Source organism: Perissodus microlepis, chromosome 2 (assembly GCF_051167445.1).
Source record: "Perissodus microlepis isolate ML-2025 ecotype Zambia chromosome 2, ASM5116744v1, whole genome shotgun sequence".
Taxonomy (NCBI): domain Eukaryota; kingdom Metazoa; phylum Chordata; class Actinopteri; order Cichliformes; family Cichlidae; genus Perissodus; species Perissodus microlepis.
This window is the reverse complement of record NC_140462.1, coordinates 3345447-3489625: the sequence shown is the minus strand read 5'-3', so window position 1 is coordinate 3489625 and position 144179 is coordinate 3345447. Positions and strand designations below refer to the sequence as shown.

At 41.9% G+C, this 144179-nt stretch overlaps 4 protein-coding genes across 6 annotated transcripts; 2 read left to right on the top strand and 2 right to left on the bottom strand.

Moving 5' to 3' along the window:
- Nucleotides 1-2258: 2258 nt before the first annotated feature.
- On the bottom strand, nt 2259-10806 carry LOC146392030 (uncharacterized). The gene is made up of 6 exons (XM_084940462.1): nt 10668-10806; nt 8291-8770; nt 5191-5308; nt 4766-4871; nt 4435-4663; nt 2259-3719 (listed from the first exon to the last, which is right to left on the bottom strand). The coding sequence occupies exons 2-6, from the start codon at nt 8469-8471 to the stop codon at nt 3577-3579; spliced, it is 777 nt and encodes a 258-aa protein (XP_084796588.1). The 5' UTR covers nt 8472-8770; nt 10668-10806; the 3' UTR covers nt 2259-3576.
- Nucleotides 10807-21749: 10943 nt separating this feature from the next.
- On the top strand, nt 21750-58181 carry psd2 (pleckstrin and Sec7 domain containing 2). 2 transcript variants are annotated; one of them, XM_084940449.1, is made up of 15 exons: nt 21750-22307; nt 30165-30732; nt 31391-32137; nt 48853-49041; nt 49463-49543; nt 50250-50362; nt 50751-50809; nt 52465-52554; nt 52726-52769; nt 52977-53167; nt 53262-53332; nt 53796-53953; nt 54504-54648; nt 54888-55031; nt 55320-58181. In XM_084940449.1, the coding sequence occupies exons 2-15, from the start codon at nt 30245-30247 to the stop codon at nt 55548-55550; spliced, it is 2751 nt and encodes a 916-aa protein (XP_084796575.1). In that variant the 5' UTR covers nt 21750-22307; nt 30165-30244; the 3' UTR covers nt 55551-58181. The 2 variants fall into 2 exon arrangements, with proteins under 2 accessions (XP_084796575.1, XP_084796567.1); XM_084940441.1 differs by having other exon boundaries at nt 50250-50377.
- A 4922-nt stretch (nt 58182-63103) lies between these two features.
- purab (purine-rich element binding protein Ab) lies at nt 63104-70063 on the bottom strand. The gene is made up of 2 exons (XM_084940431.1): nt 69926-70063; nt 63104-69621 (listed from the first exon to the last, which is right to left on the bottom strand). Exon 2 carries the CDS (start codon nt 69538-69540, stop codon nt 68695-68697), a length of 846 nt encoding a protein of 281 aa, XP_084796557.1. The 5' UTR covers nt 69541-69621; nt 69926-70063; the 3' UTR covers nt 63104-68694.
- Nucleotides 70064-72828: 2765 nt separating this feature from the next.
- On the top strand, nt 72829-143720 carry nrg2b (neuregulin 2b). 2 transcript variants are annotated; one of them, XM_084940414.1, is made up of 12 exons: nt 72829-74506; nt 111669-111831; nt 114538-114656; nt 115082-115205; nt 125035-125093; nt 130054-130077; nt 132499-132601; nt 134388-134517; nt 135287-135414; nt 136906-137121; nt 139281-139464; nt 142824-143720. In XM_084940414.1, exons 1-12 carry the CDS (start codon nt 74095-74097, stop codon nt 143298-143300), a joined length of 2139 nt encoding a protein of 712 aa, XP_084796540.1. In that variant the 5' UTR covers nt 72829-74094; the 3' UTR covers nt 143301-143720. The 2 variants fall into 2 exon arrangements, with proteins under 2 accessions (XP_084796540.1, XP_084796541.1); XM_084940415.1 differs by lacking the exon at nt 130054-130077 and having other exon boundaries at nt 72830-74506.
- The last annotated feature ends 459 nt before the right edge of the window (nt 143721-144179 follow it).

Sequence of the window (144179 nt, the reverse complement as noted above, 5' to 3'; positions counted from 1 at the left end):
TGCTGCATGTGTCCTAATTTCACCTTTCGAGGTGGATAGAAAATAATTAGGAGCAGCAACACTCTCTATACGCAGCACACCAGTGTATACAAACATTACAAGAAGAGCTTTCTCAAGGAACAAAGGTGAACAGGCTCCCACAATGCTTTACTGGGACACCCAACACTGTCCTACTATATATAGCGGCGCTTTTCACGCTGTGTGCATGACTGCTCGTGTAGAGTCACATGGTTCAAGATATATGGCCAGACAGACGCTCACACGCTCTTCACTCAGACACACACACACACAGAGGGTGAGGGTGTGGAAGTGGTGAAGGAATGCGAGAAGGTTTACTGAGTTGACTGTGACGTTGTGCTTCCCGTGACCAGACTCTCATTTTCTCTGTCTCCCCTAGCGTCTCGCCCTCCGTCTCAGTCTGAACCACATGCTAATCAGCTTTCTGTTCTCTCCGTTTGATCTCTGATGGGCTGTTTTCTGATAGAGCCCAATGAATAGATAATCATTGTGTAAGTGACCACTATCTGCAGCTTCTCTGTGTCATCTGCAGCTGTCCCACCTACCCCTACACACACAAACACACACACCAACACTGTGAACAGACACAACTTTGTTAGAAGCAAGAAAACTCTTTTAGTTTGTTCTTTTACACAACAGGCATAAACCCATGTAGGACATATACAGTACAAATGCAAACAGAAGGTAAAAAACAAAGTGTCAGCAGGTGAAGACTTTTAGGAATTAATTAGTGACCAAGTAAAAGGAACATGTGACTAAATGGTTAGGTAGTAACTACAGCTCAAACAGTGCAAACCTTAAAAATAAAGTACTGCTGTCTCTGCCACGGGTGTGATTTTGTTCTTTTCTCTGGCTTCTTCCTCCTAATGTCCCGTAAAGCTGCAGTAGAGCCTATAAATATTTGTCCAGGGAGATGCTTTTCACTGTTTTAGATATGTACTCCAGCGCAGTGGAAAAGAAATGAAGCAATGGCCATGAGGTTAAAGTGCTGAGTCAAAGCAGTGGAGGGTGTTCACATCCAATTTGCCTGACCAACATAGAAACATAAGTTATTTTTACACACAGTCCCTCTAATTTGATGACCGTGCAGTTCTGTGAGCTTAAACATAGCAGTGTTTTAGCGCTAAAATGTGGATTCCCCCCCCTGCCAAGTCCATCACCTGATCATGCCCTCTTGACTGACCTCATCTGAGGTATAGAAATGTTAACATCTTTCAGTCCAAATATCCAATACGAGTAAAAAAAAAAGGAAAAAAAAGTGAATTTATGTGGCTTCCACAGCTGTCGGCGATCCTGAGCATGTGGCCATGTTGAAGTTATGAAGACATGGATTTGTTTTATTTTAACCACAAAATGTTGGTCAGGTCAACAGATGTCAAATGTGGCTAAACGCTCCCTCAAAAAAAAAAACAAGCTAATGTTTGTTTAGTGGGGTTTTTTTTTGCTATTTTTATTGTTATTTTTTGCCAATAACCAAATAAAAGGTAAATAAAATATCACAACTTTTAGTTTTTGGCTAAATTCATCAAATTTCTTTTGCCCTACTAAAGTCTGTGAGGAGCAGTGCTCTGAGCTGGATGCTAACATTAGCATGCTAACTTGCTTATGTCAATGACGCTAATGTTTAGATATTAGCTTTCCTCATCATAATGCTGTAACTGAAATCACTTATTGTACACTATATATTCAACGTGTGCACAGTTGTTCAGCATGTTTTTGACTGAATTCCAGTATTGTGTTTATCTGTAACATGCTACAGGTCAATTCCTGAGAGCATATGTGCATTTCTAACAGAACCTGACGTCGTTTCAGATTAGCCAAGTACAGATACACAATGGAAAAGTATAGTATACCTGGCAAAGAGAAATTTAAATGCTTAAATTTAAGTGTTATTGAAGTTAACTTTCAACTACTTTGGTCATCACTAATATATTGTTTTGTGGAATATTTATGCCTATGTAATGTCCTTCCTGTGTGCTGCACAATTAGCGTATAAATGGGTTATTTTATTATAATTATGAGATATTATTTTATTTTGGTTTACTAAACTGTACATTGTTGTGTACTTTTAGAGGCAGCCTGATAAATTATTGCACAGTAAAAGTTGAAGGAACGTTACTCGTTAGCATTCTGTGGGGAATAGAGATACTTAAAGCAGCAGTCCTCAACCAAAGGCCGGTCCATGAAAATGGACCGGCCTTTAAGGTGTTGTGGATAAATACAACAACATAAAACCAGTATTGGACAAAAAAAGAAGATTTATTCATAACACATGGGAAAAGACCCAGGGAAACCGAGTTAACGATAAAACCGATAAAAAAATAACAATAAAAACCGACAGAAAGCCTGAAAACCATGAGTTTCACACCCGAGCCTCATATCTCACGGCCCAGAACCAAGCGAGCCACAGACTGGAGCCATGTGGCCTGGGTGTTGGGGACCACTGACTTAAAGGACCTAAGTTTACTAAAAGTCTTATGGTCAACTTCAGAGAAAAAAATAGAAAAGACAGAATTCACCATGTAATGAAGCCAAGTGTTTCTATCAAATGTCATTCACTTTCATTATTCTCCTGACACAGGATTGGTAGATCAACTCAGAGACCTGATGCTGCATGCTAGAGCTTGCAGCTCTGTCAAAAAGAGCCACAGTTTAGTCCCTTTGAATCTGATAGATACAGTTTCTTTTCAAGTCGAGTGTGCTGGAGTGGCCATTACTCCATTGGTAATATTTGCTCTGACAGAAAAAAAGGCACTGTAGGCTGCCACATATTCCAAATATTATCATATACATCTGGATAAATTGTTCTTGAGCAAGACACCAAACCTGAAAGGCCTCCTGAGCAGGTCCATGTCTGTCAGTGAATGTCAGGGACAGTAGAAAGTACACTGAGTATACTGACCCTGTTAATAATTTTACATGAATTTGGTTGTTTTCTTTTAAACCCAAAACTCTTACGCTAAAACGCTGAAGGAGAATTTTGCCAACAAGCAATCAACACAGTTAAAAACATTATAGTAATACAGTACATGGACTACATTTAACATAGCTCCCACCTTTGGATCAGTAAAGAAAAAAATGCGGATGATTTATCAGTTTTTCCTGCTTATGACATGTCAGTAATAAAACCACAGTGTTTTTCACCTCTGTGTTCGCGTGCGTCTCTCTGGACACCACGCTCTGTGTCGACCTGTCAATCACAGACGCGTGTGAGCGTATCTGTGCTCGAATTTCAACTCAACATCAAAGCTGCTTAGTTTTATCATTCAGGTTGACTTCAGTCCAAAAGCTTTCAAGTCTTTCTCTCACTTCACCCCCAGATGTTTCTCTTTCTGTAGCTCGGACCTTGAAATAAGGTCTAATAAAGTGGATTTTTGTTCACTGCTCGGGTTCAAGTCAGAATCCTTTTCTTTCAGTACGTGCACCCTCAGCCTGAGCTGCTGCTGTACAACAGAGTGCTTATTTCTGCGGAGGGCTCATTACACTCAATAGAGTAGGCTCTTCGGGGTCATGTGTAGCAGAGATACACGTGGAGTCTTAATGGGTCGGCGGTGTGCTTCACTTCTGCAGATGAGCAGGTTTGGCTGGTATGGGTGGTTTCTTGGAGGCAGTTGATGTGTTGTGATGATTATCTGTGAATTTCTTCCTGAGCTGCTCCACGCGACCTCTGCCCTCTGGCTTCTCTTTGTAGCACGCAGTTTCTAAGAAAAGAAGCACAGGATGCAATCAATGACATGTTCTGGGATACAGCTGAGGTGGCACCTCTTTCCCAAGGATGAGCTAATACGTAAATATCAAACAGACACGTTATGCTGTGAGTCACAGGTTGAAAATATTAATGGTGCCCATAATGTTGCTAGCTGATGGTGGATGTAGACAGTAGAAAGAAAATAGTTCCTACATGAAGCTGCTCACAGGCAAGCACTGTCTGGGCCTGACGGTCGTGACGATGTATGATAATAAAAAGGTTTTGGACATGTGATTACTACACATCAACAAAACCTGGCAACCCACACACAAGCTATCACAGTTGTGTTATGTTCACATGAACTGTTCCTTTAAAACAATAATCAGCTTAATAAATGTGAGTCATGCAGTAATCAATATGTACTGTAACACTGAACAGGCCTGCATAATGATCCCTGATAGTTCAGTTTTTAATAGCTCACAGTAAAATAGTGCGCGTCTGTACTGCTCCTGTACTTTTGTACACTTTTGACCATGAGCCATCTGTGCCGATTGAGTCTTTGAGTTTATTGTTTCTATGGGCTGTTCTAATAAATAGCTACAATTTTGTATTCAGACCCACTTTATATCAATTAACCTGAACTTATAAGCAGTTAGAGTTGGTGATTATCGTACACTTTTAACACAAGCATACATAGATCCCTCCTCTATCCTCTCCTCCCTTCTCACCTCTGTCCTGGGGGCCGGTCTTCTCCGTGTCCGCCAGCGGGGCTCTGAGCGGCTGGTTGCCATGACTACTAAAATGGGGCTTGTAGAGCGGAGTCCAGTCGCTGAGGTTGTCCGAGCCGCTGCCTGATTCGCTGTCGCTGTCCTCGGCCATGTCCTTCGGGTCGTCATCAGCGCTGCACGAGTCCATGTCTTCCTCGGATGACTGGTCATTCGGTGAAGCCGTGTCATCCTGCGCGTAAGACCGAAACGACTTGATGTTATAAACTCTAACACGCGCAGGTTGTCGCACTTTCAAACACATTTCAAACACATTTCAAACATGGGAACTTACATGTGTGACGGGTAGCTGGATGTCTTCTTTAAGGTTAAGCTGCTGGTCCTCGCTTCCTGGAAGCAAGTCCACTCTCTGGATGCCATTCATGTTATCAGACTGGAATCTGAAAGACAAAGACATCCGTTTTAGTCCCTCCGATAACAGCCTTTAAATGAATCCACCAGTCAGCCATGTCACTAATAACTTCTATAATCAAGTTGGTGCAAGGAACTGTCCGGCTGACTGAAAGTATTTAGTTCACTGTTGATCTAAACAAATATAATTGAGAATCTATATGTTATGTGCTAAGTTAAAAACAACATTAATTCAGATCTATTGAAAATAGGTTATTGTTCTTTACTGTGATAAGATAAGAGCTTATCATCCTTTGGATTTCTTTGATTCAACTTGTCAAAGGGAAAAAACACACTATGTGTTTCTACCTGTTGTTCATGAGGTTCTGGAGGAGTCTGGAGGATCTCAGTTCGTCCACCTCACCGATTACACTGACGCTCACATCACCATCCCGCCCGAGGAGCCACCTCACGTGTTTACTGGAAGCTGGAGAGAAAATAAAAGAGGAAAACAAAATGTATATGAAGCATACAACATCTAAAACATATCCTCATTACACTCGGAGAGAAATGCTCAGCAGCTTTTAGAACGAAGTCTTCTAACAAACTGTTATTGTGGCTATCAGCCAGAAGGTGGTGCTGTCCTATAAGTGTTGGTGTTGGGAAGCCTCACTCCTGGAACAGACTTACCCTCTAACACTTTGCTTGTTGCTGATTTGTCCTTAGTACATTTTTAACCCAGTTTGTGTTTTCTGTGTCCGTTTTCCCCCCTGGAATTATTTAATTGTCTCCTACAGCAAAACTACCTTCTCACCTTCAGTAAGAGTTTACTTAAATGCCCGCTTTAAGTTTCACTTTAAGATACCTTACATGTTGTAATGCTAAAACCTTTATTTAAGGGTCTAATGTTACAATAATCATGAATTCACTCACAGTTATGAATCAATAAATTTTATAATGTTACGTTCACATCCTGGAAACTGGTTGTTTTCAGCCATTGCCTCATTATGACGTTATATTCAAAAATAAACCCCCATCCTGATGGCTGCTGATTGATTTTCCATGACAGTAGAGTACCTGATAAAGACCAAACACCTGCCGTGATGTCACAGATTGGGGCATGGCTTTAAAATTCTAATTGTCGGTGTTGAAATTCCCCCAGCGGGACCAGTGAACATTTACAGGTTTCCAGCTAATAATGGCAGCTACTTATTTTTAGACAATTGGCTTGTGTGCTACGCATGAAGTGACATAGAACATAATGGTACCTGTGATGTCTGAAAAAAAAACCCACACCTTCAGTATTCACATTTATAGTCACCTTGCTGAGTGTCGATCACCTGCCATGACTTTACAGACCTGCGGTGCCTGTCTTTATTACCACCACACCCGCAAATTAACCAGAAATGCAGCACATAATAGAAATCTTCACACACAGGTGCAGGTTTAATCATGCATTTGTATTTAAAGACCTGTTTGCACACCACGTGTAAAGGCTTGTTTTTTCCCATCCACAGAACAGTGAACAAAGACAGAAAGATGCCAGACTGGATTGTATGGAGTGCAATGTGCAAACGGCACACACTCCGTCACCTCTCAGGTGACATGGCAGAGATTGGGTGGACAAAGATGGGAACTTAATATGTGCTTTAAAGCATGGTGACGCCCCAGAACCACAGGACCTCCTCGATCTTATTCAGCTTTCAGCCAACAGAATAATTCAGCTGGCTGTGAGAGATCTGTCCATCAAACCCACACATGCTCACACACACACACATCCATTGTCCAGGTGAACCGGCTGAGGCGGCAGGGTCTCAGTGAGTTAGAATAACACCTTAATTAGAGGAAGGCTGGATGAAATGAGTAAGAGAGAACAACAGGGATGGTCAAACTGGATTTCTTTGGGCGTAATCTGAACACATTAGTCAGATTGGTAACCAGAGAAGGATTTGTACAAAACTCGTGCTTCACTGCTCACGTGTACTGAGAATTTAGAAGTTTTCAAGTACACATTAATTAGGTGTAAATGAACTCTGGTGCCCCATTTTCTAAAATCTGTATTTTCGGAGCCCCCCAAAGGAGTTGGCAGCAAGCAACAAACTAAATTAAACATAATGAACATGAAGTGATTTGCAGTGAACGATATTTACAGGAAAAACATGGTGTTTTCTCTTAACGTGTTATGGTTATACTGCCCAGGGCTTTATTAAATATTTAAAGCAATCTAAAATGAAAACTAATCATTTTAAATTTGGGATGAGCGGGTTGTCAAAGTTCTTCTTCTTTGCAAGCTACATATTCATTGTATAAGACAAAGTAATGAGTTACAGCACTATTATAAGAAAATAACAATAAACAGCTAAATGAAGCTAGTGCCAGCAGCTTGCTAGGTTAGCTTAGTATACAGACAAGAAAACGTGAGAAAAGCTAACTGTGGCTGCTGTTGTAAGCCAACCATGATAAAGCTGGGACAGAAACTTTGTGAAGCTGCAACTTATGTATTTTTTTTAATTGTATTTCTTTATTTGCACTTTATATTTGTGCATCTTAAATTAGCAAGATAAACATTGTTAAGGACAGTTACAAAAAAGAGAGGAAAAGCTAAGCTAGCTCTTTCACCTATTTCTAGTCTTACTATTACTATCTATATAATATTCACATTTACAATAAATGTATCCATATAAATTTATTGTAAAATAAATTTCAAGATTCAGGCCTGTCAGCCAGCTGAGAACTAGCTAGTTTTTATTTTGTTTTCAATTCAGTTTTTGCTCTAAGCTAGCTTTGAGCTTAGCTTTTATTCTTTAAAAATGTTTCATTTTAGTTTTGTTTTATTAATTTTAATTTTTGCTTTTGTATTCTGTGGCATACAAAAGAAGTTATATTAGCAAGAAGTTATACAAGTGTATAATAAATAGGCTAACCAAAATACAGATCACAACCTTTAAGAAAATAGCTGACTTGCATAGCAAACAAAGCCTTGAATGCTCGCTGTACTGACAAATGTAAACAAGACTAAAAATAATACTGGTCCTGCATCCTAACATATTTCAGTTAGCCTTATAAATAAACCATAATGTTTCCACAACGTTTCATTTTCTGGGTTTTCATTTTTTAATTTTTCAATCAATTACACATTTTTACAGGTAGCTTTAGTCTTTAGTGAACCAGCAGTTTTTCTGTCTCATTTACCTAAATGATTTCCGCCTACTTAACCTGTCGAAAGAGTTGTGACACCTGCTGTTCCTGTAAGGAAATCTGGTGATGTCACACCTGACGGTATTAACCTCATGTCTAATGATGTTATGTAAAAATGGGAGCCAGGTTTACCAGAAACCTCGGTCCTTCCTCTTCTAAACAATGTTGTTTCATGAGTGTTTAAGGCTGTTCCCTTACTGGAATTTATACAAGTGTGACCTGTATGGTAAGCTGAACAAGTTTACCCACTACAGAATAACCAGTGCTGTACCTTTCTTTGACTTGGTGTTCCTGTTGTGTCCTCTTTCCCTCTCCTCCTTCTCCTCGCGCTCTTTCCAGCGGCGTACCTGCTCCTCTCTCATCTTGAGGAAGAGGATCCTCTTCTGCTCCTCACTGAGGGCCTCTAGAACCTCAGGTTCCACCCACATATCTTGAAGGATTTGAGCCAGCATCCTGCCTCTTTTCCTGGGCACCACACACGACTGTCAGCCCCTCTGTCTCTCGGTCCACTGGGTCGTGTTTCAGCAGTGGGGTGTGATTGCTTCTTTTCCCGCTGTGCTCAGAGTCAGGTTGCCCTTTTCTTTGAAGGATATGGGATCAGGTACAGTCCTGGCAGTTGGAGGTCAGTTCGGTGTTGTTTGTCAAGTGCTGTTTCTCTGGACTGCAGCAGGAGTGTGCAGGCTCTTTCTGGAGGCGGAGGTGCGGGGTAGAGTGTCCGGATCAACTGGGCAGTAAATGCTTCTGTTGTGGGCTTTAAAGAGAGAGTGAGAGAGAGAGATTAAACCTACTTTATTGTTTTGTTCCCTTTCACTCAATGCAGCTCTGGCTGGCAGAACACAATAGGCCCTAAGCAAATAAGTAACAATGCCAAGTGTAATGTGTGTGTGTGAGTGTGTGTGTGAGTGTGAGTGTTGCAGTGAGAATGCTGCTGTGCTTCCAAACACTGATGGGCAAATAGGGGCAGGTTCAGTATGTCAACACACTCACACACACAGACATAGACAGGGTGGGGTGCTAATGACTCTATGCTATCTGTGAGTAACAGACCCAGGGATAAAGAGTTGAATATTACACACACACACACACACACACACACAACCTCGTTTTTTCAGAACCTTATCAACATGCATGTCAACACAGTTAGTTATAAATTAATCAGGAAGCCCTCAGAGTCTAAATCCCAGAAAACAACCTTGTGCAGTTTTTAAACTATGTGGGCTAATGTTTTGCTGAGTGAGAGCCAATAGGATTTGTGTGGCTGATAACAGCTGACCAATGAGCGCTTGAGAGCGATCCAGTGTTATGGTCACTGATAAAAGTTTCCTTTGAGGTTAGGTGTGGCCACATGTGCTTCACAGGGGGGCTCATTTAGTGATTCTAAATCCTAGTGGTGCTCAGTAATGCAAATTTTAGTACTGATCCGATACAGGGCAAGAGGTGCAGATATCAGCTCGCACACTGATACTAAAAAACCTGCAAAAGCAGCTCATGTAGGCTAGAGCAGTGTGTCCAGTGTGTCATGATTTATGAGATGAATCATGGGCGGTTTGCAAATTCTGAACACATTTTAATGACCCTAAATCACTGTGATTTATACCGTCCACAATAATTAGTTCAGTGAGCTTCATACTGTACTTAGAGGACAGAAACAAAGTATCGATCCAATCAGGCGAGTATTGATTCAATTCCAATACCAGAGTTAGCATCATTACTATCGATATTTGGATTGATCGGCCCACTTCTGCTAAATCCTGGACAAGAGCTGAATAATTCAGCTTAAATGAAGCAGTGAAACCAGGATATTCTGCACCTGTACATTTTTGTTAGCCTGGGAACTCAAAACAGTAGAAAACAGTCAATTTGGTCTGGCCCTGCTACCCACAGGTCACCAAATCTCACTAAACCGAGCAGCTTAGTTTTGGTGTCAGTTGTAGAACCAGTGTCCCTTCGTTCAATATCTGTCAGTCGTTCTTTTCCCTCGTTGTGATGTCTTTGTGATCCATGTTCTTGCCTATGTGAACGCCTATCCTCTGTACATTGAATGGGGGCTGCTAAAGCCCTTTCAGATTGTGATTGGGAGCAATGCAAATAAACCCAACCTGACTCAAAGACTTCATAGCAAACATTCAGCTCTGTGGCAAATTGCTTCAGCTCTCTATTCATGAACAGCGTTACACCTGCACCACAGCTCCCACAATCAACTGTGTGAATTTGGGACAAGAGAAGCATTCAGACTGAGACGTGAGTGCGTCCAGATTTCTCAAAGACAATAACAGCCCGTGCAGACTCTACAGAGAAATAATATCACAGAAAGGGACAAAATTAGCACACTCCCGGCTCTGTTATTCTTCTGAAAAGGTAAAGCATTGGGCTCTGGCTCTGCGCCAGCATGCAAATAAGCCCGGGGTTTGCCTCTCTGCCGCTACACATACACCGAGAAGAAAGAAAGAAAAGCAGAAAGGCATGTGCACGGCATACTGAGAGAAAAGTTTGAAAGGTCTCTCAGTGTGAGAAAACACTGGCCATTTCACAGCGGCGGGGCAGAGTGTGAGAGATAAATGAACTTAGATGGGCCGGAGAATGGCAATCAAGCAAGAAAAGCAGGCAGAGAATGAAAGAGGAGTGCAGAGGAGGGAAAGTGGACTTACTCAGCAGCTGCCAGCTCGTAGCATCTCCCAGCTCTGGTCTGACTTTCAGTGCCTGTGTGAGTGAGCGCTATGATGAGCGTGTGACGCGACAGGCCGTCACAGAGCGCCTTTGTGTGTGTGTGTGGGATCAGATCAGTCGTCAGCAGTGCTGGTATGCAGGCATTTGTACTTGAATAGAAGTGGGACGGACTGACATCAGTGCATTCGTCTTTTTTTCTCCCCTCCCTTCCCCTCCTCTTTCCACTACCTCTTATCTCCTGTTTAGATTACTACAATAACACAAAGAGGTAAACTAACAGCAGCTGGGTCACAGTATTAAAGTAAGCAGATTTACACATGCAGTGTACCTGCTGCCGTTAATGACTTCATAGCCTGAAATTTCTAATCTGCTCCGCTGATGAGATTTAGTTGTGTTCAAGGACATGAGGAGTTTAATTTCCCCTGACAGGCTCTGAATTTTACCCATCAAGGGAAAAGAGGGCAATTCTCTCTGATTCTTTTCTTTTTTTTTGTCTTTCCTACATGTACTGTTTAAATCTCATCTGGCTGAGAGTGCCTGCATAGCTGCATTTACCTCCCCACTTTCCTCCCTCTTCTTCCTTAAGGAAGTCCTGCTGGCTTTGTACGAAACAATTAATCACAACACCGCATGCACAGAAAGGAAACTGGGTTTTTTTTCCCACAGGGGTTTTCCGTCAACAGGTTGTTGACACCATTATTATACAGGTAGTCATTGTGTTTGCTCTCACTCTGCCCAGAAGCATAAGATCAGCTTGATAGCACAAATGTCATTCACATTCCTATTAGCAAGCAAAGCTATTTAGAACTTCCAGTGTATAAGTGATGCATCGATGATGAGGCTGTTGTGTGATTTTCAGGGTTATGTGACTCACAATGAGGCTTCTGAGATAAAAAAAAAAAAAAAAGGTGAATTGCTGCTCCTGTGATTTTGTTTACAAGGTCCTTGATTTGAGAGATGATTACGTACACTGCTGTAAAGTACGTTAAGAACAGGCCTTTATTAAATGGGTCAGTAATACATTTACATTTTTATGACTGTTTTTTAAGTAAAATGTTATAATATTGTCATAGATTTATTCCAAAATCAATGTTTATTTCTTCATCGTTTATTTAACACAACTTATTTAACATGGTTTATCATTTATTTAATGAACCTTTAATACAAATTTTACCCAAGTTTCTGCACAACTTAAATGCTCTTTTGGTGTATTTTACATTAGTGTCACCACAGTTACTGCCACATTAAGGTTTATTTAAAGGAAACTTTCAAGCCACTTATTTGGAAGATCTGACTCATTCAAACTGAGTTATCAAGTTGTAAAGTCGGCTAATCGGCAATATCTGTTCAGCAAGGATGACGGGAGTGGTAGGAGCGGAGTGGAAAACAGGCCGAGTGTGTATATGAGATGGCACAGCACACCTGCAGTTTTAATCCTGGTGTGAACAACAGCTGAAATTTTTAATAACACATCTGTTACAAAATGGCTTTAATAAAACTGACGTGTTACTGTGAAAAATGGATTAAAAAAATCTGCACTAAAATCGCAATATTGTTATTTACGAATAAGACAGGAAGTGGTTTGCTTTGTTTAGCTCAGTGGATTGGACCCCAAACCCCCACAACAGCTACCATTGCGCAAAGTGAAACCGCAACTACCATCAGTCAATACTGCTGAGTCTCCACCAAAAGTGATACCAGACACCTGTTTGTCTACCTCTCGGCGTGTTTCTCTCTCTCCCTCTCTCTCTCTCGTGTTTTTTCCCTTTCCTTGAAATCTTGCTCACGCCATTTCTTCTAATCAGTGACCACACCTCTCAGTCAGATTAACAGGAATTATTTTGTATTAGGAGCTGATTTCCAATAAGGAAAACTTACTCCTTCCTTTATCTGTCACCTTCTTACCTTTTACATTTTCTAGGCAAATAACACTTGACTTTTGCTGCCAGGTCTCTCTTGGAAATGACGGACTTTAGCCACAAATGGCAGCGGCTGAAGGCCCCGCAGTTATTTACAATAAGTGAATGAATGAATGGAGTCATTGGTTTGAATTCACTCTGAGGGTAATACACGTGCGCCCACACTGAGTGGTGTTAATGCATGAGCAGCTCCCTCTGCTGGAGCAATGCAAAATAACAACTCAAGTCAATGAACGGATCATGTGACTGCAAGCGGGGGGAATAAATGAGAGCGTGCTTTTAGTCATACTACAAAATATGTGTTTAGTGTTTAGTGTGTGATTATCCTTATTAGGTATATAGATCTGTTTTGAACAACATAAATATAGTATGTGGAAGATGCATTACCTCACTATATTGAAATAATTAAAAAAACAAAAAAAAACAAAGGAACAATAAAAGCACATTGTAATTAAAAGGTTATTTTAATATAAATCTTTGTGGCCAGTTAAATTATGTAAAAATCAAAGTTAGAAACACAAGGATGAAATGGTTTCGACACATGCAGAGAAGGGATAGCGGATATACTGGACAAAGGATGTTGAAGCTGCCAGGCAGGACCACAGAGAAGATTCATGGATGTAGTGAAAGACGACCTGCAGAGGGCTGGTGTGACAGAGGAGGATGCTGCAGACAGGGTGAGGTGCTGGGCGATCTGCTGGTGTGACCCCTAAAGAGAACAACGGAAAGAAGAAGACAATTCTAAAATTTAACTGGATCATGACATTTCTAATGTTTTGATGGATAATAAAGAGACTAACCTAAAAGCTGTGTGCTTGGTTTAAAAGGATGAACATTAGTGGAGTCTCAGTTGAGTTGGGGCTGTTTGTATTACCAACCAGGGCACTGGATCAGCAATCATTAGCATGATATACGCTGAAGTAGTCTGTGTGGGTTTGTGCCCAAATGTACTTTCATATATATAAATCCCATTGATTTAGAGTGTATGCTGTCACCAGACCTCACCATCCTGCAGCTGGCGCCTCTTTTTTCTTGGTTGTACATGCTGTTCAGAGCTTCTGTCTGTAGGTTAATAATTGCTCATGTTGAACTTGGTGTAAATTACTAAATACATTTACTGAAGAGGAACATGAAGATCAATGTATGATAAAGGAGCTTATTTTAACACTGGGTTGTATCCTTCGCAGGTTTTTCTGGCCCTGTTAGGCGGTTAACAGCATTTCCTTGACCTTTTTTAACCCCAACAAGTCTGCTGAGACCACATCTGCATAATCTGTCTTGTTCTGCTTTTCCTATGTAATTTTTCTCTCAAGAACTGGGATCTCGTGTGATACCAGCAGTTTACATTTCCCATCATGTTTTTTTTTTTTTTATCAGGGTGATTTTTAATAGTAAAACATTTGGTACTGCAACATATCCCCCTCAGCTGCTTCATGTTTAATGCATGGGCTGACGCAGAGGTTGTGCATTAGCATGGGTTCACATGAGAGACGCGTGTGGCTAAAACGACCGCAAAGAAATATTGTTTTAGTCCCCAGCGTCTTTTAACTGGCAGAAGCGACTGTGATGAAGCTCACAGTGCTGAGTGTTTGCCACAACGTGCCACCAGCGCTGTATGTTGACTTTTTTAATGCTTCATTTGAAAAACGTAACATCATTACATACACAGGCTGCGTTTTTCATGTACATGCAGCAATGCAAGCTTACGCTGTGGATACTGGTTTACGTTCCACATTTTAATACAAAAAAAAAAAAAAAAATACCAGGCTTTACATGGATTAAAAATGAAACCCCATTTTAATCACGAGTATTACAGGCAGAGCTGCTTTGCTGATTACATGGTGTGGCTGAATCAACACAAAGAAGCAGCTTAAACAGTTAAAACAGCATTAATTACCTTGGAGGGGAAAACTGTAAACGCAAATATGTCATCATTACCTTATTAGTGCTGCTAGCAAACAGCTACTGATCTGCACATCCACCAATGTAAATCCCTCTATTTTTTTCCTTTTTGGTCTCCACCACTTCTTGTTTGGGTAAAGAAATGTCCTCTTCAGGTGTTTACAGTGATTTATAACAGCTATAAACTAAGTCTGTGTGTGTGCTGTTTGGTGCTGGGAAGGTAGGCTGGTGTGCAATAATAATATTCATCTAAATCTCTTTGTCACTGCTGACGGGACCCGTGAGAGGAAACAAAACAGCTGAATGACACTAAAACGATCTTGACGCCTTTCCTATGACACATACTCGTGATGAATAGAACATAGTTGCAGGCCAGATAAGGTAATATTGCATCTTTAAGAGGAACAGGTCTCTCCTGTAAATGAGACATTAGGTGTCAATGGGGCTATCTGTATAAATAAAGTTTAAAATACAAACCATCTCAACCTTGTCTTTGTCTCCAAAAACGTAGCATCTTCAGCTGTGTCACCTCCAGCTCGGCCTCATGTCTTTTTGTCATTGCCACCATCTCAAACCATCCATCATAGCGGGTCTCACTACCTTCTTTAAACCTTCCCTTTCACTCTTGCTCTTGTCCTTCTGTCCCGAATCCCCTGACTCCTGCCTGTGCGCTCTTCTTCACTGCTCTTGTGCACTATCCATTGTTTTGGATGGTTGGGTATCTAAACTCCTAAGGTTTTAATTCTCTTGCATACGAGTTAGCAAGGCGGTTAGCATTTGGACGGCAGGACAACACCTGGGCCTGACACTGTCCAGTTGTCCTCTGGTTCCAAAGACATCCATATTTACAGCTTGACACATAGGGGCAGAGTGTGGCACTGTTGCCATGGTGATCGGTCTGTCGGTTGACCTGGCTGCCTAGCAGACTCGTAGTTCATACGCGCTCGCGCGCGCGCGCACACACACACACAGACACACACTAAGTGTCGCTACTACACATGGCACATTCTGTCATCATGTTGGCAGGGCCGCCAGTGTTTCCCTTGTTCGTCTGGCTGGCTGTCTTTCTCTCACACTCTCTTTCTCACACAGACACACACAAACCCAAATAAATACAGATCGGCTTTGTCCATAAATAAACATGGAAGTTTACTTTTTTTGTTCATTTCTCCTGGGAATGCTCATTGAAAATCATTGCCATTTTCATTTTAGAGATAGATTTATACATCATCTCGCTCTCTCTGACACACACAGACACACACACACACACACACACACACACACACACACACACAGTATCATTTTCTTTACTTTCATCCTTCAGCTCACGAGGACAAGTGGTCACAGGTGGAAGTGACTGACGCTGAAAAATGAGGACCCTTCCCAGCTCCATTTGCACTCCTGTCTCTTGGAGGAAAGTGTGTCTATGTAACCTGCTTTTTCATGCCTGTGGATATAATGACCCAGATGAGAGACACAGACACACACACACACAGTGACATTTACACAGATACACACCACAAGTGCTGACATGCGGTGTCCCCCCTCCTTTTCAGAGGTAATGAATGCTGATGAGGTAGTCAAGGGAATCACTGGAGTCCGACACAAAGGCGTGCGGTTTAATAATGATGTCCAATGAGGAGGTAAGTGTGCGGCTTCTTTGTTTTTTCTTCTTCTGCTGAATCTGTTACAAAGATAAATGCACAGTGCAAGGCCTTTGTGTTACTGATGTGTTCCCGTTGCTAGAGTTCTTTTCCCAAGTGTAATAAATTCACGCAAAACACTCGCTCCTTGTGTTTTTTCTTTTTTGTAAACGGCAACCAGTACAACATGAATTGTCTTGTAAGGCATTGAAGAATGGGTTTGAAATTCATTTTTAAATTTAAAAACCCTATTTTGCACGACAGCATAGTAATAGCAAGTAATATATGTGTATCCAAAGGGCAAATAAAGGCCACAATACTACTTCCTTTTACCTCTGTTTTGGGCTCCACTGACTATTTACAATTAATACTATTTTAAAATGAATTCCAAAATGGACATGCAACGAGTATAAATATGCAAAACCAGGAATAATGTGCTCACACGTGTATGTCTCTGTGCAGCAGCATCCATTTGTAAATGTGATAGTGAGGCCTGATCAATATTGACCTAAAGTGCACTACAATAACAAATGCTTGTAAAACTCTCTTTAAGTCACAACAAAGATAAAAAGGATCAACTCTAGAGAATCCATTTTTACCCCAAGGTTGGTAACAACTTGTTTGACACATGTTGCAAGAGGACTCAAGTCAGAAAGGTGGACAGCTTGGGCCACTCGGCCCAAAAATAATGACCTCATGAAAATTTAAAAGAGTGAGAACCAGCCATGCTCTGATGCCCTGAGGCATCCTAACATCAGCACTGTGGGGCTGGGTTCAATACGATTCAGTGGAAAGTCAGCTGACTGTCATCTGCAGTGTGTTTTTTATTAATAAGAGAGCTCAGTTAATACTAAAAAGAAGAGGCCCGAGGATGAATCCTGGAACTATACCACAGAGGGTGGCCAATGATGAATGACATTTACTATGAGAAACAGAAAAACTTCTGTCAGACAGTTTCGACTTGAGCCACTCCAAGGCAGTGCCTCTAACATGCTGCTCTAGGTGGGAAATCAAAACATTGTGATCTAATGTGTCAAAAGCTGCTGTGAAATGCAAAAGCATAAGTATGACAGAGTCCCCAAAGCCAATGGTTAAAAAAATACTAATAAAAACGTTCAAAAGTGCAGACTCCGTGCTGTGATTTGCTTTAAAACCTGACTGAAATACCTCAGAAATATTGGGAGTGTTTAAAAAAGGCTGCAGCTGTAAGATCTCTACTTTTTCCAAAATTTTAGAAATGAAAAGGAAGCTTGAAACTGGACAACAATCAGACATTGTACATCATCTTAAGTCAGGCTGCTGCTTATAAGCCTTTGAATGTAAGTTCCAATATTGTTGAATGTAAGGTCCAATAGTGCCCCAAATGTCTTTAAAAAAACAAACAAGTGGGAGGATATCATTGGGAGAGCCCGATCTGAGTAACAAGTTTCCTCAGTTATGACAGACACTGGAACAAAATGGCTAAAAACTACAGGAGTGATAATAAAGAAAGGGTAATAAGAAGGATGTAAGATATGTGCTTTACCAGTTAAAATCTCGTCAACAAAGAAATGTAAAAACAGCTTCTGTGCATTTGGACTAAGGAGGGTTAAGTACAGAATTTTCAATGCTAAATAATACACAGGACTTGTGGCAGTGGCTGTTGATAACGCTTGAAAAATATACAGATTTCTGGTTCTTTATGATATTTACTCCAACCATCTTTTTAGATAGGTGTCTTATTATCATAAGACACTTGTAGCTTGCCTTTTTTCCCCCATTTATATTCTGCTTTTTTTACATTCTCTTGGAGCAGCAGTATTTCTGTCCTAGCTTTGCTAAATGTTGGCATTCTTCCTTTTGGTGCAGTGTATCAGGAAAACTGAAACAAAACAGCAAAACTGAAGCCAAAGAGCCCCCTCTCCCCGCTGCTAAAGCATGTGATGCTCATAAATACGTATTCACACAGAAATACACATTAAATGGTCACTTTCACACATTTAATGCTTTGTGATTCATTGTGATTCACTGTTACAAGGGTAGAGTATAGTGGATTTAACTGAATTCAATTAATTGAAATCAGCTAGATAAGTGTAAATATATAGAATATATAGAATTAAACTGAAACATTGTCAGAGATTTATTAAGCATAGCATAAGTAAAACCCAGGAACTTTATTTAAAAAAAATTATATATACCTGGGAATCCCACAGGCCAGTGGGAGCCACAAAGAGGCCGCTAGGAAAGCTGCAACCACCAAATACCTGCAAAGAGTAAGGCAAGTCCTGAGGAATCAGCTGAATGGTAAGAACAAGGTCCGGACTATCAACACCTTCGCCCTGCCGGTGATCACATGCCCTGCTGGTCAAAGGAGGACTTCAAGACAAGGAAGCTTCTGAGCGTGCATGGAGGGTTTCACCACAAACCCAGCACCCTGAGACTGTACGCTAAGCGTAAGGAAGGGGGCCGAGGACTAGTGAGTGTCATAACCTTAAGTTCCCAGGCCTCTGGTAGAGGACCCGAGCTTGGAGGATATATATATCTATCTATATCATATATATTATATATATTTTTAAATAACTCTTCCTATTTATCCGCACCAATGAATCTGTGTGTACACTCGTATTAATTTAATATCAGATATCACAGATCCACACGTGTTTACACTCCGGCACACTGTGCTATGAAGTCCTGCGATCAAAGAGCCACACCATGTGCACACACATACTGTGATGTGTGTGCTATATATATGTGCCCACAGTGGTTCCTGCTTGTGTGTGTGTGTGGTGTGTGTGAGTGCTCCCCAGCTGTCTCGCAGAGCTCCCTGTTGTTTGGCCTGACATGGCAGACGGAGCCGGCGCTGTAAACTCTCGGATCAATGCTTGTTTGGAAGATTTCTGTATCTAATTCCACCAAAGTCAGCAGCACTGCATCTTCTGATGTGTGTGTGTGTATGTGTGTTTGTGTACCCTAGGGTGCTTGAATTTGTGCCCATGTGTGTGCATGCTTGCATCTCCATCTTCCTAATGAGTTGTATATGTGAGCATGTGCAGAGGAATGCTGCAGGAGGTCCTGGTGTGTGTGAATGCAGAACATCAGTGTGTGCCTCGGTGGCCTACACACTCACACACACACACACACACACACACACACTCACACACACACACACCCGAACATACAGAGCTAAGAGTCATACAGCAGGCGCTAAAGACAGACACACACAGACAGACATCATCAGTCTCTCTCGCACCTCCCCCTTGCTTTGATTAAAGACACAGTGTTATTACTTGAGCAGACCAGCATTAGCTTATTGATTTATCTCCCCCAAACCTGCACACACTCACACACACTCACACACACACACACTCAACATGCCAGCACACCTTGTGATTGCACATTTGGGCACCCATGTGTATGCATGACGGAACAAACGCATAAACATATTCTGACACCACAGCCGTGCACATTAACACACTCATATGCACCATTACAGGAGACCACCCGCTCCAACAAACCAAAATGCAAGCTGTTAGCTTCCCCCCCCCTCACCAGTTACCTCCCCGCCTCCCTCCCATCGTCACATCAGGGATTTCCAGCACTCCCAACACGTTGCCGGCATCGTGGCCCTGCAGATGTCACTTAGCTGCAGACACACCTCTTCATTTCCCCATCTCGCCAGCCGTCCGCCTCTCATGGGACATAGAGGAGGGACCGAGCGGAGAGCACTGAGTGCATGTGTGGGTGTGCAAGTGTGTGTGTTTGTGTGGCTACAGAGGGGGAGGGGAAAGGATCTGGGCAGGTTAATGAATTAGTAATTAGGATTGACATTGCGTCTGCAGTGGGTTTTCCTCCAAACTATTTCCACCCCTCTCTCCCTCTCGTGCCTCTTTCTTTCTGGTCATCTGTGCATCCTCTGAACTCTCTTTGTCATCTTCACACCCCACCTCCCCTTGTACTTCTCCTCTCTTCATCCTTCTCCTTGGATAACCCCCTCCTCTACCTGCCTGGCTATGGGCCTCCCCTCTCTAACCTTCTCCTCCCCTTGTCTTCAAACGCACACCAGGCTCTTTTGTTCTGTCCACATCATCATCTCTTTTGCTTTATGCATCTCTCTCTCTTTTTCTTCCTCTTAATTCTCCCTGTGCCGCTTCATCACCCTTTTCACTCGCTCTCCTCCTTCTTCAGTCTCCTTCTAATGCGCTATTGATCTCTGGGATATTACTGAGGTCTCCACAGTCTGTGCAGATGTTACTTTAAAACTTGGCACTCCTGGACATTTGAAAGGGACGTGCTTCTGAGTCCTGAAGTACCAACATTGGAAGATTTTGGCACCAGCCAGTGCAGAGCCATATGAATGATTGGATGCTACTGCTGTGCTTCTGTTCATGACCTTGAGGTTCTTTAGTATGAAGGTACTGTCAAAGCAGAGCACTGTACAAAGGCAGTTCTGATGGTCTGAACTGCCTCCTGATTGAATTTAACTGTGTTTGTGAAGTGAAAGAGAAAGGAGAGAAAAATGGTGTCAGACATATGCTGTTACAGGGTGAAAATATCCCCTTTGTTTTGTCAAGGGCAGAGGGGGAGCAGAAGCTAATTTGCTCTATATGCTGAGAGATAACATTAAATGCTTACCTGTTAGTTGGACCAAGAATGATAACACTTTTGTGTTAAATCCTCTGCAATCCAACTGATCATATGTGGCTCAGAGCAGGCACCATCAGCAGCCTGACAGCACAATCACAGTTTCATACCATGGTGTGTCTATCAGTCTGAAAAAGAAAATTAGACTCCCTGGCAATTTCTCATTTTGACAAATGCAAATGTGCACATACACATGAATATTAATATGGGGCGGGGCAAAAGCATGTGCATTGTATTAATGGCAATTTAAGGCGTTGCAGAAAGTGTTTATCTGACACTGTGTGCTCATTCCTTAAAACCAGTGGTCGTGTTTAGCGGTTCAATTGGGATTATTGGTTTTCTCAGTGGGCTTTAATCATAGTTTTGACAGAGGAGGTAGGAGCACAAACAGCATTAGAAAAAAAGGGGGACTGACAAAGATCCACAGAAAGCGCTCGACCTGCTGTTACTGATGATTAACAGTACCCTGAAAACAACTTCTGACAGAACTCAAGGCTAACCACAGGTCAAAGGTCAAGACAGTGGTCCGTTGCGATAGAAAAAATGCAAGTAGATTTTTCCATGATCAGTTGCACAATACATGAACATTAGGATGTTCACTTTCATTTATGTGTGGTAGGTTACAGTATGTTCTGGCAGGATTACACTGAGCTGTTTCATGTAACATGGTTCACTGTGGGTCAAGCGGGCTATTGACTGTTTCATAGGTCATGTTTTCTCTTTTCAGGCATCCTGCTGAATTCCTGTTGAAACCAAACTTCAGCATGACCAATGCAGCATCCCAGATATGACAGCTGCAGGACTTTAGACCTTGGACAACACCATCTGAATGTCTGTAAATCATCTACATGCTCTCTTTTTCTGGTCAGTTCCCAAACTTTTCTATCCACACCATAAATTCTTAATTCTAATATCTGGTGGAGAGGGGAGGGGGGGGGGGGGGAGTAAAGCCATCCAAGATCCCAGGACCTTAGTGTGGGAAATACCACCGGTCCAGCTGCAACTAAGCTCCAGGTCTCCAGGTTATCATCAGTGGTCAAAGACGAGAAGCGCTTATGTCAACACAACTGTCGGCACTAATCTTCACTGCGGGCTGCAGTGTTTGATATCAACAGGCCATCGAGACACGTCTCGTTCACACCGCGCTCTAGCCACGGGAGAGTGATGGTACTCCCGAGCGGTCCGAGGAGCGGGTTTAGAGTTTCTCAGCTGCCACTCAAAGCACGCATAAGCTCCACACTGAGGAGGAGACGGGCAGGACGCCTCCGTTCATCCGTCCATTCATCAGAATTAATCCGGACCTCCCGCTTTCCCCTAGCAGCCTGAGCAGAGGCGCGAGACGACACCACGAGCTGCTTCGGTTGGACGTCAACGTCGGTCGCGCGAGCGAGAAGGGGGGCAGCTGAGGAAGGGAGAGAAAAAAGAGCCCGTCTGTCAGTGTGTGGCGTGTGGATGTAGGGGAAGAGAGGGGAGAGAGTACCAGTGCCGCCGCGCAACTCCCAGCATATTTCAGCATCCGACTGGACGCATTTCACCGGTGAGTGAAGATACGACACGTTTATTTTTAAGACATCGGTCAAAGTGTGAAGATATTAACCTAGTACGGCTGTGTTAGCGCTGTTTAACCGGCGGGTCTAGCGAAGCCAATGCTGGGTGACCGTTTAGTAGTTTATTAGCGAGAGGGGCATTTCTCACAGAGGCTGTCTTTAGCTTTCCTGTTTTTCTTGCTAATGTGGGAGCAAAAATGCTCACGGCAAGCCTCCTCGCGCCGGCAAGCTTAAGGAGAGCCGTGTTTGAGGAGCTAATGCAGGCTGTGAGATACGCACCGTGCGGGCCGTGGGATTTTACGGAGGTGTGTGCGTGTCTGTGTGTTTGTGTCCCCCGAGAGGAGGCAGAGAAAAGCGTTTCCTCTGCTTTTTTAGGAGGACAAGTCGGTCTTGAAACGCGACCAAGGCACTATTTTGGAGGAAAAGAAAGACACCGGCCTCAATTGAGCTTGAACCGTGTCTCCCAGCCATCCTGTTGTCATGGTTACTGGCTCGAGGAGGCTGGGAGAACATGGTTGTCTCGCGCTGTGGTCTCTCGCTCTCTCTCTCTCCTTCGCGCACACACACACACTGGTAGAAACAATAAGCCTCGTCTGTCTGGTGTTTGTTTATGTCTTTTTAAGTGCATTGGGGGGGGGACTCGCTAGAAAAAATAACACTGGGCCAAAGCTCTCAAATCAAGTGTATCCTATACATATAAGGGCAAAGGTGAGCTGTATCCATGAGACATGTGCCTTGAATAACATCATACATACTCTAAATTCTTTCCATAATGTCCAAATACAGGAATATTACAGACAGTGCAAAGACACTGCTGTGTCTTTGCTTCTTCAGGATGTGGGAGGCTTCTTTTTTAACAGGTGTTTGATAGCCGCTTATTTTTTATCCCCAAAAGCAAAGTCGCTATTATCTTAATTATAGCCATTTACATGTCTAGTCTAGATCCATTGTAATTCATTCCCCCGATACAACTGTGGGCTCTTCCCAGGCAAACGTGTTGCTCGCTCTCCAGTGTATTCATTTCATACTCAAGGTGTCAGACATCCAGACACACTAGCACAGCAGCTCCACACCAAACTGTCACCTCTTGTTGTCTTTTTCTTCTTTTTAAATCATCCCACTAATGACTTTATTAGCAGATGTGGAAAAAACACAAAACATTTTACGCATTCAGACTAATGTTGTGTAAATATAGGGTTTTAGATATTAAACATATACAAAACACACTGAAATTCCAAAATGACAGCAAACTATGGTAGCACTTCATAGCACAGCCTGTGACTTACGGTGTAATATCTCAACACTTACTATGCAAATCTTCAGAATTATCGCTAGGTACGGTGGAATAAGGGTAACAATTTGAGTTCTTAAAGGACATAAGAAACAAATTATACTGTAAGCAATTTGAAGTAGTGAGTAACACCATGGTATTTTAGAGGAAAAGACAAACAGTATTTACACATCTTGCACTGTAATTACTCAGTACTTTTAGGGACTGTATTACTGAGTAGCCTAACCTCTTCTTACATAGTGGTTACAAAGTATATATAGGGTTGTGCCATTCAAATGAGCTATTTTAAATTCAAAGCTTTAATGTAATTATTCATATTGAAAAATTCATATTTTTTTCAATCCTTGAAAATTTGTTATCACCATTATTCTATAAACTATATTATATACCTTCTGTTAAGTATGTTTAAGTACTGAATATAACAGCCTAAATTCAGAAATATTACACAACGGATTTAAGGAAATTACTCCATAGTATGTGAGCTGTATTACAAATGTTTCCAAATCTACACTTTTCAAAATCACTCACATGTCACAAAGGTCTGTTATGCTTGCCGTGCATAATAATGAGTGAATTTGTATTAGAAGGTGAAAGCACCCAGGGGAATAGGCCCAAAACAAGATAAATCACCACATTATTGTAAGCATGTATTTAGATGTAAGCAGTTAGAGTGACAAAATCTGAGCGGACAGTTGACCTTGACTGCACAGAAGTGACATATTGGGGTGATTTCAGGGAGCTGGCTGACTGTTACGCTCCACTGGGCTGGTCTAGCAAGTTTTAGGCTCTGTGATAATGCTGGTGTGACTTGCAGCACAGGCATGAATGCTAAGAAAATAGCCCTGGACCACTTCCAAGTCCACATTTTCCTGCCTGCTTTCCCATCCTCAGCTTATAAGCAGGAAATGATGACATTATTTTCTTCCTCTCTGCATCTGTTCTTGTAGCACAACAGCATTTTTGAAAGGTGACTCTGTGCTGTGTGTGCATGTATGAGGATAGGCTGCAGGGCCAGTGCTGCACCCAGCCTACGTGTTATGAACAGGGTCAGTAGGTCATTTATAGTATAGGACTAGTCTTTCTGAGCATGTCTTACTGATAGTATAAGAGAGGAGAAGGGAAGAACAGGGACGGTTTGCCTTCTCTGTTCTTAGTATGCAGATCTAATATCATCTGTCAATGTTCAGCTGGCAGCTTCATGAATTAATTTTGATTACTAATTAGCTTGTAGAAAATATTTAGAAGGCTGTCCCGGTGGTCTTAATGCTGCTCTGCGGTAGATTTTCTATTGAAAGCTAAAATAAAATGGCTGTACTGTTCCTTTTACATGTATAGCAACAGCTTATTTATTTTGATAGTATAATTTACATTTTAGAAAAATAGGGTGATCAACTTGATGTCAACTACTGTGGTGAAACACCAGCATTGCATCCTTCACACCACTTGACAGTATTGTGGTGCTGCCTTTTAGTAAGAAATGCTCACGGTGGCACGCAGCACAAACAAAAGAGCTGCATACAAATGCTTCTATATTAAATGAACGGGGGCAGCACTGCAAACGTAATGAGGTCAGGCAAGTTGAAAGTATCAATTGATGGCCTGCTCCAGCATCTAAATTCAGTGAAAGGTGGTGCAATGATGCCCAACAGAGGTATCTACAGGCATGGGAGTGCTTCCAAAAAGATTTACTAGATAGAGAGATAGCTAGACAGAGATTAATGGATTAAGATGATTAAGTCTTCATAGAGCAGAAGACAGTTACGGCTAGTACAATATTTATATCATATTGAAAACCAGTATCCTGATTTTCTTTCCTATTGTGTCGCCCGTTCATTTGTTAAACTCCCAGAGAATCCTGGGTAATCCTCTCCACTGCATCACATTACATTCAGTGACTGCCAATGAAATCTGGCCAGAGTGCAACACCACTTGAGGAGTCCTGTGCTTATAGGCACAAAAGTATCCTGTTTTTATGTATTTACAGAGTAAGAGAAACCAATTTTATACTTAAAGGTCAGGTTAGCCTGTTAATATAACTGTATAATGTCTTTGATTGTGGACAAGGACTGTTAAGTCTGATAAAATGGAAGCTATGAGTTTGAAAGGCACAGCACATCTATTGCTGCAATCATTCAAAATGTCCAAATGGGAATTCATGCATTATTTCAGACTGTCTTCTCACTGGGGTTGAGTTGTATGTTAACATTAGCCAGCCGACCACTGTGAGTACAGGAAGCAGTGTTTGCTAATTTGTCTGCCAAAGTGTGTGCAGCACAGACTCACCAGACTCTCAAATTTTGTATTATTTTTGCTATAGCCTTTAAATAACCAGTAGGGACACCTAACAAAATCTATCAAATTAGTAAATATAAAATTAGTGAGACAGTAAAGAAGACTTAAGTCCCACCCACACATAAAGTGATTTACTTGTTCCAAATTGCTTTTCAATTATTGATCAGTTTGCAAGAGGATATTCCAAGCCCCCTTTGTGTAGGTAATGTATTTATATGGTAATGTATCTCATATGTCATTCACCAGTATTGCTTTAGTTCCTCGCTTCAAAGGTGAGAAGACTTTAATTTATGACCCTTGACTTTACATCGGTTATTTTGCCTGTTGTTGCTACACATGGTTGCTTTTTATTGACATTATAACAGCGCTTATTCGTACACTGGCAGGTTCCCATGGTGCTACATTCATACATCATGAGAATCTCCATCAGAGCAGTCTGTCAGTATCTTTGTACAACTCTCTGATCTTGCTCAACACAACAACAAAGAAGGGAACCCTTGGATGACCACTAAATTAGAAGAATAGCACAAAAAAGGCACAAATAATAGCCAATCGAGTGGACTAGTCTATCACTGAGCTAACACAACAGAGAGACAGATAACCATTCACACTTGCAGTCACTCTTGTAGCCAGTTTTGAACAACCAGTTACGATATAACCAGATACAAAAACTACTGTGTATAGCTCTTAAAATGGAATTGATTATACGAATATTGTTCGTAATTTGTTCAGATATTAAATGAATGGGAGTTTGTTTTAAAAACATAAGTCGATGTGTCAGTGTCTGTGTTTGATGTGATCTTGGGTGTGTCAGAATTATGCCATGTTTTCAGTCACAAAGGCTTCCCCTTTTCAATTAAAATGTAGCACGTGTACAATTTAAGTTAAATAAATATTGAACCTAAGGATCTAAAGCAGCGGCATCTTCACCACCACTGTGAGCTTTGTGTTCCTGTAAGATCTTCTCAGCACTTTCCTTTTCACTCTTATTATCGCAGTAGTTGCTTCTCTGCTGCTTATAGAGACCAGTCATGCTTATCACCAGAGACTCCCATTGGACTGCAGCTCTGTGTCTCAGGGATCAATAAATCACACCACGGTGTATGTCTATGTGCAGTCTTTGCAGTGTGTGTGTGTGTGTGTGTCACAGAAGCACATGTAGACAGATAGAGAGATATAAAAGGCACAAGAGGGAAGAAAAGAGCTATTTAATGGCAACTTGGTCTTTTATCCATCATTCTCACTGGATTGGTGAGTTATAAGTCTAGGCGATGGCATGGTTTTAGATGTGTGTGCTCATGTTTGCGCGTTGGTCACATGATTGGCAGGTTGTCTGATCACAATTAAAGGAAATTGATAACGGTTAAGAGCCCCAGTGTTCTGCTGACAAAAGTGGAATGCATGCATCCATCCTGATAGCCATTGTATATGTTGAGACACAAAGACTCAGAGACACACAGACACACACATACCCCATCTGATAACGCGCCCCCCCCCCCCACACACACACACTGTCTCTCTCTTATTGGCTGTGTTTTCTTCATCTGTCCATGTGGGGTGTCTGAGCACATCTGCTCTGTCTCTCCTCAGCAGCCAGATTCATAGTGCTGCTCACTTCCACTATCCTTCTTCCCTCCACCCCCTCCTTTGGATAAGACCCATTTACCTCAATTACTGCAAAATGAGTGGTAGAGAGTGCAGCGTTAGACTGTGAGATAGCAGAAAGCATAATGGTGAACAGATGAGGAAGACAGAGTGGGAGAAAAACAGAACACCAGAGACACGCAGAGAGGGAGAGACGGAGAATTCCCACTTCTCGTGTCTGGTTTCATAACCGCTCACTGCTTCCATTTATGGAAATGTTTCACTGCTTTATTTGTGCGTCTATGTGTGTGCGTGTGTGCATTTCACTGCTTAATAATATGTGCAAATTCCACTTTGTGGAGTAGCATAAATACATGCAAATTGTTCATATGCCTCATACTCATACATGAATATGGAATCCATAAAGCCCCGCTGGAAATGTGAGCACCCGAGTTTGGGAATATTCAAGCTCATTATAGTAGAGATTGGTCAGCAAATTCTCATCCAAAAATGTTTTGGGGCCTAAGAAGCTTTCAGATTCATTACTAGTTTGTGAGATACACTTTTCATAGTGTGCTATAATGGAGTTTTAAATGTCTTGTTTGTGAAAACTATGATGTTTTCATGGATGGAACTCTGAAACAATCTGGTGACTTATGAATAATGCAAACCACTCCCATAATCCTTCTAGTAAAAGACAAAAAAACAAAAGTAAATGAGTCGGCCAGTCACCGATGGTGTACTCAGAAAGACTTTGTTCAGAAATCTGTCGGTCCTTTGAGATCATCGCAGCAGCAGTCAGAGAGAGGATGAGGATTAGAGGAGGCTACAGTAGCAGAGACACAGTGCCTGGTTGTGCCTGTGTTGTGTTTTATTCCATTTTTAAAGGTTTACCTGCATTTCTTGCTGCAATACAAGACTGTCTTCGCCTTTTCAGAATGAAATGCGACAAACAAGATGCACTCTTATTTGTGTCTTTTAAATGTGTCTTTTAAATGAGAGCTCCAGCTTGTATTTGTGTGACAACATATGTAAAACTCAAAGAAGTTCAACTTTAGTAAGGGGAGAGCGATTTGTATGAGGCTCTCCATAAATTCATCATCCTTTTGCAACTCTGATGAAACAGTTTCTGGGCCTGTGGTGTCCTCATGCTCAGGGGTAAGCCAAAGCACTTCCAACATCATACTTGTAGATACAAATTTGGCTCACTATCTAGCCTGCCATAAATTTGTCCTCTAAAATGGTTCAGTTTTTTTCTGCACAGTTTGGCAGACAATTTTTCCCCTGAGAAACCAGAATCCAGATATGGATGTTCATTTTGGCCTAACAGGACCCTTACCTACATCTGCATGCTATCAGAGGAAGCTATGAATTCCACTAAATATTTTACCGCAGTTGTGCTGCAATTCCCAAGCCGTGGATGATTCAGCAAAGCAGAGAACCAGTAGAGCATGAGCAGACAGGCAGGGCTGCTTCCTGGCTGCCCTTTTTATGATACTGACACATAGCACAACATAGCAGTAAAAAAATAATCAAATATTCTTGATCTTGGAAACAGCATTTAGCCCAATAAATAGCTGTTCTGGAGCTGTTCAGTATGACACAAACTCCCTCAGCTGATGAAGCTTATCCAGCTTTCATGTCATAGACGTTCATGTTTCAGTCTTTGAATCTTAAAGACTGAGCTTTAAAGTTGCTCAACTTTATGTGAAACTAAAAATCCAAAGCCTAAACAAACTTACTTTCAATGAGAGAAAGACAATCAATATGAGAAGCTGGAACCAAATAAGCTTTGCTTAACAGTGACTAAGAAACGATTCATTATTCATTAATTATTCCTATTTCTCTTAGTCACTATTTCACACCATCATTTCATCGGATCTCAAAAAAGATAAATGTATATTTTTTATTCTCACTAAGTCTCTCTCCATATAATTTATATAAGAAAAATACATCAACAGCTGCATTATTGAACATTTTACAACAGGAACTGTTTCTGAGAGCTGCTCATTAGCATTTGCCCTTAAACTCCTGAAAGGTGAATATAAACAGAGGGCTAACAGATCAGCAGCAGACCTTTACAATACGTGTACAGGGTTCTATGATGCATTAACTGTGTGTAAGCCATCATCAGTGATGAACCTAACACTATGCTGTCATAACATCTGATTGTTTTGTTTTTTTTAAATAAAAATTGTTTTCCCAAGTCTTGACAATCAGTGGACAAAAAAAAAAAATCAATCAATCAACCCCTGACCCTAACATAGGATTAGGATTAGGGCCTAGAGGATGTGATTGGGGTTGTTGCCGTTGATGACTTGGACCTCACAGGGTTAAGTGCATTGAAGGCAGGCATCTCCATGGAGATCAAGAGGAGCTACTATTATAAGGAATCTGCAGAGAATCTCTGTGCATGCCTGTGTTCCTCTGCCGTTCGTCGCCCTCCTTTCAGAGCTGTTTTGGGATCATCTGCTGCAGAGGACATAATGTTCCAACATATACTGTATATCTCTCTCTAACACTGGCTTGCACACCTAAAAACACACGTATGCACAGCTGCTGCTTTGTTAAGAGTGACCTCTGTGACTTGCAGAGGAAAGCGCAGAGGTCATAAGAGAAATAATCAAATGACTGCTCTGGTTCATGGTGGTGTATCTTTCTTTTCTTTTTTTCTCTGCAGAGGATACATCCAGATTTAAGGTTTAATCTGCATCTTCTGTCTAAGTGGAGAGTCACCCATCCCCTGCAGGGAAGGGCACCATGACCCAGGAGGGGCAGGCTCTGCCCTCTCCCACCCCACCAGAGAACCCAGTAGAGCCCAGTACAAGCACCACCACTGACCCACCCAAAGAGACACATGACAAGACAGATGAGGACAAGGTGGATGCTCGGGCAAAGGATGAGACAGAGGAAGGAAAACAAGAAGAAGACGTCAGGGAAAGTGAGGAGGGGGAAACACAGAGAGAAGTAGAAGGGATGGTGGAAGTGGAAGGTGATAGAAGAGAAGGGGAGTTGAAAGAGGAGTGTGAAGATGGGGCCGGGGATGAGCATCAGCTGACAGAAGGAGAGGCGGAGGGGGAGAGGGAAGGGACGAAGGGGGGAGGATGTATAAATATGGAGGAAAGCTTAACGGGGGAGGAGACAACACATGAGGCGGAGGAGATGAAAGAGGAAGAGGAGGGGAAGGAAAATGAAGAAACTCACCCATGCACAGAAGAGGAGGCAACTAATTCTCAACAAGCTGGCCGGTTAGTGGACAAAATTGTATTTGTACCACTTTACCTGTCAGAGCAAGCAAGTGTCATGTTGCCTGTTAATTTGCATTACTAAAAAGACAAACACAGCTTCCTTATATTTTTATAATAACCTAAGAGAGTCACTTTTGGTCAATGTTTTTTGTGCTTTGTGATTTGAATATTTTTTATGTTAAATTGTTTTATCTCTGCGGTTCCCTTTGTACATAGTTAGCCTAATGTGCTTTACTCATATTTTACAAAATAAATAGTCAATAAGCCTCAACTAAATGAGCTGAAAAAATGGAAGAAAAATATTTAAAGAGCTAAGGGACCCAGCAACCATTTCCCAGCTCCCCAACTGTCCCAGAAAGACATTAGTGGAAGGCAGTCTGTAAAAAGCTCAACATGTGGAAGAAAAATGTGCCTGCTAATTAGCAGATTCATATATGACAAGCCAAAACTACTCAGAATGATAAAGACATACTGAGAGTAAAGTACATCTAACCCTTTTCTTTTAAAAAAAAAGGGATGAAATAGCGATGCTTTTGTATCGTATTGTAGTAAATAGCACAGTGTTTTTAGATGAACAAGATGACTGATCTTTTTTGCATATTTTTATCCATTTTCATGCGTGTAGGTCAGATGTTTTCTTTTCTTCCTGTTGATATAGATTGGCAAACGGTATAGCTGGGAATGACGATGAAGATGAAGTAGGTGAAGAGGACGAGGGGGGAGATGAGGGGGCGATACAAACACACTTGGACACTTTCAGCTCTAATTTTGAGACAACTGTAGAACAGGCTGACACCGAAGTGGAGGATGAGGAAGAGGAAGAGGAAGAGGTCCAAAAAGAAGGTGATGGCAGAGAAAACCAGGACAGTTTCAGCTCAGCTTTTGAACAGATTGTCGAGCAGGTCGATGTTCAGGATGAAGAGGAGGAAGACGAGAGAGAGTTGGAGGAGGAGAGGGAGAAAAGTAGGGTGGACAACAAAGATGGTTTCAGCTCCACATTTGAGCGCATCGTGGAGTCTGCCCTGCTCAGGGGTGGGACCTGCTACAGCAGCCTGGACTCTCTGGATGTTCTGTCACTCACAGATGAGACAGACAGCTGTGTTAGCTTTGAGGCGCCACTGACACCGCTCATCCAACAGAGGGCACTGTTACAAGGTCCTGAACCTCTGGAGCTTGAGTTGGCAACAGTTCAGGAGCAAGAAGGGGCTGAGATTGGAACAGATGCCCCAGGGCCTGAACTCGGGGCTGGGGACAGTGCTGGAGCAGTGGCTGGAGTAGGAGGAAGCCCGCTGAGGACCACCATACCTGGGAGCAGATCAGAGTTTGTGTTGAGCCAGCCTGGACGCTGGGCCATTCCTAATGGCTATCACACAGATTGCCAGGGAGACATGATTAACTCTGTCAGGTAAGTTTTACTTTAGTTCCATGTGTGGACTAAATAACATTATTATAAAGGGATGTATTTGGTTTAAAAAGTAAATATGACAATCCTGAGAAAATATGGTGTAATACATTAAAGAATTTATATAAAATGAGGATGTTTTTGCATGGTGGGTGGGTAATTTTACACATTCAATGTTAAACACAGTTTAATGAATATTTAAATGACTGATGACAGCTTCCAGGATATGTGGTTGTTGAAGCCTTGTGCAGATGTCTTACTCAAGTGTAATTAACTTAATGTGACCTTGGCTTAACCAGTAGGTGGCGTGAACAAGTGAAGCCCAGCTGTAGGTCCTTAGAGAGGGGGACAGGGAGGGCTGGTTGGGGTGGAAAGAGGTGGCCCGCCTCTTTCCACATATGCAAACTGAGACAGTTCTTTAAACAATAACCATGATGGAAGCAACAAATGTAGGCATGCGTTACTCAGCTTAAAATGTTCATATTTTTGGAAAATAAAGGAACTGAGTCTTTCAGTGTTCATGACTGCACAGTTTTGTGCACTCCAGCAAGAATGTTGCATTCACACAACAGACTTAAGCCAAACTGAGCAAACAAAAAGTTGCAATACAAGGAAGCTTTAACATTTTGATGAAACCAGTGGGACTGTTAAAGCAGGACTGCTGCATTTGAAATGAGAGGAGCCTCTGGTAAATGTATACAGAGTTTATTCACCAGAGCTGCAGACTGTGGCTCGACTATTTGCTCTCTCCAACCTTTTTGCTTAAAGGATACAATAGAGAGAGATAACCTCAGTACTGTCAAATGACAGGTTTATCATCAATCATGACAGAAGACCTTTTGAACAGAAACTCAATTTTTAGGAGGACTGTGGTGGTTTTCTATGGGAGGGTTACACTAGATAAGATCCATGGCAGCCTGTCAGCATAATGAATCACTTGTGTGAGCAGGACAACTCCAATTCACAAACTCGTTGGGCTTTTTGACAAAGAGAACTAGTTTCGTTCTTGATGAAGATTACATTTTTGACATTTTGACCAGTAACAGGTTGGGTTGGAACCTGATATATTGGTTCACTATGAAGGAAACAGATCATGGTAATAATGCTTATTTCTGCCTCTCTAATGTCACAGACATTAACTTGGTGGAGTTTTGGTATTGAAACTATGATATATTTTATGATATTGATGTTCAAAGTTGGTTACAGCTAAATACCATGCTGAACAAAAGCACATTTTTAGCCTTTAAACTGTGACACTTTGAGTGGGTGCAAAGTCGATTCAGTTGCAGGTTTTATCAGAGCTTAGATGTGTGTGCCAAATTACCATCAACTCCGTGTACTTCATGGACCTGTAGCTATTATCATAATACACATATATAAAATCAAAGCTTTATTTATCCAAATAATTAATCATTAAGGAAAATATGCTTGATATAAACTGAATGTATACGAATCAAGTACATTTCGTTTGACCAGATTCCATTAAATGTAATTTTTTACATTTCATGTAACAAAATTACACAGAAATTTTACATGTAACATTGTTACAGGAAGCCAGACCTGGAGGGATTGTGGGGACACGGTAACAGCTGACATGACTTTCGTACAATTAATTACCTTAATAGTAGTAAAATGGGTTGAAGGAGACAACGTAGAGCCACTGAAGGGAGAAGCAGTAACGCAAACCATATGGCGAAAACATGTAACTTGAACTTTGGCTATAGGTCTCCCTCGCTGGTGTGCACACAGTCCCTGTGGCGTGTTCATCAGCTCTTCCCCCTTGCACAGTTCCTGCAGTTAGAAACATACTGGAATGCCAAATAGATGCACAGACCTTTGACATTATCTGCTCAGCTAACTGCTGGGATTTGCTCAGACTCTCGGGTATGACTTACAGGATGAATGAAGGATTTTGGATGTCAGTTCTGCTCTTCTTTTCTCCTCTTCTTACCAGTCTACAGATGTTGTACTTTAGGCACAGTCTTGCTTCCTGACCACCAGCGCCAAGCTGAATGAGCTATTGTTTATGTCATGACATCATCGTCTTCAGCTTTCCTCGGCCCAGCAGGGTCTTAGAGTGAATGTGAGTGTGTATGTGTGTAAGTGGGTGATTATTGCTCCGTGCTAGCCAGCCTGCCAGACATTTGAGCACTTAAACCTAGAGTGGATACATCTGCTAGTCAGTCTTAAAGGGAAAGTTTAAGATTTAAAGATACTAACAGTATCCAATTATTTACTTCTTGATGTCCATTCAGATGCTGTTTTTCAGGCTATTAAAAAGGGAACCTTTAAAACCATTAGGAATTCCAGTGCAAGTTGGTCTTTTAATATTCTCTAGAAGGATTATGGATCATGTGCTTCTGAACTCCTTCTACTGATAAATGAATTTCCTTGCCTTACATTTCTTCTCTCTTTGTGTCATTCAGTGTCGTTGAGACAGTGTCGTATTTCATTGTCTCACCTTCTGCCTCTCGATTCATTTCTCCACTTGATTCATGTTATCTCACTATATCACATCTTAGTTATAACACACACACATAGACACACATACACACATATCCTCCATTTCACCTACACTGCTCTCCTACCAGCATATCTTATCTTTCATTCTTCTTGTCTGCCAGCTTCCTTTTTTTCTGGTGGGTAGCCAGAGAATTGCCGTGGTTACACATTTTGGCACCTTGGGCGTCATGGACAACGGGCCTTTTTCACTGCGGGACCGAGCAGCTGCAGAGCATAGAATAAAAAATGAAAGTCAGTCAGTCAGTCAGTCAGCTTGGCAGACATTATGTTTTTTTAATAATCACCTTTGCCCATTATTTTCACTGAGATTGAGAATTTCAGTCATAAGAAAAAAAATTGTTCTAAAATAATTGTAGCAGTTGAAACAACTTTGTTTCAACTGCTACTCATAGACTGTATAAGAAAATGGACATAGCCACAATGACATCACCTACTGATTAGCGAAGTCCCCTGTTGAAGCCTAATGCCAGGAAGTTTGTCTGAGGCCTTCGTGGTGTTTTTAAATTGGATGTCTTGAGTAAGGAGGGGAGGTGACTTAGAATCCGAGGGATAACACACACTCATATGGTAGTAAATTGCTATTTATAATAAGCCCATCCTAAAGCATATGCTACTTGGACCATAATTTATAAAACTGAACATTTTTTTGTACTCAGTATGATGTAAAAGTAATGATTAGTCTTTTTGGCATCATAGATCAAGAGAACAGGAGAACTGTTTTCCCCTGAGTGTCTATATCAGCGGTCCCCAACCTTTTTTGCGCCATGGACCGGTTTGTGTCTGACAATATTTTTACGGACTGGCCTTTAAGGTGCTACAGATAAATACAACAAAATAAAACCAGAACCGGTACCAAACAAAAGAAGATTTATTTATAACACACGGGAAAAAACCCGGGGAAATCGAGTTAATGATAAAAACCCTGAAAACCATAAATTTCACACAGGGTACTGGTCCGTGGCCCGAGGGTTGGGGACCACTGGTCTATATGATTTGCAAACGAAGAAGATGCCCCCTGCTGGCCATTAGGAAAAAATGCAAGTTTAAGAAACTTGCGCGCTGGCTTCACTTTTCAGAGTTGTATTCTGCTCTGTATTTTCGTCTATGATGTTATTTCTATGTAATCGTGTTTATGGTGTTTTTGCATTGCATTTTTCAGGGTTGTGATTTTGGACGTCATACCTCTGCTATGTACAAAAATGTATGAAAAAAATGGTCATGCTGTGCTATAACTGTCAGTGACAATGCTGACATTGTTTTCAGTTAGAGCCCCTGTTTTTCCTAAGTTTAGCATGTACACTAATGTTAAAGGATAATACACCCTCTGTCAGTTCTTAGGTTTTACATATCAGGATATAATAAACAATTGGGTCTTAAAATTAGGTAAATACAACATCAGATGAACAACAACATATGACATATTACACCATGTCATTATTTATTTAACAAAACTAAGACAGAATGCAGAACCATAGAATTGTTAAGTTAAGTAGACCTCATGATTCAGTAGCTTATAGAAACCCTTAATAGCAATAACTTGCGGTAACTTGAGGATCATTGTCCAGTTACATGACCCAGTTTCAGCCAAGCACAATGACTGCAAGGTGCCCAGGTCCTGTGGCTGCAAAAGAAGCCCAAATAATCACCCCTCCACCACCATGCTTGACACTTGGTAGCCCTTCCAAACAAACCACACTTGTTCAGTCTTTTTCTGATTGCGCTGTCAAAACCTTTAACATTTTACATGCTAACTGAGGCCCATTTCTCTGAGCATTTCACAGTTTGACCTTGGGGTGAATTTGCTGGGACATCAACTTCTGAGAAGATTCGCAACTGCCTGGAATGATTTCTACATGTGAATAATATTTCTCATTGTAGAATGATGGCCTTAAATTGTTTGGAAATGGCCTTATAACCCTTCCCAGACTGGGTAGCAGCAGTTGCTCCTCTGAGATCATTGCTGATGTCTTTCCTCCTTGGCAATGTGTTAACATGCCCCTGAATGCTCCAGACCAGCAAACTGCAATAACATCTGCTTTGGTAGAGGCACTCACACTTTCTGATGATCAGTTTATCGAGTGTTTGATTACTAGTACATAGATGCTACTTACCATCCTAATTCCAATAGAGGCAATAAGTATATATTTTGTTTTTCATGCACTGCTTCTGCATTTTGGAATAAATTTGTTAAATAATTAATGACACAGCGTAATGTGTCATGTGGTGATGTTCATCTCAGATTGTATTTACCAAAGTAAAGTGTGTTTTATAAATGTAATAAGCAAAGACATACATTTTCTGCCAGTGCCACTGTTTTTTTGCTTGTGTAAGCCCCTGGGTGGTTACATTGTTTACAAGTAAAAGATAAGAAGTAAGTTTCTTTTATGTTTCCCAAATTTGTTGTTGCTTATACCCTACATCTTAATGAAATGTGCTTCATTAGGCTACGTCAGTCACTATAAACAGATGTTGTACTCCCTGGACAAGTAGAAGTGATGAGGCTCCACTCTGAGAAAGCATACACTATCTTTGCAGTGCATGTACATCATCTACAAATGTAGCTATACAAATTTGCTCAAAACCACAAATACAAAAACCTTAATGTTGCATATTTCTGTGTTATATTCATACTAATCTAAATATTACAAATATGAAAGTCAGATGTTTGTTATCTCTTGTGATAGTGAGTGAATGTAAATGACAATACAGCTGAAGAGGCAGAGTGGTGTGTCTTTGCGGAAGAACACATTGGCATGCAGTGTGAAGCAGTTGGATCGGCATATGTGTCTCAAAATGCTGCAGAAACTGTTACTGAGTCATACATCTGATGTACACATGTCTAACATGCTCTTTGTGAATGAAACTGAAAGGCTGTTACTCCACGTTTTGCTTCAGTTGTTCATACTACTAATCTCATCTTATTTTTACATATTTTTCAGCTTTTTTAACCATAGTTTTTGTAATACGGCAGTCAAACCAGGTATTCAAACTGATCCATTTGGCTGGCAAACTATGTGCACTGGTGTAAACTCACTGCCACATACACCTCAGTTTGATCTGAAGTGGGCTGGAAGGTTATTGCCTAATAAACTCTTAGAAACACTAGCAAATTATTTACCTTTCCTTTAGGGTATTATTTAATAAACCATCCACAAAACTTATGATACGTGATTCAGAGGGACTTCGGTGCTCCCAGATGGTTATAAAATGCCAAAAGAAAGCACAAAAAAAGAGAAAATTAGTAAGTTGCAAAAAACGGGCACTTTGTTATTAAATGGGAAGCAAACATTAACCCCCCCACCCACACACACATACCTAATTTTGTCTATCTATAACTTACCTATCTTTTACTTACTTTAGTGTGATATACTGAGCCCAACTGACAAAATTAGTTAAAAGTCCCAAATGTATGCCCTCCTTCTTTGGAGTTTTCATGTTGTACAACGCAATCCAGTGGGCTGAAATGGACCATTTATTGGACCATATGTTTGACATCCCTTCCCTGGTGCATATACAGCCTGTCCACAATTTATCCTTCAACGTTTGTAGCTGGAGCTTTGATGTGGTGCAAAGAAACCTAATCCTACCTCAGCCAAACCCTCTCTGCAGATATTATTCCCACTGTTACTGTTTATTCTGACATCAGTGGGTGAAGATAGTGAAATGGGCAGCTGGCCACAGGAACAGGGAAAAAGTACAGCAGATACTGTAAGCATGCCAACCAGTACATGCAAATATGAGATGACAGTGCTCTTAGTCAGCAAACCTGGCTTTTAGTTTTGAGCTTGTACACTTGTGTAGTTTGTCAGCCTGTCAGTCATTGGATTAGACAGTCAATTGCATCTTTTTTTGGTTACTTAGTCACTGTTACTTCACACGAGTTGTGTTGCTCTGTGCTCTGTGGGGACCATGAGTGAAGCTTAACCTTAATCCACAGAGGAGACTAAAATCGCCATGAAAACACACTCTCTGTTGGTCGGTCTATTTGTCTGTCCAGCAGCTTACTATAAAGCAGGCTATATCTACGCAGTGGAGCCAACTAGATGCAGGCTGATTATGTGATAATGCAAACTGCGCTGGAGCACCCATGCCCTCAAAACAAACATACGCAGTGCAATACTCAAGGAAAAAGATCCAGTGTCTGGACATATATGAATGTGTTTGACAAATGTTCTATGGCTGAACATTTGCATGAATACATGTGATTCCATTGTGTATGCGTATTCCTCCTGGTGGCTCACAAGCCTAACAGATCAAGCAGAGCAGATAAAAGCCAGGCAATTTGTTTCCATATCAGAGAAGCAGCTCTGCTGCATAGACTAACCTCTTTCATACACAGTGTTGAGCGCAGAAACACACATACACATGAAAGACATGTGGGCCAGAAGCATGCATAAACAAAAACTGTGTTTAATGCTCGCACATTCTAGCTCACTCAGTGATGCAGATATGGGAGTCCTTTATATCCGTCTTTCATATTCTTAATCTTTCTCTCTCTCTCTCTCTCTCTCTCTCTCTCTCTCTCACACACACACACAGACACACACACACACACACATATGTTTGAGGATATCACATTGGGAATAAAACCCTTAGTGAGGTTCTATAGCACTGCTGAAACATCCTGCAGATTATCCTCTCCTGGCTCACACTCAGGCAGTGATATGGACACATGCAGTCCCACATACACAAAAATAGATGCGTACACAAAAGGTTTGCAAACAAATCTTTTTCACCCTCTCACCACAGACTCACGCGGTAACTGAATAGTTTCAGCACCAGCATATTTATCCCTGGCTATTTATAGCTCAACTCTATGTTTTATGACACATCCCACAACCATACTGTAGAAGTGACTGTGTCTGCTGAATTATGTCTTTCTAACCATGGGTTTCTCTCTTCTGAGGCGTCTTGTCAGCACTTCCTGTATGTGCTAAGTGGAAGAGAAAGCAGACCATATGAAACATTTGTGCCTAGTTCTTGGCATGACTGCTCAAACTGTAGCTGATTTTACAGCAGATGGTAATCTTTAGCTGCTGTCAGATCAAGCTGCTGTGTTTAGTGTTTCACTAAACCCAATCCCACACCTGAACATAATTAGTCTCACCCAGCCAAAAGAGGTCACCATTGTCCATTGTTTGCAGCTGAGTAGGTGGTTTTTGGGTCCTGTGTGTTTCTCTGTGTGTGAATAAGAGCTTGTAAGATGGAAACAGTAAACTACACTAAAGGTTTTCACCCTTTTTCATTTTGTTGTTATTACTGATCGAAGGATTTCTTGGTCATTTTGTATTATTTAGCCATGCTGTGTTTATAAAGGTATAAATGATTGACAAATTTAGGTTGTTCTATTCTCTCCTCAGTTTGTGGGTGCATCAGTGTTTCATCTAAATCATCAATCAGTTGTTGTCTTGTGTGGCTTGCAACTGTCAATGTTTAATTGGGCTTGCAGTCAACAGTAATAGTAACTCCTATTAAGAGCTCAAATACAATACAAATTCTTAGAGTAAGACGCAAACAGCAAACAGTGCAATTTACCTTTCTGTTTGCGCATGTGGGCTGTAAACAGACTATTTTAAGAAATTGTTTTGCAAGGCTTTTTATGTATTGAGTTCACTTATGTTTGCAACTTAGCAGGTGGAGCTCAAAGTTCTTTCTGAGTCAAGCTTCACTGGCTGATTGACTAAAATGCATAAAATAAGAGCTTGTTTTAATCAGCTACATGTTTTTAAGGCAACATTTCGCTTCTAAAACCTCATCAGCTGAAAAGCTGAATCATTTTTTTTCCACGTGCTGTTGGCTGCGGCATCATATTTGTGCTACAACAGGTTTATAAATTCTGCTGTCTGTGTGGTTGTGTGTGAATGACAAAGGTTATCCATGAGTCATAGGAAGCCTCTCCAAAAAAACACAGACTTGTGACTAGTGTTCAAATGTGTAAAAACAGTAGTCCGGCCACTGGTGTTGTCTGTATTCACCAGCCACTTTCTTAGATGCACCTTGCTCTTACCATGTTGGCCCCGTTTTGTGTTCAGGGTACTTTGATTCTTCACTGCGTAGATTCAGCAAGGTTCTGGAAAACATTCCTTACAGGTTTTGGTCCATACTAGCATGACAGTATCACACAGTTTCAGCAGTATTACTAGTTATGCATCCATGATACTCCACGGCATCCCAGAGGTGCACTACTGGCTTGAGATCGGGTGACTGTGCAGGTGTGAGTTCACTGTCCCCACACCATTACACCACCCGTTCTTAGCTGGCACTTACAGGGAGTGCAGAATTATTAGGCAAATGAGTATTTTGTCCACATCATCCTCTTCATGCATGTTGTCTTACTCCAAGCTGTATAGGCTCGAAAGCCTACTACCAATTAAGCATATTAGGTGATGTGCATCTCTGTAATGAGAAGGGGTGTGGTCTAATGACATCAACACCCTATATCAGGTGTGCATAATTATTAGGCAAATTCCTTTCCTTTGGCAAAATGGGTCAAAAGAAGGACTTGACAGGCTCAGAAAAGTCAAAAATAGTGAGATATCTTGCAGAGGGATGCAGCAGTCTCAAAATTGCAAAGCTTCTGAAGCGTGATCATCGAACAATCAATTTCATTCAAAATAGTCAACAGGGTCGCAAGAAGCGTGTGGAAAAACCAAGGCGCAAAATAACTGCCCATGAACTGAGAAAAGTCAAGCGTGCAGCTGCCAAGATGCCACTTGCCACCAGTTTGGCCATATTTCAGAGCTGCAACATCACTGGAGTGCCCAAAAGCACAAGGTGTGCAATACTCAGAGACATGGCCAAGGTAAGAAAGGCTGAAAGACGACCACCACTGAACAAGACACACAAGCTGAAACGTCAAGACTGGGCCAAGAAATATCTCAAGACTGATTTTTCTAAGGTTTTATGGACTGATGACATGAGAGTGAGTCTTGATGGGCCAGATGGATGGGCCCGTGGCTGGATTGGTAAAGGGCAGAGAGCTCCAGTCCGACTCAGACGCCAGCAAGGTGGAGGTGGAGTACTGGTTTGGGCTGGTATCATCAAAGATGAGCTTGTGGGGCCTTTTCGGGTTGAGGATGGAGTCAAGCTCAACTCCCAGTCCTACTGCCAGTTTCTGGAAGACACCTTCTTCAAGCAGTGGTACAGGAAGAAGTCTGCATCCTTCAAGAAAAACGTGATTTTCATGCAGGACAATGCTCCATCACACGCGTCCAAGTACTCCACAGCGTGGCTGGCAAGAAAGGGTATAAAAGAAGAAAAACTAATGACATGGCCTCCTTGTTCACCTGATCTGAACCCCATTGAGAACCTGTGGTCCATCATCAAATGTGAGATTTAAAAGGAGGGAAAACAGTACACCTCTCTGAACAGTGTCTGGGAGGCTGTGGTTGCTGCTGCACGCAATGTTGATGGTGAACAGATCAAAACACTGACAGAATCCATGGATGGCAGGCTTTTGAGTGTCCTTGCAAAGAAAAGTGGCTATATTGGTCGCTGATTTGTTTTTGTTTTGTTTTTGAATGTCAGAAATGTATATTTGTGAATGTGGAGATGTTATATTGGTGTCACTGGTAAAAATAAATAATTGAAATGGGTATATATTTGTTTCTTGTTAAGTTGCCTAATAATTATGCACAGTAATAGTCACCTGCACACACAGATATCCCCCTAAAATAGCTCAAACTAAAAACAAACTAAAAACTACTTCCAAAAACATTCAGCTTTGATATTAATGAGTTTTGTGGGTTCATTGAGAACATGGTTGTTGTTCAATAATAAAATTATTCCTCAAAAATACAACTTGCCTAATAATTCTGCACTCCCTGTATTCTGTGGTCTTCTGCTGTTGTAGCCCGTCTGCTTCAAGGCTCAATGAAGTGTGTGTTCAGAGATGCTCTTCTGCATACCTTGATTGTAACAAGTAGTTATTTGAGTTAGTTACTGTTGCCTTCCTATCAGCTCAGAGCAGTTGTGGCCATTGTCCTGAACTCGGGCATCAACAATGTATTTTCATCAAGGGAAAGCTGCTGCTCACTGCATAGTTTCTCTTTTTCTGACCAATCTCTGTAAACCCTAGAAATGGTTGTGTGGGAAAATCCCAGCAGATTATTAGTTTCTGAAACACATCAACAACCACGTTCATGTTCAGTGTGAACTGCAGCAGGTCGTCTTAACCACGTCTACATGTCAAAATGCATTTACTTTCTGTCCTGTGACTGGCTGATTAGATATCACCTGTAGAACAGGTCTACTTATATATACTTATATATATACTTATATATATGTATACAGGTCTATACTTATATATGTGTATAATATATATAGCTTTCTTTTAAATTTCCACACCCTATCTCCTGATTTTTTACTTTTATCAATACAGATGCTTGTCATTTCTTTTCTGTGCTTCTTTCCATCAGATCAGAAAGCGGCTTTTGTGTTCTAGCTAGCAAATGTACTAATATTACTCTGTGGTTTTGTGTGCTTTACATTATGGGTTATTTTTGTCTCATTTAAATTATATTTACATAGCAACCATCAGTCTCCCACCTCTTTTTAACCTCGGTTATATCTGTAGATATTTTTAGCTAAATACCTCATTGTTCATTACACATGGACATTACGCTTGGATTTTTCTCTATCCGGTGATAAACTCTTGCAAAGTAGAGCCAACCAGTCATATTTTGTCATATTAAGCTCAGGTGGCTTTACGTTTACCTTGGAGCATGCACAGAAATCCTCACATCTACTAACTGCTTGCGACTTAATGAACTTTAAGAAAACAGGACATCCAGCTGGCGTTGGACTGATCTGCTGGCTCTCAGCCCTATAATGCAGAGGAAGTTGTGTTGGCTGGGACACACAGGGCCATTGTAAAGCCACCACTAGGAACAGCGCTATTCATCAGAAAAAAAAGTCTGTCCAGTGCTCGCTCCGCCCCCAACATCCTCCCTTCAATGGAGCTTTCAGACCAACCAAGAAACTTCAAGGAAAGCCCTCCAAACACACTCCGTGCATGTTCGCATTGTAGTGGAATAACACAGCAGTGTCACTGATCGTCTCTGAATACGCTGCGATTTTATAGAACTTGACTTGGCTGAAAGTTAGATCACCAAGCCGGGCCGATGCACAGTTCACCGAATACTGGACGATGAGGCGGTCGGACCGTAGCACGCCTTTAACCGCTAATTTCCAAGATCCGAGATGTGGAAAGAGGAATATGATGTTCACTTCGACTTTTTGCTGCAACTCCTGTAAGCTTGGCTTTATCTCTGTAAACTCTTTTAAAGCTCTGATCTCCAGATGGGTGGGTACATTAACAATTATGCTGCGTGGCAAAATGGAAATAGTGAGGTAGCTGTGGTGTAAGTTGACCCTGGCGAAAAATTCCCATGAAACTAGAATAATATTCATAGAAAGGCATATTTATGGTAAAAAAGAAAAGAAAAAGACAAACCGTATTTTAATCTAATATGGCACGTGGCCGACGATGTGCTGGACTGGGTTAGCTATTACTTTTCATTTGAATTAAAAAACAAAACAAAAAAACAAATCTGCTGGAATTATTATTATTATTGTTTTAATAATTCACCTATTGCTAGATAGATTATTTGATGTCGTGGGTACAGCAGAGTTCAGTTCAGCATTTAATTGAAGATATGACAGATCATAAGCTGCCAGAGCTCGAAGTTCAGGTTGATGAGTTTACAGTGGTAGGAAACGAAGAGCCAAAACTAAAAACACCACCCCTCTGATTAAGAGGAAAATGATTAAAAATAAGTCACTTTATCACTAGCTTACTGATCAAGTGATTAATGTCTTAATCAGTTATTGTTGGATTCAGTTCTAGTGATGTATTAAAATATGTATTACATGGTTTGTAGCCAAAGACCTGATTGCTGTCACCTGCCTGCTTCTTATAAAATCAGTACGGCTGATTTGTTGTAGCAGCCACCAGTGTTATACCCTAAGGAAAAGAGCAAATATCAGTAATGTGTGTGATTCTGTTTGTTTATTAGTAAACAGTAAAGGCTGCTACTGTCATCAGTTCACTGAACTAATGGTAACGAGTGTTTTTATTCACAGAGGTGCCTTTGTTGTTTGTATTAGGTTCCGTTCTTACATTTGTTTTTAGTTTCATTTTCTGCCAAGACTCAATCTAAAAGTTGAAACAGATGACCTCACTGACACGCTTGCACAACTACACACAGAGCTTTACTTCTGCCTCTACTGCTATACATCACTTTGGCCATAGATCAGTGTAGGCTATATGAAAGCAAAAGTAGAGCCTGTAAAATCACAGAATTTTACAATTTGGTTTACGCCATAATTGGTAATTACACTCATCCAAGATGTATTTAGGACCCTCCGCTTCCTCCCTCATGCACACACCCACACACACACCTTACACAGACACACCTTGTAGCTGTGGGCACGGGTAGTACACAGCTAAAGAGATTAGCATGTGAGTCAGAGACATGTCCTATCATGCTCTGAGTATGACACAGTCGCACAGACACGAGCGCAGACTGAGTGGCGGTCACACTGACTGAATAAGACTGGCCTGGGGATACAAAATTGTGCCTTCACATAGACTAATAGCTTTGCTGTGTGCCACTTGGCCCTCAGTAACTCTGAGTGTCTTTTTCACAAAAGACCTGCACTAGATAGCTGACACTTAATACTGTGTCCCTCTCACTAATATTTTGTGTTTGTGTGTGCCAGAGACCGTTGCACGGGAGGGAGACTGGCATCATTTTAGCAATTTAGCCCCACGACTGATATGAGTTTTGAATGATTTATAAGGACACTCTGAATGCAGTGAATTAATATGATCAGACAAGCGAAAGCACATTCACTGCTAACACCAGGCTGGATATTGTTTTAATGGTCTGGCACACTCATTTTATTAGGTGTATATCAACATGTTTGCCTGTTTTTATGATTTTTTTCCCTTCATCTAATTGTTTGTGTCTCAAGTAACTAAGCCTTTGTGGGTTTCGGGTGAGAGTTGTGTATTGATGAGGAGCTGGCTATGCTCTGTTTTCTCCCTGCTGTGGACATGTCCAGGGGTAGCTGTGCAGGAAGCATTTTAATCGCATCCCTAAACCAGATCTGATGGCCCCTTTTCCACTCCAAAGAGCAGTTAGTTTTACTCCTCCCGGAAACTCCCCACCCTGTCCCCAAGGCTGATCCTTTGCACGCTGTCAATGGCCATTTTCTGCTGGCTTTATCTGCAATCTCGTTGTCATTCTTGGAAGTGATGCTTTGCTATGATAAGTTGGAGAAGTTTGCATGACCCATCTCTTGGTGGTTGAGAAGTTTATGTATCCTGTGACTCTGGGTACTCTGTTTTTGGGGGTAATAGTCTGTTGCTACCAAGGCAAATTGGCCCCAGCAGATCAAGGGCCAGATGATGATTCTATGAGATTAATGAATCAGCCAAGACATGAAAGTGGATCCTTGCCTGGAGCAGGGAAATCAGAGTCCTTTGTGGTACTGAGCTGTATGGGTGTAGCACACAGTCAGCTAAACAGCACGTGAAGTCAGGGGACTGAGTCTTAGCTATGGAAACTAGTCATTTGTGAATTCGCCTGTAGCTTTTGATTTTTGTCCACTTTCATTCTTCTTCCTGTAGCGTGGGACACTTAGCTTCCGCTGTATCCATAGTAACCAACTAATCCTTTACGACAGCAGTGCCTAATGTATTGAATTTACGAGGGTAATGAAATTGGGCTGATCACATTATGCAAAGACATCTGAATCATCTGTTGGGCTGCTGGCGGCGCATCACGGATGCAGAGACCGGCAGGAAATGAAGAAATGCTGCTGAGACTGACGGAGGTGAATGCGTGTACCTCATTTGTCATCAGGGTGCTAGTAAACATGCGAGTGGTGTATCATTTCCATTTGCTTTTTTTTTTTTTTTTGTCATGGATGGAAGTAAACGTTATGCTGTCTTTTAACCAATACTTTGCCTGTGGGGTCTGGATGGAGCAAGTGCCTTACAGACGTGCACATCACATGTGGAGAAATGTCAAGCCTCTATCGACACACAGAAGTCACAGAAATGACTTGGAATCAAAAACAATCCTCACTGTTTATTAAGATGCCAGTAAAAAGGCTACACAGCTTCCCACTGATTGACTCTGGCATGCATAACAGTGTGCAAAGTATGTAGTGCAGTGCAGCACAGTGGATACAACATCAGTCAAGCTGCCACAGTAAGTCATAAATACATAAGCAGGGCACTAATTAATACTCTGCATTGATTATCTGTGCTGTCTTTACAACAGTTTAACAGCCACAGAGCATGTGGGGCCTTTTGTTTGAATAAACAGACTATTAAACTCTCCTCCAGCCCCCAGTAGCCTTCATCACAGCCTGCAGTAATGCCCTTATTTATTAAAGGTTACCAACTGTAGCTGTCATGGTGCTACTTAGAAGTCATGTAGTGTCTTCTGTGACTGAAAGCCTCAGAAACCTGCTGATGTCCTCAGGGTAAAACTCTGTAACGCCAAATCCTGTTTTACAAACTGGACAGTGCAGTGTTTGAAAGATGTCTGCGTTTGCCAGACAGGGAGGGTCTGATGAAAGATGCTTGTAAGTTTCATTTTGCAAAATGTATAATTTAGTGTCTTTCTGAAGCATGACCCATACTAGTGATTTAAAAAGTCAGAACATCAGCTCCTGCTGCTGTGTCAGTTTTTTTTAAAATCATTTTGTTGCAACATGATGGCTAAGCAAGTTAGCACTGTTTACCCACAGCAAGAAGGTCCTATGTCTCAACCTGTGCATGGGCCTTCTCTGTTCAGTCTGTCAGCTCTGGGTTCCCCTGCAATCAAAAACATGTTAGGTTAATCACAGGTTAATGTTTCTGTGTTGGCCAGGAAGCTCTTGCCCAAGAGATTCTAAATCTGAAGAGCTCCATTTCCTGGTTATATAAAAGGTATATAAAGGTTAAAGGTTTTTACTTCCCCCAATTTAATGTACAGTGCTAAATCACAAGGCTAAAAGCTTTTATGCCCCTCCACCCCTGTCAAATGTATTCCATTTATATCGATCCTGGACAATACTTGTGGAACTTCTAATAAATTGAATGAAGTTGACTTTATTCATATAAACATCAAATTAGTGTTAGATCACTAGGATCAGAGCATGAATGATATTTATGCAGCTTTAGGCCTGTTGAGCATGCTTTCCCCTACAGTGGTTTTACATCCTTCTACTTAGGCTTTTACTGGCTGAAAGTATGATTTATTTATTTATTTAATTTTTTTTTTTATATTTAAGCTTAAGCTTAAATGAGTAACTCACTTGGGTGAAATAGAAAAGAGCTTAATAATCAGTTCAGGCTGCTTATCAAACGGTATATTCCAGCAATGGTTAACACATTTCAGTTTGAAACATTGTATTGTTACCATGGTGCATAGTGTTGGAAATCTGTCATCGATTCAGCCTGTGCAAGTTTTTACTTTGCGCTGAAAACAGCACGTTCTGTCGTGTTCTCAACACTCACTTTATCTGTTCTTCACCTTTATTACTCCTGCAGGGGTGACTAAGTGCATTCTGTTTTTGGCATAAACTCCTTGTTTCATACTCTCACACAGACTCATTCACAGCTGGAATAGACATTTGACTGATAGACAAGGAGGTTGCAAAGGGCGTTTAACTAGCGCATTTGGGTGTTTGGAGAAAGCTACCATCGAGGCCAGGGAAGGAGCATTACTTGGTCACTTCTGAGAAGCTTACTTTACTAACTTCCCAGCTGCATTTTCCCAAAATAGAAGGGTAGAATTAAAGGGTTTTCTTTATGTTATAGCCCTTTAATTCTAATTATCTTAGTGGTCCACAGTCTGAGATTAGTGGGGCTTTTTAGAGGAGATTGGGGCAGGTGAAATCTGCTTCAGCTGTATAATCAGCCATCATATCCACTGCATCAAAGTAGGACATAAAGTGACAGTGAAAGTGGGTCACCGCCATAACAAGTCATTTGAACCTCATTTGACTTGTTTTTCTGTGCATGTGAGCATATGTTTATGTAATTGAGTTTTATGCTTCACGGTTGAGCTTTTTCTGTTTAGCTGTGAGTGAGTGGGTGTCCATGATGGGCATGCGTTCCATTCATTGCCCTGGGTACCTGCTTGTGTGTGCGACTGTGTGTTTGTTTTTACATGTGTGTGTGTTCTCCTCCTCAGCGATGCCAACCTCACAGACGTGCTGTCTGACTCAGAGGAGTGTGATTTGGGCAGTCTGGAACACGGGAGCACGGATACTCTGGCCAATGGCTGCCGAGCTGACTGTGAGGCTGCGAAGAGGCTTGCCAAGCGCCTCTATCACCTCGAGGGCTTCAAACGCTGCGATGTGGCCAGACACCTGGGCAAGAAGTGAGCACGCATACAGACAGTTAACACAGGCACACACACTCTGGTGTGATGGTCCAATACAGGGAGGTTTGTGGGCTTGCCACAAGTGTTCCATATCCACGAGACACAAAGATGATGGATGTAAAAAACAAACAAACAAACAAAACAGAAAAAAGTTTCATTAAACACTCCTCAATGTGTATTCATATCTGAATGTGTATCCATTATCTGTAAATATTTCCCAGTAGGCACACAAAAATAAGGGGGCAACAAGTCAGGTTTTTACTGTTTTGTAGGTAAATATAACTGTATTGTAATTTGAAATAAAATATAATGAAGTTCCGTTTAATCACAGGGGAGTTACACCCTTAGTCGTGGCTGTAACATAGTGTTATCAAACATTTATATAACATTTGTTGATGTGCTTTCTGTCTCCCTGCAGTAATGAGTTCAGCCAGATGGTGGCATCAGAGTACCTGAGCTTCTTTGATTTCTCTGGCTTGTCGCTGGATCGCGCCCTGAGGTAATGCCCACTCAGCACTGGCAGGTGATGAATGTGTGATGGTAGAGCTATTAGTGCATGCACCTAGGCTGTGTGTGTTCTTCACATTCCCTCTTCACAACACATTAGCTTTGTGTTAATCAAGCTGTCGTGCTCAGTACAGTTAGCTGGTGTAGCTGACAGCTGCAGAGTACATCACGGTCTTGTATCTGACATGTTGCTGTCTCAGACTGCTACCTTCAGTTGCAGGACTTTCAGTTGAGTGAACAATGCTGATGAAAAGTGATATCCTGCATTCATTTTGGTACTGTTGGGATCTTTACATATTCTGGATCTTCAAAGTACATTCAGCCAAAGTGATGAATTATGAAAAAAAAAATGTTTTAGATGCATCATCTATATCTAAATCTGAAAAAAAGATGTCAGCAACCAAGATGGCTTCCCTAGAATAATAACTTTAAAATTTAGCACAGTTAACAAAAACAGAAAATGCTCAGATCTGTCATAATAATATGATTTTGTTGTTTAACAAAAGTGTCAGTTGACAAATCAATCAATGATTTTGACACTCGGATCCCCTCTGATTTATTTTCAGTTTAGATGTGGAACCGGTACCATACTGCACTATGCCACCATGACCTGAGTTTTAAAAAGCAGGACTAACTGTTGCAGTTTTGGTTTTTTTTTTTTGAGAAAAATGTTTCATAAGGTTGTTCATGTGTGGCAGGAACTTCTTAAAGGCCTTTCCACTGATGGGCGAAACCCAGGAGAGAGAGCGGGTCCTTGTCCATTTCTCCAGACGCTATTGCCACTGTAACCCCCAGACACCCACCTCTGAAGGTCAGAGCTGTGAAGGTGATGATAAAGATAATCAAGGGTAACAGTATTATAATCAGAAAGTGAAAAAAGACAAAAAAGTGTCTGTTGTTGGTGTCCATGTAGAAAACAGTTGACTAAATGTCCATGGCCCATAGTTTTGCATTGCAGTGATGAAGCTGGTGCATTTCAATTCTTAAAATGTAACTATTGCAAATCACTTTATAGCACCAGCTGATATTATTTGACTGTGTAGATATATTTTGTTCAGCACTGCAGATGTGTGCTGATAAATTGTATGTACATTGATTTTGTACACTATTGTTTTTATATGAGTGTGTGTGTGTGTGTGCTTAGAAAGAAGTGGTGTGACATTTAGCGGACCTCAGCCATGTGTACTGTCCCTTTACAGATGGAGCCCACACATTGACCTGCGCCCTCATGCTGCTCAACACAGATCTGCATGGACATGTATGTATTGTATTTCTCTGACATTCTGATTCCCAGACTTAACAACCTTTCATTTGTCTTAATCACTCTTCATGTGACTTCATATTGCTATAGAAAGCCCACCTGTGAGGTCTGCTATCTACCTGTTGTTTTTGCAAGCTTAGCTTTCACAAAATGTTGGTTAGTTGTTCAGTCCCTTCAGAAAAAGGAACACTAACTAAAGTGTTACTGGTTTGTTGCTGACTACAGTGACCCTGACACTAATGAATGCATCAAAGTTAGATAAACTAGCTGACGTTCGCTAAATAGCTTTCACATTTGCTTTGACAGTGAAAGATTTCTTGTCCTTCACCTCCCAAAGGCAGTATTATCGACCCATCCAGATCAAAGATATATGTAATTATCAGTGATAGGTGATTTTCAGGAAGATACAAACATAGCCAAAATGGACCTCCGGCAGGGACTTTTTTTTAAATGAGTCTGGAGTCCCCAAAACGTGCAGGTTGTTGACATTCAGGTCTTACCTCACAGGACTGAAAACTGAATTAGACAACAGAGTGTAAATACAGGCCTTTGTCAGCAATGCCATGTTTTTATCTATGTCCTCTTTTAGGTATAGTTCTTCTTCTTTCCCTTCTCTGTCTGTGCTTTTGTCCCAGCTTCTCTCTCCCCTCCCCGGCCTAGTTTCTGACCTGTTTCTGTCTCTCCTCTCCTCCTGCAGTCTCGTCTGTTCCCTTCTAAAAACAGGGACACTGTGGTCTGCATAACATGATCCATCATAGGCCTTTTGCTTTGCTTTTCTTCACCCTCCTGCTAATAGTAGTTTTACTTAATAGGCCTTCTCTAATTAAAATCCTCTCTTTTCTCAATCTCTTTCCCTCCTTTTCAAATCCATCCTCTGCTAACCATATCTGGTCCCCTGGTCTCTCTCTGCCCCTGCAGGTGGTAAGTATACGTACAGTACTAACACTCATCTCATTCACAAATGCTCCTCCTTTTGTCAGCCGACAATAGAATTGAAGTCATATTTTTTAAAATGTAGGTATTTAAATACTTTTGTTCAGTGAGACAAAAGTATTTAAATACCTAAGTTTGGTTGGTATTTATGCTGCTTAAATGAAAACTGATCATTCAGTGAAGTTGTAAGAGTATTATCTTCTTGTGACCATTAGTGGATCATACCAGTAAAGAGAGAATAAAACATTTTCCACTGCCTGTCAGATCACATCCTGAATAATTTCTGTTTTCGCTGGAAAAGGGAACTGGGCTGTCTTGCCTGCTATGTAGCCTCCCTGGAGGAATGTGTGAATCACATCAGTTTCAGATCAGTTTTATTTCCACTTCTGTGTCTATTCAGGTTAGAAACACCTCCCTTCTAATCATAATGAGGCATCATGATTAGAGGTCAAAACGCTGGTAAAAGGTGTGCTTGATATGTTCTAATATAGGCACTACCACGGGGGTAGTACCTCAGCTGTATAACACTGCCACCCAGTGGACAGAATCTAATCTGCATCGACATTGGAGTGGATAAAACTGGGTGTAAAGCACCAGTTGCTTTAAAATAATAATAATATATTTTTAAAAAATCTTTTCATACACATGCCCCCCCAAAAATAATCAATTTGTTGTTTGTTCATTTCTCTCTGTCTCTTGGTGTGTTCTCCTCTCCTCAGAACATTGGGAAGAAGATGTCCTGTCAGCAGTTTATCAGTAATCTAGAAGGTCTCAACAACAGCAAAGACTTTCCCAAAGAGTTATTAAAGGTACAGATCTCGTCCTGAAGTAGCACAGCAACAGGAGACTGAGTCAGCTTGATTGTTATTTATTCATTTATTCTCAGCCACAGACTAAAGTTTGTGTTGTCATTCCAACCCTGTAGTCTATTTTTTTTTAAAGAAAATGTTCACAAGTTCCCTCTTTTGTTGCCTGCACAGGTTTTGTATAACTCGATCAAGAACGAGAAGCTTGAGTGGGCAGTGTGAGTATGCGTTCTGTGCCCATCAAAAGGATAAGTATTTGTAGTATGCAAGTTTTTTGAAGTAAGTGCACTTGAATACATCTCAATGGGTGTGTGTGTGTGTGTGTGTGTGTGTGTGTGTGTGTGTGTGTGTGTGTGTGTGTGTGTGTGTGTGTGTGTGTGTGTGTGTGTGTGTGTGTGTGTGTGTGTGTGTGTGTGTGTGCGCAGTGAGGAGGAGGAGCTGAGGAAGAGTCTGTCAGAACTGGTGGAGGAGCAATGTGAGGGCGGGAGTAAACGTGTTGCTAGGGTAACGGACGGCAGTAACCCTTTCATCGCCATTCCCATTCTCCTAAATGCCATCACCTACAAGCATGGCGTGCTGACCCGGAAAAGCCACGCCGACATGGACGGCAAACGCAGTGAGTACACACATTTTTGACTCAAGTTAGCAAATCCTTTATGATAAAAAAAATAGTAATAAAGCAAGAGCTTTATTTGTGTTTTTTCTCCTAGCTCCAAGGGGTCGCCGAGGATGGAAGAAGTTCTATGCAGTTCTGAAAGGGATGATCTTATATCTCCAAAAGGTACCGCATCTCGTCCTCTGCTCTGTTACCATAGAAACACACTGCTGTCACTGCAGTGGTGGATGCTGTGAGCTTCTGTGCTCTGTGTGTGTGTGTGTGTGTGTGTGTGTGTGTGTGTGTGTGTGTGTGTGTGTGTGTGTGTGTGTGTGTGTGAGAGAGAGAGAGAGTGTGTGTGTGCCAGGAAGGGAGGGAGATAGAAAAGGCATTAACAGAGGAAATGAGGCTGGTCTGTGTAAGTGTGTGTTTGTCTCCCCCTGCTGGCAGGAAGACTTTACTAACAGCACATAAGTTTAAATGAATTAGCTTCTATTTCTTGTCATCAGGGTAATATTTTTAATTTCAGGTGATAGTATGAAGGTGATGTTACTCTGGTGTCAACCTGAATGTAGTGATCTGGACACCATCGATACGTGCAACAGTTTGCAGGTAAAAGATGTTCCTTTTATTCTTGTTACTTACCCAGGATGAGTACAAGCCAGATACCGACATTTCAGAGGTGGACCTGAAGAACGCAGTGCGGATCCACCACGCTTTAGCTACTCGTGCCACCGACTACAGCAAGAGAGCCTACGTACTGAAGCTCAAAACGTCAGACTGGAGAGTCTTTCTGCTGCAGGCACCGTAAGTTATCTGTCCTTAAACAGTAAAATTTTAGGTTTCGAAATTTTACAACTTTTTTTTTCAAGTTTTAATTTTGCATTAGTTTTGATGAAACCATGTTACTTCGGCTTGAGAATGAATGTTTTAAGAGGATACGCAGGTGTAGAGGAGAAGGGTGTGTGGTGCATAATGATCTATGAATAATCTGTAAATAGCCCTGCTCTTAAGAAGAATTTGTATGGTGGTTTAAGGTGCTAAAAAAGGAGTACCTACTAATAATCCGATAATGGAAGGCACTATCTCTCATTTGATATTCAGCATGCCTCAAAACACTGATTACACTATTATTGTGTCGAATGACTTCAGAACTGTTTCTGTGTTGGATTTGTCATTTAGATTTGAAATCTTAAAAGCTTTCAATTGAAAATGTAGGTGTGTAGTATAACTAGTTGGATGTTTGATATGATTTTAATTGCTCGGTTGCCGTCATCATTTTCCTGCTAAAATGAAACATACTACCATTAAAACTTGAATGAATTGGTTCTCTGTCTTTGTTTCTGTCTCTCTCCAGGAGTGAGGAGGAGATGATGTCTTGGATCTTCCGGATTAACCTGGTGGCGGCGCTGTTTTCTGCCCCAGCCTTCCCTGCTGCTATCGGCTCCATGAAGAAATTCTGTCGGCCCATCCTGCCGTCCTCATCCACCCGACTGAACCAGGTCCGCACTCAAGCACATGCACAGATTGTGGCACGCATTAGAAACACGAGTTTCCTTCTCTTGCATCCCACAAGAAACATTATACACCAATGTCAGCATTCAGCATCTAGTACTAATTGCATATACCACACAGTCTATTTCAGCAGCATGCACATTTTACATATGCTATTTGTATCTGCTTACATCTGATTGGCTGTTTTGGGGTCCTCTGGCATCTGTTTGCGCTGTGATTGGTGCAGGGGGACCAGCTGCTGAGTCATGAGAACAAGCTGAAGCAGATGAGCCTGGAGCTGGAAGAACACCGGAAAAATCTGCCCTCAGCTGACCCAAAAAGCCGAGAGTGGGAGGAGTACCGGCTCAAAGAGCACTACCTCGCATACGAGGTAAATTCTTTGTGTTGCTTTTTGTTAATTTCTCTGTTTTTCATTTTCTTTTTTAAGCTGATAAACAGCTAATAGACCACGAATTATGACAGAGGAACGTGTCTGCTGTATTATTTTTAGAGTCAAGGGTCACTTTATTTACCCTTGGTATTAAAAGCTGGGGTAGACAACCTGTTTTTTGGCAAATTGTGTTATTGGTCTCTTCTGTTTGACTCTTGATTAATTGTCCTTTGGTCTTTTTGTCTTCAAAAACACATCTCTCCCTCCTCCACGCCCCTCTCTGAGCAGAAGACTCGGTATGAGACATACATCAGCCTCCTGCAGGCTAAAATACGCACAGAGACGGATGACCTTGAGAAGATTGAGGCCAGCGTGATGGGCGGCCTGATCATGGAGGGCGGTCTGGCCGGCCGAGAGTGCCACCTCCGCAAGACGCAGTCCTCGCCGTCCATCAGTCAGGCGCACGGTGGCCTGAACGGGAAGGCAACTGGATGCGCCATCCCAGGAAAGAGGAGCTGAGGAAAGAAGACCAAATGCCACAGCCCTCAAAGCAGCATCTCTTCAAGCCAAACTAGTTAAATCCTACAAGTCCTTCTCGGATTTGCTGTTAGCATTTTATTTATTGTGCTCCATTCTTTAGTAAGCCATCACTATCCTTCCCAGAATTTATCAACCGTGATGATAAGTTCCTGTAATGAGCAATAGATAAGAAGAGCGTGCCCTTGATACCCCACCACAAGCGACCCTGCCAAACCTCAGTTCTTTTAACTTTTGTTATTGCACATTACAGCGATCATAACTGTGATCACTATTTATAGCAGCATCGTCAGTATTAATTTTTGAACTCAGAGTGAAGAGTTGTCTTTAGTTGAAATGTGTTTTTTAGTTGTGAGCTGCAGTAGTTTATAACCTGTCGATATAAGACTGCACAGACACAGACTGGTTTCCTTTGCCTTGCTCCGCAGCCTGGGAGTCAAGCAGTGATTGAGATGGACATAGTACAGATGGTACTACTGTAGCATTTTGGCTTTACTTCAACTCGCGTTTACACACTCGGCCACTCACAAGCCTGTGTGCTTTATGGACCTACAATATTGTTGGAGAATGGTGTCTGAAGATGCAACATATCTGTCCCGGAGATATAGGAACTCGGAGAAGAACTCAGGAGGATCAGATTCCTGTATAGCATATTTATTTATTTATTTAACCTTTATTCACCCCAGCAAGGGTTCCCCTCCCAACATTCACACATTTACATACATTCACATGTGAGCAGGAGCTGCCAAGAGGAACCATAGTTTAAACTGTTCACTGAGCTGCTCCACCGGAGGAACTGGAGGTTGAGTGCCTTACTCAAGGGCACCTCGGCACTAGCTGTTGAGGGATTCAAAGAATACTGTTACTTGTCAGAGATCAAACATGTGTTCCTGTGATTTTTGAGCTGCCGCTTTCCCCCTCTAATACTAACCTGTGCTTAACTGTATGTTTCTGGAGAGGGCAAAAGCACTGTGCCATGTTATCCACTTACTGCTCTTTCTGTACCATGACTGAGTAAACTGAGCTGCCAGAACGCATATGTAACAATATATGGTTGGGCGTGAGGTTTCTGAAGACTGAAGGGCTGAACAGGAAAGTGTGGGTGGGCTGGTGTGTGCACATGCATGTGTGTGTACGCGTGTGCATTGGCGTGCTTTTGAAAGTGGCTCCAGTTAAGAATTTGAACTTGTAGGCGACAGGAAGAAGTAAATATAGCAGGGTCATGTTATTTGTATAAAGATTTTGTTGAGCACGTTGAGAGAAAACAAGCCGACAGCCTTCTGCTGAATAGCACTGCCGGCACAGTCAGGCCTGGATCTCTCAAAAGCATCTTCAGGATAAAGCCAGCCACGTGATAAAACGTGTTTTTAACTCTTACAAAGTCTGACTGATCTCTGCTCTGATTTATAACATGCTACATGGACCTATCGCAGCGTCGTTTGCCCTGTTATAATTTTGGGAATTTGACTTTCTGTTGCCAAGCTTCTTATTAGATGAAGATGTTTTTGGGAAAGCAGGCCCTGACCGATTTCAGATGGAGGCTGGCTGACAGCAGAGCATAGCAGCAGGACTGCTCTAGCGTAGTGGGCTAAAGTCAGGTAGGCTGACAGCATGCTGGATAGGAGAGGGGAACGGCAGCAAAACAACTCCACCAGCAAAGTAGCCATCAAAACACCCTCCGCATGGGTGAGAAGGAGCTGATGGAGGAGAGACTTGTTTTCTTAGAAGAGACTGGTTTGGTTTACTTAGTACGACCGTCTCTGCCAGCCAAGAACAGGCAAAATGGACATCCAGCACACATTACTCCAAACTGAGGAAAACAACATAATGAGGCCGATTCTTCTGGAAGGAGGTCTTGTATAAGGTTGTGGGAAAAGGACATATGGTGGTATCGCTCTCTGTGAGCACCTCAATTGATCCTATATCCCCCAAACACACACACACATACACACGTTCTCTTTCTGTGTGATTTGTTATGTAATGACACAACTGTAGATCAGTGAGTTCAGCGCCCCCCTCACACAAACACAGTGTGACTCAGAAGCATGTAGACATAACCAGGGTTGCGGATATTGATGGGAGGAACAATTATATCTTTGGCTCCGGACACATTGCTTCTGTTGCTACGTACATTGTATTAATAGTGACTGATGGGATCTGAGATCCTTTTGGGACTTTGCTGGAAACCTGGAATCACAGCTGGAATCCTGGAACCTGATTCTTGTACAGACCAAAATGCTGAAACAGGAGCGGAGCTTTCAGAGAGGAAGTACTTTTTCTAAAGCTGTATTGTTAGGATAAATACCTGCTTTCTTACAGGGAGACTTCCCCTTATAGTCACTTTGGCTGTTGTGCTAACCATTGTTTCCCAATGTTCTAGGTTAGGCCTGTGCTGTAATATAGGATTGTGGAAAAAAAAATAGTTGATTGTTATGTTTTATTTAAGTAAAAAACAAAAAAGACAACTTCGGCACTTTGATGTCAGGATTGGATTTTTCTTTTTGTTTGTTTTGTTTGTATATCTGAACTTTTCTGACAGGATGCTCATACTATGTAAAGGACATATTTACTGAATATTTAGTCTGTGCTTCATAAAGTAAGCTTTTATACAGATTGATTGTGGTTGTAATTTATAAAACTGTCAAGACTAAAACAATGAAAAGCTAAAAAAAAAAAATCCGTACCAGTTTTTTAATTTGTGTGCTGCTGACATCTTTGACATTCTGCAGACATGACTATTACTGTGTAATGCTTTTAAACGTCTCCTGTTTACAACTACGCCCACTTTCCTCCACAGGTCAGTGCACTTGTTTGAAAGTTGCTGCTAAAATGTGTTGCCTTGCAGTTAAACTGTCAGTTGTTAAGTTGCACATTTACCCATTGTGGAGCACATTTAACGTAAACCCTCATTGGCCACTTTATTAGGTTCGACCCTCCCTTTTATTTTCCTTCAAAACACAAAGGTGCTGGAGACACTCCTCAAAGATTTTGGCACCTAATAAAGTTGCTTCAGATTTTTTAGCTATTTATCCATGACATGAATCTCCTCATTGTCATGTTCCAGAAACCTCTTTGAGATGATTTGAGCTTTGTGACATGAAGCTTTATCAGAAGATCGGTGCACTGTGGTCATAAAGGGAAGGACATGGTCACTAGCAATACTCAAGTAGGCTGTGGTGTTTAAAGCATGCTCAAGGAGTATGATGATGAAATATTTGCAACACCAAGGGAGAATCGGTCCATCCTTTAATGTTGGTTGTGCCAAATTCTAATCCCACCATCCAAATATTCAAGGAGAAATCAACACTCCTCAGGGCAGGCAAACTTTTTCCAATCTCCCGTTGTCCTGAGTTTTCTTTGCATTGTAATTTCAGTTTCAAGGCTTGATGTGTTCAGAGATCTTCTGAACACTTGGTTGTAATGAGTGGTCATTTGAGTTACTATTGCCTCCCTGTCAGCTTGATGCAGTCTGCCCATTCTCTTTCTGACCTCTGGCATCAACAATCATTTTCACCCAGAGAGCCGAACTGCCGCTCACTGGATATTTTCTCTTTTTCAGACCACTCTCCGTAAACACTATAGATGGATTTGGAGCAGATCAGCAGTTTTTCTAAAATACTAGGACCAACCTGTTTGGTACCAACAACTATGCCATGTTCTAAAGCTCTGTTTGAATTTCAGCAGGCTATCACAATCATGCCTGCATCCCTAATTGCATTATGTTGCTGCCATGTACACAAGAGGTTGAACATGTGTACCTAATGAAGTGGCCAGTGGATGTATATGTTTATGTTACATACACATATTCAAAAGTTTCTGTAAAAGTTTAGCTATAGGTTGCTTAATGACAGAGACCGCAGACACACCTGGCATGTGTCTGTGGTCATGGCGATGTGTTTGTGGAACAAACAGCCTATTTCGTGTGTGACGTGTTTAGTACACAACCATAAAGCCTCACAGCTGAGACTGTAGGTAAAAGAGCTAAGCGTGACTTTAGTTGAAAGAACATGATAAATATTTAATTACACATTTAGCACAGCATAACTGTCACTATAATAATTTAATATGCTTAGTTTAAGACTATAAGGAACGAATATTCTGTAGCTGCCCACATATTAGTCACAATAACGTTATGTTTTGTTTTAAATGTCCACTCGACTATTTCCCCTTAGTTGTCATTTGCCCCATTTATATAAAGGTGATTCTGTAACAGGGTTAATTTGATACCTAACGATATAAAGAATTAGCCGATGTGAAAAAATAAACAGGTATGGTAGACCGTGCGCTGTGCCACGCGCTGCCTGTTACAGAGAGTGTTGCATTATCAATTGCAGCTGTAATGTTGCTGAATTTCCGGGTAGCTGTGTCTGCTTAAGGCTGGGATTATACCCGCACGCAGGCACGAACATTTAGACTCTGTGGGTGAGTAGTCCTGCACGTTTTACTGTTGCCAAGTCCGCTTGAAGGACGCATGTGTAGCGGGTGCATCGTTGCGTGCCATCTGCCTGGCTAGCGGTCACGCGGACGTCCGCGATGGGGAAACTGTAACACTGTCCTACAGTAAGTGTTTCAAACCGAAATGTGTCCGCTGAACCATTTCTGTCATACACGCGTTTGGAAATGCACATGGTTGTGAGTATTGAGACCTCCAGATCATTAAAGTTTTTTTTTTAAAACAAACAAGAAGTTGTGACATAAAAAAGACAACAAATTTGGTGCCATTGAAAGTCACGCTAAAGCATAAAAAAGACCTGCTAGAATTTATGAATAAATGAACTGCAAATATGAGCTTTATTATATAACTTTAAAGTAACAGTGTTTTAAGGTTGATAAACACAGAGGTAAGGAGCGAGTGAGGAGTCAGTCAATTTACCTGTCAATCCCAGTGATTTGGCCAGTCAGGGGTGGGGTTAGACATTTTGAACCTATCACAGCCAAAGAATCACAGGAGTCACTAACACAGCTAGCAATGTTTGATTTTACTGCCCCACAAAAATAAAAGCATGATCATTTCCTTAATACCACCTGTGCTTAAAAAAAATTAAGGACGTAAAAGTAAAAAAAGAAATGTTTTTATTGTTTTCTCTATTCTGCACAGGACTCCCACAGCATCAACAGCAGGTGCTGGTCTCATAATCAGCCAAAGTCAGTGCAGCGTAACCAGAGATCTTTTTTTCCCTCTGCATTCTTGTTCAGTGACATATACTGGAGCCTACATCACACACACTGCAACTCAACCCTGCAAACCCTGAGGGACGTCTTAATGCTAGTAGAAGCTAGTTATTGTCGGCAGCTATGTTTTGTGTAACTCCTCTGACTTTCAAATCTGAAAGTACCACGAGTTCCCTTTAAATGCTATAATTTGAGAGTGTACTTATGTTTAATTGACATTTTTTTGCAGCTATAATCGTGAGTACAGTGTGCATCTTCTCAGCTTTTAAAATAACCCTAGCCAGCTCATAATGGGGTCAAATGCTAAAATCAGTCAATAAATTCATACTTGAATTTGGCATCTGTTTCCCCTTACACTCTAACTGTATTCGTTTGGTATAGCACAGACGTATGTGCAAATATATTCTGAGAACTTTCATATATAACCATCATAAGCATATGTATCACTACTTTGCTATTACATTATCAACTGTAGAATCAAACCTAACCTCTTATGTGTCACTTTCTCTGTTTACAGCAGTCTCTCAAAAACATGACTCCTTTGTAAGTAGTGAAAACAACAAATATTTGATTAAGGGTATGAATTACCACATTAGCCATGAAGCTTCACATTTTCAATCCTTCCACCTTTGTAACAAAGACAGGACTTCTTTTTATTGCCCTAAGAAGTCGGGATTTTTTTATTGATCCTGCAGAAATGAGGCAGACCAAAAGTCTCTTTCAAGCTCTTTTAAGGTTCTTTTTTTTTGCGTTCAAATTCTGTCGCTCTCCTTCTTTGCCTTCTTTGCATCATCCAACAAGGGGGATTGGAGAAGGATTTTCTTTTTGCCAGGTAAAGTTTCCACGGTTGGTGTGGTTGTTCCACTATTTCGGTTGCCAGGGAAAATAAAAGCGGTGCCTTTCTCCTGTTTTGCAGTCTACATTTTCCCAGGAGATTTTGAGCCTGCTTTCCATCAGAACCATGAGAACAAGGCTTACTGGTGTCCGGTCTGAATGCTGATAGCATCGTTGCATTTTGCAGCAGCAGTTTGAGCATAAACTTAAGTAACTTTAAACTCCCTTACGGCATAAGTAATCCACATGAGGTGCCATTAGTGATAATGACACCCTGGATGATAACATGGTAGTTAATACAATGCTCCGTGTTCTGTGTAAAACTTGACTTTTTGGGTCATGGTAGTCAAGTGACATGTCACATGGATTAAGAATGCCCTGAGCAGTGAGTCTTATGGCTTTAGTAGTCCCATGCACTCTTTGGCCACCTGTCTCTGGAATAAGTAAAGGCAAAATGTAAAAAACCCCAAACAAATCAAATCCGCCCACTGTCGTTACCCTCCTATGTGCCAGTCAGTCCTGAAGACGTCTGTGTGTGGTGGCTCTTGATGTTTTGACGCCAGCTTTCTTTCAAGTTCTTGATTTGACTTTTCTTGACAGTCTCCTCAAAGCTGCAGTGATTCCTGTTGAATGTGCACCTTTTTCCTATCACACTTTCCCTTTCCCATCTACTTTCCATGAATAAGTTTCGATTCAGCACTCTGTGAACAACGAGTCTTTTCAGGAGCCTTCTGTGGCTAACTGTCCTTACAGACGGTGTCGACGATCATCATCTGGACAACTGTCAAGTCAGCGGTCTTCCCCACGGTTATAAAAGATCACTGACAGGTAAAGTGTCTGTGTAGATTCTCCACCAATCAATTCACCTCACATCCAAGAGGCTTTTAGAACTGAAGAAGCCTCTTGGATGAGAGGTGAAACATCTTCAAGAAATTTAAAGAAGTCCAGTTACTATCTTTCCGAGCTCCATAGGCAGGTAAAGTGAATAACATCAATCATCTTGTTGCAGTGCAATCTTCTGCTGGTAGAGCTTTGCATTCGAGCAGATGCAACTCTGACACGTGGCGGCTGCAGAAACATTATGGTTGCATATGACAACATGTGCCCCAGCACGCTCCAAATACAGCGCAAGAAAGCCTGGAAAACACAACAGGGAGTCAAAGGTGCTGACTTTACCTGATCCCAATCTGATCACGCAGTGGCAGGATGTGCATAAATGAGCCTGACTGATAGAGGCACCACCCTGCCGGGACACCGTGAGAAGTCCAGCTTCCTGTCCGAATAGGTGAGAGCTTCTATGGGTAGAATGAACAAGGGTAACTTAATGTCGCAGCTGATCAGTGTATATTGTCTTTCTCGTTGTGCATAGAAACTTGGCAGATTTCCTTAAGAAAAAAAGAAACTAATAACTTTGGTAATAGTATATTGAATTCAGTCAGCAATTCCTGCTGGTTGGGGTTCATCGAGCCCGGGTCTGTTAAAAAACTGACCATTGCGAAGTTAAAGACAGCTGTGCAGAGACCAGGACATGTGGAATGACATTTTATTGCGCCATTAGTCATTTTTCAGACAACAAAGCTCCCTCAACATTAAAACAAACAGCAATGTACAAAACAGCACACCTTTCTTTTATTTTTTTGCCATCAACGGAAATTTAATAAGGTAGTGAGAGTACATAACAGAAAGAAATGGAGTGTAAGGACGCGAGTTATGATGATGATGTCGAGATGTATAGGATGAGCTCGATGTCAAAGCCAAAGTAAGCACCATCGTCATATAGTCAGGAAAAGGCCATATTTCAGTAAGAAATATCCTAGAATGGGTGAGGAGAGGTTAAACATGATACAAGAGGGTCGTTATCACAGTTTTCAGACATTTTTATCAACTAAAAAAACAAAACAAAATAAAACGAACAAAAAAAAAACAATATCGGTGTAGCACTACTTTATCATGCAATTTACTTTAGTAAACCTTCTGACACAGACAAAATATACTTCAATAAGTAGAACTCAATACATCTCTGTCCAGCAATAGTCACAAAGCCTGTAATTTATACTCTTTAAATGTGAGATCCCTATCAAAAATAATATGCAGATTTTTATTTTTCTTAATATATCTAAAGTGCAAGTATTTATCCATTTTATTCAATGCTTTCTGTAAGTATAAAATACAAAGGAAAAAAACAGCAATGTTTTTCCTGTTTACATGTTATATTTTTCTGAAAGGAGGAGCATCATATATAACAAACCATATATATATATGTATATATATATACACACACACACACACGCCACAGATAAAATATTTTCGAAAGATACAACATATTATCTCTTATGGGGATGGTAAAGGGATTGAGACCAAACGGTGACAATGGGATATGTTCATTGTGCATTGACCCCACCCCCTTAAAAATCCAGGATCCATTTAACCCAACATCTCCAGAACAGCTTCAAGGACGTCTTCAACAACTATACACAACAGTAGCTTTTACAGTCTGCGAACACGGTGGACCCTACTGCTCGGTGCGTGTGCAAACAGAAGACATGCTGAATGAGCTCCTCTGTCTGTGGTTTTCTAATGAGTCATATAGTGCTTGGCTTTGACCAGAGGCTGCGATTGGTTGTGTGATTAACCAGAAAGTCCGAATGGCCAATGAAAGACTACAACACTGGAAACCAGAAACAGAGCACATTTGGTTGTTTTGAACACCTTAACAGAAGTTCAGTCAGTTCTTTACTTTTTTTTTTTTTTAGTTAGTACTCGTATAGTCTGGTGGAGGCGCGAGCCGGCATCCGCGTTTCATTTGTGGAAGTTTTCTGTTAAACCGTCATGTAGATGTGGCTGTTCCCCACCTACAGCGGAGCCATCCTAGCAATCTGACACTGAGGTGCGTGCAGCGGGTAGATATCGCTGCATCTACAACTTAACCTCTCCTCAGTCTGACCAGGAATGGTCTGGTTGCCTGTAGTCTGATCAACGAAAGAAAACGGCACACTTCAGTCAAATCTGACAAATGAATACTAAAGTTCGATTAACATCATGATTAGAGATCACTATGATGGCTGCTGCTGTGGAGAAAATTGAAACAGCGCTAACAAGCACAGAGCAGCATCGCTCATGCACAGCCGACCCATCCGGAGCCACCCGAAGATGGCACACCATCACGTCCGCTGACACAGAAAACGAGACGAACGACATCCGCCTACCATGCTGCATTTAAGTCCTAGAGATGGATGACTGTGTAGATGGGGGCACAACGTGGCTGCGAGGTGACTCCAGGTAAAGGTCTCACAAAATCAGGTTTGATCGCACCGGAAGTACGCTTCGGACAAAGACCCGAAAAAGCCACGTTCAATGCTAAAAACACAACTGACCCAGTAGCACCTGGAGAAAACAAAAGGACACATCTTTAAATCTTTTTTAAAAACAAACAAAGAAGCGAACAATGTGTGCGTTTCACAGAGTGAGGCATTCACAAAGTGAACTCTATGAGCATGTTCAGGCTCTCCTCATATTTGGCCATTAGAGAAAAAGAGAAAGGAAGCGTCGTATTTCCAGTCTTAGCATGTAGCAGACATGATTAAAGTCAGTCAGGCTAAAGCTAGAACACTTTGGGGAATAAGTGCTGTATCACCACAGTGACTTCAGACTCGCGGTGACCTCAAGATGAACTCAGGTTGACCTCAGATGTGCTTTTCTGGGCACATAGTCATAGGTGGCTTGTACGTGCGTTCAATGAAAATGAATGATTTTTGTATTGAGGGCAGTGTGAGGAAATATAATCATCTCTGTAAGAAGTGGAAGAGATTTCCAGAGAGAAAGGTCCTAACTCGATCTGTCTGCAGCCGGGTTGGAAGGTTGTGGCAGGCTGCTGCTGCTGCTGGTAAGCCCTTACAGTGCAGTGCCAGGCTTCATCGGGCCTTTCACTGTCACTGAGACAAACGTGGGCCAGAAACAGTCCTGTGGTGAACAGATGGGATTTTCTGGACCCTTTTTTTCTTCTCCTGCCATCACAAACGCAGCCAATCAGACACAAATCAGCTTTTAAAACTAAGGATTGAACTTGTGACACCTTATGAGCCCAAGTGTGCTCCGGGGACTTCTGCTTTCGGCCCGGCCTCAGCTCTCCTACATACACGGTAGGCCTCGCTTGTGAGTGCATTAGCCACTTTTATCCAGCTGAGGCCTCTAAAGTGTTCCCTTCCCGTCAGCTAGGTGGCATGCCACACCGACAGGCTCAGTCGTATTTAACACACTGAGAGTTCAGCAGGACCTCAGTGCAGGGCTAAAGGTCAGCTGAGTCAAAATGAAGGGATGGACTACACGTCCTAAGTGATGAATAGTGCACAAGCAACAAGCCTTTTTTTAACGCCTGGGAAAGAGGAGCGAGACTGCGACAAGAGTCTTCCCACATCAGAGGGGATTGTGATCCTCGCCATGAAAACAACAACAAACTCCTCTGTCCTTTGGCTTCTGCCGCGGCTGATCGCTATCACCCGGCTCGATTGAAACCCCAGAAAAGCCTAAGTCAAACTGCGGTTCACCTGTACTGCAGTCCCAGGTGAGCAAGGGCTCGCACTCAGGCTCCAAGCACACAGTTCTCTTTCTCCTAATGACAGGAGGCCTTGTGCAGTTCTAGACACAATTCAAAACACTTCAGAGGCCTCCCAAACACTCAGATATCAACAAGAGGCCTCAACAGGGGGAGAGTATGTGTGTGTCTGTGCGTGCGTGTATGTGTGTGTATGCCAGCCACCCCTGGACCCGAGCCCCAAGATACTATTCAAGCTTAGTGTAGAAGGGCCAACATGGAGACAGTCAGAGGTTGTTGACGGTCTGTGTTGTGTGTTTGGAGGAGAACTTCTTTTTTTGTTTTCCTAAGGGAGGACGTAAAATACCCGAGCTAGTCTACGCGCACTGAGAGACAGACAAGGCAGCCTACTGGTTTACAGAAAGTGACAGGAAGAAAAACGATTAAAAAAAACCTCACAACGAGTCTGACTTTTTTCACCTCGAGAAGTAAAAGTCTTCACATTTTGGAAATATAATGCGGATGCATCCACTTCATCATCATGCTTTCAAATATCTACTGATCACATAGCCTATACATTTTTTTCGTCTATACACGTGATACAATGCCACGATTGGCACGTACACAATATTGCACACTAATATAAAATGTCCTACACTAGTCAGTGGCTTCGTCTCTGGCTGGGATGGGAAACCTGACACGTTTTGGACAACATACTGTGGAGGAAAGGGGGAAAAAAAGAAGCATCAGAATAACAATGCAAAAGTGACATATTCTGAGCGGCGAGGCCCCCAAGGAGCGATCAAGGGGCTGTAGCACCATAAAGAGATAGACACTGCCTCGGCCCTGCACTGATAGGCCTCTACATCCGCTGGACCGCATTCGTACTGACTGCATGGGACCGGCCGGCTGGCCTGCCTGGCTGGCTGACTGCCTGGCTCTTTAACAGCATCCATCTCAGCTCTGACAAATAAGCCTCATCCAGCCGCTCCTGGGTTTTCGTTTTTTTTTTTTTATTGTATTTATATATTTTTGTTGTTGTTGCTGTTTTTTTCATTTTTTGTTTTTCTTTTTAACATCATGGTGCATATGGTGAGCAAAGCCACCCATAACATTTCCAGCTTACTTTCCACGCTCGCGCACACTCAGTGAGATCCCGGGAGGCACCGATCAGTCCGTCGAGCCAGGGGTGCGGCAAGGGATTCTGGGCTCCATGTTGCGCCATAGCACAACGTGCATAGCCCCCAACGTGCCAACAACACCCAAGAACTCAACTGGACCCACCCCCTGCCCCCAGCTCCCAGCAGCCTTTCAGCTTTACTTTTGGTGTTGCCACGCATGCTCCATGCACTGCAGGGGTGTGAATCCCACAGCCCTGGTGAGTATATATTTCTGCCTACATAACAGCACTCGTAAATGAAAACATACAGCGGTCGAGGTCACAGACCATCCACGTGAGAACACGTAAACGAGTGGAGTGTATAAGGCACGGGTCGTAATGACGTCAGAGAGGATGCGTTGCCTCGCCGCGCGCTGCGCTGACGCGTCTTTTTTTTGTCTGTTTGTTTCTGCGCCTTGCGCTCCCACATATGGACCTTTTTTAATATCCTTTTGCATCCCCCACCACCTTGAGGAAAAGAAAAAACAAAAAACAACAACGTAAAGAAAAAAATCCCACAGAAAACGTGGGCATCTTAATAAGGATTTTTTTTTTTACAGCTGATTCACAAAATCATAATTAGTACATCTAAGTTAGCACTTTTTTCATTTAAGTTTATGTGGACATGGTGCAAGAGGGTTGATATTCAATAGAGTAGCTCAGAGATAGGTTTAACCCATTTGTTTGAGGCGCACATCGGCTATTTAGGTTTGTGTCTCAACCTTTTCCACAATGGCATGAGAGAAATGCTTCCATTAGCCGACTACGTTTAGGCCAAATTAGAGACTACAGCCTACTTTGCCAACTTATTTTCAAAACATGTGCCTACACGCATGCTGACAGGTGTTTACAAGGCCTGCAGTGCTGCCTTCTGCAACTCATTGAGCATTGCCATATTTATTCTGCGTACCTTTATAATAAACTATACATCTGGATTCGGATTTTGGTTTCATAAAGTCCATAATATATATCCTCTTTGTGCTGATGTCAAATATTCCTTCTCCATGAAGACTTTATACTCTAAACCTCTGGTTTTATTTTGATTAAATCTTAAGTCTATTACCAGTTTTTAAAACACTTAAACATTTTTTTTGTGAAATAGCTTTGATGTGTGCAAAATCTGTCATCGATAGAGATATAAACACTCTGTTCATTGTCACTTAAATCAAGTAGGAAACGGTTCATATCTTACAGTTCAGTCCTTGATAGCAGCGGCTTACTGTTACATGGGTGGTAAGTGGGGTGACATCCAGTAAAATGAGCGAGGAGACAGCAGAGGTGCTGCCATGTCTGTGGAGGTTGTGTGTGTGGGGTGATTCCCTTGTAGATTCTCTTTCTATTTTACAGTTAAAAGTCTGGGTTGTTTTTTTTTTCTCTTCAGAGTCCAACGTTGTCTCGGTTGTTTCATGTCAGCTCTCCTAAAATCCGCGTCAGTCATCGTCGCCGTCGTCTCCGCCGTGCGGGCCCTCAGGTAGCAGTTCCGAGGCCCTTTTCTCTCTACTCCTCTCCTGGATCTTCCTCATCTCCTCCGCGTATTTACAGAAGGTGTTACCGAATTTGGACCACACTTTGCAGGGAACCGTAATGGAGTTCCGGTACGTGGGCTTCACCTCACTCACCCGCATGAACACCCCGTACTTATTGGAGCCCACGTCAAAGAAGAAGCGCTTGTTGTCGACAGTGAGCGAGGTGCCCTCCGGGAGCTCCGCCGGCTCCTCGTCCACGCCGTAGTCGTCGATGAGTTTGGCTAAAGCGTCGCGGAACTCGATGAGACCCTGCGCCGGCAGAGCGATGGTCTGGCCTTGCGCGCTTCCCAATCCGGGCCCCCGATTAACGGTCTGTCGGATCCTCAGGAACCGCCCCCTCTGGTTCTCTTTCAGATCCATGTAATATTTCCGATTCTCCCGCACCAGGAATTCGCTCTTGAGCGCCCGCCGGGGCTCATCCTGCACCATGTCCGGGTTGGTCGGGCCCAGCTGGGCGTAATGTTCGATAAAGTCCCCGAGATAGTCGCGGAACTCCACGGCGACAGACATGGAGAGAGTGAGGCGGCTCTTGTTTCCCCCAGCCCCGACCTCGGCTATCTTTAGGAAGCGGCCTTTAACATTCTGCTTCACGTCAAGGTAGAAGCGCTTGTTCTGGATGTCGACGCGCTTCGAGGCGAGCTCCTCGGTGTCGTGCTGCAGCCGGGACATGGCGCCCATTGCGCCCGGAGGCAGCGAGCCGGGGCCTGCGGTGGGCCCTCCGTGGTCACTGCCACTGTCTCTGTCCGCCATGATGCTGCCTCCCTGCTTTACCTTCCACCGTCTCCCTCTGCCTGCTGCAACCTCGACTGCCCGTCAAACCGCTCCGCCGCTCTATCGCGAGACGAGAGAGGAGAAGAGGGTGAAAAAATGAAAGTAACTGTAGTTGGTGTTACTGTAGTACTCCGAGCGGGCTGCGTTCAAGGTCCCCGCGCGGTTTTTGCAACGTTTCGCAGAATTTACATTTTAAGCCGTTAAAGTAGTCGCATACTGCAAATGAAAGCCTAAAACTCCGCAGCCGAGCTCACAGACAGATGTGTTTACATAAATAAGCGGGTCTAAGCAAAGGAAGATCACGGGGTTTGAAACCTGTGTCAAACACAGCTAAGAGCAGGGCGCAGACAAAGGCTTAGCCTACCTGGTGGTTACTGGGTCGGGTGTTTCGGCACCATGGACAGTCGTTTTGGGGGTTTCAGCACCACGGACAGCGAACCCGCACGGAAGGAGACGCGGAGAAGGGAGAGCGGGGTGAAAAAGAAATTTCTGAATGAACAGTCGATGGTGGCTGCGTGGGATTTTGATGCACTGCGAAGCACCGTGAATCATTAGCCTGTGATTGGACACACCGGCGTGTCTCTGTTCCTCTCAATGGGAAATGACATTGAAGGGCTTAAAAAAAGTTAAAGGGAAGAAAAACCTGTTGCTATACATTTAGTGGGACACATGGTGACACGAGTGTTTGGCAGCACTTCTGATAATGATTTTCTCCTCTATCAGTGGGAGCCTTTAAGATTCAGGGTTTTCTTGGAATTCACTTCAAGGCCTGACACTTAACGCTTTATATGGGCAAAATAAATAATCCGGTGACCCCCACAAACACGAAACACAAGCACTACTGGTCCACGAGACAATCACCACAGCAAAATTCTAGGTATCAAATTAGTGGAATAGAATGAGCCATAATGTGTGAAAACCAGAGTCATTACAGTTTTGTATTGTCTAACTAGTTTTGATTTCATTTTCATTTTTATTTTTATTTATTTTTTATTTTAAGTCAGTTTAGTTTCAGTAAGCCTGAAGTTCTGTTTAGCTTTTATTGTTTGAAAATGTTCAATTGTAGTTTTTTTTAGTTTCTGTGTTCATTTTAGTCTTTGTAATATATGCTGTGTGGAGGGCACATGTCAGAGACAGGATTTAGGAAATCATTGCACAAGTGACAATAAAAACACAGACGCTTGAAAGCAGCGGACTCACAAACAGAGTCTCAGTAAACACCAACAAAGTATCATTTTTATTTGTTTTTAGTTTTGAAAGTTGACACAATTGTTTCAGTCTTAATATTTTTCAAGAGCCTTTTTTTTTATTTTAGTCGACTGAAATGTTTTTTCACATCTAGTTTGAATTTTAGTTTTGGTTGACTATGATAACCTTTGTGAAAACAACCTTTCCTTTATTGTTAATTCAGTTTTTATCCCACCTGCAATCCACATGCTCATGCTGCATCCATAACTCCTCCAATCCCTGTCCCTAATAATTAGGAGCTACGGGAAACATGAATTCAGTAAATAGTTCACCGGTGGAACTACATGCGTTTGACTGGGATCTCCAGTATAATTGTGTTCATAGAAAAGTGTCATATAATGGTAATTATAAAAACTATATGAAGTAACTGAGTTACAGCATCGTTAAAAGTTACGCAGTAAAGCAATGGAAGAAATGATATGACTATTGCTTGTATCAAAGGCATGTCACATCTTCATATCTGAGCATCTTCCATATGTTAAGTAAAAGCAATGTCATCATATCAGTGTTATTAAATGTCATAATAGCAGTAAACACAACAAGTGCTCGTGTAGCAGACCTGAAGAAGGACAAGATGGAGAGACTTGATGGGGTTTGACCTAATAATCTCTGGAATATATAATTTATATCAGTAGACCAAGTATGAAAAAAGACCACCTCTCATGTTTTATTCGCAACTGTTTAATTGTTTTTTTTCTAAACTTGCACTTAAATGAATAAAACAGGAGGTTTATGCTTTGTCTTTGCAGACTGACACTGATGTAATCTCACATAAAAGAAAGGGTGGCTAGGGCAGCTACAAAGAAATGTGTGTCAAGTACAGAAAAGCATATTCCCTACAACAACTGTAAAAAATAAAGTGCTTTGAGTGATCAGGTAGAGTAGAAGAGCGTTATATATAAGAACCAGATCATTTACCATTTACCAAAATGACTGCTGGGTTGTTACGATTAGTGTATCATGACAGGGAAGTTCAAGCGACCTCATCAGCACCCTGCTGAAGTGCTGATGTAGCGACAAACGTGCCCCCCTTTGCTCGAGTTCAGGGAGGTTGTGAAGGCAGTTGGTGGTGGCCGCCCCTGGCCAGTGAACAGCAGGAATCATTTTCACTCCACTTTGCTTGGTCAACAAATGATTTGTTTTCAAGGCTAATTTAGAACAATTCCCAAAATTGCATGCAAGCTTTCTGAACGAGGGCTTCCAAGTTGACTAGATGAAGGAGAGACTGATCCTTGTGTATGTGGGTTGTAGGTGGGGAGGGATGATGTGGGGCTGGGTCACAGGATAGATCAGAGACTGGCTGATCCAGTTCTGTGAGCTGGGTGAAACAACTGCAAAAATGTGGAGCAATCTAAACATTCGACTGAGCACATCTAAAACCACAGAGATCAGTGGCTTTACTCCTGACTCCATGTGAAAATAATGTATGAACAGGGATGTGGTTTTCCTGCTTGGACAGAGAAACAAAGCTGTCCAGCTTTTCAGCACCATGGACAGAGGCAGGCCCCTGACCTGACCCTGGTGATGAGGGGAAGATGAGGCCATGATGTAGCTGCATGCTCAGATGAAATGGCTATATACATTTTCTTTATCTCTCAGAGAGAGAGAGAGAGAGGGAGATATGAAAGCTGTCCATGTGTCCCCTATGTGACATTATAGTTTCTGATTTCCTCTGTATGGACTACAAAAAGGCTTTCTGACCTCTAACGAAGGTCGCACAGCTCCTGACAGGGAGGGAAAGGCAAATCTTATGAATGGCTTGGCTGATGGAGGCAGAGACTGGGAGGGGATACTTATGGTCAACATAAAAAAAAAACCCCAAAAAACTCAGCACTTTGTACAGGGGTCTCATTTCATTGGTGGATGAGTATTCAGTGGAAAATGAGGCTTTATTCACTGTAACTAAGCCAGATTGGCGAAAATATTTGTGTCTCTCTATTATAACACCCGCATTTTCTGGTAACTGTTGCTACCACGTGTTGCCACAGGAGTCGGCAAAACTGCAAGGCGACATTTGTGAAGTGTAATGACTCGCAAAAACAGCGCTGAACATAAAAGCGGGATTCGGGCGTGCTTTGCAGAAGCAGCTATATTTTCCAGAGGGGCCATCTAACAGCTCAGAGAGCTCAGCTCCGAAGCGCCCGCTCGCCTCTACATGCAGAGGAATCCATTGAGAGAATTTCGCAGCGTTAGTCATCGCAACAGCTATCCGCAGTGTGTGTGTGTGTGTAGCAGTCGCCTATAGCCTCTCTTGCACCTCTTGCACCGGAGATCCACAGTAGGCGCCGCGCAGGGCTTGGCTACAGACGCAACTCCGCGCTGCTGATGTGGTGTGCCTGTGCACCGCGTGCGTGATTTCTCCTGCACCCACCCCGCAGAGGTTTGTTTTTTTGGGGTTTTTTTTTTTTCAAACAGAGTCTGTCGGCATGCTCACACGCCGGTTGGGTCCGTGCCGGTGGGCCGGTGGGTGCCCGGGTCATTAGGGTGTTTGCGCAGGACGTGGCGAGGCGAGGCGACGCCGTTGACCGGGCAGGTGATGTTTGCTCACGTAAGCCGCTCGCGTTTGATGAGGGGCGCAGGGGACGCGGCTGGAGGGTGCGCGCTACTGTTGCAACGCCTCACCGGATAACCGCTGCTCTCTCATCCTGTCCGTTGGACCTCTCCGCGGTAGGGGGTTTGTTGATTTTTCCCCCTTTTTTAATTTGAATTTTTTTGCTTCCTGACTAACGGATTTTCAACACTGGGACTCTTGACGATATATAAGTGGATAAAGGAGCCGATACTGCGTGTGCGTGGAGCACAGCATATAATTTCTTGTGATTCCCCTGTACGCGCAAGTCGCTTTTTTTTTCTTTCCAAAGAGGCAATGCGCCCACCCATGCGATGCTAGCCTATTAGCTGGAGAGAGAGAGAGAGAGAGAGAGAGAGAGAGAGAGAGAGAGGTTTCAGCCCTGGATTCGAGAGGAGACTAATTTACGAGTCTTGTTTTGCCTTTCAGGAAAAGGGGAGATAAGAGGGGGGAGGGTGGTTGGTGAAGGAGAATGCAGCAATCACATTTTTAAGCATGCAGAAGCGGGCCGTTTCCGGTTCCTAGGCTGCTGTGTCCCCCCCATCCGACGCCAGCAGCCGTATGGGGAAAGCAGCGGCAGACACAGATGGCATGGACACTTCCACAAGGTCTGCCGCTCTGCCCTGCCTGCTCTGCCGGAGCCCGTTCGCCGCCGTCTCTCTCTTCCAGCTCGCTCCGCCGCCCAGCAGCACTGCAGCACAGCACAGGCTGACGGCATGAGGCTTGATCCAGTGCATTTCTCCATGCTGGTCATCGGGGTCTCCTTCGCCTGTTACGCCCCGAGTCTCAACTCCCTCCAGGACCAGGCGTACAGATCAGCCGTGGTCATCGAGGGCGAGGTGCGCTCCTCCCCGGAGAACGTCTCCTCCCGGGAGCCCTACAGCGTGAATGTCAAGGTGCTGGATGTGTGGCCCGTCAACAGCGGCGGCCTCGAGAGGGAGCAGCTCGTGACCGTCGGGGACTTCGGTTCCGAGGCCCCGTGCACCACGGTGGAGAAGGACCACAGATATATCTTTTTCATGGACCCCACCGCCGAGCCCTTGGTATTCAAGGCATCGTACGCCCCCGTGGACGCCAGCGAGCCGGAGTCGAAGAAGGATGTTGAGAGAGTGTTGTGCGAGGACTGCGGTAAGTTTAAGGCTTTTCCCTCATACCTGCCATCCACTCACAGCGCACTATAAGGGCCACTGAAACTGCCATGGTGATGTAAGGGAGACATCCAGCACTCTGGCTGCGCATGCACGTTCCCAGTCCATACAGTGTGTCAGCGTGCACACACACATATGAGCGATTGACACCTCAGTTTTCCATAACCCGGTCACCCATAATATATGAGAGGCATGTCAGGGGAATGTGTGTGTGTCGCGTAATCTGTCTGTGTGTCCAAAAAAAAAAAAGAAAAAATGAGAGATGGTTAGTTAAACCTAAGTAACCACCACCACCCTCCTCCCTCTCCACCGGTTATGACCCAAACAGCAGCATGAAGCCCAGGACCTGCATCGTGTCATCCTCACGGTAGCCTACATGTGCAGCGTTAAGGTGAAACGCACCGGCGGAAAAGCCAGCGGCTCTTCTTGTCGTGTCGCTCCTGTGTGAGTGAGGCAGAAAGTTAGGCCCAGAATGTGATGGGAATCGGGGACAGCAGCCTCGTCTTGAACTAACCTCCTTTCCAAACTTTGCATCGGAGCCTTCAGCCAGTGTTAGAGCTGTCACATCTGACGCCTTGTTTTTTCTCCATCAGAAATTGTGGCAAAAGTCTCCACAGTGTCTGTGTGGACTGCAGTGACAGTACGTGGGCGGTGATGGCAGTTTAAAATCTCTAAAACTTGCTGCCAGTTTTTAACATTTAAAAAAAAATCGTGGTTTGTTCTTGTCTCTACAAACAACAGATGCTGCGGTGGCCCTTTGTTCTGGGGAGTTTAACCAGAGAGGGCCACAAGTATGATAGTCTGCACTTTTTGTCTCTCTTTATTTTATTATTGCTGTTTATTTCTTTAAGATAATGGAAAAGCCTTTCCCCCCTCTACAGCAGTGCTCTGGAAATCAGCTTCAGCTCAGTTATGACCTCACATGGTGTGACTTATGAATGTTGTAATGTATATTCAATCTACTTTGAACATAATGCTTAAAAACACAATAACGAGTTTCTTATTTTTTGGCTAAATGTTCTTTGTGAGCCACTGCACCGTTGTTTTCAGCACTGACATGCTTCGCTGCCTTTGAGAAGCTGTAACTACAATAGCCTCAGTTATTGTTAAAGCATCTGGCAGCCATGAAGCGAAGAACTACAAAGACAGGAAGTAGTAATTCAGCCTCTAAAATAGAGAATAAGATCTTCAGTGAGAGCCACGCATTTCTCTCAAATGAGCACCAGCGTAAAACCTTTTAAGGGTCTCCTTTTTAAAAAATGTGGGTTTAAAAAAAACAAACAAAAAAACCTTTAGAAACATGTAATCTTAAAATGTGACATTTATTTTCCGGGTTTGTGTGTCTGTGTATCTGTAGTGTTGCAGCCTAACAGGAGTTAGCTCAGATGTCTCAACAAAGGGTGCATCGAGGTTCTATTTTTACCTCCATGACATGCTAAAATTATCCAGTCATTTATTAATGACAGTGCTGTTGCAATCAGTCTGAACACATTTTCCAGGCAGGGATAAGCTCAGGAGAGGAGATACCCACTTATGAGCTGATTCACCTCTCATGTGTGCGCACATTCTTGCACGCGCTGATGTGTCTCCATGTCTCCAGAGGACATTACACTGACCTGTTCTCTGTTGTTAACCACGACAACTATATTTGCCCTAAACCTCCACCTAACCTCACCTTCAACCTAAAGTATGTTGCTCCACATGATGGCGATTCATCTAGGGCTGATTTAGTCCTCACGACATAAGTGAGGCCTGCGTTTGTGTCCATCTATAAGAAAGTTGAGTCTCCGGAGTGTGACTGTCCAAACAGATCTACGTTCTCTCAACATGAGTAGCATAAGTGCGCGCACGCAGAGGCTCACACGACAACTACACACACAATAAGAGCCTAAATTACATGAAGAACCCCAACCTAATTAGACTCTCCAGAGTGTGTGGCGACACTATAGATTCACCGTAGCAACTCGTAGTCTCTGAATGTCCACTGTTTCCGTTACGTCCCTCATCAATTTTGTTTCTTTTCCAGGACTGGATGAGATTGACACACGAGTGGAATATATGAGAGGTTAACGAGAGGTTAAAGAATCACGTATATTTTTTATTGACAGTGCAGTAGCCTTAAAGCTTTATAAAATCTGCTGCGGTGAAGTTGATTTAGGACCTGATTTAAAACAGACAAAATATTACACAGTTCAGATCATACACCCCTGTGCGCCACCACAGTGGATTTTACATCAAGTTGAGCTTTCTGATTTAATTCAGAGGGTTTACAGTTATCTTTATACAGAGGTTGAAAGTAACTGAACAGCTGACTAACACACAGTTTCATGGCCTGGTGGATTTGCAGTTTAAGTCACCAAATGTAAGCGAAGGAGGCCATCATTAGGCTGAAAAAAACAAAAAATGCATCAGAGAGTTAACAAACACTTGCAGAGTGGCCAAATCAACAATTTGATATGTTTTTATAAAGAAGAAATTCACTGACAGTTCAGTGGTTTCTCAAAGTACTTTTAAGCTAGTGAGAGTGCGTTTTGTGAGTTTTTGAGGCCTCTGCATCACCAGTGTGATTTTTTCCCCTTTGAAAAAACACAATAAAGTACACCATACATTTTTAAGCACCAGATTTTAAAAAAAGTCAGATGTAGCAAATATGATACAAATCAAAACTCATATATATGCATTTATATTTAATTTGTCAGATGGTTCAATAAACACTCTATTTACAAGAATTTTGAATTATCCGAATTACTTCATGGTTCAAGCTTAAAAGTGTTAAAAGTGAAAGCTACTCTTGAGTCATATGTGGATTGTTTAATTTAAAGACAACTGTGGCGATGTACAGAGACAACTTTACAAAATAAAAGTCAGACTATCGAAACACTTGTGGCTCTAACAGCACCAACCTGCAGCGTGGAGTCAGATGGGTTTCAGGTGTCTGCTTGTATGCGCTCAAACATGGAAACCTTCAAGGAAACTGCTGCTCACTGGCCAAAACTTCTCCTTAGTTGTAGCTTGCTGGCTGTGGTGACGTTTTTCACTGGGTGAATGCAGTAATGTCAGTGTCGCCTGCAAATGAGTTACGACGGAGCAGGACTCACAGCCAGCAGTGAGGCTGGAGATGTGCAAGCAAAGGTGCTTGCAAAGTTTCACCGAAGACAGGAGAAATGGCAGCTGACAAGTGGGTTAGCAAGGGGTGTGTCTGTGGACACCAATCCAAAAGCAAGTCTAAAGGAAGGCAGCCAATCACAGCCAAACACTTTTATACACACCCTTACCCCTGTCTGTCAGCATGATGGGATCCAAAAGGGCTTTGGGCTTTAGGTTTTCAATAGCATAGCTAATAAAGCTGTGGGTTGCACCAGGCTTATGAGTTTTGCTGATACTAGCTGATGATGTTGTTTTTTACAGAGATTTTTTGTGCAATAAAAACAGACAGCAGCAAACTGACAGCAAGAGTAGCTGATAAGTAGTTACATTTTCGGAGAAGAATGGGAGCAGATGCAAACGATGATCCCACACTGTATTTCCTTTATGCTGCTATCTGCTGGGTGGCACAGTTAGTTTCAGAGGGCAACACTTATCGTACTTGTCAGGGGTTTAATCTGCCACGACAAGACGTCTCTGACGTATATGTGAAAGCTACAATCCAGGCAGGCATTCACTAACATACCACCACATTACTGTATAAGCATTTACTGTATTCATTTGTTCTGGGTCTGTTTGACACTTAGTGCTATAAAGCAAAACAATGACAGAGCAGGTGTTCTAGCTATATTGTTCAGCTAGGTTACTGATGTCCAGGCTACCGGTGCCAGTCGCATCGATGTGCTGAATTTTACACACTTCTTGGTATTTCTGGCTACAACGAATATGTGGAATCCACATGATGTGCCCATCTCTGACTGTAATGCAGGCAATTAAATAAATGACAAGTTAAAGTCTTTTTAGGGAAGTGGTTGTCGAGGTTTAATTCAGACTTTGTACCAGCGAACGTTTAAAGGCAGGAGCACAGATCCCTCGCTGTGAGAGAAATTATGAGACAGTAAATCTTCGTGCACCATAAAAGATAGCAGAGCCATCTTCCAAAAGCAGAGCCAATGTTGATTAAATGGCAGGACCGACTGGGTTCTCTCTTACTATTTATGTTGTTGAGTCTGCCATAGCTGCTCCAATAAGCTCTCCTCTTCTCCCACTTCAGCTCAGCCCACAGCTGGATTGGGGCTTATTTACACCGAGGTTTGCAGAACTGAACAGTTTCAGTGGCAATAGCTGCAATGTTTGAGTTTCAGCATTTAATGTGAAAGAATGGAGTACAAACTTCCTTTGAACAGATGCTGAGTTACATGTATGTCTGCATCCAGCGCCTCTCCCTCACCGACGTCTCCCTGTTTTATTCTGTGTAAACGACTTAGGCGTGTGGTCTGCTCACACCGCCCCTCTTCAAAAACTGCAAAACCAATCCCATCTGACATCCCAGACAGGCTGCAGCGTAATGTAGGTCTTCTCTGATCATTGCTGTTGGCACGTCTTTTGAGATGCATTGACAGTTTCGTCCTAAAATAGCTTTATCTGATGCCCAAACATGCTCCTGTCCCTGATGCTGTATCTAATGCTGCATACCTCATGCCTCATGCTCTCCCTCTCTCTCCTGCTGTAGCTGACTGTAGCTGGAGTGTGCGGTTCAGCTTATGCCTGCCCTTCTGTCAGTCAGCCACACAGAGGAGGAGAGAAACAGAGAGAAGGAAGCAAAGGCAGTGATCTTTAGCTCTGGCACTACAAAGAGATGCGGCAGTAACTGATACTGTAAAAGTTTCAGTAATAGCCGGGCCTTTTACCCACATAACGAATAAGAAAGACCGAGAAGTTCAGTGGGTACTTTTATTTTAGTGGAAATGTCTGAAAATGGTTCACTTTGATACGGCAGAAATACTGCTGCGTTGTCCTTTACTCACTCGAGTGTTTAACACATGCAAGGACAGAAATTAGTGCTTGCAGGAAAAGTTACGTTGTAGTGACGGTGAATGTTTCTTCTCCTGACTGTGAGGAGACCAAAATCAAAAACCTGTATCCAGCACATATTGTATGCTGAAACCACAAATGTGATGCTGCTCTCAGACATGCACTGGATTTTCTGTCAATTAGGTTCTGTAGGTTGTAAAAAAAAAGTGTCGATATAGCTTTCGGGTCTGAAAAGTGATTCCAATGAGAAAGTCATTCTTTTTAATGGCCAGCAGGGGGAGACTGATCAGGTTGTAAAAATTTACTGAATGCAACACAATGTTTGTTTTGTATACTGTTATTTCATGTATAGTCGAAGCAGACAATAGAGCAGGGCGTGCTGTAGGGTGTGGCTACACTTTGATTGACATCGCTACTAAATGAGGCTTCAGTGTCTTTGCTTTCTCAGAGAGATCCACATTTGCTTGTTATGTGCAGTGCCGACAACAAAACTAACAAAATGAGATGCTGACTTTAAAAACCAAAGGCGGATATCAAGGTGGCTATGTCCCACTGGGAGGAGGCTCCGGGGCAGATCTGGGACACGCTGGAGAGATCATATCTCTTGGCTGGCCTGGGAACGCCTTGGTGTTCCCCCGGACAAGCTGGAGGAGGTGGCTGGGGAGAGGGAGGTCTGGGCTTCTCTGCTTAGGCTGCTGCCCCCGCGACCCGGCCCCAGATAAGCGGAAGAAGATGGATGGATGGATGGATGGATGATATCATTAAACTAAGCTATGGCTCCATAACTGCCATAGGCTAGCTGGGGTATTTTTTTTTTTTTTTTTAAAAAAAAGCAATAAAGCAACCATCCTACGACTATGGCAAATCAGTGGTTTCCCAGTGACTGTTCTGTGTTCCTCCCCTGATCGGTCACAACAGATGGCCGCCCCTCCCTGAGCCTGGTTTTCCTGGAGGTTTGTTCCTATTAAAAGGGAGTTTTTCCTTCCCAATGTCGCCAAGTGCTTACTTAAAGAGGGTTGTTTGATTGTTGAGGTTTTCCTTGTAGGGTGTTTACCTTACAATATACAGCACCTTAAGGCAACTGCTGTTGGGATTTGGTGCTATATAAATAAAAATGACCTGAACTGATTGCACTGCATTGCAATTTTTTCACACTCAATCACCAACTGTGGTGCATTTGCATGCATTTGCAAACTGATAGCAGACTCACTCTATCTTACTGCAGTTTTATTACCAACATCACTTTGAAGATGGCAGCTAATAGCCGCAGACCTGGTCCCCATCTTCAAAGCAGCTATTTCAGAGGCAACGACATCGCCAGCACACTGGATGCAGTTGCAGTTTTGGTTGTGCCACGGTCTCCGATCAATGTTTTCCTGAGTGTGAAGCATGTCACGAGAGCAGCTTTGGTCCAAACACACAAACATGAGATTAGACAACTTTGATATGTTTGTTTGATGTCAATCTTCTGCATCCTGTTTTTGGATCTTTTAATAAGCCAGAGACAGTGGACATACCTTGGCATCTTTACAACCTTAAATGACTATGTTTACCATTTCTCCTTAAGTAGGTAGTGCATGTGATTATCTGTGGATCTGTGGACTTTGTATTCAAAGTTTTACTCGGACTAATGTATCCATATCCCACTATTTTGACTCTGACTACGCTTGCACGTGTGTAGCACCTTATAAGCAATAATCTGATATTTCCAGGTTAGCATACACTGCTGTGTCTCAGCTCAGGTTCATGTCAGTGTGTAGAGCAGCTAGGGGGCAGAACCACAGTGGCATTGATCTCCAAATCCCAGAATTAGAAGGAATTTGTGCTCTGGGGCATCATGTCAAAACAATCCTTGGAACAGGAAACACATCCAGGACCACACCCTTGAATAATTCTTTAAAACAAACCCAGTGAATTTAAGCTTTCAGCATGGCTTTCAAATTCAGATCCCTTTCAGCCAGTGATGAGAAAGATGCTCGTGGAGACGTAGAATCGCCTGCGTTTGGATCATGGAAACGGTACTGCAGGAAATTAGAATCAATTTTCCTTTGAGCAAGTGTGTTGAGCTCAGACTTATGTGCATACTTTATGCTGATGCATACAAACCATGAGATTCACAGGTTCAATAGACTTGAACAGATAGTCTGTGTGTGTGTGTGCATGTGTTTGTGTGTGCGTGCATGTTTGTGTGTGTGTGGCCTCTCACTTGTCCGTCTCATCCCTTTTCCCCTTTTTGTTGCGTTATCTGTGTCTATTTCAGACACCCTCTGTGTGTCGCTTTCCCTTCTGTTTCTCTCTCTTTCTGTCTCTCTCACTGTCCTTGTCTCAACAGAGCATTATACCTCTCTCCACACACACACACACACACACACACACACACACACACACACACACACACACACACACACACACACACACACACACACACACGCACAGAGCAATGCCAGTTAGCTGTTGCTGTTGCTGCTGTGCTGCAGATGCCCCAGTGTGCTGTCATTAGCAGAGAGATCTGGGGTTGCTATAAATTATGCACACTGAATAACAGAAGGCTGAGGATTTCTCCTTTCTGCTGCGTGCGCGTGTGTGTGCATGTGTGTGTGTTAGGGGCGTTGTATAGGTACGTCTCTGCACTGACATTATCCTGATCAACTTTCCTCGCCAAAGTACGTGTATTAGCGCAATTCTCTGTGCCTCAGCTAACTCGCAACTGTACAAATCTTGTACCTATCCTCCAGTTACTTGGCGTGTGTGTGTGGGTGTATGTGTGCGTGTCCTTGCTTGTGAATAATGTATCAGCACTCATCCTCTCCAGCAGTCAGCCTTAGTAGAAAACTCTGACACATGCCTTTTAAAAGGACCAGCCCAGTGCCACATGGCTCAGTTTGTGAATGAGAGAGGTTTTTATGTAACCTCTCTCTCTCTCTCTCTCTCTCTCTCTCACACACACACACACACACACACACACACACACACACACACACACACACACACACACACACACACACAGAAGTACACACATGCAGATGCACTGCACACACCACCCACACACTCATGCAGCTGCTGCTGCACACTCCCTCCTCACTGCATCAGCAAAGTGCCTGTTTCAGACAGGATGGATTTGGCCGATGCTCTCTCCGTTTCGGTTGAGATTGTTTTTCCACAGAATTAGATTAGACATCAAATTCAAAATGGAATAATTAGAAATGTTTATGCCAAGGACTTGTCGGTTGGTATTGCAGATAAAATATTTAAAAATGACAAGTTTGCCACCGCCTCCATAAATCCGAGACATCTCATGTTTTCCTGGAAAGCCATTTTAATCTTTGGCATTCTCCTCCTTAAGTAGCCCTGCTGTGCCAGAGTGTAAGGGGCTGGCATGCAGCCAGCGTAACCTGATATTCGTGAAGTTGTAAAGTGACATATTCATCTGGTACTCAGAGTCACACTTCATGAGCAAGAATTCAGCTCTTTAACATCCCAGAAGCTGTGCGGTGTATGTTGTTTGCTCAACCTCAAGATAAAAACAGGCATTACGGTGACTAAAAAGGGACAATAGATGCTTTGCAAACACTTCACAGAAGGGAAAGGGTTAAAACAAACTCTTTGGTTCTATATCAGGCTATCTTCAGCACAGAAAGGTGGGCTATCTTTATCTCTCTTTGTTGTGGCGAGCTTTGATGGTGACAAGTAGAGCATCTTCATCTGTCTTCCAGATGTCCTCCTCTGCCTCTCTAGACGTTATCTCGTAACTATTATGGGATCGTGGTAGACAGCGCCGCATGTATGATGTGTTTGTTTTGGCATCTTTTCATGTTTCTGTATTAGGACATGTTTGATCACGCAACATTTTTAAAGTCACATTCCACCTTTTATTTAACACAATGCCCATAAAACATCCCCAAATTTAAACTTAGCTGTGGATCGGCTCTCTTCAATATATATGATTTGGTCAGTTATGCTACTATTTCAGCCGCTCCCAGGAATTGGTTTGTCTAATTTTTATGTGAACTAATGTGCTGATGAACAACAATATTTTTTTCTTAATGTGGCCCTAATACTGTAACAGTCGCTACACGGGATGGGTGAACTAATGATTTTCCTCTTACACTTGAAGGTTTATGGCTTCATTCTTTTTTGAAATAAAAGCGTTTAAAATGTTCTGACCGGTTTCGTTTTGTGCTGGTCCTGTTTATAAGCAGCACGGTGGTGCAGAGGTTAGCACTACTGCCTCGTGGCATGGTGGTTCAATGTTTGAATTGTAGATGCAAGAAGAAGATAAAGCTTTGAGTGGGCAGGAAGACTAGAAAAATGCTGTGCTGTGCAAAAACAAACAAAAACACTTAAATGGATCCATTTACATTTATAACTAGTCTGTGTACGATACAAACAGAACTACACAAACACAAAGCCCTGTCATGGCCTCAGTGTTTTCATTGCATGTACACAAATATCCTGAGCCACACTGCACACTCAAACGATGTCCTGTGCTAAAGTATGTCTGTGAAGGTTCTCAGTCATCCTGGTCATCGTAGTCTGGGGAGCTACGATGTGTGAACGGCCATCTTTGAAAAGAGGCGGTGACTTACGGCACCAACTGTCTGCCTATCTATAATCCACTTTTGAGATCCCTTCCCAGATGCCTTAATGCCCACTCACATCCTGGGCCATCTGACCTCAGTAAATCACATGATAGGGCTAGGTTTCACAGTGGGTTCACCCAGAACCTTGGCTGATTGTGACCTACACCCGTTTTCACAACTTGTGATTAGCTAGTGGATCAATAGGAGGCCCATGACCCTCTTGGGGACACTCCCATTGGGCTTAAAATCTGGGACTCTCCACCAATTGCTCTTAGAACTGAAGAAGCTTCTTGGATGAGAGGTGAAACGTCTTCAACGAAACTTCAAGAAGTCCAGATGCTTTTCTTTCCAAGCTCTTTAGAGTCTGCTAAAGTAGTTGATTTATGGCTGATTAGGCACTGGAAGTGCTCTGTCAACGGCTTTTGGTAAAAATGAAAAGATCTTTGGGTTTATTTGCACATAGAACCAAGAAGTGAGATCCAAGTGGTCACCTGAGATGTGTGTTGAGATCCACTGTAATGTCAGGTACAAACTGATGTACTCAGAGTTGAAAATGAATATTAGCCTGTAAACAGCCACCAGGTTCCTTAGGGTTAGGGTTTACATGCATTACTTTTTAAAAATTTCATTGTTTGCCGTATACGATTGAAAACCTTATAATGGAAGCACTTTAAAGCCAAAACGACATCTTGGTTTGTTTGTTCGCATGTGGCTGAAAGACGATGGTTCATCAGTGATGGTGGTTGTTAAGAGGTTAATATAAATGTTGTTGTCAGAGAAGCTCATGGAACAGTATTTTCTAACAGCCAGATAGTCTATATGAAAAAGCAAATCTTCAAAAATTAAATGAAATTATCAGTTTGAATTACTTAGTTTCGTGTATTTTGTGCTGTTAAAGTAAATTTGCATAAACATATTGATATCAGCTGGAAAAGGGTGGAGTGCCCACTCTGGGTCGGGGATAAGTCCCTGCCCCAACTGGAGGAGTTTAAGTATCTCAGCGTCTTGTTCTCGAGTGATGGGAGAAGGGAGCCGGAGATCGACAGACGGATTGGTCCGTTGTGGTGAAGAGAGAGCTGAGTGTAAAAGCAAAGCTCTCAGTTTACCGGTCGATCTACATCCCTACCCTCACCTATGGTCACGAGCTGTGGGTAGTGACCAAAAGAACGAGATCGCGGATACAAGCAGGAAAGATCAAGGAAGCAAGGAAATGAGCTTCCTCCCTTAGAGATAGGGTGAGAAGTTCAGCCGTCCGGGAGGGGCTCAGAGTAGAGCTGCTGCCCCTCCACATCGAAAGGAGCCAGTTGAGGTGGTTCGGGCATCTGACAAGGATGCCTCCTGGGCGTCTCCTGGGTGAGGTGTTCCAGGCATGTCCCACCGGGAGGAGGCCCCGGGGCAGACCCAGGACACGCTGGAGAGATTATATCTCTCGGCTGGCCTGGGAACGCCTTGGTGTTCCCCCGGACAAGCTAGAGGAGGTGGCTGGGGAGAGGGAGGTCTGGGCTTCTCTGCTTAGGCTGCTGCTCCCGCGACCCGGCCTCGGTTAAGTGGAAGAAGATGGATGGATGGATGGACATTGATATCGCTAAAAAAAAACAGAGGAAAGCTTTTTAATCAAAGTATAGAATCAAGTCGATTAAACTTCTTGGATATCGGTTAGTTCAGTAGCCAAGAGGGTTGTTAAGGGTTCAATTTCAACTGGTTTGATGCTAATAAAATTAACTGCAGGTGCACTAGAGGGGCAATAAGATTCCAGGAAATAGACTGTTACTGTAGGAGAGCTGGGCAGCACTGTAGAAGGTCCTTTACCCATCATCAGGACCAGTATCTGCTCCTTTGTGCAAAGAGGAACAGGAAGAGCACTGCCAACTACAAAATGACTACCAGCAGATCAGAAACAAACTTCATAAGGTTGGCATGAGGGTCCAGCGTCCTCTAGTGGGCCCTGTGCTTGCTGCCCGGCACTGTGGAACCTGACTAGCATTAGCCATAGAATACCAGGTTTGGTAGGTCCACCAATGGTGCCCTGTGCTTTTCACAGATGAGAACAGGTTCACCCTGAGCGCATGTAACAGACATGAAAGACTCTTCGGAAGTCTTGGAGAATGTTATGCTGCCTGTAACATCGCTCAGTGTGATCGATTTGGTGGTGGGTCAGTGGTCTGAAGAGGCATATCCATGGAGGACCATGGATATCCAGACTTCTACAGGCTAGGGGCTGCCCCAGACACCCTGACTGCTGCTAGGCATCAGGATGAAATCCTTGGACCCATTGTCGGACCTTACAATGCCTGGCCTCGTGTACTCAGTACTCTAAGTGGCTCTCATGCTCTCTTGACCTAAGTTGAATAAAACACCTCTGGGACATTATGTTTGTTCCAGATTGCATCTTAGACTGTCCAGGAGATCAGTGATGCCCTGGTCCAGATCTGGGAGCCCCAACAGGGTTTGCTGCAAGGAAATTTGGGCAAAATGGACTAGCCTGCCGTAATGTTTTATTTAATTTGATTTACACATGTTTTTGAATTTAGCCCTCTGTAAGTGGATGATTGATTTCCACGTTGTTTGATTTCCATCAAACAGCGTGGCATACTTTCATTCCTAGCACATGACCCAGTCCATAACAGTGTAGATATCCAGCATGACTCTTCCTCCCTTTGAGACCTGATGCTTTTTCAAATTGTTCCTTTAATGGGTTTTGAGCAGTATGTTTAGGAAACTCATCACAAACTGCAAGATAGAAAAAATGCACATAATATATTCTGTTTATTCTCAGTGTGGTTTGCAATCTATGTACCTTTATCTGATTCACCTTCAGTAAAGTCCAATGTCTGTCTCTGTTAGTGTTTTGCTGCCTGTTGGACCGTCAGCGTGTTGCTCACCAGTATTTATACAACACTGCTATAACCATGATTTAAAATAAGAGAGGTGGCCAAGGTAGAATGTGTTTGACTAAAATAGGAAGGCCGAGACAGAGAATACATCATCTGTCCTCCTGTTCCCCACACTGTTCAGACTTTCATAAATTATTACTAAAGACTGATAGTTTTGATTAATTTTACAGTAGCTTACAATTGTAACACCTCCCCATCCGCCCACACACACTCTCTTCTGACCACGGCTGGAAGAAAGTCAAATGTCAAATAAAAGCGCATTTTAATCCCGACCAACGTCACACCGCCTTTGTTATATACTCCATAGATTTATGGAAACGGTGTCAAACAGAAGCTCCTATTGACCAAATCATAGTTTGGGAGTGAGACACAGACTGTCACTTAACCAGGCACTAAATGTTCGTTCTCCCTCCCATGAAAGTTGGACTCGCTTACAATAAATCTCTTGTGGTGCTTTTCTCTTTGGTACGAAGCATCACAGGCTGACCGGCTGATTAAAGAGCATGCAGTGATCAGTTTGCTGCTGTTACATTACAGGGTTCCTGGGATTCGGCTTCAAATGCTACAACCGGTTCCTCTCACTGCTGTTTGGTGTTGCCAACAAGCAAAGATGCCAAGTGAAGATTTAATCCTCAATAAACCTTTGTCAGTTCAGTGCAAAGCGTTAATTTTATTTGAAATGCAAGTGGGACATCCCTGAACAGTAGTGCCAGTCAAACAAAAGATCAGTGAGTCATTCTTTTTTTAATCAAATCTTGCATGTAATTTACTGCCATGTGTTCACAAATATAAGAGACATTTCTGTTCAAGTAAACAGACGGAAATACATCAAACTCAAAAACAGACTCATGTAAAGCATTCACCTCTAAACGAGCTGCTTCTCTAAACAATAGTTTGCTCTTATGTCTCTTTTGTGTGCACGTGTATTGGAATAAAACATCTTTCACAATCAAACAACACAGACAAAAATCATTTTTAATGTTTTGTCCAAAGCCTGTTTCATTGAAATAAAGGCTTTCCACTTTTTCCACAGTGCCATCTACTCAAACATGTTTCGTTCCTTGATGTTGCATGCGATGGCATCATCTGATCTCATCAATCAGCGCTAGGGTGACCAGGTGTCCTGCTTTATGTGGGACTGCGTGACATTTTTATCCCTTGTCCAACATGGAGACGATGCCCCGCATTTTGTGGCTCTGGATACAAAAAGTCGAGACATACTTATTGTATTTATTTAATGGGAGAGGTGTATTTTACATGACAATGTGAACCTGATAATCAATACTTTATTGTTTGAAAGCAGCTGTAGTAAAATATCAAAACTGACCCTCAGCATTAAAACGCCTCCCATATGGTTTGTTGGGATCTGGTATAGATAATATAAAAGATAAAAGATGGCTTCTGGGTTTGACTAGTCAGTGTCTCAAACTTGCATTCTTTTTAATGACCAGCAGGGGGCAGCTCCTCTTATTGCAGAAGAAAAAGGGTTCAGATTGTATAGCAGTCTATTGAAAACCAGCACTCTTTACTGATGACACTGTTACCTCAATTGGTAGTGACAGGTGTGTTGTGTGAATGAGACATGGCGAGCCCACGGGTGACAGTTTTGAGCCATTATATTACATGCGGCTGCAGCTCTCAAGCTGCCAGCAGCATGTACACCACAACCACCCACCAACCCTGAGTCCCCGTGTTTTACCAAGCGGACGTGATTGTGGATGCCGTGCAGGTGCGTCCGCACGGCACCGCTGACTACGCCTCGCCACAAGGTCATAATACAAAATCCACCTCATTTTATACATTTCTGGTCTTTCTGATAATTGGAAAGGAGGATAAACAGAGCATGCTGATTGGCTAATGAGCTGTAAGTCACATCGTCACATAGTCATGAGTTTAACCTACCTCCACTTTCAAAGCAGTAGGATGGTCAGCTCAGGGCTTCATAATGGGACTTCAGAACCCAATTATATTATGGACTGATACTATATAGGTCCATTAGCCCCATATATATATATATATATATATATATATATATATATATGTAGCGCTTTTCTACTGTAACTTAGCACTTAAAGGGCACTTTACTAAAAGCCTTAGTCACCCAGTCGCGCACATTATATATCTAAGCACCTTTGTCTTGTCACACGTACTCGGATGGATGTATTGGGGCAAACTCAGGGTTGAGTATCTTGCCCAAGGACACTTTGACATGCAGACTGGAGTAGCTGGGGATTTACCCACTGACCTCCCAATTGGTAGACTGAGCCACAGCTGCCCCACAAGTACAGTCTGTGGGAGTGGACCACACTAATCACAAGACATGTGTAAACTTATAAGTGTGCATACATACAGTTCTGAGGTGCCACAATAGTGCAAATTGTTCATCTTGTATCAGACAGAGAGAAAAAAGCTTGAATCAGACTTCCCTTGAGTCCATTTCAACTCGTGAACATACCTACAGCTGTTTTTCACACGTGTTTCCACAGTTAGCTTTTCACACATGTGCATCTGCCACCATCTTTCCTGCGGCTGAAATCTCTTATAGATTTCAGTTCAGGATTCTTTGAGCACCTTGTTTCTTTAATGTAACTTGACCCTAAGCCATGGAGCCCAATAACGCTTGTCCTGTGATAGGCTGCACAGTAACTGCTAATATCTGAATAATCAAACCTGTCATACAAACCTATTAATAGGGCAGTTTACAGTTTAGGGTTCCATTTCACTGGTTGTCTTTTTCCCCTTTCCCTGACTAAACAAGGCTTTTTTTAAAACCAGATAGTTATTGATAGTTTAGACTTATTCCTAGCAGTATCGCTGCTTCCTGAGATCTCAGCACCTAAAATCAGTCTTTCAGCTTATAGCCAGAGGGGAGTTTATGGAGGTCCCACAGTTCGGTAAGGATGTAGTGTTTTGAACCAGCTATAGTTCCTTTTTGTCCCTGCACACGATAACTATTAACCTCTTTTTTTCCTTATTACCAATTTTATGTCATTCGCTCACTCATGAATGTAACAGGAGCTTAGTGGGGTTTCTGATCACCAGATGAAGCAGAGCTGTGTGCTGTCTGTGTGACAGTGCAAACCAGTGCTGTAAGGAACAAAATTGCAGAATAAACCAAAAAGTAAAGAAGAAAATGGAGCAAGAAGAGAAAATTGGGGTATACCGTGAGAATTAACTCTCCATCTTTGTTTCACCTTTATGTTTGCTATGTTTGGTCTCTGAGGGGACCGACAGGACATCTTTCTTCTATAGAATCTTTAGCTCCTTATGGAGGACGGATGTGATCAATGCTTCAATCCCCTTATCAGGAGAATTGTGTGTGTTAGTCCGCTTTACAAGCCTGCAGTTAATGATGTGTGTGAGTGGGGGTGGATGGGGTGGGCTGTTTGGTGGGTGGAAGGAGAGGTGAGAAATGGTGGGATGAGGGGTGAAGGATAAGAAGGAGAGGAGGGGAAGAGGGAGCAAGAATGGATGAAGAGGGACGAGAGAGGGGAGGGGAAGATGGACAGATGAAAAGAGGGGAGAGGTGAGAGAAAGAATAGAAAGTGTTTGGGGAGGGAAAAAAGGAAATGGGAGGAAAGATAAATTGAGGACAGGTGGGGAGCAGAATGACTTGCACACGACTCCAAGCCCAGAGAAAAAGAGGAGGAGAAGAAAGGAGAGAATAGCTTTTCCCCACCATTCTGCCCGCAAGCCCTTCATTAACTATTCATTATAAACTCTATCTATCTATCTATCTATCTATCTATCTATCTATCTATCTATCTATCTATCTATCTATCTATCTATCTATCTATCTATCTCCTTCATCTTCTTTGGTCCTCTCAGTCAAACCTTCTCCCTGAATCTTCCTCTCCTTCTCCCTGGCTTTCTCACACCCACTCTTCTCTTTCCATCTCTTACAAAAGGCTTGACTGTACATCTAGAGCAGAAGACAGCCTCGCTCTCCTTCTCCCTCCCTCTCTCTGTGTTACTGTCTGTGTTTGTGGGGGGGAAAATATCCTGATTTCTGTTGAATCTGACGGGTGTATTTATACCTAAACTGATCTCGCTGCAGTCAACAGAACAATAAACACCACCACCAGAGATAACAGGCAAGGTCAAGTCAGCGTGTGTGCGTAAGCATGATGTTCATGTGATGGCAAAAAAAACAGGCTGAAAGGCGAGGAAGACTATGATTTATCGACAATCACTCTCGCTAACCATGCGCGCACATCCAACTCAGAATCATTTTTGTCATTAAATGTGCACATGACAGGCAAGAGCCCACACACAAAAACACACACACAGGTTGGCTTTGGCGTTGCCGCTGTGCAGAGGTTAGCCAGCTGCATAGAGGCCTGTTGTGGCTGCTATCATTCAACAACCACCTCCTTTTTTTCTCGCTCTCCCTCAAACACACATTTTCTCTCTCCTACTCTTACTCAATCTTATTTTCTTCTTTCTTTCTGCCTAACATCCTCTCTCTCTCTCCTGCTCCCTCTCTGGTTTCCATGGTGACAGCTGTGCGCTGCAGAAATCACACTGATCTGAGAATGAGATAGAAGGAGCTTCTCTCTTTTGTACATGAACACACGAGCACACACGCATCAGCTTCCTCTCCACATGTCATTTTATGAATGTGCTCTGTGTCTTCCCTCACCATCTCATCAGCTGACACACACACACACACACCTACACACAAACACACACACGCAGTCCATGTGTGCAGTCATGTTGCTGGCCATGACTTCCCAGGGTGCCATACCTGCCTGCGAACACACCTAATTGGTTTGGCTTCCATATCACTCTTTGTTATTGGATCATGCTTAGTGAGAAATTAGATCAATTTTGTTGATGCCTGCTTCTCTGAACGGACAGAGGGAGGGAGGGAGGGAGAGAGGGAGAGCATCAGCTGACCTTGAAAGAAGGACCTCATGATGGACGGCTGATTGGAGCGGTGTCACATGTGATTGGACAGCCGAGTGGGCCGGTCACAGGCTATTGGCCAGGCTCTGCTGTCCGTTTGTGCTCCCCCCTGAGTACCACCACCCCTCCACACTCACACTGAGGAATTCTCCCATCACTCAGTGATACAGAAGGCTTGGGTCAGCAACTAAGAGCACGCGTGCACACACACACACACACCCAATCACACGTATCCATCAGTGCTGAGCATTACGTATGCACATATATGCAGAGAGATGTGGAAACTTTCTGTGTCAGTGTGTAAATTGCAGCTGCAGAATTAGACTTGTTATGGCCTGCTCGGTGCCTGTGCTGTGTGGGATGTGTGAATCTGCTCTAATTGTGTTCGTGCACATGAATTTCAGAGTCACTCTGTCTTTTTGTGCATAGCTGTTGTGCGGGCTTAGCTTTTGTTAATGCTCAAGAATAATTCTTTATCAAACTGCCGCTCAACCTCTAAGCTAACATCACCAAACAAACTCCATTTGGATTTTACTTCAGTTTCATCCACAGGGGTTTTTTTTTTCAGTGGTTGTTAGGAAGCACTGCTGCCAAAAATAGGCAAGATCTTGGAGGAGGATCTGACGGGACCCACAGGATTTATTAGCTCAGTTGGATGTTTTACAGTCTGTTCACTGATAATTTTACAGGTAAAAACTCACAAAGACACAGTCAGAAATGATTTCTACATCTTAGTGCATTATGGACTTTTATAGGCGATGTCTTAGTGTTTATAAACACATATCTGCATATGAATATGCAGAATCTGCAATTAGGGGACAGATCAATTCAATTTCAGTTTATATCAACTCAATTTTTTTTAATATAGCACCAAATCTTTGCTTTAAGGTAAAGTCCCTATAATATTGCAGCGAACACCCCAACAATCAGATGACCCTCCCTATGAGTAAGCACTTGGCAACAGTGGGAAGAAAAAGCTCCCCTTTAACAGGAAGAGTCTTTAGCAGAACCAGGCTCAGGGAGGGGCGGCCATCTGCTGGGTGAGGGCAGGGAGACGGACAAACAACAAGACACAGACGAGATTTTTGGTACCAGAAGCTTCCTTGCTCATATTCCACGTGAGATGATGGTATTGACCAATCGTGTTTGAGCAGGCTTTGGTTGAATGCAGGAAAACAATCAATATGGAGAACAAAGGAGGGTTGGTGCATATGCATTTCTGAAAACATCAGCTTTTATGTTTTTTTAAACCTTTTTTTAAATGTATCTGGGTTTGAAATATGAGGCACTGGCCTTGATTTTTCCCGGCTACAGTGGAAGCTCTGGCACACTGAAGTATTTAAACAACAGCCAATTATGGGTTCATGGGTTATAACTGATAATAACCACTCTTCAGTGTTTGCATGTGTCTACCCTCGAAACTATCTCCAACACCAACCATCTTCAAGTTCATCCAGGTGATCCAAGTCTTTCTGATGTGTCTATTTCTTCTTTCAGTGGTTTGTTTTTAAAGAGTTGCATTTTTTAATGAAGATCTAATCTCTGAAATAACACACTGGGAAGTCTCGGGTGTTTCTAGGAAGTGTCTAGTGTCCCCTTTGCGCTGTCTTACATGTGTTTTTGGTAATTAATGCAGTGAAAATGAAGGTCTAGCCAATGAGGCGGGATAGAAATATTAACTGAATTACTTGATCACACCTATAGGGTACAGTCAGATGTTAGACAGATGATCTGTTAAATGTGTTTCTGGCATAGAGAGAGAGTTTTAAGGCTCAATGGAGAACCTTTTTCAGTTCAGTCCTCTGCCTCAGCGTTGGGGATGGGGTTTTTGATCATCAAACAGTGGTAGAGTTTGAGGCAAGCTTTACATGAGCAGCCATTCAAACATAAGAGAATAAACCCACATCAGCACATCTAAAAACAAACTGTATCGAGCGGTATTCTTTGCATTTACTTTAAAGTTATTGCACTCGTAGCTCTTTAAAATCACCCTTCAATAATCACACATAAGAACATTTTTAATTTTCTGCAGTATTGCTCATATTCACTGGATCCAGCTTCGGTTTGTCAGCTGTTTTGAAGGACAAACTCCAAAAGCATGTATGAGTGCCCAGAGCGACTCGAAGGATTACCATAAATGCTTTAAAATGGGTTAAAAATCGTAAAGGGAATTTATGATAATTCAGTGAAACCAACACCGTCACAGTCATAAATGTGGATGTCACCTCCATGAAGGGTGATTTCTTTCTGGTTTTTTAGCTAGCATTCTCTGGATGACAAAACCTCAGCGTTGCCCAAGGAGAGCGTCCCACAGAGGGACGAGCTCATTGGTAACCAAGCTCACCTCTAATTGCTGCTCCAGGCCAAACTCCATGACTCATTTCCTCACGTAGCTCCACATAAAGCCACACAGACTCGCCAGGTGACCGGCCATATATGTTAGGTGGAGCTGCAGCAGCTATATGCATCTTGAAAAACAGGCCAGGAGTGACATGGTAGAAAGTACGCAAGTAGAAATATGTGTCAGCAGTGTCCAGACCAGATCATTTTGCTTCTTTGAATAGTAGCAGATATTTTCTTTATTGTGGTGTGTGTTTGGATTTGAAACTAATGACTGATTATTGTATCCAGCTGGATATTTTTTAAAGAAAATATTGTTTTTAAAATAACTGCCTGAATATTCATTAGATTCAAGGTCAAATGTAGATGCCATTGAAATGTAATTGCATGCATGTATACAGCAGATATAGGTAACATACATTGATGTGATTAGATAATTATGATGTCATTGGCTATAAATAGCTCTCATTTCCTTCCCATGGGTTATCTGGCTGAGGAAAAACAGCAGTTGCTTGAAATGTTGCTAATAAAGTTAAATGCAGCTGTGACTCCTTTGTGCAGGTACTCTTTGAAGTACAATAGAATTTAATAGCAGGAAATGTTGCAACTGATTCTAAGTAGACTCGCTATCCTGGAGCTGGGGTGAGCAATCGTACAGGAGGAAATACAAGCTTAAAAAAATGTCTCTTCTGCTTCAGTCTTCTCTCCTAGAAATTCAGTTTTTATATGACTAATTTGTAACGTAGGAGGGAGGAAACAAACTGCTGCCTGAGTGATGTTTGCTGGCAGTTTTTCCAGGGAAGAAAGTGTCACGTTCTCGTGATTGGCATACAAAAGATACGACTTTGAGTCCCACGTGTAACTATGTTTAACTTGAGCCTGCTAAAAAGAAAAGAAAAAAGGAAGCCTTGATTAGGATGAAGGAACGTTTGTTGCTCTGGTTAAATATTAAAAAATAAAACATGTTTTTATCCTTCAAGTCACCACTGACCGTTTCAATATTTAAGAACTGCCATAAGCAGTAACGGTTTTAGATATGGGTGACACGGGCGGTTGCCTGGGGCGGCATCGTGGTGGGGGGGCGGCATCACGGGCATCGGCAAAAAAAAATAAAAAATTGCTCGTACTCATGCTGCCCCGACATCATGCCAGCGCATATTGGGGATGGCATAGGCACCCATCGGTTTTCTATCGCCCATTTGCTGGGAGTAAGGGCGCCCTCCGTTTGCGGGGTGCGCCTGCTGCTTGCGGCACAGGGAGGAGAGGACGGGGCGGCAGAGGGAGTGTTCGCCCAGGGCGCCAAATAGGCTAGGACCGCCACTGGCCATAAGAACTGTAACCTAAAAATAAGGTAGTTTTTTTTTAATTTTGACTTTGAACACCTATTGAACACTCATGCACTGAAAAAAGATAACTGCTGGAACAACTTAATTATATGTAATTATATATATATATTATAGGGGTGCAACAATACTCGTATCGATATTGAACTGTTCGATACAGTGCTTTCGGTTCGGTACGCATATGTATCCAACAATACAAAATGTTTTATTTATTTTATCAACTTTTCTTCTGACGATGCTGTCTATGTTGAGCGCTCAGTGGATCTGCGTTCGACTACTCTGCTTAGGCTGCACTGTCGAGTGCAGATCCACTGAGCGCAGCACAAGCTAGCAAGACAGAAGCTAAGCTCGTTGCAACATGGCAAATTTAACCTCCCCCACCCTCATTCAGATCTGGCGTTTGGAACTATTTTGGTTTTCATGTGAAGCATGACCCTGAAGGTAAGCGCGTCATGGACAAAAGTAAAACAGTATGTCGGATGTGCCACGCAATGCTCAATTGGTGGGAACCAATGACTGTATAAAACATGGACGACGCGATAGCTCCCCAAAAATGAAGCCAAAACGTCTCTATCGCCCCCTGGTATCTGGCTGCAGTATAGGTCATAAACCCCGCCTCCTCCATGTTAGCGGATGGGACTGGGGTCAGACTAAAATAAATTTATTCTCCTCAGATAATTTTTTTCCAAAGATTCTTTCTTTTGTTATCAATAGTTCTCATCTCGCTGATTGATGTCCAAGGGCTCTCCTCTCCCATAAGTTTGATTCTAATTCCTACCGCGGTGATGTGAAATTGGGGTGAAACGTCATCATAACAGCTTTGACTGGCAGCTGCAGTCACGGAGAAACTTGCGTATCTCTGTTCGGGAATAGCAGATAGAGCGTAGGCTCTGAGAGGAGGGCCAGCGTTTACGCTACGAAAACACGACCGAGTGTTTTAACCTGACAGCCTGAGGTGTTCTTCAGTAAACTGGACTACCCGACAGAAGGACCCGAGGCCCCGCTGCACTTTTTCGGTAAGTTAAACGTGTTTGTAAGCTAATCCGTAACTACCGTCCTTAGCTCGGTCCTGAGACCTAGCTAGCTAAGATGAGGACTCGGCTGTCAGGGTTCGTTTAGCTAACCCGTCCAGGTGAATGAATTTACACCGACTAAAGAAATCAAGAGAAACGCTCCGGGCTACTCAGTCACTAATTACTGTACTTTTATTACAAGTATTATACTGTAAAAGCAACAGGCTGCATCCTGCTTCAGCTCCTGTGCAGAGCTGATTATTAAATATGTGCAAACAACAGCATGTTTTCAGTCTCTTGCCACATCTATAAAGACAGTAACTTAAAAAAAAAAAAAAAAAGCTTGTACCTTGTAGCTCCTCATTAATCAGGAACTATGGATTAAAGTACTGTAGTGTACTGTAATACTGAAAAAAATGTAAGAGAAGAACTTCAGATCCTGAGTGTGTGAGGACAGAAGAATCAGCTTTATTTCAATTTTGAGGGATAAAATTTATATTTGAGTTTGATGGTTTTGTTGTCTTTGCGATTACAGGAGCTGCCCTCAGATTCAGACCTCAGCACCACCCAGTGACAGCAGACAGATCATCCAACATGTTCACATGTTAACTGCAAAATGAACTGATGAAAACAGTACAAAGGTTAAAGTACCACATGTGCTGTAGTGAAAGCTGCAGCTGTTTTATTGATAAAGTTAAAGACAAAAAACCAAAAGGATTAATCACTCATGTAACTGTGTCACTATATATCAGCATTAACAGGACCTCAGTGTGGTGTTTCAGAAAGCTGCTGATCTCAGACCTGCACAGCTGCCGTTTTAAACACTTGATGTACTCAGCTGCATGAAGAGCACGCTTGAGTTTCTCTAACACAATTAAATAAAACCTGATGAAGGTCAAAGGTCGTCACTTGTATGTTGAACTACAAACAGTTTTTTGCAGATAGTGTGTTATTTACCATAAAGTGATGCAGAGTTATTCATACTAGAGTAACCAGAGAGGATCATATATTTTTAAATATATAACTTTCTACAGGACTGAATATAATATCTTTATGTAAAAGTCCGGAGCCTCTGGGGAGTATCCGAGTATTTATAACATTACACAAACCAAAGGTCTCCATCACAGTGTTCATGAAATGCTGGTTTTATCCATCTTCTGGGGCGGGCCTACAGAGGAGTGCTGAAGATTTCCCTGTGAGGGAGCTGCTGGTGAAGATCATGAGTCCTGCTTGATCAATGCCATGAGCTTCAGTGTTCCCGGTGTTTCTTAAATGATGCCTCTTTCAGTGGGTCAACAGAACTTCTGGCACAGGACAGCTGTGATGAAAGAAAGGGAAGAAGTTTCTCCAAACCTCTGGACCCAGAAACCCAGCTTGGTCCTGATGGTCTCCCTCACTAGTTTCTCTCCAGGGTGAATGTAGCTGTTATACATAATATGGATTATTATTAAATGAAAAGAACACATTAGACTACACTACTGAAACCTTCTGCTGCTGTTTTTAAAGTTTCCATGTTACCAGGCTGTAGACTAGAGATTTAAACAGTTTTAGATCCATTACACTCAGTCTTAAATGTTAAAATCTCAAAGGACAGCATTATATTTTTGATATTAACAGTAACTCTGGGCCTCTGCAGAGTGTGCAGATGATCTCATCGCTGTCTAAAAATGGATAAAAAAAACATAAGGAGTGCTGAATCCTTCAATAACACAGACTATTAGAGTAACAGGTGTGTAGCATCGCTAACTAGCTAGCAACAAGCCTCCAACACAGTGTGTATGCTAGCGGCTAATCTAGCAAACGAATTAACAACAGAGCGATTTTAGAACTATAAGATGATAAGATGTGTGTCTTTTCTTATAACAGTGACATGGTTGTATTTACCTTAATTAAACGAGTCGTCAGTCGCGGTAAACCAGCAAAAAACTCGAGCCACAGGTGCTACGTAAAAAGTGTAGGGGGCGTGTTTGCGGTCACGTCCAGCGGGTGTGTGGGCGGGAGTGTTACACAGTCGCTCCACCTCAAGTCACTACTGCGCAGACTCTGGCTCCAAATTTGCAAGATGGCAGCCTCCACAAGCGGGATATTTTGGCTTTATTTTTGCACAATGGGAGGAGGCGGTGTCGCGTCGTCCATCTTTTATACAGTCAATGGTGGGAACTAGTGCGTTAGCGCAGTTTGCTTGTTAACTGTTGACGCTGTCCAGCCCCACGCATGGGGCGATCCGCGGTAACTCGTTAACGGAGATTTGCCGCGTTGTGGCGTTAATGTCATTTTAACGAGAATAACGCTGACAGCACTAGTGGGAACACAATGAATATGACTGCACATTTACTCCAACAGCATCCTAGTGCAAAGACAAGTGGAAGCAGACAAAAACAACAAGCACGCATGCTACAAACTTTACCCGAGTCATTTAGACAGCCGTTAGCACATGATTCTCCTTATGGGGACCTGATATGTTTAATATGCTGCTGAGAATATAGCCCAGAAGAAGCTATAGTATAACTTTTATTTTGGAAAGAGCCATTTCTCTGTAATAAACTGTGTTTTCCAAAGATGAGTGATTTCTGGATCAGATAGATTTATTTTTTTTATTACTTTGTTGTTTCAGCAACATTGAATTTAAAAACTGTACTTTTGAGTTAAAATATATATTTATAATTTTAATAAATGACAAATTAAAAAGGCATGAACATTTTTTTGTATCGAAAAAATATCGAACCGTGACACCAAAGTATCGAACCAAACCGAACTGTGAATTTTGTGTATCTTTGCACTCCTAATATATTATGTCAACTCGTAACACAGAATTTATTTAAGCTATTTAAATTAACTTAAGTTATCAAGTTAGATTGACCTGACAGATTTAAGTTACACACCATGCACAATAAATTGAAACTAACCTGCAGGGTTTTACTTAAATAAAAATAGCAAGTTAAGGGAACAGGTTGTAAATTCAGGTTGATAGAAACCCAAAAAGTATACCACGTCACTAAAAAAGAAAACAGTGAGAATCATTCAAAATATTGCATTACCTCAACTACTATTTCATTCCTTTTGTCCTTGTAAAACTGTCGGGCATATATCAGGTATCTATCAGGTCTAACTATAAAGTGAAGTGACCATTTTTAGATGAAGGGAAGAATGCTAAGTTATTAGCTAATGCTAGCAAGTTTGGCTAGTAGCTGCAAACATAAACCATGTGTGTACAAAGTACAGACACATCTGCTAATTAGTTGCTAAAATACTAGAATTTCACTCACCAAAACTAAACCGCAAACTTCTTGTTTAGTCTGGACCACAGCAGGCAATATTGTCAGTCAGACAGTCCATTAAAAATGCCGCAAAAGCACCAGTTGTAACCAGTAACCAGATGGATGACACATAAAAAATTCACCCTCCATGCAGTTTTTATGATGAGAGTAAGTATTCATAGAGGTTAAAACTAGACCAGAGTGTTAATATGCAGTTTTAACGTGTCTTTTAACATGTCTGTGGAGACTGACTCCCTTTTGGAGCCAGCCTCAAGCAGGACCTAGAGGGACTGCAGATTTTGCCACTTAATCTTCCTGCTCCAGGTAAATCCGGGACACGGTGTCAGTCATAAACAGCTGTGGACACCACAGATGAGCAGTTGTTCTCAGCTGTTTTGTAGTCTGCTTGGAGATCGCATGCATAGTTGATGCACTTGTAGTCTTAAGTCAGCTATAAGATTGTGACGATGTAGAGTCATGTGTACAGCCTCTGCTGATGAAGATTGCTCGGATCCAAGCAGACCCAGACATTAGGGTCAGGGTTAGGGAAATTGCTGTATTAAATTTTACAGCTTTATTATACCAAGCTGTAAGTAAGATTAGCTGTTTCCTTTTTTATCCAGTATCAGGCTCTGCTAGGCTATATTGTGAGACTGGTAATGTTTTTCTCATCAGCTTCCAACAAGTAGAAGCTTTTTTTTTCTTTTGCAGTGGCCATCTTGTAGACCACAAGTGTTGAGTAATACTGGTTTAAAAGAAACTTGTTATCTCTTTCAAAACATCATTGCATCACTACCCACCGAGAAAATTTTACACACTTTTGGAATTTCCGTGTATCATACTAGCCAATGTGGTGGTATGGTGGTTAGTGCTGTTCTCTCATAATAGGAAGGTCCTGGGTTTGACTCCACCATGTTGCTGGGTTTATCTCCCCATATCTGTGTGGGTTCTCCTCTGGCTCCTGCCCAGAGACTTGCAGTTAGTGGGGTTAGGTTGACTGGTGTTTCTAAATGGCCCATGCATGTGAATGGTTGTCCTTCTCTGTGTGTTAGACTGACAGCCTGTCCAGGTTATATCACACCTCTTGCCCTACGCTAGCTTAAATAGGCTCCAGCCCTCTGCTGTGACCTGAATTGGATAAACAGAAGAAGATATATGTTTGTTATACTGTCCAGAGGAAATGTAGCCCACTGATCTCTGAATGTACTTACTTTAGCTCATTGCATAGCCAGTTGACGTTAGCGCCTCCTCTGCTACATAACCAGCAACCCTCAGAGTGACAGCTTTAGCAGAGCTAAAAGGTGCGGCTGCTGAGCTATAGCACCTGTTTCTCACCAGTGTTTTTTCAAAATGTAAAGCTCCTTAGCAGCTGACAGACACTTATTGTCACCTCCACACAAAAATAATGGCTATACTTCCAGAATGTGAAGGTTGACCTCCCTTCCATCAAGCTAGCTGACCTGACTGACACAACTGTAGGACTGGATATATTCCATTAGTACACAGCAGCGTGTCAAAGAGCCAGAGGGGGACAGAAACATGGACATACATCAAAGATACAGGATTTCTTATTTGAAAAAGTAACTGGATGTTTGACTACAAGGCTAATCCAAGTACTCTACTGTGATACTTTGTAGGATGTTACACTGCTGACAACACGGTGCATGGAAGCTGAGCGGTGCTCCGGTAAATGTGATTGAACTGAGCACTTTGAGGTAGTTTGGAGGGATTGATTAACAGACTGACAGAAGGATTGACTGTTATTTAACACCGGATGTATGGACAAACTGGCTGTCTTCTCCTTCTCCTCCTGTGTGTCTTAACCTCCTACTCGCGTGTGCGTATTGCCAAGCTTTAGAAAAATATTCTAATCTGCAGAGACCTAAATTTCATTTTAACACCTCACTCCCGTTTCTCCCACACATATTTCAAATGAACTCTGTGGTTTGTGAGACGTCACAGTCATCTTTTCTGTCTGTTTTTTTCCAGAGCTGCCTTGCCACAGTGAAATGATACATGTAAAAAACTGCGGCGCGTGTGGAGTAAATCTGTAGTGCTGTAGTGCAACACCTTGACTCCTCCAGACTTCAGTATGAGCTCTTACCAGTGATGCTGATGTCTTTATATTTACTTTTTTAAAAGAGAAAGCAAAATCAATATATTTGCTAGACTTTTTTTAGACATCGTGCTGCATTATTTGTGTCCTCCTGCTGTGTTTTCTTTCTGTTGTTTGGTGGCATTTCTAGTTAATTTACTCTTGATTATTTCTCATGTACAGGGAGTGCAGAATTATTAGGCAAGTTGTATTTTTGAGGAATAATTTTATTATTGAACAACAACCATGTTCTCAATGAACCCACAAAACTCATTAATATCAAAGCTGAATGTTTTTGGAAGTAGTTTTTAGTTTGTTTTTAGTTTGAGCTATTTTAGGGGGATATCTGTGTGTGCAGGTGACTATTACTGTGCATAATTATTAGGCAACTTAACAAAAAACAAATATATACCCATTTCAATGATTTATTTTTACCTATGAAACAAATATAACATCTCCACATTCACAAATATACATTTCTGACATTCAAAAACAAAACAAAAACAAATCAGCGACCAATATAGCCACCTTTCTTTGCAAGGACACTCAAAAGCCTGCCATCCATGGATTCTGTCAGTGTTTTGATCTGTTCACCATCAACATTGCGTGCAGCAGCAACCACAGCCTCCCAGACACTGTTCAGAGAGGTGTACTGTTTTCCCTCCTTGTAAATCTCACATTTGATGATGGACCACAGGTTCTCAATGGGGTCCAGATCAGGTGAACAAGGAGGCCATGTCATTAGTTTTTCTTCTTTTATACCCTTTCTTGCCAGCCACGCTGTGGAGTACTTGGACGCGTGTGATGGAGCATTGTCCTGCATGAAAATCATGTTTTTCTTGAAGGATGCAGACTTCTTCCTGTACCACTGCTTGAAGAAGGTGTCTTCCAGAAACTGGCAGTAGGACTGGGAGCTGAGCTTGACTCCATCCTCAACCCGAAAAGGCCCCACAAGCTCATCTTTGATGATACCAGCCCAAACCAGTACTCCACCTCCACCTTGCTGGCGTCTGAGTCGGACTGGAGCTCTCTGCCCTTTACCAATCCAGCCACGGGCCCATCCATCTGGCCCATCAAGACTCACTCTCATTTCATCAGTCCATAAAACCTTAGAAAAATCAGTCTTGAGATATTTCTTGGCCCAGTCTTGACGTTTCAGCTTGTGTGTCTTGTTCAGTGGTGGTCGTCTTTCAGCCTTTCTTACCTTGGCCATGTCTCTGAGTATTGCACACCTTGTGCTTTTGGGCACTCCAGTGATGTTGCAGCTCTGAAATATGGCCAAACTGGTGGCAAGTGGCATCTTGGCAACTGCACGCTTGACTTTTCTCAGTTCATGGGCAGTTATTTTGTGCCTTGGTTTTTCCACACGCTTCTTGCGACCCTGTTGACTATTTTGAATGAAACGCTTGATTGTTCGATGATCACGCTTCAGAAGCTTTGCAATTTTGAGACTGCTGCATCCCTCTGCAAGATATCTCACTATTTTTGACTTTTCTGAGCCTGTCAAGTCCTTCTTTTGACCCATTTTGCCAAAGGAAAGGAAGTTGCCTAATAATTATGCACACCTGATATAGGGTGTTGATGTCATTAGACCACACCCCTTCTCATTACAGAGATGCACATCACCTAATATGCTTAATTGATAGTAGGCTTTCGAGCCTATACAGCTTGGAGTAAGACAACATGCATGCAGAGGATGGTGTGGACAAAATACTCATTTGCCTAATAATTCTGCACTCCCTGTATTTACTGACTGTGAAGCACTTTGTAACTTGCTTTTGAAAAGTGCAATACAAACAAAGATTATTATTCTCAGAGGTATTTTGTCATTGTGAAACTAAATGTCAGATTCGTACTGCTGGAATTGGCCTAATGTCGCCCCTCCCACAATGAAATCTCATCTCTTTTCCACATGTGGTACATTGTCATTAGATTACAGCTCCCTTGATTTCCGCATCGTCTCCTGCAAAATATCCAGAGCAAAAAGCAGGACAAAAACAGCAACCAGGCTGCTCAGTGCCCTATAGAAAACAATTTGTCATGACCAGAGCCTTTTTATGCATTTTTGCAGAAATAATAAAGCATCCTAGTAACATAAGTTACAGGGAAAGTTTCACTTTAGCTCATACCAATAACCTAAAACAGACCTATTTAAAATTGAGGTAATCATGTGTGACACTTTAAATGATATAATTAAGACCGACAGAAACAGAAGTCTGATAAAAGTTTAAAAAGCTCTAAGAAAAGTAAGATAAAGACGATGTTGCAGTACCTTCCCTTAAGAAGTTGCTTGTTCAACAGTTACTATTAGAAAAAAATGTTAGATTTATTATCTACATAGAATTGTGTGGAAAAGTGTTTGCCCCATTCTCGATGTCCTATTTTTGTAAGTCTGTCACACTCAAATGCTTGACAAATTTGACAAAGAAAACCCAAGTGAACACAAAATGCAGTTTCCAAATGAAAGTGCCAGACATCATGCCGCGATCCAAGGACAGTCAGAGCCATTATCCACAAATTGCAAAAACATGGAAAAGTGGTAAATGTTTCCAGGAGTGGCCAGCCAATCAAAATTACCCCAAGAGTGGAACAACAAGTCACCCAAGAGGTCACAAAAGACCCAGAGCAACATCCAAAGAACTGCAGGCCTCACTTGCCTGAGTTAAGGTCACTGTTCATGACTCCACCATAAGAAAGAGACTGGGCAAAAACAGCCTGCATGGCTGAGTTCCAAGATGAAAACCACTGCTGAGCAAAAGGAACATAAAGGCTCGTCTCAGTTTTGCCAGAAAACATCTTGATGACCCCTAAGACTTTGGGGAAAATACTCTGTGGACTGATGACACAAAAGCCGAACTTTTTGGAACGTGTGTGTGTCCCGTTACATCTGGTGTAAAAGTAACGCTGGAACATCATACCAACAGTAAAATATTTTGGTGGTAGTGTGGTCTTAGGCTGCTTTGCTGCCTCAGGACATGGAAGACTTTTAATTGGAACTATGAATTCTGCCGTCTACTAAAACATCCTGAAGGAGAATGTCCGGCCATCTGCTTGTGACCCCAAGCTGAAGCGCACTTGGGTTCTGCAGCAGGACAATGATCCAAAACACACCAGCAAGTCCACCTCCTAATGGCTTAAGAGAAACAAAATGAAGACTTTGGAGTGACCTAGTCAAAGTCCTGTCCTGAATCTGCTGTGTTATGAACTTAAGAAGGTGCTTCATGCTCAAAAACCCTCCAATGTGGCTGAATTGCAGTTCTGCGAAGATGAGTGGGCCAAAACTCCTCCACAGCGCTGTAAATGACACTTAATTGCAGTTGTTGTTGCCAAGGGTGGCCCAACCACTTATCAGGTTCAGGGCCATGTAGGTTTTTGTTTTTTTTCCCCATTAATAATAAACGCCTTCATTTAGAAACTGCATTTTGTGTTTACTTGCATCATCTTTGTTTATTATTGTATCTAATATTTGTAAATCTGAAACACAACAAGTGTGACGAACATAAAAAATGGGAAGTCAGGAAGGGGGCAAACACTTTTTCACACCACTGTATTCACAGATGGAAAAACGTGACCATTTCTTTTCATTCTTGCTTCTGGATACATGAAAAATACAGCCTGAAGCTATTCTGTAGCTGGATGTGAAGAAGCACAACACGGCTTTCTGAGTGTCTTTGTGGTGCAGTAAATCAAGACTTGTCTGTGTATATGTGTGAGTGTATACATTTATAAAGGAAAGCTTGAATTAAAGTCGAATTTTACATTATTGACTGGTAAGGTACATGTGTACCACACTTTAAAAAAAGGTTTAGTGTCACTTTTACAGTACTACTAAAATAAAATTTAAAAAAAGTAGAAGCAGCTACTTTTGGTGATGCTTTGTCACCAGGGATCTTGGTTTGGCAGTTTTATGTAACACCAAAGGGGATTTATGTCTCTGGCTAGAATTGAACTTGCAACCTATTGCTTGCCAAGCATATGTGGAAACACATAGTGTGATCAAAATAATAATAGTAAATAAAGATTATATATTTTCCCCATATTTAATGAATAATTACACAAATATAGTTAGTTTTTCTTCCAGTAACTCTATGTAACTAATGCAAGATTTTGTTTAACACCACATCTACCAGCAGTTTTATGTGCAGTAATCATGCAGTCCTTATCAGATAAAACCTTTTATTGTGATGAGAAGAAACAGGAACACATTGCAGAACAAGTCGGGTTTCCACGTGCAGCCTGGGTTCTGTCATATTTATACTGTTCCATTTGTGAATGTGCACGTAAGCCCTGTGAGTCCAAAACTCAGGCCTTGAAACTCTTTACATCGGGTTTTCCATTCTTGTTGTTCTGTGATGTCAGGGTGAACACAGCAGCCCGGGCCACCTGATGCTCAGATATTCTGTTTGTGAGGGGCAGCCAATCAGAAGAAAGTGAATTTAAAGTTTGAGGAAGCAAAATTGCCTGAAAGAGACAGAGTATTGACTCAGACTACACCAAAACCCAGCATAAGACAAATAAGGATTATTTTGAACTGTTATTCATGCAAAGCTAAACTAGTAGAATCTGTGAATAAAAACATGGAGCTGGAAAAAAAACCATAATAATTCTCTTGACGCTAGGGCTGGGCTATATCATACCGTTCACGGTAATACCGGTGTAATGTTGGGCAATGATAAGAAAATGAAATATCGCGATAGAATATGGGTAAACGCGCTTGCGCAGTGCCTTTGTTTACATACGCACATGGCTGCGACGCAGAATGAGAAGAACGAAAGTGGATCGTTAAATGAAACGGATGAACCAGAATTGGTTTGTAAAAATGCTGCAACTTCAGTGGTGTGGAACTGGTTTAGCTTTCGTCCGTCAGATATACAACAAAGCACTATTTTTGGTAGCGCATGCTAGCGGGCCGTTGTTATTACCGTGTTTTTTGGGAGATACGGCACACTTAAAATCAATCCTTTGATTTTTCTGAAAATCGACAGAGCCCCTTATAATCCCGTGTGCCTTATGTATGAATTCTGGTTGGGTTTACTGACCTCGAAACGATTTTATGTCATACACGGCGCTTGAAAATCTGTCAAATGTTTCAGTACGACTTTGCTAAGCTACGAAGCCGCACCGCTTGATGGATTGTCGGAGCATTACGGCTATCGTAGGCAGGCGCCTCGCGGAGTGATACGTACTGTGCTTCAACATAATATTACCATATTGTGTGTGTATAACCTATTTTTAAGTTCTGTGGATATTATACATGGTTATGCTGAGGATATGTTGGCCAATTTCCACTGGAAATGCCTTTTGGTTAAACTGTCAGCAAGGATTTGCATTTGCACTGCAAATTTTTTATATAACTTTAATGCACTTAAAAAGCTGCTTGTGTAAGTGAAAATACATTGATGTTGTTTTTTTTTGCACTAATGAAGTTGAGGAGTTGTAAAGTATTTTGTCTAGTGTCAATTATATCGTCAGTTATATCGTTATCGCAAATTTTCAAATGTATATCGTGATAAATATTTTTGGTCATATCGCCCTGCTCTACTTGACGCATCATGTAATTCTGTTATATGTGACTGAACCATCAAGCTTTTTAATCATAACCCGATTTTGACTTAGAATGACTAAACAGATTGAGGATAATAATTTCTTATTATACATTTATCTACTCTGAAAAGCCTGATGCTGGTGACACTGTTCACTCAATGCTGATAATAACAACAAACTGTAGACTGTACAGCCGTCAGTAAACCAAGTAATCACTTACAAATAACCAAGCTGCAGGTGTTACCTGCTCTGGGCTAAATGCACAACTGTATTCAAGCTAGCTTGTTGACTGCCTTTCCAGTTGTTTATATTGAAAACAGCTGCCTGTAGATAAGAATGATGAGACTGAACGAGATCAGTTCGGGGGACTTAAACCAAAACAGTGAGCTGAAAGATGCTAAAATGTTCTAAAGAATGCAGTCGACTGCAGTGAGTGATAATTATACACTTTGACCTGATGTTATTGTGAACACGTTAAGTCAAGCATCTCTAACATCATAAATGCAGTGTTGGCTATGACATTACCTGCAAGTCAAAGATGATGATCAATGGATCCACGTATTACTGAGACAGTCGCACGTGGAGAACATATCAAAATAGTAAGTGAAGTATTCAAAAGTTTGTATTTTGAAGATGTCCACACTGCTATTCTTCAGCATTACTCATTACAAACCAGGAGCCATGGAGCGCGACAGAGACAGCATGTGATGATGCTGGCATGGTTTACTTTGGCGTGACGTGGAATTATACATCCACAGTGTGTGTGGAGACTGTGACAACACTAAATCTTACTAAATGTAAGTAGGCATCCTGCTTGTTCTCTTGTGAGTCACAAACACATACTTGAATCCCACTTATATAACTGCAAGCTGTTTGGACGGTGCTTCGTGGAGGATCTACTTATCAGATCCATTCAGAGTTTGTATGTTTTTTTCTAGACTACCTTCCACCTGTGTAATTTCCTATTTCCTCTGTGGCATTCAGCACCAAACCATTTGGCTAAAACTAAAAGTCATATTTTAAAAGGGCAACACCATCTTTTAAACAGATGGTGTCTAAGGTTTTAGTAAAAGTTACTCAAGCAAGAAAAGTTGATGAATTTCTAGAAATTTGGTGGCATAGAGGGCATTTCTGGCTAAATATAAAGTATATAAAATAAACTACAGCATAAACAGTGTGACAAACTTTTTTTAACTTTAGGACACAAAGAAAGCTTAAAGAAATGAAACATATCACAAGTTGGATACACAGTAATTCCTAGTTGGAGTGTGGCTTTGGTTTTCATGAGATTTGTTGAAATTACAAAAAAATATCACAAGCTGTCTTCTGTATTTATTTTTGCCAAACAACTCAGTTTTGACCATCTTGGAGTATTTGGAGCGTAGATGGACTACGCAGAAAACCTGAACATGCCTTCCAGGTCACAAAGGTGAAAGCTATGTGGATTTGCCTTAAATCCACATTCTTTTTAATGGTAAACTTCCAGATGAGTTTTTGGTTTCAGTTGAGACAACATTTCCGTTTTGTAAATTTTGGTCCCACATTAAAGTAAAAAAGAAGACCAAGCCAGAGTGCCATAGGGCAGGCCTGCCTTCTGATTGACTAATTGCTGCAATCAACCAAGCCCAGTTTTGAAACACCAAGAGGCAAAAATGTGTAGATCACAGCTTCCAAACAGGACCTTACAAAGCACTGGGTGACATCATGGTGGCTTCATTCACTTTTAATATAATATTTATGGGAGCTTACGAGATTTTCTTACACGTAGATCAGCTAGCTCATTTCTCATGTGGATCGTTTGGCAAATTCCATGTAGAAGCCTGGATTATACTTGGTTGCGGACATGGACAGCTGGATGCCCGACGATTGAGTAGTTATTTCTGTTATACTTCTTTGAAGTTTGCTGTCTGGGCACATGCGTAGTTGGTGCAGTGTAATGTAAATTCTCTACGGGCTAGTCCACAAGGTCACAAAAAACAGGCAGGCATGTGGATGTCTGCACTCATTGTGCGCTGATTAGCTTTACGTCACAGGAACCTGAGCGGAGACTTGAGGACACAGAAAGTTTATATCCTGTTTTACCGTTTTTCAGCCACTTCAGGCCGCAGTCACACAGGCCTAGAGACTGGTCAGCAACCCCCTGGCAACCTCCGATCACAAGGGAAAATGTGTATTCTGTGACTGGTTGGTGTGTATATTCTTCATCTATATCTGTAATGCTGTCAGCATTAATCTCATTAAAATAACGTTAACGCCATAACCACATTAATGCAGCAAAACTCCATTAGCAAATTAGCGGATCGCCCCGTGTGTGGGGCTGCACGGTGTCAACGTATTAGCACGGTTAGCTTGTTAACGCATTAGTGCCGTGCAGCCCCTCGCTGAACAAAACAACACAAATGTAAAAATTAGTGCTGTCAGTGTTAATCGCCCCGTGTGAGGGCTGCATGCTGTCAACGTGTTAACGTGTTAGCACCGTGCAGCCCCTCGCACGGGGTGTTCTGTGCTAACTCGCTAATGGAGATTTACCACGTTAATGCGGTTATGGCGTTAACGTTATTTTAACGAGATTAACGCTGACAGCACTAATATATATGTGAAGAAAAAAAGCAAGACGCTTAAGACTGAAGGGATAATACCAAAGGACACGGTGAAGATTAGACTATATACACATATACACAAAAGGCTAAAAGGTTGGACTATATATACACAGGCAGCTGATTAGGAAGTAGATAAAGGAGTGGAACTGAACACAGGTGCACAGGATAAGTAATTAACACAAACCCAAAGCAGGAAGTAAGTCTAACACAAAGCATGAAGGAAATCCAACCTTCAAAATAAAACAAGAAATAACCATGAAAATTAATACAGACATGAACACTAACACACTAACAAGATGCCAGACTGGAAAACAAAGGGAAACCAAAACATTAGCACAAAGAGATGAACATGAGACAGGAAACTATAATCAATAAAACTCTATATTCAACCCAAACAAAGGATTGTAAAACTGAAAATAAACTTGACAGGAAAAACGTAAAGTCAAAAGAGGTATTGAATTTGCTCAACAGCCATGATCAACACACCCAAAAATGAAAACTTCACACAGCAGAATAACAGTAAAGCTTAATCAGAACCCCAAACTCAAATATGTTCACTATGAATTCAAAAGCACAAAAGCTTAGAACCATGACAGCAACTAATTGTAGTTATCATGTTTGCACAACTGACAGGATGTACACAATCATATATTGACTTACAGAGTCTCATATAGATGCCTAAAGCTCTAGAGTGTATCTACTGCACCTATGTGAGGAGTAATGGAAGATACAGCAGTGCTGTGAGGAGCCTATACAACAGTTGTCTTCCATTTGATCAAGCGTGTCCTATCACTGCACTGTGTCTGTGTGTGAGTGTGTGTGCACATGTGGGGTAAAATCGGGGTGTTTCACTGCTTGTGTGTGTATATAAATGGTAGTAGATGGTGCTGAGCTGTCTCTTTGCTTTAGCTTCTGTGTGCTTGTGTTGCCTGCGCTGGTGTCAGTGATGCAGTCTGTTGTAATTTTTAAGGAGAAAAGAGAGAGAGTGAAAGACTCCTGGGACTGATGAAGTACACGTACACACACACACACACACACACGCACACACACACACTTTGCTCTATAGTGAAAATCTACTGCAGAGAGTTTCTGTGGCAAGACTTTTTTCCTCGATACAAGGTTTCAGTTTATCTTTGCTTTTCAGGATTCAGACCACCTTACCATAGAGCCTTTCCTCTCTCTATATCCTTACACATCTGTCTTTGCAAGGACTAATTTGACTTCTAGACATCTGGAGTAAGGACATTTGTGGAAGGCAAAGACATTTTGGGTTGTTCTAGGCTTGAAGAATTAGATTTGGGTTAAGGTTAAGCTTTGGAGCTAATGCACCTGTGTATAATGTCTGTCCTTGTTTTTCCTTTGAGAATTTCAGCCATGTGAACTTTGACCTGTTCCCTCAGGTCAACATCTAAACCTTCACTTATAGATTTCCATTGGTTACACACATGAACGCACACTCAAAGAAACATACACACTATGGGAAAAAGGCACACTCAGATAATTACATTTATAGATTAATTGAATGCCTGCCATTCATTTCAATAATACAAGCTTTGATTTTCCTTTCTCTGCCCCTCTGTCTGTTGGTCTCTTGTCTCTCTCTGGCCAGCCTCTGCTCCTAAGTTGCGGATGATTAGCAGCCAATCTTTGATGGAAGGGAAGAAGCTGTACTTGAAATGTGAGGCGTCGGGGAATCCCAGCCCTTCCTTCCGCTGGTACAAAGATGGACACGAGCTTCAGAAAGGCAGAGACCTCAAAATAAAAACCAACAAGTGAGTGTGCCAAAGCGTATATTTTTTCTTAGGGTATGATGTAAAAACCAAGAACTGTCATCCACATGTACTATAACAGCTGTTTTGGTTGATGCTATCACTCCGCTGTTCTACAATGAGTAACCATCAAGTTAATATAGTCTCATAAGAATGAGTTCAATGTTATATTTCTGCCTGGAGTTGATGTGACAGGTTTCTCTTGCTCTATGGAGCATTTAATCATCTTTCACCTTTTAGAGCTCAACAGTGACCTCCCACTTTTTAAGGGCTCCGCTTTGGGAAGTGAGTTTTCCATTCATTTTCTCCACTGACATTTCAGAAAATCCCGATATAACGACTTTAACCTCCTAAGACCTGAACTCTTTCGTGGCATGTATTTTTAATTTCTCTTTGCTATTTGGGCAGATTGGGACCTGATGAATGTAAAAACAAAGAATTATCTTTTTACCTGATTTTGCTCTACAAGGGTCTGATATCCAACTATGAGGACATTCGTTTTAAATTTTGATAGAACAGTGGCAGTGTAATGTTTTCACAAGTGGATATCAGGCCCTTGTAGAGCAAAATGTAGTACCAGCGGTTAGCCGTTTGGTCCCGGGCTGCGAGAGTTGAGGCGCGAGTGTGAAATTTATGTGATTTCAGGGTTTTTATCATTAACTCAGTTTCCCTGGGTCTTTTCCCGTGTTGTAGTTGTGTGTCTTATTTTGAAATAAATATTTATGCGTTACCATAGTGACCAGAGAGCATTAAGGGGCAGAGAGGAGGATGTTACTCTCAATGTTGTTGGCACATTTCAGGAGGACGCTGCTAATAAAGTTACACAATTACACAGTGAATTCACATTTATTATTATATTTACAAAATACCACAGTTTTTGTCTTGGTCGTAGCATTTTATTTTATTGTATTTATCCGCGACACCTTAAAGGCCGGTCCGTTAAAATATTGTCGGATATTAAACCGATCCGTGGCACAAAAAAGGTTGGGGACCCCCGGCTCTAGACAACCCAAAATGTGATGTCCTCATATGTGGATACCAGGTCCTAGGAGGTTAAAGCCTTGAGCCGAGCCAACCTGTGAATTGTGGCCATGAAAAGATTTGATTTGGACCAAAAATGAGAGGAAAATGGAAAAATGGCAAGGGTACAAGACTATGTAATTAATATAACCACTTTTAACAATGAAGGATCTACCCAGCTTGTAATCTATTGGAATTCCCAGATTCCACAACAAATGATGTCCGACCACAAATGTTTGTTTTTTTTCATTATCATAGTCTTGATATATGTTTTAGTTTGTTCAGTAAAGTAAAGTCTAGCTGTCAGTGTGGTAACGTGCTGAATTTCTTACTGCAATCACCGTCCTCCCAGTTGTCCAGGGGTTTAAACATTTCCGTGGTAACAGTGACCTCCGCCAATCAGAGGCATTGCTGATTCACTTTAGCAGTGAGAGTAGAGTAGTTCTTACTGCAAATAAAACAAATAAAACCCGTTTCTGTTAAAATAAGGTTGATATACAAATATTTGGTTTCATGATGCTGTAGCCTGCAGCGTTATCGCTTATAATCAAAATTCTTATAATCAAAATGGAAAATATGAATATTTTTACTTAATTTCACTGTTGAGCTCTCTCGTTTTATTAGTAATACTCATGCATACAACACTCTATCTTTGACGATGCACAAATAGATCCTGTGACTTTAGGTAACGCCACGTAGCTGTGCATATTGAATACAGAGAAAAGAGTCCTACAAACAGCTGAAAGCAACAAACACAACTGCAGCTTTTGTGATTTGCATTGATGACAAGAGACACGTCTGCGTGTGAGGCTCAGGAATTTTTAGCACATGACGTTTGGGACAATAGGATGTTTTTAGTGCACTGAGAAAACCTGGTTAAGATGGAGGTTTGAAACGTCTTCTGATTGCAGGCAGTATTGGAGCCTACCAGCTCTAATATGCTTCAGGCTATGTGGACTTTTCCTACCCTTTACCTGCCAGAACAGCATCCTCTCTGTGCAAGTGGAGGTCCTGTTTTTCAAGTTGACCACTGGGTGCTTAACCTACATGAATAACCGTAGGAGTCAGTATCTTAGAGATCCCCTTATAAATTTCATATATAACATAGGCCAAGTTCCCCCTGGTTAGTTTGGGGGTGAAGGGCCGGTGTGCCTTAATGCTGTAGTCTTTCTCTGCACAAAATAATAAAAACATGCACACAAGGTACAGTTTGATTAATACATGCTCTCAAATTAATAAAAGCAATACTTTCTTCCTTTCAATGGCTACTAAAGTGTTAGTTTCCAGCTAAAAAAAACTTTAGAGTCCCATAGTACACTACCGACTCATCATCAAAGGCCTGGTGGTGTAGTGGTTAGCACTGTTGCCTCACTGGAAGAAGGTTCCTGCTTCAGACCCCTGCTGGGGTCCGTCTGTGTGGAGTTTGTACGTGCTTTCTCCCAAAGACATGTATTTAAGTTAACTGTTCATTCTAAATTTGCCATGGATGTGAGGTAGTGCCCATAATAAATGAAACTGTGACTTGATGTCAAAAGTACTTTAAATGGTCAGTAAATGCATGCCCAAACAGAAAACAAAGTTAGCTGTCTTTACATTTATGTATGCTGAAAACAAGTAGATGAATGCTTTTCTTTTTGAAAAAATAATAACTGACATTGTCTCTGCCTCTCTCCTTTCCTTTTGCTCAAGAAAAAACTCAAAGGTGCAGATCAGTCGTGTCCGTGTGGAAGATTCTGGCAACTACACTTGTGTGGCTGAAAACTCAGTAGGACAAGAAAACGCCACGAGTATAATCAGCGTGCAGATCTGTGAGAACAACTTATTTCTATCTGTCCTTCTGTCTATGTGCTGATGTTTGTGTTGATCTATCGCTCAAATACGTCCGATTTTTTGATGCAGGAGTCTGATCATACGACCACAAACCTTGTTTACGGTCACTGTCATCATGTGTTCTCTTCACATGGCTGGCTGGGGATAACGCAGACAAGTAAAGCAGAGGCAGCGGTTGTAAAAACAGAATAATTCTTTTTATTACTTGCAAATATATCTTAATTTTTCAGCTTTAAGGTTGGAATAAGAAAATACAAGTATCCTGGGGACCTTTGCACTTGTAAAACCAATGGAGAGCTGGAGCTCACAACAAAGTGACTAATGCCCGTGTACACTGTGGCGTCGCATGCAGGATTGCAGCGTAATGCACTGTGTCTTTTCTGTCAATCTGTGTTTCTCCTAGTGACCACCACAACCCTGTCTCCAGGTGTGAGTCATGCGCGGCACTGCAATGACTCTGAGAAGTCCTACTGCGTCAACGGAGGAGACTGTTACTTCATACATGGTATTAACCAGCTGTCCTGCAAGTAAGTTTATGTCTCAGTCGGTCCCCCGTCCTCTCAGCCATCACTGTGTAGCTCCCTCTGTCTCTCCACCCAGTCTCTGTCCCTCTCTCTTTCTCTCTGTCTATCTGTGATGTCATTGTTGCTGGTCACCGTGTCTTCTGTTCCTTGGTTATGATCGCTCGACATGCACACCTGCAGCCCACCTGACCGCTCGGCTGTGTCTGAAGGCTTCTTGTCTTCACTTTTCACCAATTTGCTCCAAAAACATGCAACCGATCTTCACCTGCACATTAATGTGCCCATTCACTTAATGCTTTTGTCTCCAAGATGAATTCATTTTAGAGTGAGGTCTGTCTGTGAAATGGGAAGAAAAGCAGAGGTGTTGAACAAAACCTCGCCTAATGTATAAATGCCTTTGGATATTTTTTTATTTATTTATTTAACACTGAAAATAATGAGTCCAGACTATTTTAGATGAGATGCAAATTACTGAAAAACTGGTGGAGTAATTTTCAACTGTTAGCAATAAGGCAGTAAACCCAGTGGAAACAATTAGCATCCCTGTCACAAGGGAAAAGTGGGTTTTCTTTAAAAAAAAAAAGTCAATATGCTGAGTGAGGACTGTGGGCAGGGAAGGTTTATAGATAGAGTGTACGGTCAATACTATACATATACTGTATTTGCAGTTTTTTTTAAACAGTCAGTGTTATGTGCAATGGCATTGTGAAACACATTTATGCTAGGTAACAACATACAACGTACATAGCAGTCCACTTGGAGCCCTTCGGGATTTAATGATGTTTCTAAGCCCAGCCTTGCTCAGAAGAATTAAACTGGCTTGAAAAGTTGAAGAGGACATCCTGCTGACATTGTATATTAGCAGCTGTCTCTATTGTCGGTCACTCTGTTGGCATGTTACCATGAAACAATTTGCAAGCTGAGGGCACTCCAAAGCAACGAGGACAGAAGAGGCATGACGGATTTCAGGACTCATGGACACCCAAGTTTGTGAATAACTTATGAAGGAAGTCACCTGGGATTTTGAAATCAGCTGGAGGCCTTTTTTCAAAGTCTAGCTCAAAATAAAAGTTGAACCAGCGTTGCGGATATTACAGTGATGTCCATTTGGGGAAATTTTTAAACGTCACCTGGACATCCTTGTTTGATTTTCTAGAACCAGAAAGCTTGTTTATGAACTGTTTTTATTATCTCTTTATCAATTAGAATAACATAGCAGATGCCATCATGCTGACATTTTTAGCTGAGGTTAGAAAATAATTTAAGATAAAATCTTTTTACAAACTGTAGTGTAAATCTCTACTGTATGTTGCGGTTGGTCGTAAACAGCTCAAGTGTTTGTTATTTTTAAACAATCTTTAGTAATACGATTCTGTGTACACAGAGATGACAGAACCATATTAGTTGTCATTTAATCAAAGAAAATAATTTTGCACAGACAAATGCAAATACATTTTTTCTTTGCAATAATCTGATTGTTAGTTCTCACTTTCCAAGAAGATGGTCTGACACGACCTCTGTTCTCCATGGAAAATCAACATCCATCTAGCTATGTTAGCATAACATAAACACAGTGAAGCTGGAGGATGAACGCTAACTTTTTTCCACTCGATAAAAGTTAACGTGAGGGTTCCCGATGGTCAGGGACAAATGCAATCGCATGGCAGGATGCTGTAAACGGACCAAACTTCAGTCAGGAGAACAACTGAGATAATCCAGCCACAATACGAGGTTAGTCGTTAATATACTGCAACAACATGGGAATAGAGCAGCTGTGAGAGAATTCAGCATTAATGAATCAATGGTACAGAAGTGGAGGAAGAAAGAAGAATGAGTTGAGTAAAGTTTGACTTGTCTGACCATTTTGTTTTGCTTAATGCACCTTTTGGTCCAAAAAATACGGCAGAGGGTAAAATTGGCATCAAATTAAGTGTGGTGATATTTTTTTTATTGAAAGATGAACTGGATAAATCTGTAAACCACAACTTTAATCTGTATCCTGCCTGACCCTTGGTTTGGAGGTTAACTTAAAAAGATATATTATAGTGCCTTTAATAGCTTTCGTCAGACACAGAAGAACATTATCTGTATTTAGGAACAAACAAACTACAAATATAATGCTTCCATGTTTAGTGCATTATTTGTCTACTTTGTTGTTGTCTCTGTCTGCTTAGCACCCCAGTGAAGTTATCCTACATTTGACACAGAGCATTCCCTGCAGGTTTCTCCGTGCCTATGTAGCTAGCACTTTATGTTGTCCTCTCATGCTTTTGTGTACGGCAAAATTCTCTAAGACTTGACAGTGAGCTGTTTCACATCAGCATTTATATGACTAAAGCTACCAACTGCACATCATCCCAGTAAAGTCAATTTTCTTAATGTTTATTTGACTTTCTTTTCTTTGGAGGGTCCAACATTTAACGATTGTCTGGTGGGATCCCTCACAAATATATGAGCACGTCACACAGACAGGCACAGAGAAACCATGTTTAGCAGGTACTGGCTTCAATACAGGGATAATGTGAGTAATATATAAATCACTCAGGCCTGACAAACATTAGTATTCCAGTTATCTCCCCCCTTTACTTCCCATTTTGCTCCTATGCACTGTTTGTGTCACCATGTTTCCTGTTGTCCCAGTAGGTAGGAGACAGGACAAACTGTGTGACAAACTACTGGTCACAATCTTGGCAAGCAGGATGTGAAATGTAGTGATAACTTTTCTGCACTTACACAGCCCCACAGTGATTAAAAACTTCACTGCTAACGATCCACTTCTTCCTTGTGTTTATTTGAAATGAACTGTAAACAGAAATGCATCACTTCCTGTGAGTGGGAGGATTTTTCCTAGGAAACTGCTACCAGACTGGTAGGTGTTTAGAACAGCAAGTGCAAAAATTTTCATGAACTGAATTTTTAGATGAATCACTGCTGTGTTATATCAACTTATTCCAGAGCATAACTGTTGTAGCAGACATGCCATCATAACTGATTGCATATGGGAAGTAACAGTATAACGGTAAATACCTGTTTGCAGCTTGTAGCACTTTCTTTTAGAGCCTTGCACTAGAATAACGGAGGTGTTACCTGGCCTTGCACTACTAGCAATTATCTTGCAGGATTTATTTATATATATTTTTCATTTATAGAAAGGTTTGTAAGTTTTTTAGACTTTGTATTTGCAGCCAAAGCTTTGTACAAATCTAAACCAGTCATTCCCAATCAAAGCGTTAAGTACCTCATGGGGTATATTTTAGTAGCCAGGGGGTACATGGAAAAATTAGATTAACTAATAATGAAGTTCAGTTCTTTAATCACTTTTTTCACTAAAGAAAAAAGTGGAGATAAACACGTTTGAGCTGAAGACTTAGAAGTTAAAGGATAAACGGTAGACAATAATGAGGCAACAAAAAATTAAAAAGCAAAAAGACTTAAGTAATAACAAAACTCATCTAGTTACATCATTAGCCATTAAAAAAGTCTAAACAAATAAAATTCTTTAAAGTAGTTGATGAAATATATGAAGGCTATGAGTAAAAAATAAATAAATAGCTAATAGGATGTAGCTGACAACTACAAGAGCTAGCCGGGAAGGTAAACAGTTTTAAACAATTTTAGCTGGCAGTACTTCAGTTTAATCCAATTCCCTTTTATTTATACAGCGCCAAATCACAACAATAGTCACCTCAAGGCGCTTTATATTGTAAGGTAGACCCTACAATAACGCACACAGAGAAAAACCCAACAATCTCACATGACTCCCTATGAGCAAGATCTTTGGCAACAGTGGGAAGGAAAAACTCACTTTTAACAGGAAGAAACCTCCGGCAGAACCAGGCTCAGGGAGGGGCGGGGCCATCTGCTGTGATTGGTTGGGGTGAGAGAAGGAAGACGGGATAAAGACATGGTGTGGAAGAGAGACAGAGATTAATAAAAAGTATGATTCAGTGATTCAGTACCGATCAACATGCACCAGTGGCGTGCTAGACAAGCAAGCAGAGCCAATTACCCTGACAATAAACCAGATATCCTACCTTTCATTAATCATTTCCTTGCTAACATGCTAAAGGAGTTATTAAAAGCTTGCTCCTCATAACACATCATGGTCAAGTTGGTTATTAAGAGGAAACTTGTCTGTTACAATGATAAATCATAGAGGGCTTGTTTACTTTCTAATGCTAGCTCTGTTTCCATGTGCAGATGAGCACTGATCTCAGAGCAGTGAAAGCAAAGCCAGCAGCTGCCTCAGTTTCAGAGGTTATCAACATTGCGCATGCGCAAAAAAAACTTCCTGGTTTCTCAGCTTGCCCAGCTACAACCTTTGTTAATGGGACGTAGGCATTGCCATAGAGACTCCAGTAATTTGAAGTCAACTGAGTTAAGGCTGCTTCCAGAGGCAGTAGCAAACTGTGGCCACAAGTAATTTAAAAGATGAATGCAAACAGGCAAGAAGCTTCATGCAGTACAGTAGATAAACAATTGAAATAGCTATCTTAAATTAAGAATAAAAAGTTAGAATAATTATCTAAAAATATGGAAAGCAGATGAAAATGAAACATTAAGTATTGTTATTATATTATATTATATTATATTATATTATATTATATTATATTATATTATATTATATAACAGTATAGATTAACAAGCACAATACTTGTCGAAACAGAATGGACACAGTTGAAATAGCTTGCTAAAAAGTTGGAAATATTTAGCTGAAAGTATTTCTAGCAGTTGAAATTGAAACATTTGTATCAAAGGTTGAAGTAGCTTGATAAAAAGTATAAATAAACAATTAAGATTTTAGCTAACAGTATAGCTAAACAAGCACAATTTAACCCAATGGATACACTATTAAAAATAGTCATTATATATACTGGAGAGCTGTTAAATGGAGTAGTAGCTGGTCATGCCACCAGTTCAGATAATACAGTTTCTCGATAAACTCCTAAAAGCAGATATCGAAGTCGCCTAAGTTGACTTCATAATAACCGGTTTTCTGAACTAGAGGTTTTAGTCTTTCTAAACTGGCATACATGTTGGGTCATTTTGTAGATGTGTAACAAACATTTCCTCTGACGGTGTGGCTAACAGATGGCATGTATAGTCATGCATGGTCAGAAGCTTTGTTTTTATGCTTTCTGTACAATAGGATGTCTCGGCTAGAAATCCATCCTTAGCTCCAGAGGTGTCTGTTTCAGATCTCCATTTTTTTGTCTCTTTGTTTTTACATTTCCATCTCTCTCTTTCTCTCACTCTCTTTTTCTCCCAATATTCCCCCTCCACTCGCTCTCTGCCTCTCATCTAAAATACCTTTGGGTCATCGCTGAAGGATAAATCAGAATGTTTTTTTCATGGTGCTGACAAGCAGAAAACTTTGTTTGAGAGGGTTCATATAGACATTAGGAGCTGCGTATAGCAGTTTAGCGATGCAAAATGTGCAGGATTGCACAACCGCATGTGCATGATTGCACTGCATACAACACACTGCATATTTAAAGAAGACACAGCAAGCTAGCAGTAAAGTAGCAGTAGACTAGCCAGCGTTTTCCAGAGAGTTACTGTAGCTTCTCAGCTTTGTCATCCTTTGTTGGCCTGTCTGTTAAGGCCATTGGATAACAGGATGTAAATAAGACTGCTGTCTGCAGGTGTCTGTGCTGCTTGTTCACCTCAGAGATATGTAGACCACCACCCGGCTTCACAGATACACGCATAACAACACTCTTGAATCTGCGCGACAGCTTCAAATCCACCCACTGCAAAACATAGCCAGGCAGCAAGAACTGTTAACATCTCTAAAATTCTTTTTGTGCCGACCACAGGAACCTGTAATCTCCTCTTCCCTGAAGGAGAAAGTAATGCTGTATTGCAAAATGGAGTCCGTAGGTTAAAGTGGAGGACAGCACATACAGAAAGGCACCCTGGCTTAAACAGAGTATGGAGGGTAAATTAAAGATGAGCATAGGCAAACATTCTCCCACCAAGCTGTGGGCAAGTTAAACCTCGGTGTGCCTCTGGTTTTCTGTGTAAAGCTGCAGATCCCTGCTCTGATTAATGTGAACTTGCTAAACTACAGTCTGAATGCTGGCATAGAACAGTATGTCGTGTATTCACAGCTATAGGTGGAAAATGCCGAAATTCCCCTCATGAATCAGTAAAGATAATTTAATCTAAACTAATCTAATCTACAAATGCCATGAGGTCAGGCTTGTGAACGTTTTGCCCATAACTGCCCGTGGTTCTTCTGTTAAATTTGATGAGCCCTTTGACTAATGAATATAACCACATTCATTCAGATGGTTGGAACAAAAGGTGTGTTAGCTTTTTTCCCCCTTTCCACTTGATCTGGGGGCTGAAAGAACAGTACAGAGTAGAAAAAAATGGGAATGCAAAGGGTAAAACGGGTGCAAAGAAATAGAAAAGAGATGATATACAGTAAAAGCTTTGCCGGCATAGGGCTGCATCTGCACCCGGTGTCTCCCACCGCTCTCTCTCTCTCTCTGCTCTATTTATATCTCTCTGGGAAATTGCTGAGTGGGCTCTACTGAGGGTTTTTGCTGTAATTGATTCAAAATGCAAGTTGTCTCTTTAGTGGTGAGAAAGAGGAGAAAAGGATACCCAGTCAGTTATACGGACAGTGTGTGCATGAGGGGAAGACGAGGCTCCTTGCGTTTCAAACTGGATAAATTGGTTGACCACTGTAATAAATACAGTGTGGTCATTACTGGGGCCTGGGTGAAATCGCCAGAGTGCTTCTTTCATCCTATAATAACTGTAATGGGGCCACACCCATGATATCATAAAACTGTGGTCAATTGTTATGATCCATCTACAGCATATGTGCACTGCAGCTGAATAAGATATTCTATAACATGTCTATTTTTCATTTGACTGCAGTAAAAGCTGATCTACTATCAATTACAGCAATAAAGAGATTACATCAATTATTCCCAGCTGGGTAAAAGCCTCGACACCCATTATAACACACAATTTAAGACATTTCTGGATTTGAAGTACTCTTACAGAGATTTTTTTTAATTTTCAGAAAGGCATTATTTAAAATTGGGGTCCTGTAGTGTTTTAGTGAGTCAATGAAGATTAATATAAGAATGTCAAAATCAATATTTAGCCTCCAAAATACCAATAATTGGCATGCGTCAATTTTCTAGTTGCTGTGATGCAGCAAGGAGCTGCAGTTTCAGTGTTGTGAGTTTGATGGCTGATGCCAGAATATGAATCACGTTTAGCTCGTGGTATTGCTGACAGCTCGCCACCCATCCAGAAACAAAACACCACGTTCTGCAGCTGCATGTAAACTGTTGCTGTTATTTATGCCCAAGAAATACCAAAACCTATTCCACCCGTTTTCATGCTCACACACTGTGGAGGGCTGTCTCTCTCTGTCTGCGCGCTCTTTCATTTTTTTAGACTTGTGGAAAACGCTTCGGTTTTAAGCGTGTGCCATGATTACAGGTCCTCGTTTCTTTATGATTTATTTATGGAGTACATATAAACATCGCATTACACAGAGCAGGGACACTGCATTTAATGGAAAATGCATGACTAACGACCAGCATGACTCAAACAGGGAGGCCTGCCTTTCCAGCCGCTGTAGAGACGCACCCAAAGAGAATTACTGTCCTGCAGCTAACCTTTGCCTTTTAGAGCATTTTTCGTATCTTTCAGCTCTTTATTTTGGTTTGGAGTCTAACCTTTGTGTTAGCTATGCATTGATTATATTACACTCATTAATACATTTGAGGCAGGAGATGTTTTCAGTGAAATGGTTCGGATTAATAGCCAGCTGATGATGGCAAAACAGCCATAATTTATTTATTTATATATATATATATATATATATATATATATATATATCTTCTTTCTGTGTGGAGTTTGCATGTTCTCCCCGTGTCTGCGTGGGTTCCCTCCGGGTACTCCGGCTTCCTCCCACCGTCCAAAGACATGCAGTTTGTGGGGATAGGTTAATTGGATAATCCAAATTGCCACTAGGTGTGAATGTGCGAGTGAGTGTGAATGGTTGTCTGTCCTTGTGTGTTAGCCCTGCGACAGACTGGCGACCTGTCCAGGGTGTACCCCGCCTCTCGCCCTATGACAGCTGGGATTGGCTCCAGCACCCCCCCGCGACCCTGATAAGGATAAGCGGTAGCGAATGGATGGATGGATATATATATATATATATATATATATATATATATATATATATATAGTGTGTGTGTATGTATTAGTTATTCTGTAAAATAGTTAACTCTGTCTTAGTGATTAACGGCCATCATTATGTCACATTTTATTGTGTTAGCTGGTTAGCTCAGCTAAGCTACCTGAGTGCAGTTATAATTTCTCTTCCCACAAGCTTAAATTTTTACTAGTGCTGTCAGCATTAATCTCATTAAAATGACATTAACGCCATAACCGCATTAACGCGGCAAATCTCCATTAGCGATTTAGCGCAGATTGCCCCATGCGAGGTGCTGCACGGTGCTAATACGTTAGCGCCTTTAGCTTGTTAACGCGTTAGCGCCTGACAGGACAAATTTTTTACATTTCCGTTGTTTAGTTCTGTTCGATATAATAGGAAAACACTGAATTAATCACTGAAAACAATCTTTCCCTTGCTTGAAAGATCATCCAGCCAGCACTGAAATCAGCTGAATTCACCAAAAATAATTAAAAATAAAGTAACAGTTGCCTCAAAGCACTTTGTATTGCAAGGTAAAGATGCGACAATATTAGCAAGAGAGAAAAGCCCAGCAGCCAGACGATCCAGTATGTGCAAGCACTTGGCAAAAGAGGGAAGGAAGAACTCTCTTTTAACAAAAAAGGTAAACCGTAGCTAACTTTGGAGTCTTTAGCTCTGCATCTGCTACCTATGTATGCTCAGGGTACAGTCACTGTGTTTTCCCACACTTTACCAAAAAAACTAAAATGTAATTGACGAGAAAAACATGGCGGACCAAACATCAAAATGACCATGATCAGAGAGGCAAAGAGTAAAGTGAGGCACAAAATCACAGACGTTTACATGGTAGCTCCTCTGGGTAGAGCATTTATTGAAAAGAGCTCAGCATGATAAATGATAAAACGTGTTCCACTAACAGTGATTTCACAGATTAGCATCTGATTACATCATATCATCCTCCTGCATTTTTTCAAACAACTCACTTTCTTGTTTATATGTGTAAAAACAGCCCAGAATTATATCTGCTGGCTAACATATAGATCCTGCATCGGTCTTGAGTGGAGACCATTGTAAACTTACAGGTTTGGACACAATCAGGTTCATGACTGCTGTGTTTTGTTAATATGTTTGCATATTATATAATGGTTAATAAATTGTTTTAATACATTTCTCCAGTACAACGAGTGGGAGTCCATAAAGCAGTTGTTCATGTATGCATTTTGTGGGTTTTGTCTACACCTGTGTTTGTGTGTGAGAGGGGTTGGAGGCTAACGGCTGTGCGTTTGACCCCTCCTATCTCCTGCACCACCATCACACAACCCCCACGACTGTGATGATGTCTGAACTGTAGCAGTGATGTCATATTGATGGCGGTGATGTCACAGTATGCAGGTCATCTCTCTCTCTCTCTCTCTGTCTCTCTCTTTCTCTCTTTCTGTACTTGGTGGATTGTGATGTTTCTAATCCCTCACCTCTCTCCTCTCCTACGTCTCCCTCCTTCCCTTCCTCTCTCCCCCTCTTATCTATCTGTCCTTGTGTCTTCCTCCTCCTCTCTTTCCTCCTGTTTTATCCTCTCTCTTCCCGCTGTAACTTTAACCTTCCTTCCCCTCCCTCTGTGTCTCGTTTTCCCTCCATCAGGTGTCCCAATGACTATACGGGGGACCGCTGTCAAAACTCCGTCATGGCCAATTTCTACAGTATGTCCATTTGCTCTTGTCTGTCTCTTTCCCACTGAGATGCTGCATGCTACATTGGAGGGGTTGAATGGAGGGAGTGTATGCGTGTGCGTGTGTGTTTGCATACCTGCTCGTCTGTTTAATGTGAGTTATCGTATGTATGTGAACGTGTGTGTGATGTTTGCATGATTCTGTGTCCACCCTTTTCTCTCCCTGTCTCCCCTGGTTCCTCTGTGGTGCTCCTCTAGTAACCAGAAGCAACCACTGTAGGAATATTTGCATCTATTTTTCCTGCCAGCTCACCTGCTTGAAACCCTATTTAAAGTACGCTGGATCTACAAAACAGTTCCAAAATAAACAACTTAATAAGCATTATGCCTCGTCTTACATCTTAAAATTCTGCACATCAGTCATGTAAATTACACCCAAAAGTTCTCGTGCTGCAGCTTGATCCAGAGGCTTGCACTAAAAGAAACAGAGGAGACAGAGAATTAACATAATGAGCAACACAGGAGGTTGAAGTTATTTGCTTTCGTTGAATCGCTTTGTCACTTTTCTTTGTAGATGATCCATTGGTGCCGCTTGTTTTGGAGCAGCAAAAAGAGAAGCCAGAATTGAGCAATCAAGGCAAAACTATGTGCATAGAATCTATTAGCAGAAAAATCTTGGATCGATTTTACATTTTGGAAAGTTGAGTCCTTGCAACATTGTTTTGAACAGCTGCCAGTTTTTGCTAACAGTGACAATGTGCCCAAAATCCCAACAATTTGGCAAGTGAATGGAAATAAGATTTAGAGTTTGAATATTTCAACATTTTAAGTCTTCAGGTAATGAAGTTTGAAAGCACCATTCATCGTTATTCAACCGAGGGCCTGTCTCAGTGTGTATTGATCTGACTTTCTTCAAATGACATCTTAGAGGTTATTTCTTCTGACGGTTAAGAGCTTACGATATACTGTGTATATACTACCAGCTGTTTTCACTACAAGCACCCATGGATCATCCGATAAAATATTTTTATGGCATATTGCTAAACGCTGCTTGAACTTTTCATGTAGGGTTCACTTCGAACACATTCAGAAATTGTCACATAATTTTTGAATAAATTGAATATTTTAACATTTGGGAAATTTTCTTATTTGTTTTTCTGAACAGAGCTATAAGACTATTACCACTCATGTGATACAGATACATTAAATATAAACCTATAGCCAAGATAGCTAACAAGTTAGCGTAGCTTAGCACAAAGACTGGAAACAAAGGGAAACAGCTTGCCTGGTCCTGTCCACAGGTACCAAAATGTTACTACCACCAAACAGTAAAGTGTTATAGTCAATTAAATTGTTATATATTTACTGTGTAATTGTAAAAAATAAAGTAAAAAACTGAAAGTTGTGGGGTTTTGATGCTAGTAGCAGTGAGTTACTGGAATATTGTTATTTACAGACAAACAGTAGAGCTAAGAGGTTAATGTTTTTACCTTTTAAATTATTTAGTGTTGAACAGAGCCAAGTAAGCTTTTTCTAAAATGTTCCAGTCGTTATACCAAGTTAGGCCATAGATTCTTGTATCAGTCCTCTTTGTAAGTTGCCACTATTGCTTATATCCCCTCAGTTTTACCCTTTAAAAGACTTCCCTTTTACAGTCATGTGAAAAACAAAGTACTTTCTTTCTGAGGTTTCATGTATCAGGACTTAATAAAAACTACATGGGTCTTAGCTGGTTCTAAAATTATTAACATACAATAACAACTACATATGTCATATTACACTATTCATTTATCAAAAAGCAAAATGCAGAAGCACTCTGTGAAAAGGAAGTGAAAAACTAAGTAATCATTTTTCCCTTTTTCAGCAGTTTGGTTGTAGTTTTGCTGCTGTGCTTGGATTCACTGTTACATGACCCAGTTTCTGCTTTAGCTGTCAGACAGATGGCCTCACATTTGACTCTAGGATACTTTGGTATAGAGAAGAGTTCACAGATGACTCAATGAGTGGAAGGTCCCCACGTCCTGAGACTGCAAAACAAACCTAAGTCCTCATCCCTCCACCACGTGCCTTACAGTTGCTATGAGGTGTTTGTGCTGCTGTGCTGAGTTTGGTTTTCTACAGACATGGTGCATTGTTGCCAAACATCTCCACCTTGGTCTCGTTTGTCCAAAAGACATTGTTCTGGACGTCTGGAAATCTAAGCCGTACTGCCTCGCTCTCTTTGCAGAAAGGAGGCTTTCTCCTGGCAAAACACAAGACTCAGTTTTCTAATTGTACTGTAACAATTAACATGCTAACTAAGGCCTTTAGAGTCTGAGATGTAGTTCTTGTGTTTTTTGCAGTTTCTCTGACCATTACATGGTCTGACCCTGGGGTGAATTAGCTTTGATGTCCACTCCTGGGAAGATTGGCAGCTGTCTTGGATGTTTTTCAGTTGTGAATAATCTTTCTGACTCTAGAATGATGGACTTCAAATTGTTTGGAAATGAGCTCATAGCCCTTCCCAGACTGATAGGCAGCAACAACTGCATCTTTAAGCTGATCGAGATTTTCCTCAATACCAGCAAACTGCCAAAATGTAGCTTTTATAGTGGTGCTCACACTTGCTGATGATCAGTTTTTCAGGTGCATTTGATTAGCTGCAGCTCTGCTGCTTAACCTCTGAACTCCTAATTCCTTAATTCCACACACTGCTTCTGCATTTTGTCTTAGATTTTGTTAAGTAAATAATAACACAGTCTAATATGCCACGTGTTGTTGTTCATCTGAGCTTATATTTACCTAATTTTAAAATCTAACAAGAACCAAATGACTGTTTTTCGATGACTGTAAGTCTAAATTTAGGTGAAGAATAAAAGGTGAAAGGTCGTATTTACATAGACTTGAATTCCACATATTTTCACCAGCCTGCCCACTGAGTGATTATCTGCGTATTGCATTACCTTCAAGGCAAAAATCAAATTATGTTCATACAGTGCATGTACCGTACAAATTTATTAGAGCTCCACCCAAGGTAAGTTTTTGCTTAAGCACTGATAGTTAAGCACTTTGATCGAAGTTATATTTTTAATACTAAAATATAAATTTTGCTTTTAGCTCTGAATTTTCAAATTTACTGTTAAAAAAAATCAGGAAAAAAAAACGCATTAATATTTTTGGTTAAGATACGCACTTAGAGTAAATTACCTACACTTCTGAACACACAGTGTGCAGCCCCAAACACAAATTTAGTTTGTTATTTCCCTAATAAATAGCATTATCATTTTTGGCTGTTTTTCCCTGTTTTCATAAGAGGTGGGCTAATAAATTCAGTGTTTACTGACAGCAAGAAGGTTCTGGGTTAAATTATGCGTTTTCAGAGGAGTTCACTACGAATTCAGACTGATGTGCAAACAGATGTCTTTTCAGCAACCTAAGAATACGACTTTTCACCTTTTCCTTTTGAACCAAATATCAGCGTTGTTTAGACGTCTGTCAGGGTCGTCTTTTCAAAGAGGTTTTTGCTGTAACTTGCGAAACTCCTGTTCCCCTGCTCTCATTTTTCATTTGTGACAACCAAGCGCAACGCTCCGAATGTCTTCCTGGAGAGACAGGACTGTGTTGTCCCCTTTTCTCCGATCGTTAGCATTTTTGCTCCAATCAGCAATCAAAACATATTAAAAACATGACCAGTTTCCACATAACCAAACCCACTTGCACAGGAAGTCAAATATGTGGATTTCCCAAAATGTTGAACACTTGTTTAAATCAGAGGGATGAAAGAAATGTGTTTGGTCATTCTCCTGTGATTGCATGGGCAGTGATAGCGAAACACAGTCGGCCAATATTGGCACAGGCACATAATTAATGGGATGAGATCTCTGCTTAAAGAATGAACAGTTTTAAAGTTAGCACCTGGCTTCTTTTGTACAGAAACACACGAGCTCTTTCTTGTAGCTGCCCAAGCAATCACACCGAGATAAAACTTCTTGTTTCCAGGGGTTATACAGTGTTGCTTCACGTTCATGTTGTGCTTTTGTTTCTGTTTGTCTATTGCTGAAGTTTCCATACTGAATAATGTCACATTTAAAGCAAGAACAGGTTTTATTGTATGTAACGTGTGCTTATTTTTGACCCCACAATCAAGCCTTGTGTTCATGCTGAAGTCTGTCTGTGTTTTCTTTTGCACTGTGACGGTGAAGGAACACCCTCTGCTGTTTTAAATCAATTTGTGTCATTTTCTAGCGGTATTAACACACAGTGCTCAAGGTTACAGAAGTTAAAAGTTAGGGTGGACTGTTCTGGCCAGTAATGCATGTGAGGCCAGAAATATTGGGAATGCTGAGATGATCTCTCTGTAAATCCTATGAGAGTCTTTAAGAGCAGCGTTATACAGAAAGTATGCTGGAATCAGTGCAAAGGCACACAGTTGCCATTAGGCGAATGAGTTACAGCACCCACCCCCATTTGTTGTGTCGGCCTCATCGACTGTACTGTGTTTTTATGTTGGAGAGAAACTCACTGCTTTTATCGTTTGTTTTCTTTACTTTTTTGTCTTATTTTTTGTCCTTTTTGATTTTGTTTCTGTCCAATGTTGTTTACTCCAGAAATGAGGTCTAGTAAATATAGCAGTAAGTGATGTGGCTTCTTGTCTTGCTGTCTTTGTCAGTCTGTCTCTGCATGCCTTTTCCTGCCTGCTGTTTCTCTTTCCTTCTGCTTTTGGTTCATTTTCTCCCTTCGTGTTTGATTTCTGCCTGTTTTTTGGTTTCGTTTGTTTGGGTTTTTCTTTTTTTGTTTAGTTTTTCCTGTCATTTCTGGGGATCACAGAGCTGAGGCTGTCTGAGTTGTCTGTCTGTTACTAGACGGTACGCGTGTCAGTCACTCTATAATTAACTTATATCCTGGTTCAGCATATGCAGGACATGGAAATAATATATCTGCTCCAAAGTGGACATTACACCTGACCCTATGTGTCTCTTTCCTTTTACCACGACAACTTTCTGCGCTGGCAGAGCTTCTCAGAATTGAATTTATGGGTATGGAACATTATTATTCATTTTGCTGTGCTTAAAGGATGTGCCAAGATCCTCTCACAGTCACACATTATTGTGCCATCTTCTCTCTAAAACCAACAACTGGGTCTCTCACAACCTGTCCTTCTTTTTCTCCTGCCCACTAACTTGGTTTTAAGACACCTAACCTCCCGTCTTTGCATGCACTCTTCTTTTTTTGGTCTAACAACACTAGAGAAAGAGACAAATTCATTGGGAAGGGATACAATAATAAGAGAACGTGCAGAGGTGCATTCAAACTCAGTGTAAGGGGCTCCTGATACGACTCCAAACTGTTTATCTGGACACCATATCAGAAAAGCAAAAAGCTGCCTCTTTGCTCCAAAAGAAAAATCAGCGAATGTTTTGCATCATTGATAAATACAAGTAACTGGCTCGTCCCCCGGGCTTTGGCAGTGTGCATATTGGTTTCAGCAGCCCGTCGAACAAAAACATGCAAGCTGCGAGCATTTTTGCAAAGCACTGCCAAAAGCCAGCAAAAAAAGCCTGACTACATAGTCTGTCCTTATTATTATGCCCTTGATTGACTCAGTGTCAGAGTCAAGAGCTTGCCTGTCCTAAATCGCCCACTGTGCCAGCGAGCTTGCCTTCCCATTTCCTTTTGCCTTTCTGTATCAGTACCCTGTGACACACACACAATGCCGGGCCGAGGCTCTCGTAGGCTCGTCAATCCCTACAGAGGCCCTTTATTTAGAGACTCTCCTCGTGCCCTCCCTCCCCCCTTTCCCTTCTTTTCAGTGGCGTGTCTAGAGTTTTGTTTTGTTTTGTTTGGCAGGTTTAATGATAGGTTTCAGGCACCACTGAACGGCATTAGTTTTAATGTAAACTGAGAAGAAACTCATTTAAACAAACAAATATTTGTGTTGCAGAAGATTTAAATGGTAAATGGCCTGTATTTATATAGCGCTTTACTCAGTCCCTATGGATCCCAAAGCGCTTTACACTACATCTACACTCATTCACACACACATTCACACACTGGTGATGGCAGCTACATTGTAGCCACAGCTGCCCTGGGGCGCACTGACACTGATTTAGGTTGACGAAAACAAAAAGTTACTGTTAGTTACTGTTAATTTGGCCATAACTAACAATGCAGTGACCTCGATAATCCAGTTAGTTGATAAGGGGACAAAGTCAGGTCAGTCTTTGGTTCCCGCAGGCCTCTTTCTTCTCCTGGGCCTTTTTCCTGGACACGCCCCTGCTCCCCTTGCAGCCTCTTTCCTCTCCCTCTGTGTATTTCCTTCTGCTTCCTCCTTTTTCACCACTTTGCTTTTCCTGCTTTTATTCCCTCTCTCTTCCCTCTCACGTTCCGTTTATTTGTTGCACTGTGTTTTGTGCTTTTCGTTCTGACACAGAGTGTTACGCCGCAGCAGCCCCCAGAATCTGAATTGGATTCACTACAGGATTCACGCGCCATCACCATATTGTGTTATGAACTAAATAAAGTTTAATGTAATCCACGGGGACTTCCACGCCTGTACTGTTGGGTCCATTTAAATCGAAATTGGTTAGTTTCCCAATGTACAAGGACTCTTGCAGGAGATTTGCACGTTAAAGAAATAGTATAGTCGTTCACAGTTTTTCCCAAGAATATGAGCCATGAATTAGATTATTGTAAAATTGTAAAATAACAAAATAAACACCATGGGTGCTATTTAAACCTTTTTCTTTGATAAAAATGTTTCGCTTTTTAGCTTCAACTTAAGCTTAAGGTGGTAAATTGTGACATCGCTGTTGGGCTGTAATAGGTCACACCACCAGGGGGCAGCAAAACAGTCAATCTGGTGTCAACTTGTTTTAATTCAAAAAATCCTGTGTTTGTGATGCTGATGGCGAGCTATGTGAATACCAAACTTTCAGCTGGTTCTCGGGCCGCTGTGGTGTTAACCCTGATTTTCCCCCCCCCCATCTTGACAACTTGTCTCGTGTGACTCCATTCATACAGGCATGGCATCAGATCTTTTCCAGTGCCATCTGTGGCATTACATCCCCATGGCCATTACAAACTTGTTTAAGACAGCAGGAAGTCTGTGCCAGGTTGTAGGTTTACATCTCAGCTTTTCCTCATGATAGTCGTGAGACTGTATAATTACTCCTCTTTGTTGTGTAGTACTGTGTGACTGCAAGAACGTTAAAAGTCCAAGGCATGTGATTTGATAGAACAGAGACAGCACAGGGACACGATGACAGCAGATCATAGTGAGGACAACAGTTTCTTTAGTTGCCATAGATGGGATAGTGCTCATGCTGTATGTGTGTGTGTGTGTGTGTGTGTGTGTGTGTGTGTGTGTGTGTGTGTGTGTGTGTGCGCGTGTGTATTTTTGGTATGGTAAAATGTGCGTGTGAATGTGTGTGTATGTGTTTGCATATTTGCATCCACAGAGGCTGAGGAGCTCTACCAGAGGCGGGTGCTGACGATCACAGGCATCTGTGTGGCGTTGTTAGTGGTTGGCATCGTTTGTGTGGTGGCCTACTGCAAAACAAAGTATGTCTTTGAAGCAAAAAGAAACGATTCCACCCTATACAAAAGACTCAAAACCTTTGAATTAACCCTTAAGTTAAAAGCAAAAGTGCCATTACAAAGACCTAAAAGTACTCTATTACAATCAGAAGCCTTATATTGCATGCATGTTAAGTAACTTTGACTGAAAGCATTTGTTCTGCAGAAATTGTCCTCTGGAACTGAAATATTATTAATTAAGACATTATTAGAGTGCACTATTTAAAGAAAAAAAGAAGCTGCATCTTTATTTGTGAAAAATTTGTACTGTGCAAAAATCTCGAACCACTGTATTCTGCTAGGAAAAATAAGTGCTGCGATTTTCTAAAACATTTGCAAAACTAAACGTAAATGCAGTGCATAAGACAAAAATAAATCCCAATGCGCTTAAAAGTCAATATTTGATATTACCACCTTACTTTAAGTAGTCTTCAGGAATAGTTCTCCAAGCTTCTTGAAGGACATTCAAAGCTCTTCTTTGGATGTTTCTGACTTTTGCTACATTCTCTGTCAAGATGGTCCCACAGTGCTTCGGTAAAGTTGACGTCTGGGCTCTGGGGAGGCCAATCCATGCCTGACAGTGTTTCATTGTGTGTTTTTTATGCACTATGCTTTTACTATACTAGCAGTGTATTCAGGATCATTATCATGTGGAAAAATGAAGCCATTTCTAATCAGATGATTTCCGGATGGTATTGCATAATGGATGAAAATCTGACGCTAATTTTCTGTGTTCATACTTCCAGCAGTTATGACATGATTCCCAACACAACCGACTGAAATGCAGCCGACACTAAGACAGAGCCTCCACCGTGTTTTACAGATAACTCTAGACACTCACTGTGTCTCACACTGACGTCTTCCATATAGGATACATTTGACAACATTTGAACCAAAAGTTTCAAGTTTGGCTTCATGATTCCATCACACCTGTTGCCACCGATCCTCAGTCCAGCTCTTGTGTAATTTTCGGACTTTAGCCGTTTTCACCGTTTTCCTTCCTTAATGGCTTCTTGACAGCAAGTCTTCCACTGAGACCCTTTCTGAATGGTGAAGGGCCTGTTTCTTAAGGACGTGACTTTCACATACTGTTCATACTATAGATGTTGTTTTAGGCTTGCTGTTTTGTGTTTTGCCCTTTACTTGTCTAGTTTCCTCAAATTTTCATGGACACTTTTTTAGCAAACAGATGTATTAAAATTAAGTTTTTGGTGAAAAAGATTATTTTAAATTGGTCAGACTTGATCTTTTGCATAGATTCAACTAAAGAAATAGGAACATGATTTTGTTTTGTGACAGCCTGTTTGTAACAAAGAGCCTAGAGATACAATTTAAAGTTCGTTTTTTGCTAAGTTCTCTGTTATGTGGAAACAAAAATAAATGAAAAAGCAGCCAATGTTTGAAGAAAAACTTTGAAAAACCACGAGAACTTGGAGAACATTTGCTCAAATCTATTTTTTTTAAATGACTAAACTACTTAGACTTTTGCACAGTACCATATTTGAACATTGTCATTTAAATAACATGATTGGAGGAAGGCATCTTGAAACTGCTACCATCTTATAGACCAAAAAAACGCTTTAGTGCAGGCATCTTACACTGACTGTAAGTACAATAGTAATATATAAATACATATAATTCACATTTTGCCAGCTAAATGCTATTTACTCATGTTCTACCACGTCCCCTCGCATATTTTGAATTCAGTAGTAAAAGAGGATATCGGTTTGGTAGATCTCTTATTGTTCCTTCATCATCACCACCCGTCCAGGAAGCAGAGGAAGAAGATGCAGAGTCACCTACACCAAAACCAGAATCAGTGTGTGGAGCAGCCAAACCGCATGTTGGCTAATGGGCCAAATCATCCTGGCCCTGGTCCTGAGGAGATCCCCATGGTTGACGTGAGTCCAAACAATAATAACACTCAGCTGAGTGGAGCCCTAATTTTAGTTTGTTTTTGCAAATCATCATTACTTTCAGAGAAGCTGTTTAAGCTTAAGTTGAAACCAGAGTGTTTGCAACTGTAACAAATTGATTTCATTTGACTTTTTGCTGTGCGATTCAACAGCAATTAATTTACAAACATAGCTACTGATCTGATATAGCATAAAAATCCACTATATCAAAGCCCCACAGCATTTATTAAAATAAAACCAGACATATCAGTGCTTTTAATTAAATATACCCATCCCAGAAATAGGATTTGGGTGTCAAGATGTCCAGAAAACCCTCACATATTCATTAATGCTAATGACCGGCCGAAGAGGAAAAAGACAGGAGGCCTGGATGTTCAGACACCAACAGAGACTCAGCTGGTTCATGTTCCTGCTGGAGTTTTTTTTAGCTTCGTGACTTCGATTTAAAACTTGAGTTAAGGTCTGCCTTCAGCAAAGTGTTTATGTGAGTAAAACGGTGATTCACTGACTACATGGGGAAATTTTGGTGTCACGCAGCTAGCTACATGTTAAAGAGAGGGCAGAAAACACCTAGCATCCTGGTGGAGATACAATAGGCATGAGTCAACATAAACGCAAAGCTGAAAACAGTGAAGAGGAAAGAGCAGAACGCCCTGATGTAGTTACATTTAAAATTCCCTGTCCATATGTTTGTTTTTGTTTTGATTTGAAGGTAACTAAGTAATCAAACGCCCTTTATGTTTTATTTTTTCAGTACATCTCCAAGAGCGTCCCTACGACCGAGTGCGTGATCAGCCACGGAGCCGAGGGTGCAGGCAACTATGCAGGCAGTCGAATGTCGACCCGCTCCCACCACTCTACCACTGCCTCACATGCCTCCAGGTACACACACTGCAGTCAGCATGGACACATAATCCAAGCAAAAGAACAGGTCTCTGCTAATCCTTAGTCTTTGTCCAGTTGGAGCACATTTTATCTTTGAGCTGTTGCAGACATTCTTGTAAACACCAAACAGATAAAGGTGGGCAGCATACTAAAACAATGTTCACACAATTCAACCCTCAGTCAAAATAATCGGATTGTTATTGGTGTGTGACTACTACATCTGGGAAATCCACTGGGGGCTGTCGTACGTACTTTACAGTGCATAACAAATTTAATAGAACACCATCGAGTGTAAGGTTCATGCCGCAGTTGCACTAATTTAACATTATTGGTTAATTACCAGAATCATTTTTTCTGTAATGGTTGATCCACCAGTTTGTGCAACCTCTTTAACCGACATGATCACTTTAATGCTAAGATAGAATTATTGTTGTTATCCATGAATTTCAAGATTGACTGTTTTACAGTAAATGAGGAGAAGCACATTTAATTTTTAAGATTAAGATACCAAATTACAGATATATGTAATTGTTCCTACTTAACAGAAAAATTAGTTTTAGTGGTTGAATGTCGCGTTTGATTTATTTTCTGATTTAAGTGTCAAAGTTTGGGTATAAAAATGTTATTTTTTCACAGGTTTTTGACAGATTTCAAAAATATTTGTGTTTTCTTTTTTTATGATAAAATTGTTAAGCTCTGTAAGGAACTGCAGGATGTGCATGTACCAAGTACTTACGAATACAGTATAATTTGTTTCTCCTGTCCTTCAAAATATTCTGAAGGTACTCATTACTTATGCAGATACTGAAAGGTTTTACTCCTTTATTACCTCGTACCCACAGTACCAACAGGACCTGATAAGAATTTTATATGCAATGTTTTCTGAGGACTTGCAGAAATCACAGTCTGTGTTGTATAGTTAATACGGTCAGTTTCACTTCAAATTTTACTTTTGAAGTAAATAATTTCCTGAATATAATACAGGTATATAAAATACAATATAAACTGTCTGTGTGACCTTATATTGCTAGAGCTAACTACGCAAATTGCAGCTAAAGCAGAAAAGATTCTCCATAGTTGCAGATTGATTAGTCACTTCACCACCAGAGGGCAGAGTAATAACTCATTAACTGAGCTCTAACTGCAACCACAGCCACTGGGCACACCCCGTGCCCCTTATCTGTGGTACTGGCTGCTGCTTTGGCCTAGCTTGGCATGCCTGCTAGATCACTGTAAAAACATCCGCTCCATCTGCTATGAATAGCTTTCAGTACACGGCAAGCACATATCTGCACAACAAAGTACAGCAGCTACACGGGGTAGCTTTAACCACCTTGAACACAACACAAATGAGTCCTGATGCTCTGTTTTCATGCTTAACACAGGTGACTGTTGAATGTCAGTGGGATCAGCAGTACTAACTTCAGTCTCCCTTTGTATCCCCCTTCCTCCCCGCTGCTGTCATAACCTTCTAAACTCGTCCTGCAGACACGAGGAGCACACGTGGAGCATGGAGCGAACAGAGAGTATGAACTCAGACTGCCAGTCAGGTGGGCTCTCCAGCTCTGTGGGAACCAGTAAGTGCAGCAGCCCAGCATGCATGGCGAGGAGGGCCGCCCACTGGGGCTGTACGGATGCGTCGGGACCGGGAATGCAGTACGGGGACTCCTACGATTCTCTAAGAGACTCACCTCACAGTGACAGGTAGAGAAAGTGGAAATGCTGTGCACTGTGGTTTGGAGGGAGAAGGAACTTGCTCAGTGGCTCTTAAACACTTTTGCTTGGCTGTGTTTCTTGCTACAGTAGGCCCTTCACTCTCTGGCGACACCAAGTGGCAATTAATTGCTAGGACTTTCTTTTTTTAGTCTTTTTTAAGAACTATATCACCCAGACACTGTTAATAATAATGTGTAAAAAGATATAGCAGTGGTGAAGGCAATTCCATTCAATTCAAATTATTATCCAGTTGCGTTATCCAGTTTATTATTATTATTATTATTATTATTATTATTATTATTATTATTATTATTATTATTATTATTATTATTATTATTATATGTTTGTTGTTGTTTAGGTGATTCTACTCACCTAGTTTTGATACACAGGTGTGACACCTTTTATTTATTTTTTTTCACCCATGACTTTGTAAAGAGAAGAGAAACGGGGCGACAGCAGAGTTCACCGGAACAGGAGAACCCTGAAAAAAGTTCAAAGATCAAAAACTACAACATGAAAAGCACAGACTGAGGCTGCAGTGACACTTCTCATTGTATTTAACACTCAGTTGCACTTCAGCTCTTTGCATATTATAACTTCTCTCCTCCGCGTCTGGCTCATGGATCAACAACAGTACAAGCAAGAGTGGCCCAAGGCTCGTCATACCACACACTTGGGCTACGTTCACTCTGCAGGTCTTAATGCTCAATTCCAATTTTTTGATCAAATCCGATTGTTTTGTCTGCTTGTTCACACTACAAATAAAATGCGACAGCAAACGCGCTCTAGTGTGAACGCTCAAAGCGGCCGCATGCGCAAAAGAAGACGTCACACACAACGCGCTCTGTTTAGACCCAGACCAAACAGTATTGTTTGACTGATGGCCTTAATATAAAGACTTCGGACTTTACGTTTCCCAATTTTTGCTTTAAGTTACTTTGTTATTTACATAATAATGTAAATAACCTAATAATGATCCTTATTGCTGTTTTAGAGGAGCGGTGCTTCAAAGGATAGTTGCAGATTTCTGTCAGAATCTGCAGATTATACAGAACAAATAAAATGTTCACGTTTCTCCAACGTTGTCTTCCCAACAGTTTCACTGACATCTACGCTGGATGGCCAGGAAGCGTTCGCGATGTCTTCTCCGGCGCTGATAATTGGCATCTGTCTTGTGTCAGTGACGTAAAAGACGGATTTAATGCGACATGACCGTCAAACAGCAGTCGCTTTCTAAAACATCGGATATGTATCGGATTCAGTACCACATACGAAAGTGACCCAGATCGGATTTGAAAATATTGGATTTGTGCCGTTCACACTGTCACACCATGATCGGATATGGGTCGCATAGGGTCAAAAAAATCGGATTTGATGCGCTTTCGCCTGCAGTGTGAACGTAGCCTTTGTACACTGCCTCTATCTGACAACAGAGCTCACTTCAGGCAGACGGGCTTATCTCTGGACTAGAGCGGACAGCGAGCACGCTACCTCTGCTCCACCATAAAACCAGCTTTAGCTCTGGTATAGACTGGTGACCAGTCCAGGGTGGACCTCATTTCTCTCCCTATCACAGCTGAAGTAGGCTCAAGCTTCCCCATGATCTTCATTTGGTCGGAAGAAAATGAATGGATGGATGTTAATACTGCATAATAATAAATAAGTAGTATTTCAGAATATGGGACACGGATGCACAAGTAAAGCTGAATTCAGTGAGCGGCAGGAGTCATTCAGTTCTTGTTGGAGTGAATGCACATGAGAAGTAATGTCTTTTATACTCTTGTGATTGACTAAGCAGGTTTGTTGGCACTTAATGGGGGAAAAAGGTGAACCTGAGCCAGTTGGTTGCTTCTGTTGTTTCTGTGTGAAGTTTTTTCCTTCCATAGTTCAAAGACTTACAGATCACAATGAGGGTTGGTTTTTGTGTGTGTTATGGTGCTTTTCAGGGAACAGACAGATGTGTGACCTCTTTCAAAATATCATGATTAAGCCGATGGTGCAGCTGAGCGCCTCAATAATGCAGGAGTGCACACTTACTAAGTGCATTGTTAAAGTGAGAACATTGTGTTCACCAGATATGAGCATCTGTTAGAGGTAAAAATGCACACAGTTGTGGTTATTTTTTGTGTTTTTCTAACCTCATCCAGGTATGTGTCTGCACTGACCACGCCAGCACGCCTGTCTCCAGTGGAGTTCCACTACCCCCCGCTGCCTCCCCAGGTTCCCACTTTTCAGATCACCTCGCCCAACACAAGCCACGCCCTCTCCCTTCCTCCTGCTGCTGCCGCCTACCACAGAGACGATGACCAACCGCTGTTACGGTGCCCTGATGTACGTAAGCCTATATACAATATATAGCCTATATCAAAAGCACACATCTGTTTCCCCAGCTTTACTGTTATTGAAGATATAAAAAATTCTTTGTTTTAAAAAAAAAATCTGTTAGTTATAAGAAGAACTTAGCATGTAACCTGCAGTCTCTGTGTGGGCATTCACTGTCCCCAAGTTGCTTTTCCTTATAATGTTTGCATGTTCAGCACAAACCATATGTATAATTGATTTACCAGAAGTAAACAAGCCACCATGACTAACATAGTCTCTCCCTACAGCATGTGTTTGAATGCAGGCTGTACAGAGGTGTCTTTCTTTACTTTCTGTGCACCGATACTGCTGACAACAAAGCTGAGCCAAGGCTCGTGAAGCCGCATTCAACCTTCTGTGGGGTTATTGTGAAATATAATGGTTTTTGCTGTGGCACGGACAGAATAGCATCACAAAACTAGCATCACAAACAGTAACTGCTGCCTAATGTCCGAAAGTCACCAAAAGATTGATGTAATAAACAGATGGCTGAGCCTGGCTCTGGTTAAAAGGGAGTTTTTTCTTCCCACTGTCACCAAGTGCTTCCTCAAAGGGGCCCTGCTGATTGTTGGGGTTTTCCTTATAATATTGTATGGTCTTTACCTTACAATATAAAATGCCTCGAGGCAGCTGTTATTGTGATTTTGTGCTATATTAACTGAACTGGATTGAAAGCCAAAGGGCCTGAAGTGCCTTAAACCTGTATTTTTTTTCTAATTGCCAGCAGGGGGTGACTGGTTACAAACAGAAGTGTACAAAGAAAAAGGGGCTTCAGGGGGCTGTAGCTCAGGTGGTAGAGCAGGTCATCCACTGATCGGAAGGTTGGTGGTTCGATTCCTGGCTAGTCTACATACCAAATATCCTTGGGCAAGATACTAGCCCCAAATTGCTCTCCGATGCATCCATCGGAGTATGAATGTGTGTGAATGTTAGCTATGAAGCACTTAGAAAGATGTGCTTGTGCGAATGGGTGTGAATGGGTGAATGCACAAGTTGTGTAAAGCGCTTTGAGTGCTCAGATGAGTAGAAAAGCGCTATATAAGAACCAGTCCATTTACCATCTTCCCTGATTTATGACATCATTAAACAGCTTTCTTATAGCTTTATGATCTCAGTTGCTAAAATTACGTCTTGTAAAATACAACATTAACTTAAAAAAGAAAAAAGAAAAAAAAAAGAAAGTTATAGTTTGCCTTCAAGACTTTGAAAAGGACAAAATTATTGACCGCCTTACATATCACCGCCTTTACCCAGGGGATGCCATACCCTGCATCTACGGACTTCCTAAAATCCACAAGGAAGCTGTCCCACTCAGACCCATAGTCAGTAGCATAAACTCAGCCACTTATAACATTGCTAAACACCTTGCTACCATCCTTGCTCCTCTTGTGGGGAACACCCCACACCACATCAAGAACTCCACCGACTTCACTGACAAGGTCCAGAAACTTACCCTGGATCCAGATGAAACCATGGTGTCCTTTGATGTAGTCTCTCTCTTCACTTGCATACCCACCACGGAGGCCGTGGAGACTGTCAGAAAACGACTACAAGAAGACAGCTCCTTGGAGGACAGGACCAACTTCACACCCGATCAGATTTGCACACTGTTAGACCTCTGCCTCACCACTACATATTTCAAATACAACGAAGGCTTTTACAGACAAAAACATGGCTGTGCCATGGGCTCCCCCGTGTCACCTATTGTAGCCAACCTTTACATGGAGGAAGTGGAAAGGAAGGCTCTTGGCTCTTTCAAAGGAAGAGTACCCAGCCACTGGTACAGATATGTGGACGACACCTGGGTCAAAATCAAGACACAAGAAGTGGAATCCTTCATTGCGCACATTAACGCTGTGGATAAAAACATCAAGTTAACCAGGGAAGACACAAAGGACAACTGTTTGCCTTTCCTGGACTGCGCTGTGCACATTGAAGAGAATGGAAACCTCAACATCGAAGTTTACCGGAAGCCCACACACACAGACCAGTACCTCCTCTTTGACTCCCATCACCCTTTGGAACACAAACTTGGAGTAATTAGGACCCTACACCACCGGGCAGAACATGTTCCCTCTAAGCCTGAAGGAAAAAAGAAGGAACACACACATGTAAAGGAAGCACTCAAAACGTGCGGCTATCCTAAATGGGCGTTCTTAAAGTCAGCAAAGAGGCACAGAAAAGAAGACCAGACACCAGCGAGGGAGGATAAGAAGGACAGACGCAACAACGTTGTCATCCCCTATGTAGCCGGTGTATCAGAAAAACTTAGGAGAGTTTTCTCCAAGCATGACATCCCGGTGCATTTCAGACCCAGCAACACGCTCAGACAAAAACTGGTTCACCCGAAAGACAAAACGCCAAAACACAGACTTAACAATGTGGTGTATGCTGTACAGTGCAGCGAGGAATGCCCAGACCTCTACATTGGAGAGACCAAACAGCCACTTCACAAGCGCATGGCACAACACAGAAGAGCCACCTCCACAGGACAAGACTCAGCAGTCCATCTGCATCTTAAGGATAAAGGACACTCTTTCGAGGATGCCAATGTTCACATTTTGGACAGAGAGGACAGATGGTTTGAAAGAGGAGTGAAAGAAGCCATCTATGTCCACTGTGAGCGACCATCTTTGAACAGAGGCGGGGGTTTACGACACCAACTCTCTGCCATCTATAATCCAGTTTTGAGATCCCTTCCCAGACGCCTTAACGCCCACTCACATCCTGGGCCATCTGACCTCAGGAATTCGCATGATAAGGTGGGGCCAGGTTTCACAATGAACACACCCGAAACTCTGGCTGATTGGGACCCACACCCAGTTTCACACCTTGGCTCAGGCGATTAGAGGATCATCAGGGGGTCCTTTGTCCCTCTGTGGGGGGATACTCCCACTAGGTTTATATCTGGGACTCTCCACCATTTGACCTCAGAACTGAAGAAGCTTCTCGGATGAGAGGTGAAACGTCTTCAAGTAACTTAAAGAAGTCCAGATGCTTTTCTTTGCAAGCTCCTTTGACTACGATGACCTGGATGACTGAGAACCTTCACAGACAACATTAACTTAATGCTTAATGTTGTAAATTATGGTCCCCAGGTGAGTAAATTGGGAGGATATTGAAGTGTAAGTTTTAGGCCAAATCCACCTTGTGATTAGCAAGCTGCTACCATGTGAGCATGCAGTCTCTTGATATACATGGTGAAGTGTGCTCAGTTGAAGGCTTCACAGCAGGACCTCCTTCTCTTGTATGCATAGGCAGACCAACACACCAGTGGGTCAGTAAATTTGTTCAGCCATTCTAAGAAATCTGTGTTTTCTCTGTTTCAGGATGGAAGTTTATACAGGCAGCCCCGACGTCCACGACGACCCTACCTGACAGAGAGCACAGGAAGTCTACCGTCCAGCCCCTACCGGCTCCCTGATGACGAGGCTTATGAGACGACACAGGAGTACGCCTCTTCACGGGAACCCATCAGAAGCCGGCGTCGCCCGCGACGCAACCGACTCAACGGACATATCTCACAGCGCTCGGCGGGTTTACGGGACTACAGCTCACAGAGCTTCAGCCAGTCAGAAGAGGAGGAAGAGGACGAGGAGGAAGAGGATGCTCACGGGGAGAGCACGCCTTTCCTCAGTATGCAGAACATGAACATGGACCCGCCTCTAAACGTCCCGGGTTTCCGTTCGTCATCCGGTGCAGACACACGGACTCACCGCGGGCTGAGTCGGCCAGGGACGCGCAGCAACGGGCAGAGCCGCGGCTCCCAGTCGCAGCGCTCCAAGGCTGACAACATGCCCCTTTAAGACTTAACCTCCCTCCGACGCCCACCATTACACCCCCGCCACCTCCCGCCCTCTCCACCTCACACACTCCCCTTCCTCTTACACACAACCCGTGGACTAGAGACCTGCACCTAGGAGAAATATTTTTATTTTGTATAACAGACAGATATTCTAAACAAATGAAATATTTATTTTCATTTCAGCAAAAATTGTCTACTAGCTAACAGCAAAGACTTTTTTTATAACGGGGGGAGGGGATATTTATATGTAAAGTTTTTTGATTTACAGCATTATGAGAGATGAAAAAAATAAGAGAATTACGTGCCAATTTTTTCACAAGTTAGATAAATAGAATAATATTGTGGTGCCTTTTGCTGTATGCTGAAGTCGGAGGTCCCATTGAGTTTTTGTAGCCTTTCTTATAAAGACTCCTCGTTTTTATAGAGACCAACCCTCTTCCTTCCTTTTGCTTTGGTTTGTTTCTCTGATTTGGGATCTTCCTCTTTTTGAACTGTGATCTGATTATGTCATCATGCAATATTGATTCCTCCTGTGTAAAAGGTGTCTGTTTACATGAGTATGACCCACGCGATGCGCTCGTTTCACAGGGACATTTAGTCACTGACGCAACCAAGATGTGTAGGGTAGTTTCCTCGGATGAACACACATCGGTCATTTATGTCCTCGTTCGCTGCCTGTCAGTCATTTCTTGTTATTGCTGTAAAAGCAGGAACGTTGGGGAGTTGTCGAGAGAAAGTGACTCCAGATTCCTCGTGTAGGTATTCAGGGTGCTGCCATGACATTGGTGGTGGTTGTAGTGTGCATGTACTGTATGTGTGTGTGTGTGCGTGCCTGTATCCATTCTGCACGCCTCATGAAGCCTCATTCGGTTGGCGCCTC

Excerpts from the sequence above, each read along its gene's own strand:
- purab (XM_084940431.1), bottom strand. The coding sequence starts at position 69,540 with ATGGCGGACAGAGACAGTGGCAGTGACCACGGAGGGCCCACCGCAGGC.
- psd2 (XM_084940441.1), top strand. The coding sequence starts at position 30,245 with ATGACCCAGGAGGGGCAGGCTCTGCCCTCTCCCACCCCACCAGAGAAC. Across the intron at positions 49,544-50,249 it reads TCGCTGGATCGCGCCCTGAG|GAACTTCTTAAAGGCCTTTC; the intron begins GTAATGCCCACT and ends CATGTGTGGCAG. Across the intron at positions 52,555-52,725 it reads TTCCCAAAGAGTTATTAAAG|GTTTTGTATAACTCGATCAA; the intron begins GTACAGATCTCG and ends TTGCCTGCACAG.
- nrg2b (XM_084940414.1), top strand. The coding sequence starts at position 74,095 with ATGAGGCTTGATCCAGTGCATTTCTCCATGCTGGTCATCGGGGTCTCC. Across the intron at positions 111,832-114,537 it reads CTCAAAATAAAAACCAACAA|AAAAAACTCAAAGGTGCAGA; the intron begins GTGAGTGTGCCA and ends CTTTTGCTCAAG. Across the intron at positions 125,094-130,053 it reads CGTCATGGCCAATTTCTACA|AGCTTCTCAGAATTGAATTT; the intron begins GTATGTCCATTT and ends CTGCGCTGGCAG.
- LOC146392030 (XM_084940462.1), bottom strand. The coding sequence starts at position 8,471 with ATGCTGGCTCAAATCCTTCAAGATATGTGGGTGGAACCTGAGGTTCTA. Across the intron at positions 5,309-8,290 it reads GAACACCAAGTCAAAGAAAG|CTTCCAGTAAACACGTGAGG; the intron begins GTACAGCACTGG and ends TTTTCTCTCCAG. Across the intron at positions 4,872-5,190 it reads CAGAACCTCATGAACAACAG|ATTCCAGTCTGATAACATGA; the intron begins GTAGAAACACAT and ends TTTGTCTTTCAG.